The following is a 121,896-nucleotide window of genomic DNA, read 5'->3' as shown; positions in this document are numbered from 1 at the left end:
TAGGTCACTAAATTTTGTTATTTGTCACGAATTGGTCGCTCAATTTTGATTTGTCTCTTTTGAGTCACTCAACTTTGTTATTTGTCACAATCAAGTCCCTCTATACTTTTCCATCTAAAATTTTAACGGAATATTCCTATTCCGTCCAAAAAATTAACGGAATATACTAATTTCATCCAAAATATTAATGGAATGAGCATATTCCATCCAAAATACTAACGGAATTAGCATATTCCGTTAAAATTTTGGATGGAAAAATATAGAGGGACTTGATTGGGACAAATAACAAAGTTGAGTGACTCAAAATGGACAAATCAAACTTGAGTGACCAATTCGTGACAAATAACAAAGTCTAGTGACCTACAGCGAAATTTACCCTAAATTTATTTAGAAAAACAAAACAAACAAAACAAATTTATGTAAGAAATTATTCTATGATGGAAATAAATCTGCTGAGATCCATGCATAAAAAACTCCCTTTGTTGAAATTCGTGTATGAAAAAATCTGAACCGTTAAAATGAGAATAACCGGTTTCTGTTATTCCAAGAAATAACAACAGATTTATTTCCATGCTATAATGCATTTTAGTATTTTACAGTGCATTTTTTTAGTTTGTTCATTTTTTATATTCTATTTAGGCTGCACGTATGATGGTAAAATACCAAAACTCACAGGTGGGCTCTAATTCATGTCCTTTACACATCCATAAACTTATTCGTGTAAAATTAAAACTATATATAGAATTTTTTTTTTCTAAAAATTTCGCAACAATACATTTACAACACTATAAGTTTGTTTATATTTTTAATCAATTCAGGACACACATGCGATCGTAAAATCACCAAAAAATATCGGTAAACTCTAATGTGTGCTTTAGTTATCCATAAATTAGTTCTTAGTTCTTACAAAATCAAACATATACGTAGAATATAATGCACAGAATAAATTAAAATACAATTTCAGTACATTTGTGTGAGTCTGTTCATGTTTTAAATTAATTTAGACCACGTGTATGCAGAATCACCAAAATTTGTAGATAACCCTCAAGTTAAACTAGTCTATTGATTTACATATTTTAAATATTTTGATCATATTTTAGATTGTTATGAATATAATAGTGGATGGTCCATTCATTTTGTAACTCTCAATATTAATCTTCAATTTATTTTCCCACTACTATTGGAATTCATTTCTCCAATTATTTAGAAGGTTTTTCATTTACAATTTGTAGCCTATAAATAGAGACTTTGTAATATTATATTATACACACATGAGAAATATATGAATAAAGAAATTGCTATTTTTAATGTTCTCTCTACCTTGTTTATTCTTGTTTATGCTTATTTATTTTTATTTCATAGCATAGATCATAGAATAGGAATTCATGCAACCTGTAAGTCAAAAGTTTGAATGTAGATCCTGACCGTTTGATCCATTTTTGTCTGAATATTAAAAAAAATCGTGCATTTCACCTCGCACCAAACCAGATTGATCCAAATTCTAATCAAAACGATTCAGATTTAAACTCAAAATTTGAGTTACCTCATAGGTTTTAGGAGGAACCGAATCGTCTGCCCCCTTGGGGGCAGGAAATTCCTGCCCCCAGAGTCACTGCAGAGTGAGTTCCCATATAACCCTAAATCCAAAATCACTTTAACTCTAAATTCTTTAACAGTAACCGGGCCCACTCCGCAGTGACTCTGGAAGTAGAAATTTTCTGCACCCCAAGGAGCAGGAGATCTGGTTCCGTTTTAGGACGACCCCAGCAGACATTATTTTTATCTGTTTTGTGGGCAAATTTTTTTTTGTGCAAATGACCTGTAGCCCGTAGGCAAGCAGACATTATTCTGATTAACAATTTAAAAAGTGGCATAGAGAAAGTGGTATTCTGATCAACAATTTAAAAAGTGGCATAGAAAAAGTGGAATCTTTCGTCCTAGGGTTCTGCCATCAATGCGCTGACAGTGAAAACCTCCTTTTTTATTTTTTTATTTGGGACATGGCCACTTGGGAGCCCGCGGATCCATCCATCAGGCCCATCGAATCGCACGGTTTATAATCGAATGGAAATTTAACGGACCGCTCAGATCAAACCCAACCCTGCAAACGAATCCTGGCGTTCACGGGTTTAAGCCCCCGTATCCATTTGCTTTTGGTGATTTGCGAGTCTCATTCATTCCGTCTCTCTCCCCTTTGTATCGAGACATAATTCTGTCTCTCTCGCTCTCACTCATTGCCTACTGAGATGAAGAGCTTCGCTCTCTCTAATTCCTTGCCAACGAATCCAGCAGTACACCGCCACTTGAGAACTCACCCCAGGTTTGCACGGCTGTTACTTCCCTTACTCTTTTTTTTTTTTTTTTTTTTGCTTTTCAGGTGATATTGTACTTGAGATTTCCCTCGATTTCGAGTTTCGTTGCTGAGACCGTTGTTCTTCCCAAGGCGTTTGATTTGTGCTTTTTTTTTGTCGTATTGGCCCAAGAGTATAAAAAAAAAAAGAATTTTACGTGGATGCAAAATGGGCCTTTTCATCTGTTCGAGTATATTTATACTGTTTTTGTTCGAGTATATTTTTTTTATTAACACATTCTGATGTTTTGTGTAGACTAGCAAATTTGCAATGCTTGCAGAATGGAAGAGCTCATTGTTGGCCTTTAATTAACCATTTTAGGTACCTGATTTTTCTCTGAAAGCCATTATGAAACTGTGATGTATTACAATTTACAGTACAGCTCTTGTTTATTATGTACCTGTTGCTGACCTGGTCGATCCAAATTTGATCCTTTTTATTCTTTTGTATTTATTTTGTATCATATAACATTTTTATTTTTATTTTATTCATTATTGTTATTATTATTATGGACTAAAACTTAAGGGAAAGTATACAAGGATCCAAATGTGAATAAATACCAATTTTCTGCATGGATTTTGGATTGGACTATATGATCTTATTACCAAGTTATGAAAATTAATACCTGCATGCATAAGCAATACACCATTTTGGACCATAATCAATACATAAAACATCAATTTAATTAAATAAGTCATATGATTTTTATTTTTTCAAAACAAAATGATAAGCACATTTTTTGGTTCATTTTTGATGACCTATATGCGTATCCATTCCTTTGGATTTGGATGGGGTTAGCAGATTATGGATCTTCATTGACTATTCTGTTTCGATCACTAATAAACTATCAAGTTGAAGTCATTTTAATCGATTCTATATTTTTCTGATACCTACTGGTAGGTACACATCAGCTTGACCTTGGCATTTTGTTTTTTTAATTTACCTTTTTATGTTTGTCGTTGGTATTAATTCAGGACAAATGGTGTCCTAAAAGTTCAGACAAAAGGAGGTCTTGTCAAAACACTTGCTTCAGTTACAGGTATGGCACTGAAAATTTTACTGTACCTGTGGCCTTCTCAATTTTCCATAAAAATTTGATATCCCTGTTCTTATTATTGTTGCATTGTTTTTAATATATCACCAAACATTTATCCGTTTTTCTTTTCAATATCCAACATATATTGGGTTGTTGTTACATTGTTTTTAACATATCACCAAATATTTATCAGCTTTTCTTTTCAATATCCAACATATCTTGCATCGCTGCATATTTCACTAAGCAACTAAAACAAAAGTAGGGTTTAGCAAAAGATGACTGAATTATTTCTAACTTCTACATATTTTACTGAACCAAATATTGTAGGAGATCATACAAATTTGGAAGATGAATACCAACAAATTTCAGTTTAATTGGGAGTATATCAGTAGTATGAGATGCAAATTTATCTATAACAAAAATGTGTTATAAGCATCTTAAGAGCTAGCATGGTGGCTGCCAATAAGATATATGCTTCTTGTTATTTGCAATTACAATAAAAGCATTCAGTGTTATATGGAGAAGAAAAGAACAAAAGGAATAATTCTCTCTCTCCTTATTTACGACTATCTTATGTGATCTTTTTTGCAGATGTCTCACTGGAACAGGAAATGGCAAAACCGAACCTACCGAAAGGCGACATGTGGTCAGTGCACAAGTTTGGTGGGACTTGTATGGGTTCATCAGAACGGATCCAGAATGTTGCGAGCATTGTATTACATGATCCATCCGAGAGGAAGCTGATAATCGTCTCAGCCATGTCTAAGGTGACTGACATGTTGTACAATTTGGTGTGCAAGGCCAAGTCCAGGGATGATTTGTATACGAGTGCACTTGATGAGGTTTTTGACAAACACATGAGTGCAGCCAAGCAGCTTCTTGAAGGGGAGGATCTAGCACGGTTTTTAGCGCGGTTGCATGCAGATGTTAGCAACCTCAGAACTATGCTCTGTGCCATTTATATAGGTACATTTTCTTACCTATGCAGGGGCAAAAATAGAAAATGGAGAGTATCTTGTAATTTTATTTTATGAGTGGGGCTAACAGTATTATTTTTTGTAAAAATTAAAATTATTAAAGGGTTAAAATGAAAATTTCAATTTATAGGGGGTGCTTAGCACCCCTTTCTCCATGTCTCCTTCCGTCCCTGTACCTATGTCACACGGTTTATAATTTTGGCTGAATCTGCTACACTGGTACCCTCAAGCCTCTCTAATTTGTTATTATTTTTTTCTTTTCGTGAGGCTATCTCTTCATCTTTATGAGCAAAAACCCTTAAAGAAAAAAAGTAAAACTGTCCTGGTCCTTTTGGCCATCAGCAGCTTTGGTTCTGTATCAGTTAAGGAACCTCAGAACAAGAAAAGATACAAGTAAGGTAAGGATAACACTCAGTAAAATGGGATATATTCATTGGTGCATTTATCTAGTTAGATACAATATGTAGATTCTGCACTGGTCAGTTTCTGGAAACTGATAGAATTTTATATGGAACAAATGTTCGTTTGCATACAGAGTTAAGGGGAAAATAATTGTATGATATACCAGCTGGTCTGGTACAAGAGTACAACTGATATTACTGTGCTTGTTTGTTTTATTATCCACTGTCTGGTGTTGATTTGGTGCCATTATATCTGTAGCTGGTCACGCGACAGAATCTTTTTCAGACTTTGTTGTCGGCCATGGTGAGTTATGGTCTGCACAGATGCTGTCTTATGCAATTAATAAGGTAAAAGAACAATTTTAGTTTCAAGCTAACATGTGTTAAATGAAAAAGAAAAGGGAATTACCAACTGCAATTGAGCAATCAATCAACTGAACGGCTATGTATAAATCCATTCCTTGTGATTTCTCGATTGCAAAAAAAACATTGGTTTGCCCCATTCTAATCTGTTGTTTAATTAACTGAATGTAAAACACCCTCATCAATCCTCTATTTTTCTGGCTGTAAATGGAATCGGTTGGAAATGGTGCCGATATCTACATTCATTTGTTGCAATATTTTCCATTACTATTATACAGATGCCAACCAGACCGGTATTCCTGTTCTTAGCACTTTCAATTTGTTATGCAGTTGGGACAGCCATGCAGCTGGATGGACACCAGGGATGTACTAATAGTAAACCCGACAGGGTCAGACCAAGTTGATCCGGATTACCCTAAATCGGAAAAGAAGCTCAAAGAGTGGTTCTCTTCACACAACCCTGCGGGTACTATAATAGCTACTGGTTTCATAGCAAGCACGGTTGATGATGTACCAACCACCTTGAAAAGAGATGGGAGTGACTTCTCAGCTGCTATACTTGGTGCTCTGGTCCATGCTCGCCAGGTTACCATTTGGACTGATGTGGATGGTGTTTATAGTGCTGACCCTAGAAAAGGTCTCTCTCTCTCTCTTTCTCTCTGTGGTGTTATGCATATACTTTACATGGTGTGCTGGGGATGCCTACGCAGGGTCGAGGGGGAAAATGTTTTGATGGGGGGCAGTGATACAAATATGCAGATTGTATACTACAGTTCTGATTTATCTCTTATTTTCAGAATTATGGGGGGTCATAATGAGAAAATTTTATTTAAAGTTTGCGGTTCAAACTTAAATTTTTTATATTTAAAAAAAAATGAGAAGTACTACATAAATTAGTAAAAATTTAAAAAAAAAAAATGGGGGTCAATTGACCCTCATACCATTAGAGTTAATCTGCCCCCTGTGCCTACATACATGTTCAAAGATTACATGCTGGATAAGATGTTTTTAGATGCTAAATAGTTTCACAGATGCCCCTACAAGATATCAAATATCATGCATAAACCTGGATGGAACTTCTTTTTGTACCATTTAGCCCTCTGAAATACACATTCACCAGGGATATTATCTGCTCTATACTGGCTTTTAAGTCCAAAATTCCGCATATGCTATGGAAATCACTAAATGCTGTGTAGGTGCATCTTTATCAGATTATGTTTTCCATTGGCTTATACTTTTCTATTTATTTTCAGTTTGCGAAGCAGTGATTTTGCCAACATTATCATACCAGGAAGCCTGGGAAATGGTAATTTCACAACCTTTTATACTCGGCTGGTAAAAATAAAAGATCTTGCTGCTTGTATACTTGTACAGACTCAGTATAGACGAACAGGTACCACTTTAGTTTTGCAAACATGTCGAATTTTGAAAATATTCTCTCTTTCAGTCATACTTCGGGGCGAATGTTTTGCACCCAAGAACAATCATTCCAGTAATGAGGCTTAATATCCCGATCGTGATTCGGAACATATTCAATCTCTCAGCTCCTGGAACGGTGATTTGTGAACAGCCCATTGATGACACAACAGACTATGAGATGGCAGATAATATCATCAATAAGACGGTCAAAGCATTCGCAACTATTGATAACCTTGCACTTGTTAATGTTGAAGGGTAAGAATCAGGGTCGAATTTACGTTTGCTAAATGGGGATCAATTGACCCCCATAGATTATAATATTAATAGTAAAATTTTGTTAATCAACTATAATAATTTCGTTTGTTAATTTTATCTTTAACATTATAAATGTATAGTACAATTTTATCTAATAAACCCTTTAAACTTGTACTACAAATTATAATATTAAAGATAAATTTACTATATTTATGCTAAATTTGACCCCCATAGATTAAAATCCTTATATGCATATTGACCCCCATTAATTAAAATTGCCATATTTATATTTACTAGAAATCTTTATGTGCATATTAACCCCTATAAATTAAAATCCTGCCTCCGCCTCTGGTAAGAATGTAAAGTCAGTAGTTCTACAGATTGATTTTTCTTATTCAACATTTTTTTTTTTAAGTTATGAACTTACGATCAAATAATGGTGTTATATTTCTTGCAAGACTTGTAGCAAGCGAGGGTTTTTTGTACCGTGTTATCACCTCAAAACAACTGTTCTTCTTTTAATGTTTTTGTTTGAATTTTATTTTATTGGAACCTTTATTTAGTTCTGATTTTTATGTATCCTGTGTTTATTCTCTTTCTAAATTTTGCACTTGAAAATCTGTTAAACTACGATATTCATTTTTTAATTCTATGGTAAACTTTAATGGTTTTTTTTTTCTAAGTTTATTAATAATCAAATAATGTAGGACTGGTATGGCAGGAGTTCCTGGTACAGCAAGTGCCATTTTTAGTGCCGTGAAAGAAGTTGGTGCTAATGTCATCATGATCTCCCAGGTAACCAGACCTCAAGTGTGCCCCAATTTATTCATGTTCTTCATGAATATTTTAGGTCTGTAACCACAAGCCATATTATTCTCTTTTTAGACAGATCCGACTTGCACCAAGGAATTTAATTTTAGTTTGGTGGTTAGCAACAAAATTAAATAAACTCTGTTGATGTATAGAAGAGTTAGCCAACAACAACTAACACACCATAATTTATATACGATCTTGATTAGGCAAGTAGTGAGCACTCAGTATGCTTTGCTGTACCAGAGAAGGAGGTAGGGGCTGTCTCAACTATTCTGCAGTCTAGATTTCGCCAAGCCTTAGAGGCTGGGAGGCTTTCTCGGGTAAAATCTTACTTAGCTATCAAATATATTTGGTCCACCACCTGTACCAGATGATTATATTTTAATACATCCTTTTGTAGTTCTTTGTTGGTCAAGGGGTATAGTAAACAGTTCTCAGCCGCTTCAGTATTTATTGGTCAAGGGTTACCAGAGTCTTGCGACTTATTTAATATTGCTACATTTTGTAATTTGCTTTACTAACTCTGTATATGTGTGGTGTGTAGGTAGAGGTTATCAATAATTGTTGCATTTTAGCTGCAGTTGGTCAAAGGATGGCCAGTACTCCTGGAGTTAGTGCGACACTTTTTGATGCATTAGCTAAGGTTCAGTTCTTATTAAGACTATGATATGAATTCTTGCCTTACCACAAATTCCTAGACAAGTTCACACACCCTTGTGATCCATGACCATTCATTTTCAAATTTTTTGTACTTGTGCATGATTTTCTATATAGTTTAAGTAAAATGCTACGAGTCCTATAAAATTGACCCCCATATGCAGTAGGAAAATTTTATATGATTGACCACCATAGTTTGAAAGTCTTAACTCCGTCCCTGCTTATGATATTATAAATATATCAAGAGACGGGATCCAATTACACCCTTTTTTGGTGACACCGGATTACACCCTATGTTCACAAAGTCCAAACAGTTGATCCAAACCGTTCAACTTGATGGATATGTTAAAATGTGCTTGAAGATCAAATTTTACATTTTTCTGAATTTTTTTACTATCTATTAAGATGGGTACAAAAATTCAATAGCGATTTTGTTAAATACTTAATAAATAGTAAAAAAATTTCAAAAAATGTAAAATTTGATCTGCAAGCACATTTTAACTTATCCATTATGTTGCACAGTTTGGATCGACTGTTTGGAATTTGAAAACTTTGAAAATGGAGAGTGTAATTTGGTGTCACCAAAAAATGGTGTAATTGGATCCCTCCTCATATATCAAATGCCCCTCAAAAGTTTCTCATAACTTTTTGCCGGAGACGATCATTAGGGGGAAAAATAATTTGGACATCCCTTAAAGTGGAGAATAAAGCATACTACTTGCAGCTTATGAAATTATTGCAGAAGGGGCACTAGCTTTATAGTTTGTTCTATTGACAAGATTTGTCATTTTCACGGTATACATGATAGTTGACACTCTATGCTGCATGCATAAACTTTTGTTGTTTATTTCTGGTGTATTTATAGTTTATTGCACAAAATGTCAGGCAAACATAAATGTAAGAGCAATAGCTCAGGGGTGCAGTGAGTACAACATAACAGTGGTCTTGAAGCAAGAGGATTGCATAAGAGCTCTCAGAGCTGCTCATTCGCGGTTCTACCTCTCTAGAACCATGCTAGCAGTAGGTGTCATCGGCCCAGGTCTAATTGGTGCGACCCTTCTCGATCAGCTTCGAGATCAGGTTAAATAAATATCTGTTTTATATTGGTTATGGATTTGTATAGAATACAACATTTGAAAATTTGATTGCTTACAAAACACATGCCTAACATTTCTTGGGGTTTGGAAAGATGATACATTCTATGCAAAATGGTATTATTACATACAAGGACAGCAGTGTATAATAAATAAAAACAAAATTGTATAACATAGTGAAGTATATTATATCATGTACAATGTGGTAAGCGAAAAATTGGTAGGGTTGCCCTTTGGTTGAATTTCCCATGTACTCGTGAATGGAAATACCTCATGTATTCTTAAATAATGTAGGTGAAACCTAACTTATCTCCCTTAACATTTTAGTTCTTTTCTATATAAAAAGTTGATGGGGTACTGCTCGCCGGCAAAGAAAGCATACTATTTTATATGAAATTGTTACCTAACTTCCATTACTTACAAAAGCTGCATGTTATATTCTGTAAAAAACCAATAAAAGAAGTGGAAGATATGCATAAGGTACATCATATGCAAGCTGATATACATACGTGTAAGAATGTTTTAAGGCAAAACAGGTAATCAGATTATTGCTTTCTGCATGCAATACCCTTCCATGAAATTATTTTTTCTTGAAAAATCTATAGTAATGTGCATTACCTGTTTTGACTATTGCATTCAGACTTTTTAATAATGTCAATTCATGCCAGCTCAAATAGTTTCTTATGTATAGGCAGCGGTGCTCAAGGAAGAACTCAACATAGATTTGCGTGTGATGGGAGTTACTGGCTCAAGTAAAATGATTTTGAGTGAATCGTAAGGCTTTTGCATAAATTTTTTCTTTGAAAGAAAATCTTATTTGCACCCTACAAGACCCTATTAAAGATTTCCTAACTATTGTTCTTTTCACTTGAGGAGAGTAGCTCATGCATCTTTCCAAAACAAAAGATGTAAATAAAATTATGTATTTTAGTGTATAGTACAGAATTTATCATTTTATTTGTGGGTGGGTCATTTCCAACACCCCCCCCCCCCCCCCCCCCCCACCCCTCCCTCTCTTTGTTAATATACATAGATGCAGAAGAAGGTCAAAAAATACTATTCCAGTCAACTTTCAAGAAAATGATAGGAGAGTGATAAACAAAATGGTTTTTGTTCCTGTAGTTTCGTATTTTGTAGTGATCATCTTGTTTTTAAACTATTTATAGGAACATAATAATATCTTTTTTGAGTTCCCAGGTAATTGTGTAACAGTTTGAGGTTATAATTATTTCTGTTGTACTTTATAGGGGAATAGACCTGACAAAGTGGAGAGAGATGATTAAGGAAAACCCAGAAAAAGCCGACCTAGATCGATTTGCACAGCACTTGCAGGAAAATCACTTCTTCCCAAACAAGGTAGTGGTAGATTGCACTGCAGATACTGAAGTTGCAAACCGGTACTATGAGTGGCTAAGGCAGGGAATTCACGTCATCACTCCTAACAAGAAAGCCAACTCTGGGCCACTTGATCGGGTATGTAACTTTCTATATTACTTCTGTCATAGAAGCATGATTTTATACAAGTAATGCATTACAGAAACAACAGGAGATCCGATGCAGACCTAGGGGTGTTCATCGGGTCTGGTATAATTGGTTTTAAACCGAACTGAGAGAGTTCAGATTAAATGGTTCGGTCTCCGATTAATAAGTTTATGTCGGACTGACCTTGCTAGGATTTGGTAGAGAATAGGTCGGTTCAGTTGTATTTTTGAAAGCCGAATAAAATTTTGGTACCCCTAGATGCAGCACCATTGTGATTAAACCCTCTGACCATAAATTTGTCATGAAAATTACCATGAATTTTGGCACGTCACTTGTCACTTCAGTTGATGGTACGGTCATACGGTGGTGGTGAGAGTTTAATTTTGGCTGAGCCTTGAAAATGTCAGTTTCTGTTACTGCTCCTGTTCCATTTCTCCCGATTGGACAATAATTATTTTTTTATCTGAATTACAGTATCTGAAACTAAGGGCACTACAGAGGAGGTCATACACACACTATTTCTATGAAGCAACTGTTGGTGCAGGGCTCCCTATCATCAGCACATTGCGCGGTTTGTTAGAAACTGGAGACAAAATATTGCGCATTGAAGGCATCTTCAGGTCATTGTCTATACCGAGATACACAATATGTTTAGTCTAAATTTGAAACAGCTGAGTAAAACCAATGCATATATAAAACCCAATTAAACACAAACAATACCAAAGAGTACAAAAAAATAGTACATGGATAATTTGGATTGATACTGGGTTATCTGATTGGCTCTGCCCTTCGACCAAGCAGACTAATTTAGTAATTTGTAGTTAAATTCTATCCATTTCATATGGAATTTTTTTTTTTTTATCTCCAGCGGAACATTGAGTTACATATTCAACAATTTTGAGGGAACAAGAGCATTTAGTGAAGTCGTGGCTGAGGCAAAAGAAGCCGGTTATACAGAGCCTGACCCAAGGGATGATCTTTCTGGTACTGATGTTGCCAGAAAGGTGCTCCACTTCTCTCTCTCTATCTCTCTCTGCCCACTTCTGTGCATGATTTTGTATAATTGTTTAACCAGTTGGCAAGGTAAAGCTGGTAAATAATGGTGTCTATAGTCGCTAGCTGACCTTAAAAAAATGGTGTCTATACTCTATAAGGTGTGGAAGCTTGAACATAGGCTGCTTATGCCAATTACTTGAACCGGAAACTGAGTAAGAAATAAATGCAATTGTTGGTTTGTCCTTTTAACAAACTGAGAGTACTCGTTTATTATACAGGTCATTATTCTAGCGAGAGAATCTGGATTGAAGCTTGAGCTTTCTGATATTCCAGTCCAGAGCCTTGTGCCAGAGCCATTAAGTGTAAGGACTACCTTTATATATATAATCTTCTTCTTTTTTGTTCATTTGTGTTTGGCCTTTGTTATTTAATTGCATAATAACTCTTTAAACTTAAATTATCAAACTAGAGGTGTGCCTTACATTGCATCAGTAAAGCTAGATTATGTTGCAGATTTTTTTCCCTTATTCTATGAAGTTATAAAGTTAGAGATATTGAAAAGAAATTTTATGTGTAACATTGGCAAATGATCAAATATTGTTTTTTATTATAATTATCATGTAGTTTGACTTTTTAACTTTATAAAATTTTATTTCAAATATTTGAATAAGATTTTGTGGGTATTATTTTATTAGCATGTCTTGTCTTGTCTTGTTTACACTTCCAAATAACTGCAAAATGAATAAATCTATAAACTATATAAAAATGAAAAATCATGTTTTATCAAAAGAAATGAATATTTAAATGCACTTTTAGAAAGTATTATTTTTTGCAAATTCTTAAAAATATTGTTACAACAAAATTAAAAGCATGAAAGAAAATTACTGTCCTTGTAACAATATATTGTATTGGAAATTTTGTGGCAAAAAAGCTGAATTTTTCTTGTAAAACTCTTTTAAAGTGCATAGAGATTAGGAGGCCAAGATTAGTGGTTTGATACTTTAATAATCTAACAGTCAATTTAAAATTATAAACTATAATTTTGCAGTGAATGCTACAATGGAAGTACCCTTGAGCTTGAGGATTAATTAGCGATAGATTTGGCCCAAAAATGTCATAAACAGTGAAAAAGTATCAGTATTGTCTAAATTCTAGGATTCCACAAGAAACCTCAGAAGAAAATAAAATGCATCTTAAATAAAAGCTACTGATAGATGAAAATTGCGTGCACAATAGGAGTTGAAAACAGAAACCAGTATAATTTTACTGGTAGCATGCTTTGTACCTCTTGTTGTCATGAAAATATACCTAAGAATGTTTTGTAAAAAATTCAGGTATGTTCGACAGCTGATGAGTTCATGCAGAAGCTCCCATCTTTTGATGCTGAGCTAGCCCAGGAACGAAACAATGCCAGTGATTCTGGAGAGGTCTCTCTCTCTCTCTTCCATCCCCCTACATTTTTGAAATGCCCTCTCTTAAGCCAGTGCATATAAAATCCCCAAAGTAAACAGAAAAGGTTCAAATAGAAATGTTTATTAAAAAAAAATTGCCAGCAATACTATTTGGTATTCACAAAAGCAAAGGGATGTGCTGACGAATCAACTTTATTTGACAGCTGTGATAACCGTCTGTGAAATTTGCTGAAAGTCGAAAACTAAAATTATAAATGCATCCTTTCTCATTTAGTTGTACCATGTATCAATTTGAGAATCATTTGATCACTAATCAAATGCTGATGAAATTAAACTGTTAATCACTTATAGCTGACCAATCAGTTTTTTGGGTTGCACCAATTTGTTGATTTTGATGCGCTATTTCTTGGTTGTCATTTACGATCACTAGAAACTAAAAAGTTGTACAAGCTGGTAGTCCCCCCCCCCCCCCCCCCCCCCAACCCCCCCAACACACACACACAAATTCCTGTATGAGATTAGTGACTTTAACACATGAATTAACCTCCTTTTTCACTTTTTTCTTTTATTATTGTTGAAAGGTCTTGCGGTACGTTGGAGTGGTGGATGCAGTGAACCAAAAAGGGCTGGTTGAGCTGAAGCGCTACAAGCGTGACCACCCATTTGCTCAACTATCGGGATCCGATAACATAATTGCATTTACCACCTCCCGGTACAAGGACCAGCCGCTTATAGTGCGTGGACCTGGTGCAGGAGCAGAGGTAACTGCTGGTGGAGTGTTCAGCGACATATTGCGCCTTGCATCTATCTTGGTGCACCATCATAATAATTGTAATTTTGGACAAATGAACCATCATTAGAAGATGAGTTTCAATCCCTATTGCCTAATAAAAGTAATAATTATCTAGTTAGTTATTTGGTAGAATTATCATCTGGCCTAGTGGTTCATATTTTGTAGCGCATCTTGGAGGTTTTGTACTAACACTAGAATGTGTCAATTTCAGAGCTTGTGTTGTGTGGTGCTATTTTGTAACCCTTTTCTTTTTGCTTTTATGAGATCGTGATAGACTATCACGATGAGTTCATATCCTCTGAGGTAACATAATATGTTTGTTTAGATCAGGACCGTCTGATCAGAATCCGGACAATTCAGGGGTCCTTTAATATTCGTGTGGATTCTAATTGGATGGTCAAAATATAAACAGAAATATTATGTTACCTTAGGTGTTTTGAATATGTAGACGATCCCAGTCATTCGCGTTTACCAAATTGGCGCAAATTATCATTTTGCACGGTTGTGTTTGGCTGAGGTGATGATAAAATCATTGAAATTCAAATTGGCGTAAATTACCAAATTGGCGAATGCGAAGTAGTCATTTTTCCGATTTATCGCAAATGTGTTTTTGAGTGATTTAGCAGATTTTTGAGAAAGTTACGTATTTAGACAAAAAAAAAAAAAAAAACAAAAATGTCATATTTCGGCGATTATCAAATAGCCGCTAAAATGAGATGTCACATGGAGCATGCAACACTTCTCGCGAAGGACACAATATGCAAAATGACAAAATTACAAGAAAATCTACCAAGTTAGAAAGACCATGCGACCTCCTCCATGCTGTATGCGGCATAGTCTAGAGACTGCACAAGTTAGCAGGACAGGCCTTGCAAAAAATCCGCTTTTCTGATGGGCCACGTTATTCTTAGGAAGACTATAAATACCCCTTTTGTAAAGGATTTAGTGTGTGTGTTCAATTGTATAAGTCCAGAATTATAGCTAGTAATTCTCATTGTTAGGTTAGATTTAAGAGTTACTTAGAGAGAAAGATAGCCATTAGAAGTCAAGTAAGAAGAAGTCATCTAAGGAGGAAAAAGATTCTTTCATCTTTAATTGGGTTGTAATTTATGTTCTCTTTATTTATTTCTTTTATTGCCATGGCCATAAGAAACTAAACTTCTCATCTCTACGGTGGTGATTGTACTTTAATTCTTAATTATGTTTTGATATATGTTTGTAAATCGACACCCTCAATTATATTGTACAGTATGATCATGCGCTTGTGATCTGAATATAAGTTGAAATTAGAGTTTATAAATAGTTAAAAGTTTGTAGTTTATTTTAGAATCATCAATATGTTAAAATAATTAATAATTGACCAGTATGATTCATCTCGCCCGCAATAATTAAAACACACACATCATAGTCCATAAAAAAGAAGTGGCCGGGAAGAACCATTCGTCTGTGCTGGTTTTGGACAAATTTCCGCATCGATGCGATGCGTTTAAAATTCTTTTTGGATGCTATTACAACAAGAAATTCAAACATTTAACATTTTTCCCGTCTTCTCCTTCTATACATCACGTTTTTCTTTTCAAATTTGCGTCCAGTAACAATTTTTACACAGAATTACATTGCTATTTGGAATAATGATAGAATAACGGGTTGCCGCAACCTTGTAATTTTTTAACCGAAGACATTTGAGTGTATTTTGATATAAAAAAAGTGGGTAGCCAAGTAATAAATTATAGTATATAAAAAGTATTATTTGTATGTTGTAATGTTGTAACTAACGGTATGTATTTATCGGATGAACAGTCAAGTGATTAATTGGTATGTGGTTGATTAATCTAAATTTTGTATTTTTATTAAAGTTATGTGCATATATTCATAATTTATTAAGTATAATTAATTTAACTCATTAAAATTATCAAATAATTTTTTTTGTTAATTAATAAAGTTTTATAAAATTGTCATTTAAAATAACTCCAGATAAGAAAAAAATAAAACATTAACAGATTAATCGAACAAATCGGCCAAATTGACGGATTAAATGGCCCAATATATAATGGATCATTACTCAACAAATGACTGACTAAAAAGCCTACGGGTAGGGATGTAAACGGATCGGATGTTATTCGATTTCATCCGGATGCAAATCCAAACAATTACTTATATTATCCTATCCGTATCCGAAAAATTATAATATATGAGGATACGGTAAGATTTTTAACTATCCGTATCCGACCATTTACATCTCTAAACCACAACAAATGTACTATATGATCTTAAATTGATTTATTAAATTGCATATATACACACCAATGATTTATTAAACTGCATGTACATATATATTCTGATGAACAATATAACACAGTAACATGATTAGTGACTAATATTTGCCCACAAAACAAATAAAAATAATGTTTGCTGGGGTCGTCCTAAAACGGCACCAGATCTCCTACCCCTTTGGGTGCAGAAAATTTCTGCTTCCAGAATCACTGTGGAGTGAGCCCGGTTACTGTTAAAGGATTTAGGGTTAAAGTGATTTTGGATTTAGGGTTATATGGGGACCCACTCTGCAGTGACTCTGGGGGCAGAAATTTCCTGCCCCCAGGGGGCAGACGATTTGGTTCCTCCTAAAACCTATGAGGTAACTCAAATTTTGAGTTTAAATCTGAATCGTTTTGATTAGAATTTGGATCAATCTGGTTTGGTGCGAGGTGAAATGCACGAATTTTTTTAATATTCAGACAAAAATAGATCGAACGGTCAGGATCTACATTCAAACTTTTGACTTACAGGTTGTATGAATTCCTATTTTATGATCTATGTTATGAAATAAAAATAAATAAGCATAAACAAGACAGAGAACATAAAAATGACAATATTTTTATTTATATATTTCTCATGTGTGTATAATATTACAAAGTCTCTATTTATAGGTTACAAATTGTAAATGAAAAACCTTCTAAATAATTTGAGAAATGAATTTCAATAGTAGTGGCCATCAATTTCAATAGCAGTGCATGGAGTAGTGGAAAAATAAATTGAGAATTAATATTGAGAGTTACAAAATGAATGGACCATCCACTATTATATTCATAACAATCCAAAATATGATCAAAATAATTAAAATATGTAAATCAATAGACTAGTTTTAACTTGAGGGTTATCTGCAAATTTTGGTGATTTTGCATACACGTGGTCTAAATTAATTAAAAACATGAACAGACTCACACAAATGTACTGAAATTGTATTTTAATTTATTCCGTGCATTATATTCTACGTATATGTTTGATTTTTGTAAGAACTAAGAACTAATTTATTAACCTTCTAACTTTGTCTGCTTGACTTTAAACTAAATTAATTCGAATGTTTAAAATTTTCACATGTAGACGCATCACTCGTAAGGTATGCGGGTTTCAACAGTTCGGATTCGTCATTGAAAGTCGATTTGACAGGTTTTAGACTTGAGTTCACCAAGAGTCTTGGTGAACATAAGAACACCCTAGTTCTACTCTTCAAATATATGGTATATATTTGTTGTTTTTTTTTTTTTTTTTTTTGAGTAAGAATAGGAGTCGTGCTCCTATTTTATTAACCGCAATTGGTTACATTGTTTGTTGAGGGTTGTGAGAAATAACCCTCTGATGGATGTACATGTGATTGCAAAAAAAAAAAAAAAAAAAAAAAAAAAGAAAAAAAAAGAAAAAAGAAAAAGAAAAAGAAAGAAAACCTAGAACATAACAGAAACATAATGATCTTCTTAATCATCTCAATCTTCTTTGATTTGTATAATTCCACTGGGTTTTAACTTCTTCCGTCAATTCTTCAACCGACTTTGAACGCTCTCTGAACAATCTTGTACAGCGCTCCCTCCATAGTATAAACAAAGTGATGAGCACTAATTCTCTGAGTTCCTTCGGCTTACTTCCGTCAATCAGCAAAGTTGCATAATCCACGTCATGGAACAGTTGCGTACTGCAATGCAGCATGTCTGAATTGAGGACCCGATTGTATACCTGTCTTGCAATTATACAATCTCTAAACAGGTGTATTGTGGTCTCCTGTTCTGCTCGGCATAAGTAGCAAATACTGACAAAATTAAAACCTCTCCTGTTAAGATTTTCAGTGGTTAATACCCTGTTTAGTAGAAGTAGCCATCCGAAGATTTTGAAACGAGGTGGTGCTGTTAGCTTCCATAATCTATGCAAAGGACTTCTTACTCGATGTCCATCTTTTAGCAAAAAATACGCAGACCTAACCGAGAACATGCCAGTGGATTGTCCCTTCCATATTGCATCATCAAGTAAACCTTGAGATGCTGTCATTCTTGCTTGCACCACAATTTGGATCAGAATTTGCAATTCAGAGATTGCTTGATGTGTAGTTACTGGTCTGAACAAGCTACCAATATTTTGAGTACACACTACTTGCTTCACTGATATGTCTTTGCACCATGCAAAAGTGTATAAAGCCCTGAATCTTTCTTTTAAAATATGCTCTCCCCAATCTTCATCCCAGAAATTAATCGTGCTACCATCTCCTATTTTTCTGACCATAAAACAATGACAAAATTGCAATGTTCCTTTCAATTGGCTTTTAAAGAAGTGTGATTCATAAAGGGCATTGCTTTGCTGCATGTAGAGAGCTTTAATTATCGTTTTCCAAAGTTTTTCTTCTTGTTTGGACCATTGCCAAATCCACTTTGACAACAGTGCTTGATTAAGAGCATTCAAATCTAGCACTCCCATACCACCAAGCTTCTTCGGTGTACAAACAAGGCCCCAGTTTACCAGATGTATTTTTCTATCTCCCCCAGATGCACCATGCCACAAAAAACGTCTTCTAATCTTGTCAATTTCTGTTGTGACCCAGACCGGCAATTTGAAAACCGACATATAATAGATTGGAATAGAAGTTAGAACCGCATTTATCAAAACAACCCTGCCCGCCATGTTGAGAAGTTTTGCCGCCCATCCAGATAATCTTGCATTCACTCTTTGTATGAGTGATAAATAAGCCCTCCTTGGCAACCGACTCATGGATAATGGTAGACCAAGGTACGTAAAAGGAAACTGACCTCTACGGCATCCCATAACCGTCAAGAGCTGCGGGACAAGCTCTTCATCTCCTTGCACAAGCAATTCAGATTTTTCCAAACTCACATTTAGGCCCGACAAGGTTGCAAATGTCAAAAACACAATCTTTAAGATCTGAATTTGCTGAATTTCTGGCTTGATAAAAAATAGAGCATCATCTGCATACAGGAGACAGGGTTTCATTCCTTCTAATGGCATTTTTATCGCTCCTATTGAGACTAGTTTTGCTAACCATCGTGGCAAGAAGTCCATGGCTAGAATGAACAAAAAGGGAGATAAAGGATCACCCTGACGCACTCCTCGTCTCAATATGATTTTTTTTCCCAACAATCCGTTTACCATAATTTGTGAACTCCCTTGCAACACCAAATTCATGATCCAATTCTGCCATGTCACCGGAAAGCCCAAGCTTGCCATGACCTTTATTATAAAATTCCAGCCTAGTGTATCAAAAGCTTTATGAATATCCGCTTTGAATAATGCTAGCGGTATATTTTTGCTCTTCGAAAAATGCAAAATCTCTTGTGCATACACAAAACCTTCTGTAATTTGCCTCCCTTGAATGAAACCAGTTTGATTTGTGCATAGAAGATTTTCAATGTGCTGTTGTAGTCGGTTTGCAAGCACTTTAGACAGAATTTTTTGGATGCCATGTACAAGACTTATTGGGCGAAAGTCTTGTGGTTTGGATGAATTCTCTTTTTTTGGTATAAGTGTCACATAAGAGGTATTGAGAGGAGATAGACTGGAACTCATACGAGTCACCTCATTGAAAACTGCCATAATATCGGGTAGTAGGACTTGAGCAAAAGTCTTGTAAAATTCACCCGTTAACCCCTCTGGACCTGGGCTTTTATTTCTCGGCCATTGCATAATAACTTTAAGCACCTCTTCTGATTCAATTGGTCTTATCAATGTTGATAAATCATGTGTCTCCGTGTACAAATTTGACCATTCAAAATCGGTGCAGCTCTCTTGATCTTTGCCCATTAAGTTTGCATAATAATGAAAAAATGCCTTTGCTTTCATCTTTTGATTTGAGCACATGATGCCATTATACTCAATATGACCAATGAAGTTATTCCTTCGTGTTGTTGATGCATACGCATGAAAAAAATTTGAATTCTTATCTCCTTCTAATTCCCATCGGATTTTAGCTCGTTGTCTCCACATTCTCTCTTCCAAATCCGATAATTCAGTATATCTTCGTTTTAAAATTGCCCTTACCAATTTTTCCAGATCAGTTATAGCTCTTATTTCCTGGACTTCATCTATCCACCCAAAAAAATCTCTACACACTGTCAATTGTTTTTTAATGTTACCTATTCTCTGCCTTGTCCAAGATGTTATTTTCTTTTGAATAGAACCAATTTTTTCATGCAATTGAAGAGGGCTATGTGCTGTCGGCATCTCGGTCCATTCCATCTTTACAAACTCTCTGAATTGCTCCGATTGAAGCCAGAAATTTTCAATTCGAAACATACTGGTTTTTTTGAAACCGGTAGTTGCTTGATAGCTGATCGGACAGTGGTCTGAAGAAGAATTTGGAATTGTCTTTTGAGTAGAATCTGGAAATAGCAAGCTCCAATTTGTAGACAACAAAAAGCGATCTAATTTGGCCATCGATGGGTTTTCTCTCGCATTACTCCATGTAAACCTTCTCCCTTGCATGGGGAGCTCCATTAATTCAATTTCACTTATAAGACCCGAAAATTGCAAGGGTCCTCTCCAATCCGATGATATCCTGTTCCTTTCATGAGAGTGTAGTGTTATGTTAAAATCGCCACAAACCAGCCATGGGCAATCATCAGCTGGCCTTGCCTCTCTTAGATCATTGAAAAATTCTTGTCTCAAACTCGACCTGGACGGTCCATAGACACCAGTCAACATCAACTCAACACCCGTGAAAGTATCTTGCACTCTAACTGAAAGACAGTATACATGCTCAATGTGGTTGATATAACGATACCTTCTCTCCCTCCAAGCAATAATAATGCCCCCTCTAGTGTGTTGTGCTTTTAAAAACACTGACTCTCCTAATCTCCTACCACATATCTCCTTTTTCATGGTATCAGTAATTTCATCCAATTTAGTCTCTTGCAAACATATCATATCGGGTTTTTCAAAAAAGAATGTTTGCCTAACCGCTAATCTCTTTTCCTTTTCATTCAACCCTCTCACATTCCAACTTATGATTTTAATGTGTGTTTTGTATTCCATAGATAACTCTGTCATCAATCTCCAAAAGCATGTCATCTTTCCCTTGGGCTTTAGATGGCCAGAACACCCTTCACCTTCATTTCCAAATCTTTTTCCATCTCTACCCCGGCAGCAAGAATAACTACTTCAGCTTGACTGAATGATAGCGGGTCATGTGACTTCAGATATTCCATCTGTATCTCCTTTTCATTGCCCTTCCTCTTCTTACTTGCTCTCCTAATGCTCAATGTACCTGGTTTTTTTAGGAGTCTCGCCTTTTCCTCTGGACTTTGATAACTTCCATCTCCTTTGAGAGAGAGTCTGGGGCTCCTCCTCAGTGGCACGACTTGTTTTTTGTATTTTGGAGGTCCAGGAAATCCTGGCGGCCCAGTCAGAAAGCTTTCGATATTGTTTTCCTCTTCATTAACATTTGGCCTAGAATATTCTTTTTCCATGGTCCACATATCATCACTTTCTTCTAAAATAAATTTCTTTTCTTTTTGGGCTTTAATGTTGATATTAGCCCAAACGTCCTGATCTGGGAAGAATTCAATCTGCTTGTTATTAAATGCATCTTGCATTAACATAACAGCTGGAGACTTTTTAAATCCACCGCTCATGAAAAAGGTTCTAATAAATGTAGTGTTCTGATCGAGAATGAATTTTTGGGGACTCTCCACGATAATTCTTTGAATAGGCTGAAATATTTCGTTTGCCAGGTTTTCCTTTCCATACAGTAGCACATCTCCCAAGGGAATTATAACCTGAATAGAGCCGTTATCTTTGAATATCAAACTCTTGTTTCTCTTGTGTTTGACCTTGTCAGCATTGTTCTCTCCATTTTCCTTGAAAATGGACATCTCCTTTTGAACTTGCTTTGGCACCCCAACTTGGAGAGAAATGTCTCTGTTGAATCCTGCAGCCGGACCACCTTGCTGCTGCCACGGAACCAGGGGTTGCACTGGCAGTTGTTCATTCAGCATCCCTTCAATGGACTGCGCCTTTCCATGTCCCTTCGGAGGAGTATTTTCAATTATGTTTCTTCTCTCAATGTTGAGATCTTTATTGCAATGTGCCTCTCCATCTCCACTTGGCAGATTCATTTTACATTTTTTTGCAATGTGATCAGTTGCACGGCATTGAAAGCATCTCCTTAAAGCCTTGCATTGAGCGCGTTTATGGCCCCTATTGAGACACTTAAAGCACCTGCCTTGAGAGAACAGCTTTGCTTGTAGGAGATCAAATGATGCCTTTGCTTTGATATTTGGTTTTGACACAGTGTTCCTTCGTCTTCTGGTCACCACGGTCCATTCCCCCTCATCTTGAACGATGGTACGGTGCTTTTTTCTCACGACCTCCGTCCATCCTTCATTGTCCTTATCTCTTGAATCTTCGGGAACCTTCTCACTTTGTGTTGTCGTTTTGTTTCTTGTTTCATCTACCTTCTTGTTGTTTTCTTCCGGCTTTGTTGGATTCTCTTTGGTTGTTTCACTGAGCATATTATTTGTTTTGGAAAATGCTACCGTTATCGCCTCTGTAACTGCTTTGGAAGTCATCTCTATAATCACCTTCGTAAGCGTCACCGTAAGCACCTCTGTCATCTCTGTAATCGCTTTCATAACTGCCGTGGTAGTCACCTCTGTAATGGCCATTGAAATCGTCGCTGCCGTCTCTTCAGTTTTTTCCCCGAGTATGATAGGGATGGTGCCCACAAGAACTGAGAAGGGAGCATTGAGAGGAGGAGGGAGAGGAGTTGGGGGAGGAGGGAGAGAGGAAGCACGGTGGCTCACCATGGGGAGGAGGGAGAGAGGAGTTCGGGTGGAAAGCTTCTCCTTTTCACAAAATCGTGATGGGCCCTCCATCTATTGGTTGGTATTCTCTTTTCTTATTTGTTGTTTGAATACATATCGAAATTCATATCCACATAGATATTCAGATATCGGATATCCACATCTATTTTTTTTAATACAGATTGAATACAGATATTATCTATATTGTTTTCACCCCTACATGAGAGAGGTATACATAAATCGAAAAAAAAAATACTGAATTTCGAAATATTTGAAAGAGATACGTGAAATTCTCCAAAATAATTACTGAATTTCTAACCTATATTATTTTGTAAATACTAAAAAGAATTTTGAACAACCTGAAAAATTCTAATCGGTAGCAGTTACCGGAGTTTGATCCTCTCAAGTGGCAAGAACAAGTTGGAAAATTGCCCTTCTCATTTCAATCAAGCCGCAACTGGATTGTAGGGTCCTACAATTCAAAATCCAACCTTTTATTTTTTGAGTTGGACGAATCTCTATAGGCCTGTTCGGCAGGACAAGAAATAAGAGAAAAAAAAGAGGATTATGAAATAAAGAATTAATCACTCTTCTAGTCTATTCCAAATGCGTTCGACAATTTAACAATTGGAATAAAGAAAGTGAACAATTAGTAAAATACAAAAATAGTAGAAAATGACTCTTATGACCTTATAATATCATGGTGTATTTTGATTTGGAGTTTGCTGCAGCATAGTATTTTAATTAGGATTCTGATAACCAGTTTGTTGCAGCATAGTGTACTAGTACTTCAGAGCAGGCAGACAGATTCTATTGCTGAAAGGGCAGTAAATAAAACAAAAATAACGAGGCCTAAAACTCACAAAAAACACTCAAAGGGCACTAACAACATTAATCAAAATAAAGTAAAAACAAGTATAAAAAATTCTGAAATACTCATTCAAAAGAAAAGAAACAAAGATGAAGAACGAAGGGATTCATCATAATTTATCGTTGGATTGAACTAAGCTATCATGATCTCGTTTGAAAGAGAAAATTGAGAAGAGTACTCTTTTAACTTCTGATTCGGTGTTCTCTCGAAGAATCACCGGAGATCCGACTCACAATCGGCAGAGAAGAATCCTCCTCTCCTCTGGAACCGTGCAAAGAAGAAGAATATGAAACAATAAAGAAATGAGTAGAAATGCCACCTCAGCATAAAAGATATCATATAAGAGTAAAAAAGGTCTCAGTTAATTCTTTATTCAGACTCAAAACTTAATTTCAGCCCTCACCTGGAATTGAAAAGTTGAGAAAAAACCTATTCTCTATTCTTTAATCCGACTAATTCCTACTCTGTTCGTTGAGAATAAAAACTTAATTCCATCCAATTCCTTTATTTTCATCTTGCCGAACAGGCTCCACGGATGTTGTTTTTATGCACGAATCTCAAAACAAATGAAAGGTTGGATTTATCGTAGGACCCTACAATCCCTTTCAGGATCGTAGCAGATTTATTTCCGTCCAGTGAAATGCATCCAACCGTCCAATGAAATGCATCGCTGACGTGGCCAGAAAATAGTACCAAGGATCTATCCATTTTCTAACAAATGGAGATTACAGCTCTGCTAATCACGTTGGGGCTAGAATTGGATAAAAGTAAAGTTAAAACACCGCTAATGAACAATCATTATACTTTCCGTTACTAATTATTATTCTAGAATTCACAGCATTTATTTCCGCGTCCTCAGCTTCTGCAATAACACACCGTTTGATTTTATCATGTGACCGTTTGATTAGTATTTGGGGAAATCCGGCCCATGCCTGTAATGCCCGGGGTCCTTTAATATTTGTGCGGATTTAAATCGTACGGTCTGGATTTAAACCTAAAATTCAAGTTAACTTAGTGGATGAATTCCTTATTTCTGGGGGCATTTTCGTCATAATAAAAATACTTGGAAAGCAAGAACCAACTCTCCGCTTCGATCCAACGAATCCCTCGTCTTCAGACCTTGTCTCTATTTCTTTCCCCAATTTCTCTGTTTGTTCGTTTCTTGTTCTCCTCTCTAAGAGATTCCAATGAAGGAGAGATAGCACGATCGGGAATCTTGAATCCGTTTCTCTTTACACTAGATCGTGAAACCCTAGTTTGAGCTCGAGGTACTATGGCGACGAATCGGGAGGAAGATGAGGAGCTCCAGATGGCGCTGAGGATGAGTCTTCAGAGCTCTCCGCCTGAGGCAAAGCGTAGCAAACCTGGTGACTTCGCTGGCTCCGCCTCAGTCGACGATGAGTCAGCTGAAGCGAGGAATCGCAGGCTACAGCGCGAACTCATGGCGGCAGCGGCTGAGAAGCGGATGAGAGCAATGGGGAAAGCTAAAGTAGGCGAAGAGGTAGAAAGGAGTAGAAAGGGAGACGAGGCAACAAAAAAGGAAGGCGGAGGAGAGAGAAAGGCTCCTTTTGAATTAGGAGAAGAGCTGTCTCTTTCTGTGGTTGAAGAATTGTTTGGTATCATTTTTGGTGAAGAAGTAACTAAAGATGTGCTTGCTCAATGGTGCAATCAAGGCATAAGGTCAGATTTTCTCGTTCCTTTTTTTTATTAAATTGGGAAATGCTGACAATTAGATGGACCAAAATTGCCAAGTCTGACCTCATTACTTACTAGTTAAGGACTGATATGCTATGGTGTGTAGTGATTTAATCTATCTATTGAATAATATTAAACAAGAAAATTTGCATGAATTAACAATGTGATGGTTTATTTGAGGCACATAGTACTCATAGTACACGTCTGATTTCATTTCTCACTTGTTAAGAAAGGGCAGATACCCGTGTTGTGTAGTGAATTTAATCTCTTTATTAAATGATATTAAACAAGAAAATTTTCTAGAAATGACATGTTAAATGACACAATAAGGGCTGATGCACTCAATAGGTTGCTATAAATGACATGTCAAATACTGTGTAGCGGGTTACTGTATATTTAAATGACACGTTATATTAACCGAGTAACTATGTGATCAACAATAATAGGCAATCATTTCAAAGAGATATGGCTGCATGCATGATGAAATATCAAAACTGGTTACTTGCTGTTTTTGTTAAATTTCATTGTATCAGTGAAATTGCGATTCTTTGTTCTGACTTGCTCCTTCCCAATTAAATGTGCAATATAAATACATAGGTTTAGCTCTTACCCAGAAACAAGCATGGGCCTGGTACAGCATGAAGGAGGCCCTTGTGGTGTTTTGGCTACTCTACAGGTACAGTGTTCCCCAAATTCTACTGTAATGTGATTGCTAATTATTTATCTCGCATGAACATCTCCATTTATAGTTCTGTTCTAAATGCAGGCGTTTGTACTGAAGTACCTATTATTTTTTCATGATCATTTGGGTGACTCTGAAATTAAGGTCCCTCTATTTTCCCTTGGTATGAGTCAGCTTTCTAAGGGCTCTGATGATTTTGCCTCAATCTCTGATGAAAGTAAGGCAAGGTGATTTCTCTTCTCAATTCTGACTTCATTATAAGTCCATAACTATTTATTTTTTCTTTGGGGGAATTTCATGTATGCCCCTCAAAATCATCGGAATTTTGTATTCCCCCCCTCTAAAATTCATAATAACATATTTGCTCTAAATTTCAAAAATTTACAAATTTACCTAAACTTGTTGTCCTTTCTATTAGAACTCGTTTAATTTATAAAGTACCGATTCTACCCTTTATTAATGGCACCGTGTATGTGTCACGAGTAGATAAATGAACCATTTGCCTCTGGAAACCAAACAATTATAAGACTGAAGACTGAATATTTTCTTACATGGACTGCATATATTTATTTTAAATAAAGGGTAAAATGGAAACTTTATAAATTAACGAGTTTTTTATAGAGAAGGCAATAAATTGGATAAATTTGTGTGTTTTTGAAATTTAAAGGGGTAAATTTGTTATTATGAATTTTTTTTTTTTTGGGGGGGGGATGTAATTTTGAGGTTTTTGAGGGGTATACTTGAAATTCCCCTTTTTCTTTAATTGACCTGATAAAATCACAACAAAAGGGCATGTTCAGTATTTGCTGTTAAAATATTTGTCCTAAGTGGGCATATTAACTTCATTAGGGTATTATTAAAGATCATCACCATTTCTCTGGGGGAATAAGATTTTGGGAGTTTGGTTGTGAATACTGCTTGAAAGGTTTTTTGAACCACTTGCTAGCGTGTGGTTAATATTTTATAAATATTTATATTCTTTAGACAACTTTTTTAGGGCTCTGGTGCATGCTATGGTTGAGATTTTATTTCGTTGTGGGACTGAGAAGCAGGCTGTGGTCGTGTCTCTAGGTGGCTTTGCACAGGATTTAACAGAGGGGAGTGCAGCTGAGCAGAAAGAGGTACTGATGACATTGATCATTTCCTTTGCTTCTGTAAAATCCCATGGATTTTTCCATAACCCCCCCTCCCCAAAAATTAAAACTTCTGTTTTTAGATCTGAAGTTATTCATGTTATACAAATAAACGTGCTGATTCTCCTTCTATTTAATTATAACTAAACAGAAAATCAGCAAGGTTTTGGACGGCAATTTGATTATGTCGGCTTCAGATTTTCACAAGGTACTAAGGGTGAAGACATTTACGTCTAAAAGAGTTGCATTTCAGCACCTTACAGCCATTATCCCCTTATTTGAAAGCCGCCTCGGTGCATTGCTGTTCCTTGTGTCTGCTCTTCTTTCCCGAGGACTGGTACATCTCTCTCTCTCTCTCTTGAAAACTTGGTAGAGGTTACCAAAGTTGTATTAAAATAAAACATCCGCTTACAACACTGCACACTTACACAAGCACAACTCCAAATAAAAATATTAAAGAAACTACAACTATCTAGCCACTATGTCCCAAAGAAAGAAAAACTACAGTAATTAAATTGCGCAGCTTGCAGAACATCATTTTGTCTAGCAGTCTGTCTCCATAATTGTGCCTCTTGTATCACCCTGTACCAGTACCCCTGCTGGTACTGCTCCATCTCCAAACACCTTTGCATTGCGATTTTTCCACAGGTTCCAGCAAGTACAAATGAAGCAGCCATCTCTCTCTCTCTCAAAATCAAAATCAGTTTATGGAAACTTGAACTTACATATTCCTTTTTATTCTTCACTTCTCCTTTGACAACTAGAATATGAATGACAATTATGCTCCAACTTGGTTGTAGCTAACTCTGCGGAGCAAGTTAATATGTTTTTATATTGTGCTCTCTAATTTTTCATATAATGTGATTTGATTTATCTGTTAACATACATATAGGACTCGATACAAGCTGACAGAGACGATCCAAGCCAACCATTGGTCACTGCTCCATTTGGGCATGCCTCCCAGGTAACATCCCAAGACATTTTAAATTATTCCAGACAACATTAAATTAAAAATGCATGAAATATGGATAATTTTCTTCTCATGTCTGTAGGAAATTGTGAATTTACTATTATGTGGTGAAGCTGTGCCAAATGTATTTGATGGGAAAATGGATTTGGGTGGCGGTATGTCTCTGAAGGGCATCTCAACCAATGTTGAAGTAGGGTTCTTGAGTCTTCTAGAATCCCTCAACCTATGCAAGGTTGGCCAAAACCTAAAATGCCCCAAATGGCCAATTTGGGTTGTGGGTAGTGAGTCTCACTACACTGTTCTATTTGCATCTGACCCATCAGTGCAAGAAGAAAATGAACTTGAGCAGAGAGAGACCCAAATCCGAAGAGCATTTGAGGCTCAAGACCAGAGTGGTGGCGGTGGTTTTATAAGTGTAGAAGGGTTTCAACAAGTTTTGAGAGAAGCCAATATACGATTTTCAGATGAGCAAGTGGAGAACTTGAGTGGGACCGGCATTATTGTTTGGAGTGAGTTCTGGCAAGCCTTGCTTGAATTGGATAAAAATTTAGGTGGTATGAAGGACCCAACCGGTTTAATGGGAAAGAAACTGTTTGATATATACCATTTTAATGGTATTGCGAAATCTGTTGCGAATGGAAGCGAAGCTGTGGGTCCTCCTGTGCAAAGACCGAGGCTGTGTAAGTTGAGTGTGGTGGTCCCGCCTCGGTGGACCCCAGAAGACTACCTTGCAGAGACTGCCTCTTGTCGTAACAAAGATGATGTGGTTATTGCATTAAATAACCTCCCTCAGGCCAATCAACATGCCCCATTGGTTGATTGTATTAGGACCCGGTGGGCCCGTGCCGCATGCAATTGGGTTGGTGATGCACCCAGCATAGTCTGAAAAATGGGTCTAAATTTCGGTCGAGTCAATCTAGGTTACATGCTGATTAAATTGGGTCAGTAAGCTGGTGAGCATAGTTGGAAACTTGGCTCAGTTCCAGTGCATTTTTCGTGGTTTCTGATTGGTGTAGTGTTACTATAGGAATATAAGTTTTAAAAGTTAATTAAGAGTTGTTGATGTTGTAACTTTTTCCATCTTTAGCTGATGAATTTGACCGATGTTCCTCCATTGTGTGATTTTTAAAAGGCTCCGGATATTCATTTCTTCTTTATTGGTGCCTTCTATGGTAAATCCATATGGTTTAGAACTTTAGGTGGTATCTCAATATCTAGTTTGTGTAGACAATTGTTTTTATTGCTCTTGTAAGTTTTCAGTCTTTTGGTTTATTGTATATGTTCTCTAAACAAGACGCTCCATTCATGCGGTTTCTTGTATTGGTATAAAGCTGATTTGAACTGTACAAAGATGTACATCAAAGCTTGCAAAGCTGTCAATGATGTTAGTAAAATTTTTGCAGGAAGCTCGAGCATAAAACCATTTTGAGTGAGGTTACGGTACTATGCATAGCGCACACTGGTATGTACTATAGCTCAATATCTCCATTTTTAGAGTCCAAAAAGTGGATATGAACCATTCAACATGATACCTACATGAAAATATACTTGGAGACCAAGTTTTATAGTTTTAGAAAAAAAAAATTATCATTTTTTTAGATAGATAGAAAATCACCTGATCTAAAGATTCTGGACCATTTGGAATTTGTGATTTTTTACCTATCTAAAATGATTGTAAAAAATTCTAATAAATGTAAAAATTTAGTGATTTTTTATCTTGTACATTTTCACGAGAATGGTTCAGATCGACCGTTTGATCTTTGAAAAATTTGAGTGAGGTTACGGTACTATGCATAGCGCACACTGGTACGTACTATAGCTCAATATCTCCGTTTTCAAAGTCCAAAAAGTGGATACGAACCGTTCAACATGATATCTACATGAAAATGTACTTGGAAACCAAGTTTAATAGTTTTAGAATTTTTTTTTTACCATTTTTTTTAGATAGATAGAAAATCACCTGATTTGAAGATTCTGGACCATTGAAATTTGTGATTTTTTACCTATCTAAAAATATCGTAAAAAATTCTAATAAATGTAAAAATTTAGTGATTTTTTACCTTGTACATTTTCATATAAAAATCATGTTTGAGCGGTTTTGATCGACCGTTTGATCTTTGGAAAAGAAGATATGAAGTGATATGTGCTTCGCATAGTAGCATTGCCTCACGGTCACTCCACCATTTTTATTGCAAATAAGGGTATGAATGTATGATAAGAATAGTTTTTTAGGTTTATATCTCCAAACCGTTTGATTTGATTCAAAGTTAATAATTAAAGCAACTCAACCTATTTAACTCTTAATGTTCCATCAATTGTCTGATAAATTGAATATTCAACTTACACACAACATGAATATTTAATTTATCAGAAAATTGACGTTATATTAAGAAGTAAATATGTTGGATTTCTTTAATTATTAACTCTGCATCATACCAAACGGTTTGGAGAGAAAAACTATTTGGCGACTTTATCTCTCTATAGTTGTTGGATTAAGTTTAGAGTGATATATGTAGTTGAACCTAGTTGATCACATTTAAATGATAAATAAAATTTCATGTGGCTTCTGCAATACAAGTTTAGAGTGATATATGTAGTTGAACCGTTGAGCATTTTTTTTATAACATGTGCAATTCTAGCTAGGAGTCAACGATTTTTACCATTAGTCCTCGTGTTAGGTTATTTGGACCTTTTTGCATAATTGACCCTCGATTTTCCTAAGCACTGTTAATTAGTGCTATATGCTGGGTCTATAAAGAATAAATTTATGATTTGACCACGCTAGATATTACATTAAATCAGTTTGAACATTGCTTATTTTAATAATATCTTTGTTTAGTTTTTGGGCAATAAATTGGAAGAAAATCTGAAAGAAAAAGTAAAAAGTAGGTGCCTCCAGATCTGACTATGGTACCATACTACCATTATACTATATTATAATTGTCTTTCGAGTTTCGTTTCCAACAATAATAATATCTATTTCATAATAAATTCAAATTTTACAATGCAAATTTCTATAAAAGAAAATCTTCCAGTGAAGGCATTTTTAGACATACAATTATTAAATAAAATGAAAATTTCTATAAAAAAAAATTTTTGAATTTTTTTAAAAAGGTGTACAATAAAAGACAACATAATTAGCTGTACAAATACAAACGTATATTTTCTCCTGAGAATAAAAAATATCAATCCTTCTATTAAATAATAGAAAGAATAAAATCTGATGGACAATAGTATTGATAATATTTTGAAAACTTGATTCTCTTTTATGAAATATAAATTCTCCATAATCCTTGTCTGTCAGTGGATGAGGGACACATATTGCATATAATGCCCTGCATTTATGAAAGGAAAACGAAAGGAATCTAGTGGAGAAGAAAATTACAGGAATCTTGTTTTGATGCTTGACGTATAATAAATATGTCTTTTTTAAAATAGAAATGGAGATCTTTACTTCCGAATTCATTATTCATGTTATTACAACAAATTATTTTTTTCATTTGAATTTTGAATTCATAATTTTTTACATCAGAAAACATGTTTTTTTCCCACTATATCAAATGTTATTTTTTTTTTCCTCTTGTAACTAGAGATGCAGTTTGTTTCATGACAGTCTATGATCATTGGGACAAATTACAAAGACTAAGGCGATTCCATGAAATGTTTTTCTTTTTTTCTAAAAGAGGCATACAGTGCATGTCAGTTTCATTGGCATTGGTCAAAACTAGAGAATTATGATAGAAAATGTTGAATAATAAGTATTATGTAATTTTATTTATGAGCAAAGTTATTGATATATATATTTTTTAAAATTAAATTTTTTCAAGACAAAACTGTAAATTATAATTTATAAGAATTTTTTTTTTTTTTGAAAAAAAATAGGCAGAAGCCCTTCCATTGAGAATAAAATATAGAATACAAAAGTTCAAGTAAAAAGTAGACAGAAAATGAAGCTACCCAAGCAAAAACCAGTGCCATGAGAGGCCTCAGTATCAGTATCTGTCCTGCATATATCATCAACTAAAGACTGAACTCCAAAAGGAGCAGTATTAAGGTTTCAACCGTGTGTGATTTAGATCCATGACCATAAGCAAAGCACAAGTACATCCAACCTAAAACCCACATCCAACAACGAAAATCATGGCAAGCAAGCAGTTCAAGGCATGACAGTAAATGCTCCACTATATCAAGCTAAATACCATAAGGCATGCCAGCAAAATTTAGGAAAACAACCCTTTAGTAGATAAAAGCCAGCAGCATGTAAATGAGATGTATAACAAGGGGGCAGTTTTGTGAAGTGAAGCATCAGGCGGGTCTGTACTCTGTACCATAGTGACAAGATATCCGAATTATACTCGTTTAATTTTTTTTTGGGGTGATGCCGAACCGAACACCGAATTATTCGGTTGACCGAACTTTGACCGAATTAAACCTGAATAATTCCCGAATTTTACAAACTTTTCCTGAATTTTACAAATTATTCACGAATTTTTCCTTAATTTTTCCAAGAACAATTATTTTTTTGGTTTTTTATTTTTTTGCTCCCTTGCAAGACTGAGATTTCTGATCCAGATAATTCCGAATCATTCCCGAATTATACCCGAATCACGAATTTTTGATCTCGCCGAACCGAACCCGAATAATTCATTTGTCACTATGCTCTGTACCACTAGTATAATTTATAAGAATTACTTAACACTTCTTTCATTCTATCTAATTCTGCCCTGCATATTTACAAACGCACAGTAGATTTATAATTAAATATTTTTCTACCCTTATTTTATAAAAATTATGAGCAAATTTTGATCTCAGCATCCACACACCCGCTTCATTGAGAATTTGTATCGTGTGCATTAACTTGGATTTTGAGTTAATGTAGAATGAATCCGCACCATTTGATCTATGTTGACACGAATATTAAAGGGATTTTGTGTGTTTCATCTCAGTCTGAATTAGTCCGAATTCTGATTGGACGGTTAAGATGCTAAACTCAAAATTGAGTTAATTAAGAGGATACGGACTTTAATTCAACTAACTATTCATTACGGTCATATTTGGTTGTGGAGTAAAGTTAAACCGGATTAAATTTCTTACTCCAAGCTAAACCGGAGTAAGTTAATCATGTTTGGTGGAGTAAGCTAAATCACCTCTCTAGGTGTAAGTTACTCCGATTTAGCTCAAATCTTACTCCATCTTAAACCGCCTATGTTACTCCTTGTTTGACTCCTTAAACGTAGAGTAAGGGATTTACTCCACCTCTTACTCCATAACCAAACATGGCCAGCTTTACCAGCAAAACAGAGAATTTGCTTGGGACAGGAGTATATCATTACGTGGACCAATTTAAGTACATTCCATGACATGTTAACATTAAAATCCATCCAGAGGGAACTATAGTGCAGTTTGCATATTTAATCGTCTAAAATCTCTCTAGTGTTTTGAGATAAAGCATTGATTAAATTTTTAGTAATAAATAGAATGATAGCAAGAACTTTCAATTGCCATATTCATGGGTGGATCTACAATTTTTATCGTGGTAAGAAAATAGCGAATTGCAGCCGGTAGCTTTTACCATGCTTTTCAAAAAAAAAAAAATAGCAAATTGAGTTTAAATAGCTAATTGGATTCAAACTCATTAACTAATTAATTATGTACTACACAAAAATCAATACTTTAAGAGTGAGTCTATGGTACTATGCATATTACGCCGTGTTACGGCTCTATATTTGAGTTTTCAAATTCTAACGGCCGATCCGAACCGTTCATCTTGTTCTCCATATTAATATGTGTTTGGAGACCAAATTTTACATTTTTGAAAATTTTTTTTACTATTTTTTTAGATTTATTGAAAATAACTGTTTTTGGATGGTCCAGAATTTTCAGATCAAGTGATTTTCTAAATATCTAAAAAAAAAGTAAAAAAATTTCAAAGAATGTAAAATTTGGTCTCCAAACACATATTAATATGGAGAACAAGATGAACGGCTCGGATCGACCGTTAGGATTTGAAAACTCAAATATAGAGCCGTAGCACGCTAACAACCCGTGATATGCATAGTACCGTAGACTCACTCATACTTTAACTAATAATTTTCAATGCTCTTAGTTCTAATTTTCAATATTTAAACTTTTAATTCTGATTACCAATCATAATTCAATAAATTTATTCTAATTTTAACTCAACTTACAAATCAGATTTGTAAAAGGGGAGAAACAAAATTCAAAGAGAAGGGCCCGGGGGAGAGGGGGGACAAAATTAGTCCAAATCTATAGATCTATATAAAATTTTATAATTCAAAAGAAGTAGTTGCTCCCGATCCATACTGGATTCGCCCCTGACCATATTCATGTAATAATATTATATAAATCGAATAACTGGTAAGGAAACAATAGAATACTAAAATGCTAACATTACAATAGATCGCTAAAATGAACTAAGTGACATGATTGCATCATTGAATGCTTCCAATTATGCTAACATGTTTACATACTTGCTTTGAAGGTTTTAACGCTTTCAATATTATAAGTAATAATTTTAAAACCAACTATTAAATGCATTCAACGATGCCTACAGTTGTTAATAATAAAGAAAAAAAATGCATTCAACAAAGTATGAGGTAAACTAATTTCAGTTGTAGTTGGCAGCCGAATTTTTTTGTCTTAAGCACAACATATAGCATACATTAAGGGCGTGCTCCACAACAGAGAGTAAACCCCTCATTAAAGGAAAGGAAGGGGAGACGAAGGCAGACCGGAACTGCCCACCATAGTTACTCGCTCTAGAACGAAGAAATCGGAGAGGAGAGGAAGGAGAAACGATACTGTTGCAGGGTCAATTCTACGTTGAAAGCTTCCGAAATTCGTACCCCCCGATTCGGGGTGTAGACGGAGTAACACGAGCCGTGTTACCCTCCCTTCGTCTCCTGTCCCCTTCCTTTGCGCGACAGGTTCTGGAGCACACCCTAAAGTGGCGAATTTATTTTGCTTCTTGGGAAAAAGTAACGACTTATAAATAAATTAAGTATTAATAGAGCTAATTAATTCTCACGGATCTTTGTTCTAATTTCATTATTACAATCTATAAATGCGTACGGGAGATATTGAAATTGGTGTCTAATCCGATACACAAGTCATAACAGAGATATTTCCACAGGAGATCAAAATTGGTACTTTATAAATATTAAAGTCAGTTCTCTTATATACGTCTGTCTGGCAAGCAGCAATTAATAATAATGCGCCACGTAAGAGGTAATATAAAAACGTGCAAAATCAACGGTGAACAAAGTCCTTGTCATTTTGACAAAGGTTGCTCAGGACGCCTCGGGTTCACCGATCCTGTACGTTTTCAATGCACAAAAGCCATCGATCGCCTCTAGCCCATCCAATCAAGATCCAACGGCAGAGATCTATTCTACCAGGCAGGGCCCATGAAGAACTAACGGGTTAGCTATATCAGAACCGTCGAAAAGTCTTATCAGGGCTCTCCACTAATTCCCTCAATTGGAGAGGATACCATCTCCATTCGAAAACCCTCTCCTCCACCTCCTCTCCATTTCTCTTCTCCGGCGATTCTCTCCGGTCTTTAAGCGCACCGCCCGATCCAGTTTTGATTCGATGACGTCACCCGAGCGCGAGAGAGAGGATACACCTCCCGCCAATCCTGTAGTCGAACAAACAAATGACGGTGAAGCTTCTTGCCCTCAAACCCTAGTTTAAATTTTGCTTGATTTTATGCGGTGATATCTTGTCGATCAAAGACCGACTGGTGTTGTACACGAACTTGCTCTTAATTTGTTTGTTTGATTCGTTGATTAGAAAGCCCTAATCTGTGCAGTCAGGATGGCTTAATTTATTGATTTGTTGTTCCAATTTTGTTTTGATCCGCTTGTTTATGTAAGTCAATCATCTGGTTCAGTGAAATTTTGTTCGTGTTAAGCATCTGTTGTCAGGTACAAATTGGTTTTGGGTCAGTTGTTAGTTAATAGTTCATGAAAGAGTATTTTATGACCAACAGGAGGATGCTTCTGCTTGTATACTCTGAAATGTTCTTTTGATTGTATAAGATGCTTCACCCGAGTGCTGTTTAGTTTCTAAAATCAGCTCAGAGTAATCAATTTTGGGGTCATATTTTGGGCTGGTATCTGATGCAGGTTTTCAAGCAAAGAACTAACCTAATTGATGCAAATAAACAAACTAAATGGCGATTACTTAGCTTATATGTAATATGTAAGCAGTTAAGCACCCTGCAACCAAATGTCTTAAGTCTTTTATTCCTCCTTTTCTCTTTTAAATAGCCATGTTAATTTCCTTAATTAAAAATTAAATCTGGGAGGGGTACATTTGATGAAGTAAATGCATTCAAGTTTGAAGTTTTATGCAGTATGGCGAATTTTGTTCACGGTTTTTATTTTCTTAAAAATTGTTAGAGGATGGTAACAAAGAAGAAAACAACAACAATGCAATCATTTCCGCTCAAGGAGGTGAAGCTGATGGTGATGCTGCAGCTGAGCCGTCTAAACAAGTTATCGAGGTGCCTGAGGTGGGGCTCGAGTTCGACACCGAGCAAGAAGCCTACGATTTCTACAAATACTACGGCTGGAAGATGGGCTTTGGAGTGCGCCGTGAATACGGCAATAAGTGCAAGAAGACGGGTGAGATCACATCCCGCAAATTTACTTGCTCCCGTGAGGGGTTCAAGACCCTCGACAAACGGGTTAACCACACCAAGCCCACCCAACCTGATACCCGCACCGGCTGCAAGGCTTACATGATAATTAGGCGCAAGAAGACCAATAACAAGTTAGAGGTGATAGCATTCAACCAGGAGCACAACCACCCGCTTATCACATGTGCAAACCCGTTACAAAAGAAGGTAATTGATCCGGATGCAGCAGTCGATAACGGGTCTGCTAGCAAGAATGTCCATTCAATCGTGGTTGCCGAGCCTGAGCCTCCATGCGACATTGTTGAGTCGGTCTACCAACCGCACAAGAATCTTCTGAGCAGTATGCGGCCGCGGGCCCCCAAGTATGGTGAGATCAGCAGGATATCTCACTACTTCCAGACACGTTCGCTGGAGGACCCGTTGTTCTTCCATGCATTTCAATTTGATGTTGAAGAGCGGGTCACAAATGTCTTCTGGGCAGATGCAAAGATGATAATGGATTATGGGCATTTCGGTGATGTGGTGGCGTTCGACATAGCTTCTAGAAGCAATGCAGGTTGCCGCCCCTTTGTATCTTTCGTTGGATTTAACCACTATGCTGAGACAATATTGTTCGGGGCGGGCTATTTATATGATGAGTCGTTGGAGTCATTCAAGTGGCTCTTTGAGACCTTCCTCCAGGCTATGTCTGACAAGAGACCGAGAACTATCTTGACACACCAAGACCCGGTGATGGCAAGAGCAATTGCTGAGGTCATGCCACTGAATGACACATACCATGCACTCTGTGTGTGGCATATAAAGGAGACAGCCAAGAGGACCATGGCACACCTGTTTCGAGGTGGGTGTGACTTCAAAAAGGAGTTCAAGGCATGTATAAATGACTATGAAGAAGAGGTTGATTTCCTCTCAGGTTGGAATGCCATGATAGACAAGTACAGTTTGCATAGCCGAGACAATGATTGGTTGCAGAAGTTGTTTGAAGAGAAGGAAAAGTGGGCCCGCCCTTATGTGAAGTGGGTATTTCGAGGTGGCATGACTAGCACCCAATCGAACGATCAGTTCCACAACGAATTGAAGGAGTATTTGAAGAATGACGCTGACATAACATCCTTCTTTCGTCACTATGAAAGAGTGGTGAACAACCGCCGGTACAAGGAATTAGAGGGGGAGTTTAGTGCTCGGCTTAAGCTCCCCTATTTTAAAATCAAAGCCCCAATTTTGACCCAAGCAAGTGATGTTTACACGTACATAATATTCCAACTGTTCCAAGAGGAGTATGAGGAGTTCCAGTCATGCTACATTGTAAACCGTGACGAGAGTGCGCCGTTGCGGGAATACCTTGTAGGGGTTTTGGGTAAAAATGGCCAGTACAAGGTGTATGGAAACCCTAATGACCAGACCGTGTCGTGTTCATGCCATAAGTTCGAGACGCACGGTTTCCTATGCTGCCATGCATTGAAGATCCTAGATTCCATGGATGTGAAGCACATTCCAGCCCGTTACTTGCTCAAGAGGTGGAGCAAGCAAGCCCGGGACACATTACCGGGAGAGTTGGAACAGGATACCCGTGTCATCCAGACTGACACGACAATGGAGGTGTCCAGTCGGTATAAGCACCTCTGCCCCAAATTCATCAAGCTGGTCAATCGTGCATCTGAGTGTGAGGAATCCTTCAGGCTGCTAGACAGATACTTCAAGGAACTAAACTCACATGTGGAGACTATACTGAGCAAGCAGACGAGCATTGATGCAACCATGACAGAGTCCAATGTGAATATATCACTATCAGGTTTGGGTGATATGGAGAGAAGTTTGGATGGATCCGGTTCTAGGAAGAGGAAGAAGACACAGAAAGTGGTCAAGCCGCAGTACAGGAGTTGTATTGAGAAGGGGCTCCACAAGAGGCGAAAAATGCCACCCGAGCAGCCGCCTCCTACTACTTCGTATGCTGTGCTTGACCCTGCCACCCCCCCCGGAAATGTTCTCTTTCAGGTGATATGTATTTTCCTCTTCCTTTTTTTACCCTTTCTACCTTTCTTAACTTTTTACTAAAGTTGTGATCTAATTTTTTGAGAAAACTATAGGGAATGGAGGTGCCATCGACAGTGCAGCAAGTTGGAGCTCATGCTCAAGCGTACAAACAATACAAGGTTTGTTTCAAGACTTTAAGATAAATTATTCCTGATTGGTGATTAACATGGCATTTTTATAATACAATATGGTAATTCTAAATGTTGTATTTGGTAGGGTATTGACTTATCAAACCCCTTGGGGCCGATGCATTACGAAGGAATGCATTCCGGCTTAAATGCTAGCTTTGCTGCTCCTGTTTTAAGGGTACGTTCTTTTTTATTGGATTATTTCACTATTGCGTGTTTACTTGCATTCCATTTTCTAAAATTTTGTCATCTTCAATTGTGTAGGACAATATAACTTTTTCGGCTTATCATCACCCCCAGGGATCACATAATCAGGTATGCATTTAATTCTCCCTCGTACAAAATGTTACCAAAATTGTGTATTCATTATCTCTTATTATAATTTGTGTGTGAATATTAATAAGTTACAGGAATAAGCGCGACATGGTGCTTTCAGTGGTTGGAGCAACCAGGAACTTGTGTACTGTTTATTTCGCCGGTACTATTCAGATAGCCTTTAAGTGTGTGTTGTTAGATTTTTTTTTCCTTTTTAAATTAATTAGGAGTAGTGGTGGGTGGTGTAACCCTTTAAACAGCCGTAGCAACTTCTGTGATTATATCTCTCCTGGAAGAGTAACTTAATGTCTCTCTAATGCATGTGTTGAGAGTTGAGACTGTTGTTGTAACCAGCTTTAGGCTCTATTTATCTGCAATGTATGATGAGCTCGTGTAAATTCGGTGTATTTAGTTTTTACTCCTTGTTTGTGCTTTGGGATAGCTGTTGAAAAGCTGCAAGTCAGAGTGCAAGAGTTTGAAGTAACATTTTTGATGCGGTGTTGAAACCATTGTAATTTGTAGCTGCAGCTTTGGAGTTTGGTCTAACGAATATATACAAAATGCAAGAACTAGTCCCCGTATAAACTGTCGATCTACATTATTTGGAAGTCGAGGTGTTGGTTGTAGTATTTAAAATGATTCCGGTTAAGGAGTGTAGTTGAATTATGAATTCAGAGGTTCCTTTTCAACCTTGAATTTCTCCACCAGGTGTATAGACAGGCGGCGGTATTTTTTTTTTTTTTAGAAAAGCCCGTAGCCCGTAGACGGACGGAGGTATTATTTTAGTATTGATCGTTTTTATTTTTTTTGTATTTTTCAAAATTATTTATGCTAGTATGTTATAACATTTTGAAATCATACTAAAGTAATCAATTGCAAATTGAAAATAATCAATTTTATATTTTCCATGTTTTATTGAAAATTATAACTTGATATCAAACTATTGCTAAAATAATAATTAAGAATTAAGATAGATACTGAAACAATAACGTACTCCCAACTCACATTATCGTGAAGTAATTTCTTATTAAGAAAGTAAAAATAAGAGAGTACATTATTTTCGCATATTAGATTACTAATATTTAATTAATAAGTGAATTATTTCTTATTAAAAATAAGAGATAATACATAAAATGTTATCATGTTTCTATTTTATTTTTTGTGAATCAATAAGTTGACAAATCGACTCTAAAAATTATTCACCTCAATATAGATTTGTGAGTTATTGACGCCATTAAAAAAACATTAAAATGCTATTATATTTTACTTATACATTGTGAAAGTTAAATAGATCATATCATTGTACTTGTACGTAGAGAAAGTAATATATATTGTATCTAATATATTAAAAATTAAAAAATTGAGTTTTTAAATTTTAAGTTATTAAATTTTAAAAAAATGAAGAGATGTCCAAGGCACAAAAGTTGAGGCATTCCCCTCATGATAAAAAATTAAAAATAAAAAAGTGATTATTTACTCTCTATATTTAATTATTTATTAGTGATTTTTTTCATATCACACTTAATTACCGATATTTTTTTCATAAAATTATGACGGCGTATTGAAGCCATTGCTCTTAAATGTGATGTTGCGCGTGTAGGAATTGTTATTAACAAGAACAGACCAATTACACATATCAATTTCGTACAATATATAGAAGAGTGCACATAGCAATTATACTAGTACATCCACAACATTACAACTAAACTTTTTGTACAAAGTTAGATAAGAAAAAACAGCAAAAGAGCATAATTGTGCTATCAAATTAGTAGATAGTGAGTCGGTATAGTTTTTTGTTGCTAACATAAACAATGTTGTTGGAATCAAGATGAGCCAGAAATATCTAAGAAGCCTTTGTGCTCACATAAAGTTTGTGCCTGATTTATTACGATGAGAATACGGGAAATAAGACAGAGAAGGTCAAAGAAGAGGAAGAGGAGAAGGAAGGAGATAATATCACTGTTGGCAACATCGTTGTCATCAAACTGTAAACACGTACCTTATTTATAGATAAATATAGTAGAGTCTACATGAGAGGTGATGCAAATACACAACACCCCCATTTGAATCCGGAGAGACGAGACAAAGGATAGCGAGACAGAACGAAGAACGATGACCAAATCTATTAGATGAAAGCATTTGTTTGGATGAAGTAGTGAGATAGAGAGACGAACGGTGGTTAGATTCACTAGGCGAAAGCACTTACTCGGACTAAGTGAGACGGAGGAGCGGTGAGTCGGAGCGAAGAACAACAGTCAGATCCTCTAAATGAAAACACCACTCGAACAGGAGAAAAAACCGAAGTGGCAAAAAGAGAAGGGGTGAGAGAGAGGTAGAGATAGAGAAAGCGAAGCAATTAACTCTCAAAACCTCAAAATTGCCACAAATATCGCCAGGCAATATCTACTTTCAATGTAACTAATACATCCGTGTGTATTAGTTATCTCTCTTCTCTAAGGTCTTGTTCGGATTTTATTGTTCATGTGGAAAAAAAATTACTCAGACTGATTTTTTTTTCTCCACATGAATAGTAAAAATCAGTTTAAATTTTTTTCAATCCCATTCCTATACCCATTCTCAATACAGAGCTGAATAGAGCCTAATTGTGTGTGTTAGAAATAGAGGTGCAAATATATTAGATATTATCTGTTTGTATCCATATATGTATATGAAATTTAGAAATAGATATGTATGCCGTTCAGATATAGACATAGGTATAATATAAAATTTTAATTATCAGTATTAAAAAAGTAGAAATATACCATATAGTTTAATTATATTATGAAAAAGATTATGTATATATTTACACATATTCAATATGGAATAGAACTAGGGTGTTTTTAAGTTCACTAAGATCTTTGGTGAACTCAAGTCTAAAACCCGTCAAATCGGCTTTAAATGACGAATCCGAATTGTTGAAACCCGTCCACCTTATGAGCGATGGGTTTACATGTGAAAATTTTAAACATTCGAATTAATTTAGTATAAAGTCAATCGGTCAAAATTAGAAGGTCAATAAATTAATTTTAATGCGTTCATTTTTTGAATGTCTTTTGACCGCTTGACTTTATACTCTCCAATATGTATATGTGTTTATTTAATATTATATTATGAAAAAAATTATGTTTGTATTTACAGATATTCAATCTGTACATGTATTTATTTAATATTCAATTTTATCCGTATTTAAAAAATACAAATGGTTACGGATGTGGTTTTACCACTATTCGATCTGTTTACACCTCTGGTTAGAGCTCGCACTTCAAAAAAAATAAAAATAAAGACAAATGATGTATTTTTTACCTTTAATAAAATAATTTGAAATTTTCAATGAACCGAAATATTTGATGACCCTAAATGAACCAAATAAGACTCAAATTTTACGAGTTTATAATACGAAACGTACCAAAAATTTTGCACGAGTGATTCACAAATCGTGTTGGTCAGCGTACGATCTTCGAATGGTTGGATTACAATTACGGGTAGATTCATAAGAAACGGACAACTACATATTTTTATTCAAACGAGCAAGTGATACGTGCCTAAAACATGTTCGTCTGTCACATAATTATTACGTGGAATATAATTTAACGAGTTCGAAAATTTATTTTTTATTTACAAAAATAGAGTAGTTTCAGAAGATTTAAGACGTGAAATTTGGATTTGGATTTGGATTTAAGCCGTGAGATTAATTCTAAAATTTATTAAAATGATTTCAAACAATGAGGGCGTGTTCGGATTTTATTGTTCACGTGGGAAAAAAAAATTCACTCGGACTGAATTTTTTTTTCCCACATGAACAGTAAAATTTAGTTCAAAAATTTTGCAATCCCATTCTCATTCCTATTCCCATCCGTCTGCCGAACACGCCCTGAATGTAAATTGTTAAAACCAATATACTTGATGATCGATGTATTTACATGTCAAATTTATAAAATTTTGAGATGATCCAGTACAATATTAAGTGGTTAAAAAAGAAATTATAAGTTAATTTTAACGCGTTTTCTTTTTATTAATTTTTGACCATTTGATTTATAATAAATTAATTTAAAATTTATAAATTTAATATATAAATGCTATATTTCCAAAGTAAATCAATCTCAACAATTTAATTCATTTTCGAAAATCAATTCGATAGATTTTAAATTAATCTCACGGAAAATTTGATAAGCAACAGCACATTACGTTCTCCTCTAAACAATCAGTTTCAGCCTCTCAGGCTCCAACTCAGCAAATTACAGCAAATGAGCGGTCGGATTGCCAGATCCATCCAAGTCAATGCTCAATCCGAAGCGCACACAACAATAATATCTCGATACATTCGATACACTGTTCTCACGGATCGCGATCCGTGTGCTCTCCTACAAACTAATCTGCACCGTCCCTTGTACTTCCATCCAACGCTTCAAAATCTGTCCCAAATTTTCGATCCCGCTTCCTCATCCCGCCTTCTTCTCCAAAATCCCTTACAAATACCCAAACTTCCCCCCTTTCCCAATCCATCTCTCGTAAGTTATCACGAACTCACATTTTATCAAACCAAAACCAAAACCCTAAGTTCAATGGCTCGTACTAAGCAAACCGCTCGCAAGTCCACCGGTGGCAAGGCGCCCCGTAAGCAACTCGCCACAAAGGCCGCTCGTAAGTCCGCCCCGGCAACCGGCGGCGTGAAGAAGCCCCACCGTTTCAGGCCCGGTACAGTCGCGCTTCGTGAGATCAGGAAGTACCAGAAGAGCACTGAGCTTCTGATCAGGAAGCTTCCGTTCCAGAGGCTTGTCAGAGAGATTGCACAGGATTTCAAGACAGATCTGAGGTTCCAGAGCTCCGCCGTGGCGGCACTTCAAGAGGCAGCAGAGGCGTACCTTGTGGGACTCTTTGAGGATACGAATCTGTGCGCCATCCATGCCAAGAGGGTGACGATCATGCCAAAGGATATCCAGCTTGCTAGGAGGATTCGTGGTGAGAGGGCTTAGATAGGGCAATTTTAGCAAAATCTGTGTTTACTCAAGTTGTTTAGAGGATATTTTCTTTGTTTTTTTCTTTGTTTTCTTGGCATGGGTGAATTGTGTGATGTAGAAAGATGGATGTTTTAGAAGTAGCAAGGTTAGCGTGTTAGGAGTTTATGTTTGGAGATATTAATGGAATTAAGTACTTTAATCTCTAAATGCGTTCTTGTACATTCTTGTATTTTCTTTGGATTTTCAGATTTTTTAGAAGCAAATTTGCCATGCATCCTCGTACCAAATTTGATCTTAAAGATGAATTCCTTTTCTAGTAAAAGCTAAAGGACAAGTAACAAAGCTCTTAACTTCAATTTGATTGAGATTTTAGCAGATTGTCTAAAATCTTTGTTCAATTTTAATGCTGGAATATAAAATAGCATCATGATTCATCGAATTTGTATTAAAAGTCATTTGATGGATAGTTAATCGTTCAAATTATGTTAAATTCATGCATAATTAATTCCAATTTTAGAGATTGTATCTGAAATATTAATATTTAATTTCGGATAGCTATTGTATCAGCTGTTATGTTCGTCAAGATAGTTTGTAAAACATCTTTTAAAATTATGCGAGAGGTGGTTTTAAGAGATGCAATTGGAATCTTTTTCTTTTTTGAGTGAGTTTATGGTACTATTGCATATTACGATTTGTTACTGTGCTATGGCTCTATATTTGAGTTTTCAAATTCTAACGGTTGATCCGAATTGTTCATCTTGTTCTCTATATTAATATGTGTTTGGAGACCAAATTTTAAATTTTTTGGAATTTTTTTACTAACGTTTTAGATTATTGAAAATCACTATTTTTGGATGGTTCAGAATTTTTAGATCAAGTGATTTTCTAAATATCTAAAAAAATAGTAAAAAATGTAAAATTTGGTCTCCAAACACATATTAATATGGAGAACAAGATGAACGGTTCGGATCGATTGTTAGGATTTGAAAACTCGAATTAGAGCCGTAGCATGGTAACAACCCGTGATATGCATACTCACTCTTCTTTTTTTGTCGTAGTTCATAATCAAATATTAGTTTAGGCGTTCATATTCTCAATTTTTTGAACTAAAACTTCAAAACAGTTATGTTCAGTGGTCAAAAACAATCATTTTATATGTCCAAATAATATTATTCAGCCAGCACCATTCATATACGGAGTGATTGACTTGCGTAGATTCTTTTTTTTTTTTTCTGATATTTTTTTTCTGTAGTTTTCGTTTTGGTCGTTTAATTAATTAATACATGGTAAGTAATTATATATATCTCAATTATTTGGCATACCACTATTTTATTTTTTATTCGAAATAGTGTAGTTGTTTAAAAATAAGATATAGATATTAAAAAAAAAAATAGGATCAACTAAATTTTGAAAATAAAAATAAAGTCAATTGACTTCATTCTTATAATGATTGGATATTATTTGACATCCAGAGAAACTTGTTAGAAGTAAAAAAAATTATCCTAAAAGTCTCCATTTAAGGTATACATATTTTCACAATCAATATAATGTGCATTATTCGAAATATATGAGGGCTCAAATGCAAATACGATATTAATATTGATGAAAATTAGAGGGCTTTTCTGCAAACGTCTCATAATAAAATTCCAACCCTTACAAAAAGAAAATGACTAGCAGCTTCTAGGTTTTCTTCGTCTCCAATCTCCAATTCTTTCGCGAGTCTCGGTCCACCTCTAACAATCGCGCAAGGTTCCGTCTCTCTACCCTTCTCGCTCAATTACCAGATCTCGATTCAATAGGTTGTCGATTTGTCTCTCTCTTTGAAGTTTCTCCGATCTTGTGATCTGATTCTTTTTTGTTTCAATTTTTAGGAAGGAAGCATTAGCAGGTTTTCTCAGCTTATTCTCTATGTAAGTGTTCAACAAATATTTGATTATATCATTTATTTAATCCGGTCTAAGCATTTGTTATTTGTAGCTCGCTTTAGATCTCGAGCATCTTACTCTGTAGTTAACCACTAAATTTGATCTTTTCTATCCATTAGTTTACGTAATTCTTGAAATTCGATTCTTATTAAGGCTTATTTTAGGTAGAAAAGAAAACCATAGACAAATTACGCATAGTCATTAAGTGATGTTGTTAATCCTAAAGGTGTTTTTTTTTGTTTTTGTTCACATAGTGTACAAACTTGGTTCAGCTAATGCAAGTGGTATTAACTACCTTTTTAAAAAAAATAGAACTGTTAAGCTTTTGATTATTTGAAAACCTGACAGGGTAGAAACAACATCTTTAAATTGTCTTGTCATTTGTGGATAATTCTTATGTTGAATTCATAATGGAAAAATCAATGCAGTGGTCTAATTAGGTCTCTAAAGTAGTACTGCTGATTCTTTTTTTTCAAAATGAAGTAATCCATTTTTAGGTTCTTTTTAAGCACACAATTATTTCCTTAATAACCAAGAGGGTGTAAAGATGATGTTGATACTTGAACTGGTTGGTATAAATCAGATAGGGATCGTAGGCTCTTTGCTAGTTTAACATTTTGCATACGTAACTTCTAAATTTAGAATTACTACGTTAACTCAATCAGCTGGGGAAACACAATTATGTGTTGATATGGTTATTATTTGAGTATTATTGTAATTGTTTGGATTCTTTGGGAGCATTCTTCTGTACCCCTGCAAAACACCAAGCCACCAAGTAAATCACTGCACAGTAAAGAAATGTCACGGACACCCTTCCCTTTCTAGAATACCATATGTTTCCATATTTTACCGCCTTCTAGTTATCTCTATGCAAATTATTAAGAAAGAGGGATAGTTTGGTAGTTTCAATGAAATTGGTAAGGACGTGTATGAGTGATATTTTGTACGTTGAGGAGCATCTGAACATATGAAAAATTCAAGATTTGTACAGCTATGCTTAATGAATCGAGGAAACACTTTTTTTTGTAGTGAATACTGAAATTGTTCGAAATCCTTGAAACATCAATTAAATGAGTAGATTCAGTTTCAGGGGTCATCCCTGAGAAATTTTAACATATTTGGTCTTGTATAAATATCTCGAGGTGAGGTGTTATGCTTCTGTGGTAATTTTTAGATAAGAATTGAAGATTTGGTTACTTGATTTCTTCTTTGTATTATCCTTCAATTTAATAAAATGTAATTTGATGAACTAATTCAGGTCTGACGAGGAAGTAACTAACCAGAAGGAGTATTTCGAGGAACGATGCAAGCCCAAATGTGTTAAACCCCTTTATGCATATCGGGTACTTAACTAATTAATAAAATAGGTTTTACTTGAGCAAATTACACCCAAAATTTTTGCCATCTGCATGCAACTTGCAATATTTCTTCATCTCTTATCAGTTTGTTGATTCTTAAATTGTTTGAAATACTTGCAAGTGACACCCAACTTTTAAGGTATGTATTGTAGAAAGGTGAGAATTCTTGCAACTACACTTTTGCCCTAAATTCAAATTAATCTAAAATCAAACAAAAGGGATGATCGGCAATTCTTATGTTGTCCTTCCCCAAAATCCCTTTACAGATGTACAGTCAGTGATTCAATGCAGATTTGAGTCTACCTTCCAATCTCTCTGTCCACTGTATCATAAATTTAGGAACATTTATCTCATATACAAAAATTGGAATTTACATCTTAAGGTTTGTGTAAGCTGTTGCCTTACAAAAAGTCATCATGTAATCTGTGCGAGTTACTTTCTTTCGGATGATTCATGATCAGATCATCTGAAGTTCACTACCCATAGGCCATAGATGATGTATATGGTAGGTTCAAATATACATGGACTGCTTTTAAATGACTGGGTGAAATGAACTTGAAAAATTTGGGCTGATTTTCTCAATGTTTCGTTCACTGTTGTTCTAATTGTTGGGTGCTCTTTTGCAAATAACTGAAAATTTATGGGGATTTGGTTAATATATGATAAATGTTGGATGTAATTTGCATAATTTTTTTTGCTTAATTTTTTTAGTGCTTTAGATCTCGTTTAGTCAGTTGAAAATATACCTTGTTGTTTGGTTCAATTCGATGTAGGAATGCGTGAAGAGAATTGAAGATGATGACACTGGTCACAAGCACTGTACTGGTCAGTACTTCGATTACTGGAAATGCGTTGACAAATGCGTAAGTACTCTCTCTCTCTCTCTCTGTTTTGAAGTTAAAAGGTCTTATAGTTGTTTGACTGTTGTGTTTTCAGGTGGCAGAGAAACTGTTTACCACACTGAAGTAGCAGAAATGTGCTACTTTTGGGGAGGCATTATTTGAATATTTTTCTCATTGTTTCTAATAAATTTCCAAAGGATCATTTTTCTGATATGTGATTGTGAGAACTGAGAGCATCTTTTGTATGCAATTTTCATAAACTAGCGCCAGACGGCACCTGACTTATGTTTTGTTTTAGAACTGTTACTTTCTGCAAAAAGGGGGTAATTTTAAATTTTAATGGAATTCTTTGCATTTATTTAAAAGCATGGCCAATGAGCTCAGCCCAATCTTTGCAAGTAACCTCAAAATTAGTCCAAATCAAGTGTCGTTGTTGACATTGGATTTATACAAACACAGTCGTATTTTTTTTTTTTTTTAGTTTTGAAAGAAGTGGCAGAAGCCTGATTTTCATATAACAGAAAACCTTACAATATTCTACTAGTACTAACTGGCTGGTACCTGGTACGACAACATAAAAGCCACACATAAAAGTAAGTACATACGACATCATATATGAAGCTTAATACATCATAACAATAACAAAGACAAGTTCAACAACTAAAATATGCATAACAGTTCCTATCAAAAGTAATAATACCCTACATAGTACAATATGCAAAAAGGACCTTGGAAAACTAAGAATTGGCAGAAGATTAAGAGTGGTGGTGTCTGTGAAAACTATAGTGGAACTTATTAGGTCCTTCAAATAAAAAAGTAAGATGAGGTTAAGCTAAGAAATAAAATTACTTTTTTTATTCTTAGTCCAAAAATTAGTTACAACAATAATTTTGGCCCTTAAAACCTGTACATCCTAAATCTGCTCATCTTTAATATTTTATTTCTATCAAGCCATAAAATTTATAAAATAGCACCACGAATGATCTCCACTAAATTGACATCTTTTAGAAGGATGCAATAATTTAATTCCCAAAAGTCAACTACGGTATTGCACTCAAATACAGACCTATTATAATTAATTAGCAACACACATAGAGTCGTTTAAAGTGGGATTTTATGATAATAATGCAACATGTCTCATGTGCTTTTGTGTTTATCTTGGCCTTTTATATCAGTTAAAGTGAATTTAGTTGGATGGGTTATCCTCATGTGCAAAGCTGTGTTAGCTTTTTCACTTTTATCGCCGAATGATTCAACGTGGTTTATTTTAAATGCCAAGCATGAAATGGTACGGTAACAATTCAGAGGATAAAAGGGTGAGGGGAGGAATGATTGGGATACCATATTGATTTATGAAATCTAGTTGTGGCCAAGTTTAGCTTGACACAGTGCTTATTCTTAGTCATGCGCCATTTGGTCGACAGTTTATCATGTAGCAAGTGTAGTTTCCGTGTAGTGCTACTTTCCACTCGATGGTTAAGTTGCATTTGATTTTATCATTTGCTTTGTAGCTAATAATGCAATGGATAGCTCCTTCCCGTCCAAGGTATATTCTATCGCTGCATCACATTATGAGACAGAAAATAATCATATAAATGATATGATCTTGTTTATGTTTATTTAACCGTTCATCTCCGTCGCTCTTTTTGCAAAAGAACAGTATTGTAATACGCGGGACCCACTGGGGACAACAAGAAAAAATTGGCAATATGGATCTGGCATTTTCATACAAATTTTGTATGCTTTTTTTTTTTTTTTAGTAAAGATGAGATCTACGTTTTTTCAACTTAAATATTCACTAGGAACTGTCAAAGAATTTCAAATTTTGCGATCTTTTTTTCTCTCATTTGTCTTATAGTTAAATTTCACTTTTTGTAGAATAACTAGAATAATCAAATTCTAGTTTGTCTTATTAGAATTGTTAATTTTTATTTTTTTTAGAAATAGTTAATTTTAATAAGACAAAATATTTGAATTTTTTATTTTAGCTATTCAAACCCAACTAAATATAAAACAAGTTATTCCGAATAGCATATTTTCACTTCATCCAAACACATCCCATAATTTTCTTTAAACATGATAAAAGAGCCAAAGCCTCGAATCACTTCGGTGCAAACATTTGCGTTTTAAATTTACGACATTTCATATGAAAACCAGTCTTAACCAACTGCGTTACATGTGCAAATTTAGTATAGACAACTGGTGTTGACTCAAGAATGTTAATTTGGGTGGTTATTAGCTCGTGAATTTGAGTATATTTTCCGAGGTAAATTAATTTGGGTAAATTTTGATAAGATATACATACCTGTAATCAAGTTTTTGTTTATTTTATTATAATACTATCCTTTTTATGCCAAAAGAACTGACAACTGACTTGATATTTTTCCTCTAACCTTCCTTAATTAATCCCTCCTTTTCATTTATTATTCTCTCACATCTCTTCCACGTGGGGGGAGGGGGGGAGTTCGTATCCTCTGCATGAACTCAAAAGGGAATCTTTTGAGTTAATTAATGAATCTTGACCATCCGATATGTTTTAAGATTCGTGCAAACTAAATCCGCACTAATATTAAAGGGACCTCTATATCATAAGCAGAAGCCGGATTGGCTCTGTTTAAAATCAGACGTTGAGATTCATAAATTCAAAAGATTCATTTTTGAGTTAATGCAGAGGATACGATTTTTTTTTTTTTTTTTGGGGGGGGGGGGGGGGGGGGGGGGAGCATATTTAGCACTTCAGTTTAATAAATTGTTATGTAACAGGAGAGCCTAAAATAAAACTTACAATAAATGAAGAATATATATATTAAAATTGAAAAATTCTTCTGGGTGCTTCTTTCGTTTAATAATAGAAAACTCTCAAATCATAGTTTTTTCATTTTAATAACTCTAACATTTTAGATTTTAACAGTTGAAGAGAGGAGATGAGATTAAAGGTAATGGGGAGGTATAGTGCATGATATATATACTAGTATCATACTCGTGCGTTGCAACGAGGACATATTATAAGAAACAAATATATCAATGAAAATAATAATTATTTAAAAATTAAAATACATGTTAATAGAAAATTTATATGATTATGTATTTTTAGTTAACTTTAATCGTGATCTCTGATAACAATTTGATGATGTGATGATTTTTTATTTTTTAAGTACCAATGATATCAAATAATAGTTCGATTCGAATCTAATATCACATATCATACAACAATTCAATATCAACATATAATATGATATCAAAAAACATAAATAAAAAGTGTTATCGTGTGTATGTATAGGATATACACACACACATATATTATATGAAAAATATATATTCACACACATGTTCCAATTTATATTCTTCTTTGTTTCCAATTTAGAACACACACACACACACATTGATATATTATATATCAAAAATATATTCTAAATTGCCTACACCAATATGTATAGAAACAAAGAAAGAGAAATAAGGAAAAAAAAATGATTTCCATTGTGATCCGTATAGAAACGAAGAAGTAAGGAAACAATAAATAAGAAAATAGAAGGTGGAGTCTTCTCAATTGAAGAAGAGAAATATGGAAACAAAAAAAATGAAGGAAACAGATAAATATATATATCGCTAAATTTCAGAATTTATTCAATTTTAATTGTAACGTATCGTGTGGCAACATATGTAGTGAATATGTTTTTAACTAAATTTAGACTTCTATACATAAAACAGATGTATTTAATCAAAAGAAGACAAATTATGTAATTGGAGAGCTGAGATCAAATCCAAAGTTTCATCTCTCAATCGTAACCGTTGGCGGATCGGACACCCAACGTGCTTAATAATAGAATAGAGATACGTAGAAAGCGGTACAGAAACCAGACAATTTGATTCCATGCATGGCACACAGTAACTTATTGGTTAAAAATAAATAATGGTGCAGTGCCTTGAGACAAAGAAAAGTAAACAAAATCAAAGTTTAATGGTGCATGAATTTAGACGGAATTTAACCCTGATTATAGAATATAAAAATGTGACTTTATTGTAAGTATCATTATTTCCCTTTATGATATATATGTTTTGATTGGCATTTGGCAACAAGATAACAATGAAACTATAAGATTAATCATATCATAAAATTAATTATACCATGATACTATGTCTCTTAGTGGGTTCAGCTTTGGAATCCAATCCAAGGATTAATTCCACTATTATAGTGCTTATATGTTGTGGTCGAACAACTACAATTTTACAATTGATTTGACCTTGGGTCCCACAAAGAACTCTAGTAACTCTGGACTCCATAACTAATTGAAGAGGTCCCACAGCATATGAACTTTTTGTTTTCCTTATTTCTGGACAAATTCTGTGTACAAGTACAACTGAGGATTAATTAATAAATTATACAAAAAGAAACTCATTGAGCTATATTATATAATGAAAGCAGCTAACAGTCCTCTAACTCCAGTCCCCCAAAAATCTCCGGAGATTTTTAACTAATTCTGTAAACATCAATACTAAATCCTGTAAACTAATTCAACAAATCCTGTAAACATAAAAATGCGTGAAAGTTGTTGAAAACGCGTGACAGCTGTTGGGGACCACCTTATGTGAACATACACATAATATCCTGTAAACATACACATATTATCCTGTAAACATACACATGTTATCCTATAAACATACACATATAATTATGTAAACATTACCTTTTATTTCTGTGAACATACACATAATATCCTGTAAACATACACATATTATCCTATAAACATACACATATAATTCTGTAAACATACATAGTGTACTTGAAATTATAGCAGTTGAAATTATGGCAGTTATGACAGTTAAAACGCGTCAGAACTAAGCTAAAAAAGGAAGGCTTTTATACACGGAGATTTTTGGAGGACTGTAGCCCGGGGGACATTACCTTTTCTCTTATATAATTGTGGCAATAATGTTATTCTTATAATTACCACCCTTTTTGTTTGTCGGAATGAATTAACACATTACATTGTTTTCATTTTTATTTTTTTTGGCTACACGCATGTGCAAACTTATCAGAAAAATAAATCACAACATCCATTGATAAAAAGAATGTAAAAAAAAATGGGATTCCTCCAAATTGGTTCCAGTGTTTTTTTTTTTTTTTTTTTTTTTACCCTTTACATCTTAGTGCATTTTTAACAGATGAAAACCTAAAAGAACTAGAAAAAGATGAAGGAAAAAAAATTCTATACACACATACAAGCCCAGTAGGTATATATTTACATGCACATTTTATGATTGCAAACCAACGAAATAGTAGTACCTATTTCACATTTACCAAGCACTATGAATTGTATCGAGTTGTCACACCTTCCGGTTCGAGTGGTACTAAGATATGCCGATTCGAACCTTCAGTTTGATTTGTCTCACCGCATCCTGAACTCTTTTGCTGTGCACCAAACATGCACCTCCTACAAGTGGGGCACGACGATCGTGCAATAAGCCATCGGTCTATGCACCGCACATGAAAACCATGATTACACTTGGGCAAAACCCTAACCCGCTCACCCGGTTCAAAATCACACAGGCAGATTGCACAAATAGGGTTCGCGGCATTTAAAGCCAAGCTGGAAGAGTATATTAGGATCGGCATGGTTTGTAGAGCTTTTCTTCTTAATCCTGATTGGGTCAGCCGGGTTACTGGGTTTGGTTCAGGTTCTGAATCTGACATCCTGCTCGAGCAACGTAGAGCGCACCGAACTATCGAATTGAGCCCTACCGCGCAAATTAGAGCGCACAAAAGGACGGCTAGGATCATGACCACATTTGCATCAAAACTGCTGCTTGTTTGCGCACTTGAGTCGGGTGTAAGTCGGTTAGAGGATGCCTGTACTTGGTTTTGCTCAGTTGGTGGTCTAAAGCTATACATGGGGCTGTGGAGAAGAATTCTTCTTGAGTGGAGGTTTGTAGTGTAAGTTTTGGTGGTGGTGGTTTGAGAAGTGGAAGGAATAGAAGACATGGTTTCTACTTGGTATATAGCAAGGATTGTTATTTGAGTGTGTTGTGTAGAATTATAGCTGGTTAACATCTTGAGGTGTATATATATATACACACACACAGACACACAGAGGGAGACTATAAAAGGGTGATTTTGTTATACAAACCCATGTTACACCCCTTTCATTAAACAAGCAAGTAGTGGATTTAAAATTGACTGCTTTGTCAGTTGTCACAAATATTCTAGTCATGAAATTCATTGACATATATTCTTCACTAAAGTAGAAGATGCGAGACATACTATCACTTGAAAACTTTTGGCTCTGTAACCATTATTTTAAGAAGTTGGAGATTAGGTTATCAAACTGTTTAATATTTATAATAATTTATTTATTTGGATTACGAATTTGTGATCTCTCAATCTCAAATAGAGAATTTGAAATTTGTCTTTTTCCATTATATCAAATTCTTTATTGTTGCACTTGTTATGCATACATATATACATATACATATATATATATATATATAGAGGAGGGTTCAAATGCCTCCATTTTTTAAAACTTTAATAATTCAAAATTTAAAACTTAAAAATCAAAATAAAACCGTTGGATATGATCTACATCATTTTATCTATGCACATGTAAAAAAATATGACATTTCAATTTTATTTTGATTGTCATCAAGAGCTTGTAAAAAATGCACTAATTTGGATGATTTCTAGACGTTGATTTTTGAACTTATTGATTCACATAAAAACAAAATTGAAATGTGATAATTTTTTATGAGCGCATAGAGAAAATAACATAGATCACATCTAATGGTTTTATTTTGACTTTTAAGTTTTAAATCTTGAGTTATTAAAGTTTTTAAAAATAGAGGCATGATGGAGGCACAAAAAATGGAGGCATTTGAACCCTCCTCATATATATATATATAGAGAGAGAGAGAGAGAGATGGGCTATGGTGCATTGCAATGCATAGGCCATGGTGTGCATTGGACCATAAATCACCGATTCAAAGTCCAAATGACCGATCCAAACCGTTCATCTTGTTCTCCATATTAATATGTGCTTGGAGACCAAATTTTACATTTTTTGAAATTTTTTTACTATTTATTAAGCCACTTTGAAAATCGCTGATCCAACGGTGGCTTCTGATTTTACTGTTCCAAACAGTCACCGTTGGATCAGCGATTTTCAAAGTGGCTTAATAAATAGTAAAAAAATTCTAAAAAATATAAAATTTGGTCTCCAAGCACATATTAATATGGAGAACAAGATGAACGGTTTGGATCGGTCATTTGGACTTTGAATCGGTGATTTATGGTCCAATGCACACCATGGCCTATGCATTGCAATGCACCATAGCCCATCTCTATTTATATATATATATATATATATATATATATATATATATATATATATATATATATATAGAGAGAGAGAGAGAGAGAGAGAGAGAGATGGGTGATTTTTTTTTTAAATAGAATTGCATTGAAATAATTTAATAGAACAAGCCCAGACTGTTGGAATTTTCGAAAACTAGCCTCCACCGATCCCTAGGATCGGTGGAGCAAAAAAAACACATCCTACACCGATCCCTAGGATCAGTGCAGCCCATTTATCACTCCACCATTCCCTTGCCGCAGAATGTCACAGAATGTCACAGAAAATCAGAAAATCAAAACAAAATAGCCCTCCACCGATCCTGTGGATCGGTGTAGGTTTTTTTTTTTTTTTTTTTTTAAACAGAAATTTCTAATTTTTTTATTAAAATATTAGAAATGTTGAATATATTTCTTTGAAAATAGATGAAATACAATATAATTTGATTTATTAGAAAGACTGCAACAAATAACCCGGATCAATATTTTTCAGGGCGGATTTTTCGCGGCTGTAAGAAAAATTAATATATTTCTTTATGTGTTATTGGAAAAAAAATAAAAATGCTTAGATTCTGAGTTATTGATCCCGGTTCAAAAGTCACTTCTATGTAATCCAGAAAATATTGTGATCTTTCTAGGACATTTAATTTATAAAAAGTTGTATCTATTTTTGAAGAAAAACAAAAACTTTAATTTATTTAATGATTATTTTTCAAAAAGAATTCTCAAAATAGAAACAATTTTTTATTAATTAAATGTACTAGATGGATCACAATATTTTCTAGATTACCTAGAAGTGACTTTTGAACCGGGATCAATAACTCAGAATCTAAGCATTTTTATTTTTTTCCAATAACACATAAAGAAATATATTAATTTTTCTTACATCCGCGAAAAATCCGGCCTGAAAAATATTGATCCAGGTTATTTGTTGCAGTCTTTCTAATAAATCAAATTATATTGTATTTCATCTATTTTCAAAGAAATATATTCAACATTTCTAATATTTTAATAATAAAAAAAAATTAGAAATTTCTGTTTAAAAAAAAAAAAAAAAAAAAACCTACACCGATCCATAGGATCGGTGGAGGGCTATTTTGTTTTGATTTTCTGATTTTCTGTGACATTCTGCGGCAAGGGAATGGTGGAGTGATAAATGGGCTGCACTGATCCTAGGGATCGGTGTAGGATGTGTTTTTTTTGCTCCACCGATCCTAGGGATCGGTGGAGGCTAGTTTTCGAAAATTCCAACAGACTGGGCTTGTTCTATTAAATTATTTCAATGCAATTCTATTTTAAAAAAAAAATCGAGATGGGCTATGGTGCATTGCAATGCATGGAGGGGTTTGTGCATTGGACCATAAATCTAAAATTCAAAATCCAAATTGCCGATCCAAACCGTTCATCTTGTTCTCCATATTAATATGTGCTTGGAGACCAAATTTTACATTTTTCTGAATTTTTTTTACTATTTATTAAGTATTTTACAAAATTGTTGATCCAATGGTGGCTTAACAAAACAGTAAAATCAGCAGCCACCGTTGGATCAACAATTTTGTAAAATACTTAATAAATAGTAAAAAAATTCAGAAAAATGTAAAATTTGGTCTCCAAGCACATATTAATATGGAGAACAAGATGAACGGTTTGGATCGGAAATTTGGATTTTGAATTTTAGATTTATGGTCCAATGCACAAACCCCTCCATGAGAGAGAGAGAGAGAGAGACTACCATACTTTGCAAATTGAAGTGGACGTTTCAATTTGCGTTCATATCTCTAGTTTCAAAGTTCAAATAGTCAATCTGAACTTCTCAACATGTTCTTCATATTGAAATGTACTTGAAGACCAAATTTTATATTTTTTGAAATTTTTTACTATTTTTTTAGAATTTTTCAAAATTAGTGTTTTTATGATTTTTTTATTTAATGAAATACATTGATTTTGAAAAATTCTAAGAAAATAATAAAAAAATTTCAAAAAATGTAAAATTTGGTCTCCAAGCACATTTCAATATTATGAAGAAAATATTGAGAAGTTTGAATTGACTATTTGAACTTTGAAACTAGAGATATGAGCGCAAATTAAAACGCCAACTTTAATTTGCAAAGTTATCACAACCATTTTCTACATTTTCAAAGTCCAAATCGTCGATCCAAACTATTCAACATGATCTCCACAATAAAATGTGATTGCAGATCAAATTTTATATATTTTTGAATTTTTTTACTATTTATTAAGTATTTTACCAAAACTAGTCAAATTCAGACCATTGAATTTTGCACCCATCTTAATATATAGTAAAAAAATTCCAAAAAATGTAAAATTTGGTCTCCAAGCACATTTTAATATATATTAAACATCTAATGGTTTGGATCAGCTATTTGAATTTCGAAACTAGAGATATGAGCGCGAATTAAAACAACCCATTTAATTCGCGAAGTAGCGTAGCCTTACTCTACATATATATATAGAAATCCCATAGATATTTCGGGCTTCCAAAAAAACCTATTTGGTACACGATTTTTATATAAAATTATCAAATTCATGTACAATGTGCAGTGTACAATGACCCTTTCTGTACTAGTGGTATATTCCGCCGTAGACGTTTGTATATTTTAACTTATGATATTATTGACATTGATGCTAGTATCTATTTAATCAATATGTGGTGATGTGGATAAATACGTATTAGATATCCACATCATGTACGTACATTACATGTATGATTGCATTTATGTTATTTGCAATTAATGCTAATAGAGCAGCTGGATGGATCGATGAACATTTATTTGATGAATTATGAACTTAGGACTGATTTGGTATATATTAAAATTTTCAAGGAGCAAAATAAAAATAGTGATACTGTAAGGACCATTTATGTAATTTCCTGTCGCATTATTAACAAGTAATTAATTTTACATTGGCATGTATATATGTGAAAACTATAATTCTGTCGAAGTTGATAGATAAATTAATAGTTTTAGGTTGGCATATGTTAAGTAATTTTTAAAGTTGATACATAAGTACTTATACATTAATTAACACAAGAATTTTTTTTAATATTATACACAAGCCACACACAAAAAATAACATTAATTATTGTCATAAAAACCTCAATTATTTTTCCTTGCTTTACGTCAAGTGTATTTCACTTTCTTAACAAACATGTGTAACTTGGTATATCCACATAGGCGAAATATTTAAATCAGTTGAGTACGTAATTTTTGTAATTTCTTTCTGGATTGAAAAAACTGATAATTCTGACCGTTTTTGTTTTTTTGAATTTTTTATTTAACTAAGGTGTGTGTTAGCCGAAATTTTTAAATATACCATACTTTCAAAAAAAATAAACCAAACAACCACAAATTCTGAAAATTTCGATTTTTGACATGGCCGCATCCCCTAGGTGCGGCCACCTCTTTTCGGGCCGCATCTAGGGGATGCGGCCACCCCTTTTTTTTCCATTTAAATTGAACTGCACGAAGAAGAGAAAAAAGCAAAAAAAAAAAAAAAAAGGTGGCCGCATTTTGGGAATGCGGCCATGTCAAAATTCAAAATTTTGAGAGAAAGTGGTAGTTTGGTTTATTTTTTTTTGTATAATGGTATATTTAAAAATTTCGGGTGTGTTAGTTGAGCTTAGGCATTGAAAGTGCAAGTTGGAGCTACGAAAGATTTTGTGAAAAGATAGCTAGAGAGAGACAACCAGTAGGAGCCCATTGCAGAGATAACAAAAAGGGGGCATCACTTATTGTTGTATGTTAGTTGCAAATGCAAATAAATCATCTTTATGCAAATTGGCCCAATTGGGTCAGAGGGATTGCAACATTGAATTTCCTTTCTTGACTGATTGAAAAATATAAATTATGCATGTGCATCTCTCTCCATTGTTAAAAGGTCAAAGGCATCATATTCAGCTCAACCACATATAATATTTTTCTTCTATTTTTTGTTAAAATGACAAGGTAATTAAATCAAGTCCTACCATTGTCACTTAGAGAAAATTTCATCACTAACAAAGGAAAAAAATTGCAATTTCAGAATGCTCAACCTCAGAAATCCGTCTCCTATTCTCTGCTGTATTAGGCGGAGTACAATGAGCTTGGAGATTCGTGCTATGGTATAATGACCGGTTCCGATCTAACTTGGCGATGTCAGGTAGCCAAGGGGTCAACTGGGTATGAATTCCATCCTCAGCATGGCTTCCCTGTTATTTATATGTCAATTGGTTCTTAAAAGAAAACAAGAAACAGAGATTTGGTAATTTCAGTACTGTTGGTGAAAACAAAATTCTTTCTAAATTTCTCCAAACTTGTGCACCTCTTGGCTCCAATTGTCAAGCAATAGTTTTTTATCATTCTATAAAATTTTGCCAATTAGAACATTATTGTTCGAATCACTCCTAAAATACAAAGTTGAATAATATAGAATGCACATAATTAGAAGGTAGTTAGGAGATGAGAGTTTGGAAGTATAATATTCTATTAAAAAAAGTTTGATGAAATAAATTAAACTAATCACTCAATCAGATAGACAAATCTTTTGTAGGTTCAAATGACACGAGTCTGAATTTGTTCCAAGTGCTCAAATCAGTAAGCCACTTGGAGGGGACCATGCTATCATTTGATTAATAAGGAAGGTACAATAAGAAATATTAAAAGCACTAATTTGAGGTCGTAAATTCGAATTTGAAATGCGAATCCGTTGGCAATTTATTAATTAGAATATACATGAGGTGTGCTTTTAATTGCACTATAATACATAAAAACTATTAGTTCATATTGGTAATTGGTTGAATTACATATGAATTCCAATTAAGAATTTTAATTAGCAGAAGTAACTTTCGAATTTCAAATAGTTCGATGGAATTGCTTAATTAAAAATAAATAAATAAATCATGAAATCATTGTAATCCGTAATTAAAAATAAGTAAGCCTGTACACTCTGTACTATCAGATTTCCTTCCAATAGTAATTAAATATACCTAAAAAACTTGCATAAACATATAATCTAAAATCATGTCTTATAAATATACTTAAGAAAATGATGCCAGATCTCATATTAAAATTCCTTTTCATATCTTATGCAGTCTTCTATGTTATTTCTTAGTTTCAACTAATGGATGAACACTCATCTAATTAAAATGCAATCTTTTAACATTATTTCTTCCTGACAGTTGCCATGCAGATTTATTTTTTGAGAAAAAAAATAAGAGTGAAGTCACCAACTATCTAATATTCATAATAAATGCCTCACGTTTTAAATTTTGAACCTGTGATCTCCTATAAAAAGAATATTATATGTTGGCACTAAATCAAATACTAGTTATCAGATAATTATAATTATTAATCATTAGTCATGTTCTGCAATTTTTTGAGGACTGATGATAACTATTCTATACTACCAAATTCTTTTACCACACACATGGTTAATTAAATACAATAATACACTTTAATATAGGATAAATAATTTTTCGGATAGAAGGTACACCTACATGTGCATATATAAACCCAAAATTTTTATTTTTAGCATTAAAAAAAACAAATCACTCTGATTTTGAGGTAATTCGAAAAATACTCGGGTCACATAGGTGTTTTGCGACCCCAGTCTAGAGGTCCGCAAAATAGTTCCGCGACCCCAATTTTTTTTACAAAGCATTTATTAACTAAAAAACAAAAAAAACTTTGATTTATGTGCCAGCAAGGTTTTAGAATTTGACGTTTGGCGGCCAAACAGTTTAGAATTTGGTTTATAATTTTTCTGTAAAAAAAAAAAAGTTCGGGCCACAGAACTATTTTGCGGATTTCACGCTGGGACCGCCGGGGCATTTGGCAGATCCTAGTTTTTGAGACCGCTAAGTGCCCCTGCGATCTGAATATTTGTCGAATTATGATCAAACGGGAATGTTTTGTCGAATTATTTTTTCTGACATGTTTAGCAGTTGTTTCAAAGTTCCAACTTTTGTTGACAACATACACTTTTAAGGTAAGAATACACATTATTTTCAACTAATTAAATTGCACACCCAATAGTTTTGGAAGAACTAACATGGTTTTATATTTTTGAAAAGATAGTGGAACATGTTTTGACAAGACACATGGACTAATTTTGAGATTGGGCTAAAGTGGAGAATCGGAGATTGGTGGAGAGATAAGAAATAATTATTATCATCATTTTTATTAATCATTAGTCATGTTTGATAATAGAATAAGAAATAAAATAATGAGATAATTTTTTTTTGTGCCAGTGGTGATAAGAATTATCTTATATTAAAAAAAATTCCAAAAAAGAACACTAAATTGACCCCCAAACTTTGATTTGTACTAAATTGGTTGTTGAACTTCTGTTAATTAGTCCTACTATTATTTTTTTTAAGGACTAATCTTGTTACTTTGAGAGAAGTTCAACAATAAATTTGGTTCAAAAGTTGAGTGTTGATTTAGTATAAATAAAAGTTATATCAACTACTTAGTGTTATTTTGAAGTTTTGAGGACCCGCTAGTGTTTTTTTCAAGAACCTGTTAGTTTTTTTAAAGAAAAAAATTCATGGACCAAAATATTTATTTATTTTATTTTATTTATATAGTGTATTTACAAAAACATAGTAACTGGAATACTTATCTCTGGTATTTTAATTTTATTTCACTTACAGATACATCTCCAGAGAGTAAACTAGAAGTAAAAGATTGTGGATTAAATATGATAATCCAAAGAATAAATATTCTAAGCGCACTGAGTTTGATATCCATTATTAGTATATATCATCCCAAGCCGCCAACTCAGAGTCTCTTTCACTTGTGGCCCCCAGCCACTTTCAACGCAGCAAACCGTGCCACGTGGCAGTCCTATAGAAAAATAACATCTGTCTATGTGTCATCCTATAATTGGTTAACTAAACCAACAACCAGTAATGTGGACTAAATTTTTTTCTCAATGAAAACAATTTTGGAGATTTTTCTATTTTTTTTTTTACCTTGTTTGTGGTAAATTGTTTGCACTAAAATTAGATCAAAATCTTGAATTGTTTAGATGGCTTACAATTAGATCAAGATGCTTACAGGAGCGAAGGGTATTTAATTAGCATAAGTCTAAATTCAGCATGATGTTCAGTCGGAGTTGTTTAATTTGCGTAGGGATTTAGCGGTTTATAATTTTAATTGCGCACAAATTGTAACGCAAATTGAACGGTTTAAACAGGGCATTATACCAAATTTGAAATAATACCCATAAAAAACACCTATTCTCAACACCTACGTCATCCAGAAGTATCGATCCCCTCCGTTTCAAATTTCGCGCTCATAGACATAACAATGAAGGTTTTGTCTCATGTAATATAAGATTTCATGTCTATAACCTAAACCCCATACAAAATGATCCAAGTTTTATATCCCTTGGCAAAAACATTATTTATCCTGTTGAGAACCATGAACTTGATGCTGTGGCACAAGTTATCTTTTCTTTTCGGAGAAACACATGTTTAATTTTCAAGAGACACATGTCCATTTAATGAAAAAAAGGAGGTCCGTATAATTCCACCGCTCTCCACTGCTTATCTTCGTTGGTCTACCATGTCATTTTGGCTTCTATTAAGGTGCAGGTATCAGAATTCATTTTGGAGACATTAAATCGACGCACTAAAAATTTAAATAATAAGGACATCGAAACACTAAAAATTGAGACATCAGAAGATTAAATATAAGGACATCAAAATATTAATAATTAAGAATTTTTGTTTAATTATTTACAAGATTTTGATTTCAGATTTTAGATTTCAAACCTGTCACTTTTACACGAATAACATTATCTTTGCTACTAAATCAAAAGAAGTCTGTGTCTCCTCAAATACATGAGATGCAATTTTTTTAAAAAAAAAACACATACGGTACATATAATTTAAGCTAGGACAATCATGTCACATTTTACATGAATAACATCATCTTTGCCACTAGATAAAAGAAAGAATGTGTCCCTCAGATTATCTGAGGTGCAATTTAAAAAAACGGAGGACATATTAATTTGAGCTAGGTCAAACTCAATCTAGTATCTATTGAAACTGTAAGGAGTCTGTTTTGAAATTCGTGTCAAGTTAAAAAAACGATCCCAATTTATTACTTGACGAATTCGATCAAAAGCCGGTCAACTGAGGCATTGAATCTTGGCTATAATTTCCTTGGGTAGAATGTGTAATTTCACCTAATTAACAGCACCATGCAGCTCTGGCTCGTTTTTATTCGAAAACACAAAGCAATAGCACTAATGTATCATGGAATTTAAGTTTTTTAAGATTCATGAACCTCCTTTATTTTTGAAGAAAGGGTACATATATAGAAATAGACTACACCTTTGAATAAAGTACATGGTGCTGCTAATCATCGTCTCTAAATTTGTCCTTTCTAGTTCGGAATATATATATACTTGTTCGGAAGAGGGCTGTCGACGAACGAGCTGAGTTAAATTGTAGCCGAATCAATTAGGAACCGAGCTAAGATAGTTCGTTAATAGTTTGTTTGTACTGTGAGTCAGATATAAATTAAAGATTTTTGTTAATTTGATGATGTGAGTTGCTTATAGATCACAAGCCGAAAAAACATTATCTTCTTATAATAATTTTATCCCCCTTATGATTTTGTGTATATAATTTAATTTGAGAAAATTCATTAACTAAATAATTAAAATGATATTATTTATAGAGAAAAGGTAACGTCCCCGGGCTACAGTCCCCCAAAAATTTCCGTGTATAAAAGTTTTTTCCTTTTTAGCTTAGTTCTGACGCGCTTTCAACTGCCACAACTGTCATAATTTCAACTGCCATAATTTCAAATACAATATGTATGTTTACATGATAATATATGTATGTTTATAGGATAATATGTGTATGTTTACATAATAATATGTGTATGTTCACAGAATACTATGTGTATATTCACAGAAGGTGGTCCCCAACAGCTGTCATGTATTTTCAACAGCTGTCACGCGTTTTTATGTTGACAGGATTTGTTGAATTAGTTTAGAGGATTTAGTATTGATGTTTACAGAATTAGTTGAAAATATCCGGAGATTTTTGGAAGACTGAAGTTGGAGGACTGTTAGCTGCTTTCTTATTTATATATTTTCTAATTGGTGTACAACAGCCTTTTACAATTTATTACATAAATCATCAAAGTGACAATTTTCTTAATTGTTTTCAAATGTTAGTGGCATACCAAGTCCTGTCAGCATAATATCTAAAAATGATACTATATTTATGTTGATGCAAAAATTTTGAGCCAATTAAATATAACCCACTTTTATAACACAAGCATGTAAAAAAAAAAAAAAGTATAAACTATTTTTACATACAAATAAAAACTTTGATAGAGTTGAATTGTAAATTCCATTTTTAGACAAGGAAATAATGTTACATACATACATGATAAAAATAACAGCTTTCGAGAATATATGTAGCATATTTTTTTCTTGCAATAAAAATAAGAATTAATATTTTTTTTGTAATATACAAAAGTTAATCACTTGCTCATAATTTTTTTTTTTTACAAAAGCATTCAGCAATCTTTTGTTACAGTGTATTTGGTCTTGAGTTATTTCGGAGTCCAATTAAAAAAGAGGAGGGATCGGATGACACTTTTTTTTTATGACATCGGATAACACCGTGTATTTTCAAAGTCCAAACGGTCGATCCAAACCGTTCAACTTGATAGATATGTTAAAATGTGCTTGTAGATCAAATTTTATATTTTTCTGAATTTTTTTACTATTTATTAAGATGGGTACAAAAATTCAACGGTCTGAATATAGCGATTTTGTTAAATACTTAATAAATAGTAAAAAAATTCCAAAAAAATATAAAATTTGATCTGCAAGCACATTTTAACATATACATCAAGTTGAACGGTTTGGATCGACCGTTTGGACTTTAAAAACTTTGAAAATGCACGATGTTATTCGATGTCACCAAAAAAGAGTGTCATCCGATCCCTCCTCATTAAAAAAATATTAAATAAAAGACTATTGGGTTAATTTGACAAAAGTAATGGGTCCCACTCTTATAAGCTTCTTCCTCTCTTCGTCCTTTTTCTTTCACTGATTCAATCTATTTTCTCAAGCCGATTTCACTACAAATTTGAAATCTGTTTTGAAGCGGATTTTTTCTCAAATAGTTCAGCAATTTTTTGCATATAACCGGCCAGTTAAACCGATTTTTACGCATAAACTATTCTTTAAACAAACCAAATTGAACATGTTTTCGGTTCTTATTTTTTTCCTGTCCGTCCGGACAATTCGGTCCGGTTCTAATAAAACTAAGTGAGTTGATTACGAGATTTCTCCGAACTAATCTTGCACGCATCACGAACTACGAATTTTCTTGCCGGTTCTAGTTCGGAATATTTTCGTCTCATTACCGTCCACCAATCAGAATATATCATTATTTAACTTTTCGTTTTAAATATTAAGTTTGTGCATATTTAAATTTGCACATAGCTTATATTTATTATATTTACTAGAATAAAATGGACACGTGATACATTTGAACTGATGATTGATGAATGACCGGAAATAGGGCTGCTAATGAGTCGAGCCGGCTCGTGAATCCATGAGTTGAGCGACTTAATATTTCATAACGAATCGGATTCGAAATTGAAAAAAACCTAAACTCAGCTCGGCTCAATTTTAAAAGAAAAAAATCGACTGGACTCGGCTCATATAAATACTTGGCTCAGCTCGCGAATTCGCAAGCCGGCTCATATTTTTATTTATTTTCCTATATGAATTAATGCAATTCGTCCAACAATATTTATAAGATCCCCGATATTTGCTCGCGAGCCGGCTCGTATTCATGAGAACCCTTCTTTATGAACCCGGCTCACCACTTCAAAACACCGTACCGCCTCCATATAGATCAGATCCCCGACATTTGCCTAGTGGCACCTCAAACACGTGGTGAACCATATAGAGTGTAAACATGTATTTTATTGAGACAGTCAATTTTTATTTATTATAGTCGGATTATAGCATTTTTAACTGTAACTAAAAGAGTTGAAGATAAAAATCACTGAATACGGAATTTTTTTGGCCGATTTAAGTAGAACTATTGTAGAAGTATAAATAGATCGGATCGATCGGGTTGCATTTTAAGTCATTAATTTTGAGTTATTATAATCGAATTATGGTACTTTTAGTTTGTGGCTGGTCAAGTAAGATAAAAAATCTAAAATCTAAATCTAATCTTACCACTTAAATTCTCATTCCATAAATTTTCAGATCAGGTCGGTTGGATTGGTCGAATTAATCAGATTAGACCTATACCCCTATATCAAGATAAACTTGGACCATTCAGTTTAGATCGGACGGTCAAGTCAATCTTAATAGTATAATTGTTCCTGGTCGTGACATCTCTCAATCAGATATAAATAGTTCAACTCAGGGATGTTACTAATTTGCTAATGACCAGATAGATATGCTGATAATGAATTGTATTAGTTCATATTGGAAAATAAGTAAAAATATGAGCCGGAAGTAAAACGAGTGTCTCACGTCTATATCTTTAATTTCAAAGTTCAAAACGTCGATCCGAACCGTTCAAGTTAATCTCCATATTAAATTGTACTTGGAAACCAAATTTTACAGTTTTTAGAAATTTTTTACTATATTTTTAGAATTTTTTGAAAATCATTGTTTTTTAGAAAATTCTGGACCTTCAAAAACAGCGATTTTCAAGAATTCTAAAAAAAATAGTAAAAAATTTCCAAAAAATGTAAAATTTGGTCTCTAAGCACAATTTAATATGGATATCAACTTGAACGATTTGGATCGAGGTTTTGAACTTTAAAATCGCAAAATATGAGTGTGAAGTAAAATACTCATTTTATTTCGCGAAGCACCGTAGCCCAACTCGTTACATTATTATAATTATCATAAACATAAAAGATATAATCTCAATTTCATCTTTCATCTTGGAAGGAAGTCTCTTTTGACAGCAGGGGACGGATCTAAAAGTTAATTATGTGTGACTAATTAAGTCATTCCAAAGAATTAAAAATTAAAGCTTTATTTTTTTGCTCTCGACTTTCTGCTGCTCCTGATAATCATGTGCTCCAGACAGTAGTAATGGGAGGACCCGGAGGGGAAAGTAAGGTAAAAAAGTGAAAGTTATGTAGAATAAGTTAGGAAGGAACAGGAGAGAGTGATTTCTTCACTCTAACCAGTAAAAAGTTGTCACCTCAAAATCAGAATGTAGCCGATAATAAAAAAAGTTCACCAACAAATATATCAAAGTTACCCTTTTCGCGCCTTTTGCTCTTTTGATTATTCTACGCAAAGAACTGATGATAATTGACTTATTGTCGTTGTCGTATGCTACATTGAATTACACCTTGTTGGGATTTAATTAAGCTTTCTAAATTCCACTTGCATAGTATAAGAGTACAGATCCAGAACCAATTCGTATCAGCCATGCTGGTACTTATTATGTACTCCAATCCACGTGGCATCTATCCTTTAGAAATTGGAGACAGGTAAATGGTATGATTAAAATTTTAAAATGTTTATCACCTGAATGTTTTACCTTTATTAAATTGACGGATGGGTTGATCTCAATAAAACCCTGAAGAGACGGAAAAAAAAAACTTCGACTTTTTTTTTCTCGTAATTTGCATTCATATAAATGGAGGGGTGAATGGCATTTAATTCTGATTTCAGTGACATGAATTGTTTCAGAAATTCTCTTTGATTCAAAACCCGTAGGCATATCTGCTGAGTATATACAGTGTGCCAGTTTCCATAGATTCCTAGTGTACCTTAGTGTATATTAATTGAAAACAAGACACTGCACAAACTACATAAAACAGAGCACTCGCAGGCTACCACACCATGTTACTGGTTGAACAGTTAGAAGCCAACATGCGATAAGTCTTGTTGGCATCCTTGTAGCAAGAAGATAGGCCTCAGTGTTATCCTTCTAGCATAATGCTAGGAAGGAAGGACCAGTACCAGTGTTGTAGCACGAGTAGATGATACCAATCGCATACCAGTATTCGTAGTTTCTAAGGCAGCCGAAAAGGAAGAGCCAATACCATATTCAAGAGCAACCAAAAGAGATCGATACCAGTCACATACCATTATTTCATAACCAAATCCAGAGTAAAGAGTCGACCAAACATTACAAAGAGAAGGAGAACATGGAGGAGATCAAGGCAGAGAGAAGAAAGAAATCACCAACAATATCACTCAAAACACTAATATTATCACCCAAAACAAAACTAAAAAAACATAATAACCTAATTTACAAAAATTAACAAGAAAGAGGAGTTTCACCCGAGCGCCATCGCGATGGGAGGAAGAGCGACAAACGACAGAGTGACAGAGCAGCGCCAACTATGAGATTGGCAGATGGAAGGTTTACTTTCTACGTGAGAGGTTCCATAATTTAAAATTTAAATAAAAATATTCTGTGAATATGTAAAGATGGAAGGTTTACTTTCCATCTTTATTTTAAAATTTAGTTGGATATGCATGAATCTCTTTCTTAGAGTTAAAGACTCGACTTCTTTAACTTTTTTAAAAGAAAACATACAATTACACACAATTGTAAGGAGCTCGCAATCACAAATCAAGACAAAAGGCTAAAACCTGCTTTGAAAAATATTAAGTAATTAGAGGAAATTAAGTCCAACTATTAACTACGTGTGAAGCATAGACATCAAATATTAAGGATATATGATATATCTCACTTTAATGACAACTATGCATACTCTTATCTCATTGTACCGAAATGGAGGTCAACATCGAATAAAATCAACCTCAAATAGATGGACGGTTATATATTTTTTTTTCTTCTTCTTTCTTTCTTTGGTGGAAAGTTCTAGAAAACTATTGTTAAAGGGACAAGAGTAATGAGGCAAGGCCCATGCCATACAAAATGTTGGACTTGGAATGTACATAGGAGGATAACCATGAATCATATTTATTTTATCCTATTTGACCTCTTGTTTTAATTCAATACTATATATATTCAGTCCACACATATTAAGATGTCTGAGTGCTATTTATCCAGGCAATTGGTAAGAGCACAAACTACTTCTAGGCTCCACAATGTAAGCATATACTTGTGCACTTAAAAGTTGTTGAAATGTAATGTGCATGTTAAAAAGTAAACCGACATTTTACGAAAAAAAAAAAAAAAAAGTTAGAGAAGAGGTACCTCAATAAACAACCAAACATTTAATATATCAAATCTTTATCCTCTTCCATTCGGGGAAAATCCTCGAGACATGCATGGAATCTAAGAGTATCCTAAGGTACTTGATCTTGTAGAATATTCAGAGTCATATTAAAATTAATCCAGCATCTATTTAAAATATAGAGGTTTGTTTGAAATTCGTGTCAATTTAAAACGGACTTCTCAGATCTCATTGAGAGAGTTCGATAAAAGTGTAGCTGCACCAAGGAAAACTCAATGATAAAATTGAAAAATAATATCTTTAAAAAAGCTTTAAGTTTGACAAAATACTTAAACTATGTGAAACCATGACTTAAAAACTTGAACAAGTTTAAAAAAAGTTGGTAAAAAAAAGACTAAAAAAGTGACAAAACTTGATAAAGGAGTACTTATTCAGTAAGCTTAAGATTCCTTAGTAGTGTTTGACATACCTCTTTAGAGCTCCTTTTCACTTTATTAAATTTCTCTTGTCAAACACCTTTTTTTTAGCGAATCTTAAAATTAAGTCTACCCCAACTTGTCGAACATCCTTCTTAGTATACTAAAGAGCTCTAAGGAAGCTCAATTCAAAGTTGATGAACACCCACATTATACTTGGTATTGCACTGGATCTGAATTCCATAACCTAGAGCGACTAGATGGATCATAATCTTACAATTTCCGTGCACGAGAAAGGAAATATTTGATGGATACGGACATAGATGGATCATAATCTTACAATTTCCGTGCACGAGAAAGGAAATATTTGATGGATACGGACATAGATTTGAATATTTTCTTTTAGCGGATACATACAGAAAACAAATTTTAGTATAAAACCAGGTATTGATATTTATCCGGATTGATATGTAAAATTCGAAAATTCATTTTAGATCTATATAAGATTTATATTTTTAGTATAATTTGACTAATAATATGATACTAATTAATAATTTATTTTTATTAGTTAGTATGTATTTTTTTTAACTAACTATTTTGTTATAGAAATATTATATTTTTAATTTTTACGAACGAACATATATTAATGTGTATTTTTTTAAAATACAATGGTTTTGTTGGGGGGGGGGGGGGGGGGGGGGGGGCATTTAATGTATGCTCCTTAATTTCCTCGTGTTAATAAGTTCATAATATCATATATATACCCTTCAAAATTTCACAACAATTCACAAATTTACCCATTTTATTGTCTCTTTCTATCAAAACCCGTTTTAAATTTATAAAGTATTCATCTTACCCTTTATTAAAAATTAAACAATATTTAGTCTATTTAAGAAAATATGTCTAAATGCTAGTGTGTACTTTTAAAATTAGACAAATTATCCATTTGTCCAAAAAAAAAAACCAATTCGAAGACATACATATTTCTTAAATAATTTACATATTTTTTTATTTTCTTAATAAAGGGACAATGATTATTCATTTAAAACGAGTTTTAATATAAAGACAATAAAATTGATAAATTTGTGAGTTTTTAAATTTAGAAGTGTAAATATGATATTATGAACTTTTAGAAGGGAGAATGGGTAATTTTGAAGTTTTTTAGGAGTATACATGAAATTCACCCTTATTTTAATATCTAGATGAAATTTATATGTAGCTTCAAATTCCTCACGTCCTAAATAATATCCAACTATTTTTTTTGTTAATTTTTAGACAATATTGAATAAGTAGTTGTGCATTAAAGTAATAGTCGAGTATGTATCCGCTATTAATATGCGTTCTAACTTGATCAAAGTTCCATGAAAGTTGTCAACAGTAACATTTTAACTGAAATATGAATCCATAAGATTGTTATCTGACATGTATCTGAATTATATTTATACATGTTTAATATCCAATTCGTCTCATACTCAAAACTATATATCTCATACTATTATTTGTGGTTATCCGATCCTTTTACATCCCTAATAAGGCAGGGTCAATTCCCCGGTCTTACGTTTTATGATAAACGAAAAATTTACACTCGGAAAAATAGTTGATGAAAGAGTTTTGCACTGAAAAAGAGCCGATTTTTTTAAAAATACCCAAAAAAATAATTATTTTATTAAAAATAATCAAGTTTTGGATGGAATTTTAAAAATACCCAGGCCGCAGAAAAAATTTGCGCCCCGAAATTTTTTTTTTTTTTTTTTTTTTGAATTTTTTATTCCGAGCGCAGATTTTTTCTGCGCTCCGGATTTTTTTTTTTTTTTTTTTTTTTTTTTTTTTTTTTTAGAGTTTGGAGAAAAAAAAAAATCCATTATGTATATGTATGTATATGTATGTATATGTCTATGTATGTGTATGTGTATGTGTATGTATGTATATGTATGTGTATGTATATGTATATGTATATGTATATGTATATGTATATATATGTATATGTATATATATATGTATATGTATATATATATATGTATATGTATATATGTGTATATAATATATGTATAACTCATTTTTTTTATAATATATGTATAATATATGTATATGTATATAATATTTATGTTTATGTATATGTATACACATATATACACATATATACATATACATATATTATATACACATATATACATATACATATATTATACACATATTATATTATGTATACATAAACATATATTATTAAAAAAAATCAGACCATGGATATTTTCTTTCTCCAAACTCTAAAAAAAAAATTAAAAAAAATATACATCTACATATACATATACATATACATAAACATAAATATTATATACATATACATATATTATACATATATTATAAAAAAAAAGGAGTTATACATATATTATATACACATATATACATATACATATATATACATATACATATACATATAGATACATATACATATACATATACATATACATACATAATGGATTTTTTTTTTCTCCAAACTCTTAAAAAAAAAAAAAAAAAAAAAAAAAAAAAAAATCCGGAGCGCAGAACAAATCTGCGCTCGGAATAAAAAATTCAAAAAAAAAAAAAAAAAAAAAATTTTCGGGGCTCAAATTTTTTCTGCGGCCTGGGTATTTTTAAAATTTCATCCAAAACTTGGTTATTTTTAATAAAATAATTATTTTTTTGGGTATTTTTAAAAAAATCGGGAAAAAGAGAGAGAGAGAGAGAGACTACAGAGTGAAGAAAGAATAAAGGACAAAAGAGTGCCCCTTCAGCTAACCAGTATTATTTAAGAACAAAAACAAATAATCGATAGGGATGACCAGCACTCAGCGGCGGAGGTAAGAAGGATGAATGGGGTCAATTGATCTCTATTTAAAAAATATATATATATTATTTATATATAATTTTATATGTAATTTAGATTAAAATATCATGTTATAATAAAATTGGTCCTCATTCTCTACACAAATTTTTTTTATATGATTGACCTCTATAGTTTGAAAGTCTGACTCTGCCTCTGCCTGATGGTTTAATTAACTCATGGATATGATAAAATATATTGGCGTGAGATACTGAGATATTTATGAATCTGGAAAATTCTCAATCCACCTTATTGTGCCTCCTCGTTTGTGCATTTGTACAATGATTGGTACTTGAGATGTCGAAACGACGCTCAAACCAGTTAGGCATAAAGGGAAAGGGATTTCTTTCTCTTTTTTATTGTCTAAGCTGGAGGTGAACTTAGATATTTGTTTTTATTTGCTGTAAATATAGATAACATTAACTAGGTTGTGGACAAGTCGAGCCGAGCTAGTTTGTTAATAGCTCTTTCATGCTGTTAGCCGTGTGCAGAGTAAAATTTGTTGTCGATTTAGTGTTGTGGGCCGCACATAAAGCACAAAGTCGGCAAAACAAATTGTTTTTTTTTCCCTTACAATGAGCTTCATCATCTTATAAAGTTATTATAACATAAATAGAGAGAGTAAAGAAGTGTAAATAGTTTTATATAATTCTTGCAACGGCATGAGAATAGAGCCAAGCTAACACAAACTAAGTTGGGTCAAGTTCGAACTCGTTAATAACAAGTCGAGCAGAAATCGAACAAGTTAATTACCAACTTTTTTCAAACAATTTCGGTGTATATTAGATTGGAAGAAGCTGAAATCATCCTTTTTTCAAACAATTTCGGTGCAGTGCTAATATGCATCGAATGGTCAACACAGTGTACTAAGCATTTTCACAATATATGCTGTTCTCTTATCTTTCATGTTGTATTGTGAAACTAAATGCTAAAAGGTATATTTAGTAGATCACCGACATCTAACTAAATTCCTGTGCATGAAGAAAGTGCGCGTGCGTGCATTTTGTGTTAATAGAGAGGAGGATCAATTTAACGATTAAATTAAAAATAATTCTAGAATAAACGAACAAATAAACTCTGAAACAACCAACCGGTACCACATAACAGAGAACCTAGGACCTCAAACAATAACCAGAGAAATAAAACAATCTACTCTCAAAGACATGATCCCCTCATTTGTCATGGGCCCCGCAGAGGCAATTCTCGGTACCAACATGATTTGCAATGCAAGGTGGTCTCCCCTTCCCCTCCCCGTACCAACCCAATCTCTTCTGAACTAACTCGCTCAAGAAGTCATCAAGCTTCTCAATAGTCACACTAGGCATCACCACCACATGCGCAATGTTCCCTTCACATGCGAGTTGCCACATCCTCACAAACTCTTCATCCTTCGGCCTCTCAAAAACAACTGTGCTACTCAACTCATTCAACATAGCCCCAATGCCGGCCTCTTTGAGTCGGTCTTTTAAATAGTGTGCATTTCTGAGGCACTTCTGTACCTCCTTTTGGAACCCACTGTACCCCTTCCGGTTGAGAGTGTACCAGAGGAAGATTGGTGCATGCCCATTTCGGCTGCCCATTATGGTTGCATCTCTCGAGGCGAGGTACTCGACGTTGTTTGAGAGAGCATTGATGTGTTCTAGGCGAGTGATTTGGACCCCACATGGCATTGGGCAGCCGACGAACTTGTGGCCCGATACGCTCACGCTTCCAATTGGTTTCTTAAATGACACTTTCGGTGCCTGTTTGATGAATACATATTGAATTCAGGAGAAATTCAATTTGTGCACAAGTTACAAATTTACAAAACTAGATCTCTTTCACTGCTTAGTAGTGCAAAATGGTACCGGTACAGATTTGAGTTCTTACCCGACCAAAATTGAGTGACCTTGATATTGGGTTGGATCACACCCTAAGCCAACCAATCCAGAGTATTAATTTATTGAATGACTGGTACTGGCACATGCTAATGGTAAACTATAGGCAAGAATGTACTCGCATTAATAAACTTTACCGAGATTGTTGTTCTTAAACTACAGTGAAGTTAAAAGTAATGATAATCAAAACCCCTTTTTACCATTAGGAAGAACTTGTTTCAATTGCATATCATAAGGATTTTAAACAATACCGACTTTGACTAATTAAAAACCAATTTTGGATGAACTGATCAAGTGAAACTAAAGGAATACAAGTGCAAGTACAAAAAAGTGGAATAAACTTACGCGCTTGACAAAAGGCATCATGAGACCAAAGAGGGCACCATCACAGTGGATATAGAAGCGATCTTTAAAACCGCAATCCTCAAGAGTCTTAATAACCAGATCTAGGTCATCCACTGCTCCCTTCACAGTTGTTCCTGCATGTACAATTCTCATCTAGCTTATAAAACATACAAGAGACGAGAAAACAAGTTTTTTAAAGTTTATCCCTCTTAAAATTTCAAGTTGATCTCAAAAACCTTATTAAATATTCCAGTCCAGAAATGTTTAACCTAGACGAGTAAAATAAAATATGAAGGAATAATGGCCAAAGCACCCTTCACTCTAGTCATATTAAACCAATAAATATATATTTTTAATGGCACAACCTCTTTAAATCTTCCATAGTTCTTCGCTTCAATATTAGAGCCTAAATTCAAGTAATAAAAATTTAAAATCACACAAATAGTGCAATGAAAAGGAGTACACACCGATATTGACATTGATGATAGCGGGTTTGTCTTTGTTCTGAAGAAGTTTCTTCTCAAAGTCGGTACAGTCGATCTCTCCAGAGATGAGCGTCTCAACCTTCTCACACTCCATCCTGTACATTCTTGCGGCCTTGAAAACTGAATAGTGTGACTCCTTTGAGGCATACAGTACCCCATCAGGAAAAACTTCTCTCCTGAAATAAAAAAAAAAATGTGATCAGTTATTGCAATGAAAGACATCTTAAAATTGGGACTCATAAAATTTTAAAAATTTAATTGTTTCCCAGCACTCAAGCATGACGTGTTTCCTTCAACAGAAAATGGCCATGCATAACTGATAACTACAGCAAACATACAAAAACTCCTGTCCAAAATATAACTTTCTACAACCCTCCACTTTCAATCCGTTCAAACTTATGTGCTTATATCAACTCCATGCTCTTCAACAATTTCATCTGTATCCTCTCTTTCCCATTTGGTTTAAAATATGCTCTTCAACAATTTCATCTGCCCCCCCGGATTTCGAGTTTAGTGGTGATCTATCGATACCGATCGACTTTGCCCCTCCCTGAAATTTTTTTTGCCCTCCTCTGGATGTTTAATTTGTAATTCGGGTTAAATTTAGTGTTAAAATCAAAATAAATTTCTTGAATTATGATTGGTAATTAAAATTATAAGTTAAAGCATCAAAAATTATAAGTCAGAGCATTGAACTTTTATCGAGTACCTAATTAGTTAATGGATTTAAATCCGATAAGATATTTAAACCCGATTCTATAATTTTTTGCCACTCCTGCGAAAATCCTGAGTCCGCCCCTTTCAGTAATACCCTTATATCTCTCATTTGGAGGTTATATTTACTAATTGGGGTCTTATAGGGGCACACATAAAAGTTGTCAGAATGGAAGGAAAACAAAATCATGCAAAAACTATTACTCACCCAACAAGAATACCATGCAAATTTCCCTCGGTGCCGCAATTGGTAATATAACCCCAATATTCATGCTTTTCCAGCTCCCAGAGACGAGCGAACCAATCCAATACCCCAACTTCAAACTGTCTCGAATGAACCCCATAGTTACTTTCAATGAATGGGTCACCAAGGTTATTTATGGAAAAGTGTTGTAGCTGCGCCAAAGCACCATAATCAAAGTCGAGGTTGTATGGGTACCCTGAAATTCAATATAGAATAGAACATAGAATTATTACTACTTAAGTTATTATCAAATTGCTAGATCATGGCTCACATACATGTGACGAAAACATTAAATGCAAAATACTCTTTATTTAATCTATGAAATAATATAGCTGTGTTTTGTGTGTTTTAAAGAAGAGTGAATAAATTTATTAATATCCTTGCAAAGTATGTTCAATGACTTCTTATGACTTCCAAAACAATATTTACCAATTGCAAGATGCTCTTTCTCAAACAAAAATACTCCCTCGTTGAAATTTTATACAACAAATTGGGCCAAATGCATGACCCAAACAGATAGCATGGTACAACCTCTCCCATGTTTTCTTTCACCAGAGAAAGTAGAAAATTGAATAATATATGTTAATAGAAAGAACACTTAAGATAATAAATCATATCAAAGTATTCTAATGTGAAAGTTCAGAGAAGAAATTTAACCTGTAAAATTGTACCAAAACTATGAGCTTGCTGTAAAAGGAAAATAATTAAAAAAAAATCAAATTAAATGACAAGAAAAGGGAAAAGAAGCATATACCTAAATGGTGCTTAGTACGCTCGACAAGGGATCGTCGGTATCTGGCCAGAACACTCGCCATGATAGCCTCTCTATCTCCAGTTTGCTCATCATCTGCCTCTGGTTCTACAACTGAGAAGCACGTGGTGTGTACATTTCTTCCCAGAACAATCTCTCTCTTTTTCTTCTCAATTCCAGTGTTTACTCTCTCTTTTTCCCCAAATCCATTCAATTCATTTGCTAATGGCAATGGATCTCCGATTTTCTCTGGACCAAACTCTTCTGGAAGCGGTTCGGGTTTGTCTGCAAGATTTACGAGCCCAGTTCCCACCATGATTATTGTTAATTATCCGATCTTACCTGAGACGAAGAAAATTTGAGGAAAATTAATTGAGATTTTAAGAATGTGTGCTGTACGAAGAGAATTATTGATGTTATCTGTAAAAGAGGGGAAAAATTGGATCTCGCAAGTTTACCCCAAAGAAATTAAGATTCTATTTGTTATAACAGCAGCGATATCTAACTAATTCACAAATGCACAAATTTGAAAAGTAACTGTTCAGATTGTTTTGCTAAATGGTGTTTACTAATGGAGGAAAAAGGGGGCTTCCTCGCTAAATGCAAACGCAAATTAAGGAGGTACTAATAAATCAATTGAGAAAATACGCAGACATGTACCAGATCAACAAAAAACAGAGCGCCTTTACTTAGACAGAGATGAGGCGGCGCGATGCTGAACTGAGGCGAGCGAGAAAGGTGGCCGTAAACGGTATTTAAAGGAGGGAGAAAACGAGAAAGCGCGAGTGAGTTATTGTTGAATGTTGACTTATCGTTTAATTAATCGCAATTATATCGGCGGAGAAGTTGGGATTGAAAATCTACTGGGAATCTGCTGTCGACCAGAACTAGCCTACGGTTGTAATTGCGCGGGTAAAAATAAAAGAAATTTATGGCGAGGTTTAAAACTGGTTCACGCAATGTATCCGACCGCGACAAATTTTCGTGAAATTAACAATTCGAATGAGTATTTTTATATTCATATCGGTTTAACATTTATTATAATCGAAATATAATATTATCCCAGTAAATTCCAGTAAGAGAGAATGCAGTCATCTATTTTGAATTTATTTTATACGTAATTTTTTATATAGTTTATAATAAAATATTATAATTATTATTTATATTCGTGTAAATTTGATATCTATATTCGTGAAAATTTTATATAATAAATTTTAAATGTGTATTTGATTTTCATAATATTAAAGTCTTGATGTGTTTCTGATTTGTTAGATATCGGTCTTGTTTTTGTTTATTAAAACTAATAAGAAATAAATATATAAATTACCTGTTACTTTAAAGAAGTAAATAAATGTTTGTATCATTAAATTGTATTCATGTATGCTCTTAATTCTTAAAGAATAATTAAACTGAAGAGTTATGCTTTGATTGAGTCAAAAATAATGAGTCATGCATTTGACTAGGTCAAAGAAATGAGTTATGTATTTTTAAGTCAAAAGAAAAATTGGACATTTAAAATAATATATTATGAAATGATAAATTATTATGGTAATTACTTAAAAGTACTTACATAATATTTATTATTATTTCTTTACTCTGGTTCCAACATTTATAATATTGTATGAAAGTTACAACAAAGCGCGTAAAGAAAATCGAAATGCTTTCCAGTAAATAAAACAAGTAAACAAATTACTTTTGTTCCAACATTGACAATATTGTATGAAAGTTTTAACAAAACCCGTAAATAAAATTAAAATGCTTTCCAATAAATCGAACAAGTAAACAAATTATTTTTGTTCCAACATTGACAATATTATATGAAAGTTTCAACAAAGTGTGTAAAGAGAATCAAAATGTTTTCCAGTAAATCGAACAAGTAACAATGTTTATATGAAATGGATATAAGAAGATCAATGGATTCTCTTACATAATTAATTTATTTAACTCCTTGTTTTTTTTTATAGAAAGTGATTTGTCTATGTGATCAGAGGCGGATTCGAATTTTTGCCAAAAGAGATAAGAAAATAGTGAATTGAATTTAAATAGCTAATTGAGTTCAAATCCATTATCTAAATAAAGACATAGCTAATTTGAAAATATTCAAGTAAATTAGAGTTCCAACCTTAATTACTAGATTTACTTAATTTGTATAAATTTTAAGAAATTTGAAAAAAAAATGTATTAACTTTATTTTTTTAACAATGTCCTCTGAATCAGTGCCTGACTGACTTCCCAAAGAATGACAAATAAAGTTTAAGGGGAGGAGGAGGAGGGGGGAGTTGATCCGAACCTGTAATTTTTATAAATTTTCAAAATTCAGGAGAGAGGCCAGTCGCCTCTCTCCTGATTCTTACTGGATTCATCTCTCCGCCTGTCGTTGTCCAAATAAAAAAAAATGCATCTATATTTTAATCTTTTGTTTAATATTTTTTCTTAAATTTGACCCAAAAAAAGGCAACACGGAGGAATTTTTAGTTACAATAGTTTTATTTAGATAAAGATGAAGTTAACTTTTTAATATTAAATATTCATGGAAAAAATCAGTCTAATTTTAAATATTTAAAAAACAGTAATATCACACTTGTGTTTTATTTCTTCTTCGTGTCACATACACATTGGATAGGAAAGGATTGATAAAATAAATAACTGATAAATGACATGTCAGCATGCGTTGTATACACTATGCAAATTGATAACGAAAACTATTGGATAGTGTGTAGGTCTTGTCGCCATCAAGAACATCTTCTTTTGTATTTTTCTTTATCGTATAATATATTTTGTCTTCGTCATTTTAATTGGAACTTTTTGGGAAATTTGCCTTAATTTAATTGTGTATGATTATATTTTTCAAAGCCAGGCTGGAACCTTATTGTCCTTGTCTTTCAAAGGAATCCATGCTGATATTTTTGTGATATTTTTTACTCACATGGTATTAAAAAGAAAATGTGTGGATATATTTGAATATAAATGTGTTATATCAAATATGAGCAGAGGATGTAAGACACAGGCAGGTAATTGCTATGGTTTTTCAAGAGAAATTAATTACTACTCAAAATAATAATATGAATAATTGCATATAATTAGTGACGAAGTGACGTTAAATGAATAGGATCAATTAATATCTACTTATTTTTCAAAAATTATGAACTTGTACTGTTGTATTTTATTTTCTATAAAGTTAGAATAAAATATTATAAGTAGTGTAAAACTAATTCCATTTGCATCATAAAAAATTTATATGATTAATTTTTATCTATATTTGATTTGATTTAACACCACTATGCTCGGCTATAGGACAAAAAATCACCTTTGAACGATAGCAACAAAAAATTACCAAATATAATAATAATCCTATGCAACTTGGAGATTAGTTGATTGAAATAAACAATAAACGAAATGGTGATTACAATTTGATTGTTTGTATATAATTTCAGAAATTTTAAATAACATAACCCGATTTAGGGGCCGTGTAAGGCGGTAATATCACCTCCCATACGGCCATACCTGATTGGCCACACGAACGTCATCCAAATAAACGGCTCTGGTAAGGAAACGCACATTTTATCGCGATACGATATGACCACCCAGTTTTTCCGTCTCTTTCCGGTGGACCCTATCGGCTGAAAAATCTAGATTCCGTATCTCCGGCCTCGCTCGTTTCTTTTGGATATGTATTGCGATGCAAATATATTATATATGTCTCGTGTTGAGATTCGCTGCACGTTGTCTCCACACCATTTGAATACCACCATTGGATATTATTGTCGCGGGGCCAGCTGTCAGACCTTGTGGTCTATTTCACACATCAAGGTGCGTTTGGGGAAATCATTTCAACACACATCCTGGGTTGCGTGATTTGCGTCACGAGGTATGATTACAGCCACGTCAACAGCTCGGGGGATGCAATGAGTTCGGATCCTCTGCGTTACCTTACTGTTTGAGATTAAATCAGGATCATCCAATCAGAATTTGTATGAATTCGGTATTTCGGTCCAAACTTTAATATATAACAAAGTAACAAACGGACCTGATCAAATTCGCAGGACGAGGTAACGGGATACGAATTGGAGTTGCAATGAGCTACTGCATACTTTTCAAACTTTCCGTCATTGCTCCGTTGTTAAGTTGTAAAAAAAAGATAGATACGTGACTAGTGGTTTGCTAAACCCGTTAGGGGTTGAACCCGTTTTGCCCGGCCCGTATCCGTTGCCCGGGTACAAACGGGTAGACGGGTAATAAACGGACCGGACAACATAATTTTGAAAAAAACCCGTTGTACCCGTACCTGTCTACCCGCCAACCCGTACCCGCCTACCCGTACCCGCCTACCCGTACCCGTCTACCCGTACCTGACCCGTTACAAAATTTGAATTTCAAAATTTTTTTGGCGGCACCCTATAGAATTCAGATCCAGTGCAATACATGACTTTGTAGAATGAGATCTGAGTCATCAATTTTAATTTGGCATGAATCTCAAAACGGACCCCTATATCTAAACTCCATCCGGGATGTCCTTTAACTTGGCACGAATCTCAAAGCATAAAAATTCAGAAAAAAACAAAAAAGAAAAAAAAAAAAAAAAAAAACCCCGCCCGTACCCGTCAACCCGCAACGGGTACGGGTAATAAACGGGTAGGGTAGTGGTTTTGGGAAAACTACCCGTCTACCCGTTGCGGGTTGTACCCGTTCTACCCGCCCTACCCGTTACCCCTAACGGGTTACCCGGAACGGGTCACGGATAACCCGTTAGCAAACCACTATACGTGACTGTGTCTGTGAGCAAGGGTGTCAATGACCGTTTTTTGTTTTGTACCACTCTAAAAAATCGAAATAAATTAAACACCATCCGAAAAATCGGATTTGAGATTCCACCACGTTCGCGTAGTGGATTTGTGAACGGATCGCCAACCCGTTCGCGTAACGGATCCTCGGACTGACCCGCTAGCGCCATGACCCGCCAGAGTGACCCGTCCGCATGATGGATCCGCGCACCGACCCGTTCGTACGGTGGATATGCGAACGTGGTAGAAATGCATAAAAACAGCTCCGCAGGCCATTTTTTCTGTCCGTCCCTGTCCCTGTCTACCTCCGCAAATTTCAGGTTTGTTATTTAATTTTTTATTTAGTAGTAGTATTGTAAATTATATACAAATATTTGTGTAGTTTTAGTTTTAGTTTAGAATACCAAATATTTGTGTAGTTTTTAGTTGGTATATTTTTGTGTAATATTTGTATAGTTGTTTTATTTAAGTAGTATATTTTTTAGTAGACAAAAATAGTAGATTGGTTTAGTTGGTACATTTTTTATTTAGTTTAATTTAGTTGTGTACCAATTTAGAAATGGACCAATTTAGGAATGTCCAAAAATTGTAATATATTATTATTATTATTACATTGTTATATTTAGACCAAATTGAGTAGAAATGCATCAAATCATAAATTTATCGTTATGCACTATTGTATGATTTTACCGATTCATCCAAGAATAGCGATATATTATTGGATTACCATAAATATTTGTATTATTATTAGATTTGTATTGTTCCTGAAATTATTGATAGAGGCCAAAACTGACAAAATTGATAAATTTAATGTTAGTATGGCGTCAACCAGCGGTAGTAATGAAAACCGTACGCAAGATGATTTACAGCTGGATTTATCACTGGCCCGTACCATATTTCCAAATATGACGAAAGAAAGTATCAGCCCTTTTTGCTGGTATAAATTCGAGGAGCACAAGATGAGGAACGTATATGTAAGTTTACGTTTTGAGAAATGCAAATAATTTTAATTTTCATTTAGATAAAAATATGTAAGTTATATATTTGTTTGTTTTGAAATTAAATGCAGACTCATACCTTGACGGGGACGTGGAACAATCAGATGAGTATCCTCTATGACGAGCGATATGCTCCCGCGTTGAAGAGTTTGGGTCTGTGGCATGTTTCACAGCTGACCCCCATTGTTGCAGATGCCGCTCTTCTATCTGCGTTAGTCGAGAGGTGGCGACCGGAGACACACACATTCCACCTGCCCGTTGGAGAGATTACGGTGTCTCTTCAGGATGTCAGTTGTCTCTGGGGACTGCCTATTAGTGGACAGGCTGTGACGGGTGTGGAGTATGGGGACTTCACAAAGGACGTTGAAGAACTGTTGGGACCTAACCTGATGAAGGAAAGACCCCTCAAGAGGTCGAAGGTTGCATCAAAAAACGACATCAGTATCCCGCGTTTGCGGGCGGCATTCAAGTAAGTTGCATTTTTTTAATAGTAAGTATTTGATTGTGATGCTTCAAACTCTGTACTAAATTAGTTCGTATTTGTAGTGGAAAATTGGAAGAAGAGGCGTCTGAGGAGATGGTAGATCGGTGGACACGGGCTTACATAATGGAGCTGTTCTCTTGCTGGTTGTTCCCAGATTCCTCTGGGAGCACCGTCCCTGCTTGTATGCTGCAGTGACTGAGGGACTTGGTTGAGCGATTCAGAACCATTGCTAGTCATTATTTCCCAACGAGATCCATCATCCATAGCTTGATACACCTTCCATGGCTTAGGCGGTTCTTCCTCGTCATTTTCATTATATTTGCCACATGTATCAAAATAAGCCAACCAAGCAGGATTTTGCCTTCCGATTGAATCAAGTCCTTCTTGCAATCTTCTTTTTTTTTTCTTTTTAACCATGACCTTGAAAAAAGTAGAAGCTACCTTATCCTTAGTGTGCTTCCCAAAATTCTCAAACACATGTTGAGAGCAGTAGCGATAAGCACACTCCCCTTTCTCCTCACACTAACCCAAATCACCTTGAATAAACACCTTTTTAATGCCCTTGTGTCAGTTAAATACCACACACATGTATCTGTTTCGCCCAATTACAAACTCCCGCACCCACTTCATGAACCATTCCCAATTCTCAAAATCCTCATTCTCTACCAGTCCAAATGCTAACGGGATTAACTGGTTCTCTGCATCATATACGGTTACAATTAACAGCTTACCCCTGTATCTGCCAGACAAGAAACAAGCATCGATACTGATGACGGGTCTGAGGTGACCGACTGCGGCAATACATGGTCCCCATGTCCATGCTGCTCTCATGAAAAATACGGTAGGTTAAGTTGAACAGGTTTGGATTATCAACAGCCAATGGTCGATGACCGTTGCAATGGTTAAGCCAACGGTAATCCTCTGGATTGGTTGTCGTCAGATGACACCAAACAATGATTTTATGCGTCAGAGACTTCCTGAGGATTTATTTATTCTATTGAAACGGTCACTGAACCGTTGCAATGGTAGGTCTCACTTAGGTCCGTCTCAAGCTTATTTTACCAATTTTACAGATTAATTATCCTTAATCTTGAGTTAATACTTTTGCTATCCAATGTCTTGTGCTTCATGACTACATCTTCGATATTATATTACAGTTCATTAAATCATCATTGATATGTAGTTATTGACTCTTCAATTGTTATGGACATGCACAGATACTCAAGAAGAAAAACTATAAAATGTAATTATGTATGTTTTGCAAATTTAGTCAAACGGATAAGTCGAGAGCTCCAAAAGCCAACATTACCTTGATTTTATATTCTTCTATTAATAAAGTGGCCACAAATTATTAGGTGATAATAAAGTTTACACCATCCATAATCAAATACAGAGTTTATATCACTCAAAATTATATTACAATAGTCTTTTATAAAATTTAAATGTAATTAACAAGCAAGGCCTTTTTTGATTACATTATATCCGTGGATTTAATAAACTATCTAATTATAAGCCTATAGGCGTTTATTGTAAAAAAAAAAACACACTATCCACTAATACTTGTATACAGATTTAATCATGCTTATTCCAGATTAAATAATCGAATTTTATATATGCATTAACACTTAACAGCATTTTATCAGACAACCTCACTCTTCTCGAATTTTTTTTATAAACCATAAATAATTAAATCAAATTTACGATACCAATATGATTGCTTTTTTTTTTTTAAAAAAAAAAAACCATAAGGACCGAACGGCCCATTCGGTCTTCAAAATTGACTTTTTTCCAGACCGAATGGGCCATTCGATCTCACCTTTTTTTTTTTTTTCAGTTTTTTTCACTTTCTCGTGTGGCCGATGGTGTAACGAAATTTTAATTGGATGTGTATTTTTTGTTTGTTTGAACTATGGAAGGGAATTTTAATTGGAGACCGACTACATCATTTAGTCTGAGTAAAAAATTTACATATTCGTAAAATAAAGATTAATCTTTATGAGAACGGTATTAATTGGCTTTTATAAAAAATGCACATTTTTGTTTAAGATTTTATTACGGGATGAATAAATTTGATGTTATTTTTTATTATTAAAAGTTCTACATTTGCCAAATAATTTCTCAAGCATTTTTAACCATTTAATGATTATTAAGTTAAGTAAGAATAATCTTCATGAAGTTCTCTTTCTTTAAATCTCAAATTTGTGATAACACGGGAACAGTCGTTATTAGGCGATTATCTCCGAGAGTTCAGTGTGGTGGACCAGGTTCAGGGGAAGTGGTCAGTTTCATGGAGTCTGACGTGACCCAGTTGAACTTTGACGTGGCCCAGTTGAATTTTGGAGAATGGGTAAAAAATTATGAAGACCGGATGTACCGTTTTAAAATAAAAATAGATCTTCTGTGGCTGCAGTTGTAAAGAAGTGAAAAAAATGAAAAAAAAAGGTGAGACCGAATGACTCATTTGGTTTGAAAAAAAAAAGACAATTTTGAAAACTGAATGAGACATTTGATCCTTATAGTTTAAAAAAAAAAATTATATTGGCATCATAAATTTAATTTAATTATTTATAATTTATAAAACAAATTCACTCTTCTCAGTTCTCACCACTTACCAGTTTCTTAGGTCTGCGCCAAAAAACATGACTTACCTACTGCGGTCTTCGATTTAGAAAGAATCTTTGTTTGCTCTATTTCTACGGTATTATACTTTATTATCAACGTGGCAGCAATCTTTTCATGGATAGATTTCCAGAGCATATTACACAGTTCGTCATTATCCAAGTAATAAGTCGTATACATAAGTTTGTCTGTTTAAGACAAGTCAGAAGTTACAGTGATTAAACCGTTGCAAGTGCCAAGTAGTAACCATTTGACACTAAAGTCTATCTCTCCATCTCCACCTTCTTCCGAGTGTCTCTCTCTTTTCTCATCTTCTCTACTTCGGAAAACCTAATTGTAGTTCAAACTGCCATGGCGGAAGAAGAATCGACCAACCTGACACAATCAGCTCGACCCGTTCTACTCACTTACAAAAAGAAGAATCCTCTTCCGCTCTCCCCTTCTCCTACCTCGCAACAGCTCTCCAAAAGGATCCGAGACGTACCCGATCTCTCTCTCTGCAACTGTTGTGGTCTCAATAACCAAAACCCAAACCCGAATCGCCCATCAAACCCTATTCACATACTTAAGTCTGCTTGGCGGATCCTGTTACTTTGTGAGACTTGTCTTTCCCAGACTAAATCGGGCGAAATCTGTTCGTATTGCCTCCAAATCAAGCCAGATGACGTAGCGATCGATGACATGTCGAAATTGGAGTCCCTCAACTGCTTGAAGTGCTCACGCCGTGTCCACTTCTGTTGTATTCCTCGAGAACACTGCTACGATTTTGCCACGTGGCAAAAGTTGGGGAAAGCTGGTAATGATCGTTCCTTTACTTGTATTGACTGTTCGCCAGTGCCAAAATTGCTGGTTAGAAACAAAAATTTGTCTGCTTTGAGGCTAATTGGTGAAGAGAAGGTTGCTGACGTGGCTACTAGTGATTTGCTGACTAAGAGGGTTGATGATAAAGATTTAGCTATTCAATTGCATTTACAGATGAACGGGTCTCGAAGGGTCACAAGGAAGAAGGTGAATTCAGGTCTGTTCTCTAGACCTAGTATAGCCAAAAGGGGTAAAATTGAATTATATAGGCAAAGGTTGTCTCTTGGTTCAATTGGGGTTAAGAATAGAAGGATGATCAATGCAAGATTTAGTGGCATTAGTTTTGGTCATAATAGTGTTGTTCTTGCATTGGCGAGTTCAAAATGTTCATTTGAACCATTATCTGAGTTAAGAGAGAGATGTAGGTTCTCAAAGAAGTACAGTAAGAGGAAAGATTTGCAGAATGGTAATGATGATTCCAAACTGGATAGGCAAAACGGTAGAGACCGGTATGAAAAAAAGTATGTTAAGAAAAAGGAGGCCTTGTCAACAACATCTGGTACTTGCTCTGAAAGCCATAGTGTGACTGATCGGTACCAAAAGAAACATGCCAAGGGGAATATTTTGGTTGCTACCAACTCCGGGGGCCAAAATAGGGGTAATCGGTATGGGTACAAGTATTATAAGAGAAGATCATGTCTGGAAAAGTTGGTGGATTCAAATGTAACAGATAACGGGTTTGACGACGATGCGGGTTTGAAACAAAACATTACTGATCAGTGTTTTAACAAATATTTTAAGAGAAAGCTAAGGGTGAAGAGAGAAGATGGTACCTGTATTGGTACTTGCGCAGTTTATGACCAGAATGTTAGTGATCGGTATTTCAAGAAATACACTAAGACCAGAAAGAGAGAGGCTGGTATGGGGGGAGAGCAGTGTAACATTGACCGCTACATGAAGAAATATAGTAAGAGGCGTTTGAATATAGAAGCGATGGCAGTTACAGAGGAAAGCCAATATAATGGAGGGATATAGTAGTATAAAGGTATGCTTGTTTCTCCCTTTTTTGTATGTTTTTTGATTGCTGTACTGGTGCAGCATCGATATGTACCAGACATGTAGCAATTTATTGGGTCTTAGCTGGTTACATCTCTACTATGGCTGAAAAGATTTTCCTATATTGTCAAATAAGAATGATTTCAACAAACTCTGCACAAGATTGGTCTTAGTGGTACAACTATGTCTGAAAAAGGTTTAATGGAACGATCCGATGAAAGGGCAAAAAGAAAAGAAAAAGCAAATGCCAACAGATTCAACATCGAAAAACTTGGTACCTGTCAGTAATAACTAATAAAATTGTGTAACAAATATTCATGTGTCTGTTGTTCAGTGTAACTTATCATTCCTTTTTGTTTGTTTGTACTTTTGTTGTACCCTAAAATGTTGCTAAAATAAAGTAGCAATATTTTAACACTTGGAAAATACCAAGGACATGTGAAAGCTCTTTAAAATTGATCAAGAGCAATGCATTGAGGTTCATATTATGATTTCTCATGAGAAACCATGAATTTTGATATATCATATGATTCCTAACTCAAAATGATTGAAGAGTTATTGAATTTTGAAAATCAAATAAAATGGAAATGGAGGTGTCCATTCTAGTTTGAAATGGAGAATTGGACACATCTATTTGATCATAAAAATGTGCTCACGGCTTTGATTAAAGTGAGAAAAGAAGTCCAAATTGAAATGGGCTTTGTTAATACGCCGAATTAATCGGCTTAATGCATGGCATGGGGATTAGTTAAATAAGCATAGGCCGAATTAAAATAAGTGATACATAGGCCGAACTATTCCATTTGTTATATGGGCCAAATCCATTATGGGCCGAGATGAAATATGATTAATCAAAGTTTCGACGGCATTGAAATTGGAAGCAGCGCAGTTGGTGTCTCAATTAAACTGACGCATGGGACCTGCTTGCTATCATCCAATCGGCAGCATGAAGAAACAGCGCCTAGCGCGTGGAAATGAATTTAACTTCATGCACCCATACGAAGACCTGGTCTATCAAACACCATGCTAAAGCTCCCTTCATGGTTCATAGAACCGAGCCTATGCAACTTAAAGGCATCTTCATCTCCAAGCCTCCAACGATACAGTGAAGAAAACAGACAAAATGAAAGGACAGTAGCTGGCCTGGCCTCTGCGCCTCCCCAATGCCTTCAAATGCAACCGTTGGATGCCCTCAAGGATGGAGATCATGCCAACACATTGAGTCATGCCAAAGACGCGGCCAGTGAAAGTTTTGATGCTTAGATAACAAGGAATAAAACAAAAAATTTATTCGACTCAAAACAAACGATCTAGTTATTGTAAGTGCAAAAAACAATCTTAATTAGCCTAATCAAGAATGGAATAACATAATACCTTGGATTTGATCTTCAAATCAAATCAAGAAGAGTTGTCTTGCTTAGCAACTTCTTATTCCCTTCCTCCTTCAATGGTGGTTGTGCTTTAGCCCCTCAAATGACGAGCCTCCTTAGGTATTCACCGAGAGATTAAAGAAATACTTGTATCTCTAAGGTTAGTAAGAGATTAACAAGTAGAACCTTAATCCTAGTTTAACCCTCTTCTTAATTTCTGAAAACTTATTAGAGGATTTCTAGATCTCAACACATGAGAAAAATTGGAAGAGAGGAGAAAAAAGCAAATTTCGGCTAAGATATCTTTCACAGAATTTCTGACCTTTCGGTACTAAAATTCTGACCTTTAGGTAACTCCAAACGACTTGAAATCTTTACCATTGGATTCTAGACTCCAAGGGCTACAGATTACATAGGTCATGCGTCCAGAATAATTAGTATTTGCCCTTTCAAATTCCAGTTTAAAGTTACTTAAAAAATCTGTCTAGAAATTTCTTTGCTCTTTAATGAGATTGATTAGATTTAATGACATATTTAAATATTCCTTAAATCATGCCATTACTAATCAATTCTCCCCAGCATATATTTGGGCTTAAACATATTAATCATATTAATATTTAATTAAGTCCACAATCCCATACATTAAAAGAGGCCAACATATAAATTAATATTCCATGTTAATTTATATGCATCTCTCATGTGTCAAAAGCTATTTAAAATATGTCACACATACTTTAAATATTACTAGGATTATTTTATAACATCTCCATGTCATAAAATTGTTCATATATTAATAACATATAATTTGTACAAATTAATTATAACTTCTTATAATTAACATAGCACATATTATATACATATCACATATGCTTTATTAATATATTTTCTTTTAATCTTTCATATGGTGTGACCCTATGGGATCCCATCATTATGGCAATAGAATTAAACATTTTAATTCCATAAATCAATGATACAACTAGCCATGGTATATTGATTACCCAAATGACGTGGATGAAAAAAACACAATGCAAAATCACGATCCCTGTAACATTAAAAATGTTGTTGTGTCAATTCCTTGCCACATGATATCCAAATAATCGTAAGGTAGGAATGTGTCATCCTTACCAATTATTCTTTCTTGATTTCCTGAAGTTTAATTATGATATGATTATCATATAATCATATTGCATGCACATAATATAAACTTTATCAAGGGGCCCAGAGATATCATCACTTATATTAACATATAAGGAACAATGGTTTCTTGGTACGTATCGTTCTTCCACATAAGCTATATGCATTGCAGTAACTGCCTTTATAACTCCTGGTTAAAGAGAGCGTTGGACAGTACCAATAATACACATCCCTTATGTAAGAAAAATAAATATCTCAACCGAAGAATTCTTTCTAGACACAATGAAATATCAATGACACAGAACACAATCCATATGATATTTCATTCTTGTGTCTGTCCAGTGCCATACATCTCCATGTATGCACATGTGTGATTAGATCGATAACTCCTTATCGTATAACCTATAGAACATGGCCATCATCTAATCACCACACTTATCTTATATGGTTAACCAGTGTACCTTTGCTGATTACCAAGATAAGGAACATTTAAGAGTAAACAAATTTATTCATTGTGAAGTTCTACAATTTAAGTCATCAACTCAAATGATCCACTAATATGAATACTCAAGGTACAAAATGATAAAATCATTCACTAATAAACTAAACATATCATAGATATGATCTGGGTCTAGGACACCAACACTAACAGCCAGCTCATCAATCCAACCCATTTTTCTCTTGCACGCCAACCGTTCGATGAAATGCACGGCCAAGATGAAGCTGCGAGATAGAAACCCTAGTGTTGTCCTAGCCTTGAGGCTATATAAGGAGCACCCTAGAGGAGAAATACATAGACAATTCGGGTCAGAAATCAAGCACCATGGCAAAGCCGTGCTAGACCCATATATCCCCATACAGCCATATATAGCTAGAAACTCTCAAATCTCATTGTAATTGGCTCACCTGAGCTCTTCTTTCCCCTTTGATTACTATAGCAAGCCATAGAATAGGTGATTTGAGGTTTAAAGAGATGTAGGCCTTCAATGGCCATGCCTTTGTACATATATTTTATGAATAAAGCTTCCATTGATGCATTTGCTTTCTTTGCTCTACTATTATGCCTTTTCCTTTGCTTCTTTGATGCATTTTTCCTTTGTTCAGTTGTGATAGCTTCTAGATGTCAAAAGGTGAAGATCCATGCTTTACTTAAGTTCTTTCATGAATAACTAAGAGTATATGGATCTAATGATCATAAAAATTGCCTCTTCCTTTGCATTTTCTGTTTTAAGTAGTAATAAAACTACATAAAAATGTTATTCTAGTCCATCTTAGATCCCTTTCTGTTTTTAACACCATAAAAGATAATGTAAACGCATAAAAATGTATCAAGATGCTCTTCTTTCCCTTTTTATTTTTTTATTTTATTGATTTTTTGATTTTTCTCCCTTTTGATCTTCTTTCTTTTAAATCAAGTTCTCTAATCTTTAATTAAGTAATGGAGATCATGATAATGTGAAGGTTGAGTCAGCTGATTTCCCTTCACCTTTGATTGATCAAAGTCATTTAACCACAAGATTAGAGAATAAAATAAAAAAATGGAAAATAATACAATAGAAATAGTAAAGTTGAGCCAGCTGGTTTCCCTTACTATTTTCTTTAATCAAATGGACCTATAATGTGTATTAGTGAGCTTGAACTCTGATGCAAGGCTAAGGACAAGCCATATGCACCATGTTGCATGAAGCAAAAGAGTAGAAAGTAAATTAATACACATATAGTGAAGGATGGAGTTCAAAGATATGAGTAGGCATCAATGCATGCTGAACCAAGTCACTCATATTCTTAACACTATGATATCCTAATGATAATGTCCAAATCTTGGTGAAAAGAACATTTAAATGTGATTTTCTAACAGATAGGGACCTATCTGCAAAATTATAGGCTCTGACAACCTATGTTCATGTTAAAATAATGTTTCCTGTAACTTGGAGCTTTAATTTTGATCTTTTCCTTTGATACAGTGGCATTGAACCCTTGAAATCTGTAATAAACCTAAAACCAGAATCTGTGTTATGACCAAAGCACCTTGTACCAGTTCCTGGTATCATACCAAACTTGAACTCAGCAGCCACTAGTGGTACATGCACCACTGGTACAAGCAAAGCCTTCAAAAAGGGCTGATTTGACCCCTGCTGACAAAACAGTAAATCTGGACCAAAATAGGGACTCAAATGCAAATCTAAAATTGCAGTCAAATAGAGGACTAAAAAATACACAAGTTCAAGACAAGTTTTACATTTTTATGATTTTATTTCGATTTTGAATGAATTTTCAAAGTTGGACATTTGAATCTGAAAAATGCTGAAAAACAGCATATATAACCTGTGTTGTCCGCACTGCCTTTTGATGATATTACAGGCACCCAAGTGCAAAATAAAAATTATAGATAGATAGATTATTCCAAGCTGATCAAAATAAACATCTCATTTGCATCATTTGGGTTTATATTCAGCTCTAAATAAAATGTTTAAGTTAATCCAAACTAAACATAAAATTTCTGCAACTCATGAACTATAATGCCCTCCCTGTTTGAACCAAATATTTTAAAAATATAAATAAAATTCTAAAAATTGTAAAGTCAGTCATAGATGTCCTTGACACCTTATATGGAACACCCATAACTAAAATTGATATGATGTCTCATGAAATTCTGAATTTAAAACATATATTTCAGCAAAATTCCAAATTATGCTTTATTAGTGATCATGTATAATCGACCTTTCAAGGATTAATTAAATGTTCCTAAGTCTCCAATATGTCTCCAGAGGGTAATGCAATTCCCTTGAAGCACATAATTACAAATCAAGCTCACTGTACCATATGTTGGTACCAACTCAGTATTGAACCGAGGTTATGAAATTCGAATTATGCTTAGAGTTTGATCAAATCTTAAAACTATGCTCCTCTGAGCTTTTATGCTCCCAGATAATGACAAATGATGATACAATTGAAGAAAATTGCGAAGGTGTCGAAGGAAGTCGGATTAAACCCCATCGGTACCGATGATGTCAAGTTCAACCAAGAGTCATCTTCTCTGGTGACTAACCTCCACCGACAAGTGACCCAACGTGTTCCTGAGTCCAAGGTAGTGTTTGGTAAACGGGCCGGACCGGGCGGTCCGGGCAAAACCCGGGCACGGGCACGGGCGTCACGGGCACACAGGTACAATGGGCCGGGCATCACGGTTTTTTTTTTTTTCAAAAATCCTGCCCTGCCCGTTTAATACCCGTGCCCGTCACGGGTTCGGGGGCAGGACGGTCCGGGTAGGAGGGCCAGGCGGTCCAGTCCGTTTTTTTTTTCCTATTTTTTTTCTGTTTTCTTTCCTGTGTTTTTTTTTTGTTTTTGTTTTTTTTTCTTTGAAAACCAATAAATTGTAAATTCAAATTTATACAAATTAAAATTCATTTGACATGGTTGTATGTTTGAACTCAATAATTTTTGTTATAATCAAATATAAATAAAAAATTTCTTTTTTTTATTGAAATATAAATAAATTATAAATCCAATTTCATTGAAACATATGTAAATTATAAATAAATAAAAAACAAAGTAATGTACTCATGCAATTAAGTTTTTTTATTGCTTTTAGTGTTTAAAAATAAAAAAAAATATATATCAAATTAATTTATGACATGGATCAAATAAAAATTAATATTCTTGTCAATATGACGTTTTGAAAGTAATTTCATTAAAATATATGAAATTATCATATATCTATTAAATTGCAAATGAAATTGTCATTTAAATTATATATTTTAGTCACTTTATATAAAATAAATTTATGCATGTCTAATATAATTAGTTTAAAATATTATTTTTTATGTGAAAATGAATTGGTTTGGAGGGAATTTTCAAAAAAATTGAAATTTGAAAAAAATGGGTATGGGTACACGATCACGGGCACGGGCGTCACGGGTACGGGTTAACGGGTACGGGGGTCCGGGTATGCACGGGTTTTTTTTTTAAAAATCGAGTCCGGCCCGTTTAATACCCGTGTCCGTGTACCTGTGTACCCGTGCATACTCGTGGCACGGACACGGTCCGGTCCAGGCACGGGCATGGGCGGACCGGTCCGGGTTGTGCCCCCGGGGGCATTTACCAAACACTAGTCCAAGGCGATGAGAACTGCAGCGGCCCAAGGTCTGTCATTACCGGAGAACCACCGGACAGATGAACCCTAGTCGGGATTGGACGTGTCCCGTGCGAATTAAGTTCATCAGAACCCGCACGAATATTGACGCAATGAAATATGCTTAACGAAGACGTTAAATGAAACTTAAATTAAAAACACGGATCTTGACGTATATATTTCATCCGAAGGTCAAAGTTTAAACATATAACCCACGGCTCCTGATCATCGGGCCCTACATGTCATAAAGCTATCCGGGCCGCTCTGCGCGGATCTTAATGCAAGCCCAAACCTTATATGTCAATAAAGGCGCGCCAGTTCCACTTTGTAATCCTTTCTCATTCGGTAAAGAAAGGCGCGCCATCTCAAAGGTCGCGGGCCCTGGAGACGTAGGTGTTAGTGCCTAATTTCGTAAACAACTCTCGCGTCAAGTGTTTCTAAACTCTACTATTTATTTTACATTTTAGTTTAGGACAAAGTTATTCTAAGTTATTCTAATTTTACGACACACTCGAACTTTATAACTTAGATTAAAAAAATTTAAAAATGCCTTATTCACCCCCTCTAAGTTCGATCCGAGTTGTTCACATGTTAGTATATAAACTAATTTTTTTAGATAAAAATTAAAATTATGCTTTTAAATTTTAATTATATATAAGATTTTTTTCATAGATCCAAATCTGTGTCTTGACTCTTGAGAGCGAAGCGTTGCCTTTAGCCACGAATACACAAAAATCTTTTATTTTTTCATACCAGTTTAGGCTTAAATCTCATTGATTAGCTTGGTTTTCCTTTCAAATATAGAAGAAACATCTTTATATTTTTTTTGAGGAAAAAATGTGAGTCGAGCCCACATTTGATTTCATTGATAATGACTTTGCTACAAGAGTTTTTCAAGCATGTAAAAACACAAGAAAGCGCTAAAACAGCTGAGCATAGGAAAATTAACAAAGGAAAACTAGAAGAAACATCTTTATAAAACACAGAGATGTGATTGAATAAGTTAATTTTGACATCCAAAGCACATCAAGCGCATACAGCCGGCCGTTATCAACTGTAATTTATCTTTTATTATTTACATGGAAATGGAAATCAAATCACACTCGTTCATGTTATTCTAAATAATTGACAAATTTTTCATGCCATTTGAGGACTACGCAATTCTTGTTGTATGCTTTTGGTAAAATTTTGTCTAGTCTGAAATTAAGTTTTTTTTTTTTTTCAAGAAATAAATAACAATTTAGTTCCTTTTTATTTTAAATAAGAGAATAGGTTTCTGTTCACAGCCTTTTGTCCACCATCTGTCCACTGCACTATCCATTCCCGGTTTAACTGTCTCCGCGCTATCCACTTCTAACGGCCTATTTAAACACCGACGGATGGAACCTTACGCTACATAAATTTCTTCTCTCTTTCTTTTCTCCATTTTGAAATTGAGACCAGATCCAGATAGCAGAGGAGATCCAGGCGACCAGATCATAGCCGCCTCCATCTCCATCACGCTCTGACCGCCGTACACACGAGCTATGCTATTTCTCTCTCCGCACCTTGCTCCGTCATTTCTCTCTCTGCCATGGCGGAGCCATCGGCCCTCCGCCGTGTCCTGCTCTATACGATTAGTAGCCAACTCGGTAGCCAACTCTATTCGCTCCTAGTTTAATATGTTACATAGACTTCTGATTTTATGAGATATTACGTAGATCAAGAAGAATTCGATTAGAGCATTGTTTCAACCATGCTTGCCAGGGGTTCGACAAAATTCTTCTTATAGAAATGGATTTTCTCACATGCCTGATTTTATTGTTATGTAACTCCAAAATTTTAGAAGACGTCACTTGAGTTTCAAATCTAGTAAGTTATTTCTGTTGAATTTATTGTTTTCGTTGTATGCAATAACAGATCTAGCATTTCAAATGAAATCTGGAGAAAAGAGATGATAGAGAGGCGATATGGAGTATTGATATGTTAATTTTACTGTATTGCCCCGTTAATTTTACAGTATTCATCTTGTCATTTTACAATATTCATCTTGTGAAAATCTGGAGGAAATAGATGATAGAGAGGTGATATGGAATCTGTTAATTTTACAGTATTGCCTTGTTAATTTTACAGTATTCATCTTGTCATTTTACAGTATTCATCTTGTGGAAATCTTGAAGAAAGAGATGATTTGTTAATTTTACAGTATTTATCTTGTAATTTTACAGTATTCATTTTGTAATTTTACAGTATTCATCTTGTGAAAATTTGGAGAAAAAAGATGATAGAGAGGCTTCTTACTCATCTGAACAATGAACACAGATGTTGTTTGTGGTGAACAGATGTTACTTTGTGGTGAATAGATTTTGTGTGTGATGATGGATGTATGTATAGATTTAGCAATTTTATAGTATACATGGTATTATTTTATGGTTTATATTTTGCAATTTTACAGTATACATGATTGTTTGCATATTGTAGTTTAAACTGAAATGTAGCATTTTTTACATTTTATCTTACAGTATAGATGGTAATATTTTATGGTTTAGTTTTAGAAATTTTACAATATACAAGATTCAATTGAAAATTTACAGTATTATGTGAAAATTTTACAGTATAGACGATTCAATTGTACATTTACAATATACAAGATTCAATTGTAAATTTTACTATGTAGAAGATTCAATTTTACAGTATACAAGATTCAATTTTACAGTATACAAGATTCAACTCAGTGCCAATAACCGCTAATAACTAATTCTAACTGCCAATAACTTCCTATAACTGCAATTTCCGAAAGTACAGTTTGAAAGTACAATTATTTTGTCATGTTGTGCAAGTTGCAATCTTTTTCTAACTATTATGTGACCACTTCAAATAGTTGCTGGATGTTTTGTAGTTAACTGATATATTTTATGTGATATATTGTATAATTATACAGCATGTAGAAGTAATTTTACAGTATTCGCGCAAGTCAAAGCTGTGGACAAATGGTGGACAAAAGGCTGTGGACAATTAGACGCTTCCTTTTTTTTCGTTTTTATTTTTTAATTTGTTAGACTACTGGCCAGCACCCCAGCACAAAAAAAAAAAAGTGTTTCCATTTTTGTTATTTTACTTTTTCTCCAGCATCCTTTTGTCAAATACTCGAAATATTTATTTAGTAGTTGATCACAGGCTGGCCATTAATTTAGTAGTTGATCACAGGCCGGCATTAACTCTGGTTGATTTCATTACCTTAAAGTAATAAATATTTAATGCAAAAGATGTGATGTAAATATCACGATCATGAAATCCTTAAAAAAAAAATATCCTTGTAGTCGCCATGCTTGTTTGTGTGTAGTTAAAGAAAAAAAAATACATGGATTGAAGATGACACTGATATAAATTATATAATGAGAAAAGGTAACGTTCTTCGGGCTACAGTCCTCCAAAAATCTCTGTGTATAAAAGTCTTTTATTTTTAGCTTAGTTCTGACGCGCTTTCAATTACCACAACTGCCATAATTTCAAGTACAATATGTATGTTTACAGGATAATATGTGTATGTTTACAGGATAATATGTGTATGTTTACATGATAATATGTGTATGTTCACAGGATACTATGTGTATGTTCACAAAAGATGGTCCCCAACAGCTGTCACGCGTTTTCAACAGCTGTCACGCATTTTTAACAGCTTTCACACGTTTTTATGTTGACAGGATTTGTTGAATTACTTTACAGGATTTAGTATTGATGTTTACAGAATTAGTTGAAAATATCCGGGAATTTTTAGGGGACTGAAGTTGGAGGACTGTTGATAAGCATAAATTATATACACATTTGATCTAGATTTTATCATAAAATGACCTCAAATATCTTGTATTTTTAATATAAAGTGATTTAAATACACCTAGAATCAAGCTACTGCGGTTGTTTGGCTTTTCATTGCAGGAAATGATGAAAAATGGCAAAAATACCCTCCAGTGCGGATCAAATCACCCGCAGTGCGGATCAGAGCAGCCGCACTGAGTACTTAGCCGCATTTCCAACATTCAAGCGCTGCGCAGGAAAAAGTCCGAGCCTAGTGCGGATGAACTTCCATCCGCAGTGCGGATGAGCCCAGCCGCACTCAATACTTAGCCGATTTCAGGACCTTCAGGAAAGCAGAAACCACCCGCAGTGCGGATGATCCATCCGCACTGCCATCCGCATTCAACTAATCCGCAGGAATTAAATAAGGAAACTTAGAGTCAATGCGGATGAGACCACCCGCAGTGCGGATCATCCATCCGCACTGGAGCCGCAGAAAAGCCAAATTTACATAATTTCAACACGGTTTCTATTTTTGGCACTTCATGGACGCGTTTTACAGCCAAATGTGGACAAGACATCCTGGGAAACAATTCAGATATAGCACCCACTAACTCCACTTTCTAGGCTCTTAATTGGGCATGGTCTTTAGCTATAAAAGAGGGTGTTCATTCTCCATTCAGGGACATCTCTCTTCCCATCTCACACATCATCTATTTCCTCTTTCATTCTCTCTCTATACACAATACTTAGCGATAAATTCTGGAGAAAAGGAAAGCTTTCAAGCAAGGAGAAGAAGGGTTTCCTGAGCAAGAAGTCGGCAAGATAGAGGTTTTTGATTTGTCAAAGGGTGTAATTACTTCCTTTATTTCATTTCTTCTTACTTTGCCAATTTTTGTAATGGATCTCTCCATGAGGGAGTAGTTCTCTTTCTAGGGGTTTAGGTCAATGCATGAACTTGTTTAATTGTATCTTATTCGGTTATTTGTCTTTGTTATGATTGTTTTATTGGGATTTGATGTTAATTTCTGTGATTTATCATTTGTGTTAATTACATAATTAGTACTTGAAATCGCAGTAGTCCCGCTTTGGTATCTCTTTGTCAAAGGATCCAAAGAAGTTAGGACGAGAGGAGAGTACCATTTATGAATGCAAATACCCTAGGTTTAGATTAGGATTGTAACCAATTTGTAATCTAAACCGGAACTATAGAAATTAAGGTTAGGAATTTGGTGAAGAACCTAACCGTGAAGGCAAACCCTAATTAGGACATCTCAAATCGAATCGGGTATTGGTATGAAGGACTTAATCGTGAAGTATCAATATTTGAGGAGAGGAGAGACTAACAAGAGCTTATGGTCTAAGTAGCTAGGGTGAAGGACCTAACCGTGAAGTCCGAATTACTTAGACACGTTATTAATTCACGAAAGTGACCCTTAATGACATATTAGGTTAGAAACCTCATCAAATCATACATGAACTTAAACAAATACCGAATAGATATAGTTAGCAAGGGAATGTAGACCAAAGACCCCTAGATCTTCTCATCTAGAAAGCAATCCAATCTTTCTTTCATTCATTTACTCTTATTGTTTTAAAAACTCTCTATTCGGGTATTGAACCCAAATTTAGGAATTGTTAGAACAAACCCCCCCAATTTACTTTTATTGCACTTTACTTTTCTTTTATTTTCTGAAATTTATTACTAAAGTTTAAACTAAGTTTTTATCGTACTCCCTGTGGTTCGATACCTCAAATACTACTTTGATAGAATTGTGCACTTGCAATTTAACTCAAACGTGTGTTGAAGGTTTAAAAGGTACATCTTATTGTACTGAAACTTTTTACCATACCCTTTGAACGCATCAACTGTTAGCTGCTTCCTTATATAATAGCCGGTAAACATAGTATATATCCTTTCAGGAACCTGAGGTACAATAATTAAATCTAGATTGTTATTTAACTGTGGCACGAATCTCGAAACGAATCTCCTATATATATCAACAATTGACCCGGCTGAAACTAAATTCAGACCGTTCTTTTCGTGCAATTGACTCAGGTACCTGAAGGGATACAGACTCTGATAAACGGTGATGCAATCAAATCGGATATTATCCATTAATTATATCCAGATCTGTTTCCATGTATAAGCTCCTATGGATAATCATATATTAGTGAATGGTGATATAATTATTAATTTCAAAGTAATTAAATACATATTCGGATATAAATAACTATTCACAATCGGATTTTTTTTGTATTCGAATATTCATTCCAGAGGCTCATATATAATATATTATCTCAAATTTGAGATTTGAAAGCTAATATAAATATCATTACCAATGCAAGTGATAATCTTTAGTTCAAGCTGATCAATTATTTTGTAGTTGCAATTGTATTCCCTGTTTGCTATAGTCCGTATCCACCCAGGTACCTGGGGTGCAATTTAAAAGAACGAACGGTCTAGATTAATTACATTCAGATCAAAGTCAATTCGGTAGCTGTTGTGACTGTAGGGGGCTGCTTTAAGATTTGTTCCAAGCTAAAAGAACGGCTCTGATTTTCAGCTTGGGGTGATGCGGATTCCGTTTGCTATGCTTCGTTTAATTAACGGCCATTTTTATTAATATCCCTGAAAAAAAAGAAAATTTTAAAAATAACCCTGTTCCTCATTTTTTTTTAAATATGCCCTGACCGCCTGGACCAGGGGCGGCCCAAAACACCAAGTGAGGCGCCCCAGGGCCCGGCGGCCCATACCCCAAGTGAGGCGCCACCCCCTGGGGCGCCCCATTAGTAATTTGGTTTTTTTTTTTTTTTTTTTGAGAAATCTTAGTATTTTGATTTGAATAATTTTGTTGAAAAAAGTGTTGGGTTTATGTATATGTGTATGTCAAAAAATAAAATATTATGTATATGTGTATGTGTATGCCAAAAAATATAATATTTGATATATTTACGAAGTGATGTCGTAAATTTTTATAACTTTAATTTTTATTTTTATTTCTTTGGTGAACTATATGTATAATATACACACATACACATACACACATGCACATACACATACACATACACATATACACATACATATATACACATACACATACAAAAAAACTCACACATACACATACACATACACATACACATACACATACACATACACATACACATACATATACATATACATACACACATACACATACACATACACATACACATACACATACACATACACATACACATACACATACACATACACATATACCAAATAAATCAATTCGCATAAGCAAAATAGCAAGTTTATCTGCCACCACGTCTGAATAAACCTAACAAACGACTAGTTCTTCTGGTACCAGTGGCAGGTGCGGCATTACTTGTAGAGGCTTGGCTACTAGATGATTGGCTTACAGGAGGAGGGGGTTGTGTTCTACCGGTTGCTTCAGCGACAACTCTGACATTTTCTCTTTCGTTGTGTTCGTTTATTGCATCTAAATGTAACAATGCAATTCAGTTAGTAATATAATTAAAGCATAAATAAATTTTGTACAATTCTACGTACCTGCCCTGCACCTGTCGGAAACAGAACGGCGAGCCCGATTTCCCGACGGTCGCCTACCACCCATCTCGTCCATGGTCATTACAATACGCTTGTGTCTCCTCCTTCCCTTTCTTATCCATCCTTCTGAAGGTAATATTCTATCTCCGACATATGTAGGCCACTCATGCTGATCAGGATAAGAATGGAAAGATCCACCCCAAGTGGAAGCAAGGTAATCGGTACGGTACATGTCAGCAACATAGTGATCCTCACAGTAGTTCCTCACTCGGCATACCGCCATCACGTGACTGCAGGGTATGTGACTTAGCTGGGGTCCTTGGCATGTACAGGTTACCGCCCTGGCATCTCCGAATTTAACCACGTACTTGCAAGCCCTCTTGACAAACGCCATAGTGCCGTCTGGTTTACGGGTGGTAGGAACGTACTCATTTGGATTTTGCACTTCGAATTCTGTTCCATCGTTACCCATCGGGATCACGGTCATGGTTGCACCTTTGTCTCTGTGTCGTCTTAGTTTCTCCTCCACCCTTGTTGAAAATGACTGGTTCATCCTTATTAATTCTGCGGCCTTAGCACGCCGTTCCTGAAACCAGGCATTTAACTTGTAGAATGTGTCCTCTACAACTGCAGCCACAGGCAACATCCGGCTCTGCTTGAATACTGCATTCAGCGACTCGGATCCGTTGGTGGTCATAATTCCCCAACGCCAACCTCCATCCCGGGATTGATATATTTTCTCGTATGCTGGATCTTCGTTGACATCTCGGGGATTATTTTTCCCCACCTTCATTAAGTAGAGATTTGCCTTTGGCATGTACTACATAGAAAATAAGGAAATAGAATAATGTAAGTAAACAATTGTAGTAAAAAAAAATTGTTTTCTTAAAGTACAATAATATATGTAAACAATTGAAATGCATGTACCCTTGCAAAACTGCTAGTCATCTCTACCACCCTTCTCGGCTTTTTCTTTCTGCAATTCCATCTAAATGTATCAGTAACCCACGTGTCGCCTCCGGTTGCCTTGGAAAGGTTCTCCGCAACGTGTTGCATACACAACCTGTGCACACACTGGCCAGTACGTGTTGACCAACCGTAATCTTCACGATCAAAAACATATTTTATTCCTTTGTGCTGGTCTGATATCACACAGAAAAACTTCCCTTCCCCAATTACCCGTCTTCTTAAAAACTGCATAAAGAATCCCCAGTTCTCGCCGTCCTCTTTACGAACAATTGCAAACGCCAAAGGCAACAGCTGGTTCTCAGCATCATATGCGCATGCTATGAGTAGTCTCCCCTCGTAACGGCCAGACATGAAGCATGCATCAATGCTGATAACAGGTCTGATGTATGGCACAGCCTGGATACAAGGACCAAAAGCCCATGCTATGCCCTTGAATTGTTTAGCTCCCTCTATTAGTACACCGTCTTTATCAAAAAAAGGGCCATGCCATCGCTCATATACGGTGCCGACATTTGTACTTGCCATGGCCTGGAGCAATGGTGCCAGATAGCCATATGAGTCCTTCCAACTACCAAATATCCTGCAAATCGCAAGTTCACGACCTCTCCACAGCCTGTTGTATTTTGGGATTACATATTTGTATTTGTGTCTGACGGTCATAGCCACCGCCTTGATGCTCATCGATGGATCCAACTTAATGTCCTCCTCAATTGCATCGACAATTAGTGATGCTGTCAGATTTGAATGGTCTGTCCTTGTGGACGCAGACTTGCATGTATGAGGTGGTTCGCACTTCTTAATCATCCATGCTTCCCCTGAACCCGCAGGGGTTGCAAAAAGGCGGAACTCGCAGTGCGGGTGAGTTGAACAAAGCACAACTAACCTTGTTCGGTCCCTTTTGTGTATTATACATTCCCAGTTGCCGTGAACACGAGTCTCATATATTTTCTTTACAAGCTCGTCTACGCTGGTATAAACTTGCCCTGCGGCAAGTTCTTTGTTGTATACAACACGAGGACCAAAGAAACTAATGTCTGCCTCTTCGAAAGCTGTGGTGTCGTTGAATGTGGCAACCGGATGCTTATTCCCCCAACCTCTAATCGGGAATTTTTCTGCCCTGGACAACCCTGCTACATTTGCATCACCATCTGATAAGTCATCATCTTCCCAAACCCCTTGGTATTCATCCCCCGTTTCCATTTCTCTTTCTGGTACGGCATCAATAGCATCAACATCAACATCAACATCATTTCGATTAACGGGTACCGGTCCTGACTCTGGCATAGTTGGAAATCTAGGGATTATGGGTGTCTGTCTGGGTGGTAGTGGTAACTCTTCAGTATTTTCTGGGGAGTTGTGGTACCCCTGGTTGTCATTACCGGGGCTGTGATACTCCTGGTGGTACCCCTGGTTGTCATAAGGGGATTGCTGGTGGTACTCCTGGTGGTCATAAGGGGAGTGCTGATGGTACCCCTGGTTGTCATAACCTGAAGGTCCAGCCCCAGCCGAACTTGAAGGTCCAGCCCTCGTGCGGGGAACCCTCTTCGAATATATGTCCATTACCGGGACCCCACAAGCTACAAATTGAGTATACACAACTCTCCACAAATTGGCATCTGTTATTGGAAACTTAACAAAGTAAGGTCTACCCCCCCCCACGTGAGTTGTCAATCCGTGTAGCCAACTCTATTTCATACCTGTTGGGGTTTACAGATGTCTTTTCGTATATTAGCTGCTTCAGTTCCTCAAATGTGGTATTTTCATTAATCTCGAAGCCAAATGCGACTTCTTTCGTGTAATGCACGCCATCTTCATCCCTTTCTAGCTTGCCGCCGACATACAGTGCAACTAACATCTCTTCTTTAACAAACTACATTTTAAAAAAAAAATTTACAAGTATTACATGACATAATAATGGGTACATTAATAAATGACTAATTGAAAAATAAATAAACAAAATTAAAAAAATTTACAATTTTTCTACAGTAGGTGTACAGCAATTGCTACAGTAATTGTACAGTACGCTGCAGTAAATACCAACAATAATGTACAGTACGATACAGTACAGGTCAACAGTAAATGTACAGTACGCTACAGTAAATGTCAACAGTAATGTACAGTACGCTACAGTAAGTGCAACAGTAAATTTGGAACAGTAATTACTAATTATTATAATTATAATTACTAATTATTATAATTAAAAAAACATACCTATTTTCCCCAGTTATCGCCTCCAGAGAAGGTCTGAGATCGGGAAGTGACAGAGGCAGAAAATGCGTTTAAATCACAGGACTAGTGGGGCGCCCCAGGGGGTGGCGCCTCACTTAAGGTATGGGCCGCCGGGCCCTGGGGCGCCTCACTAGCTGTTTTGGGCCGCCCCAGGCCCAGGCGGTCAGGGCATGTATGAAAAAAAATTAGAGAGAGGGGCATTTTTAAAATTTTCTATTTTTTTAAGAATATTAATAAAAATGGCCGTTTAATTAAACATGTTTGAAGGTATCTTCTGGAAAAGTTACATAACCACGGTGGGTTCCCCGGAATGATACATTTTTAACCAATTATACACATAAATGAAAACAATTTAAAATATGAGAAATTCACTGTTAAAGAAAGTAAATAAATTCTTCAATATTTTTTCTCTATAAGAGAATTTCATATTTTTCATACTTCTTTAATTTTTTTTGGGCCATCAAATGTGTTATGGTTTCACTTTATACAATGGAAATTCCGATGCTTTCATTTGTAGCAAGTCTATATTTGATCTCAACTGATCTGTTCTAGAGAAGATCATCGACAAAAATCCTTGCACTACTTGGAACAAGTCAGTTGAACCTATTACAGAAAAATATTGATGCCACGTCAGCGCTGTATGTTATGTCCATATGCATTGAATTTTAAGAGATCGGTGTCGGTACAAAACTTTTCTTTTATTATTTAATAAACTTGTGATTATGATATGTCCATATACATTGAATTTTGTTACTAACGAATTAAATATTGATTCTGGCTTAATTAGAAATTATTCTACAGTGTCGTCTTCTCTTGAAAACTAATAATTTTGAAGCTCCCGATTCGCCTTATCTGGATGTTTTAGTTCCCCTCACGTTGAGGTAGTTACAACTGCTAGCACTACCACTAATTAGAACATGTCTATATCAAATGTCAAAGAAATATTTCAATATGAAACAAAATAATGAGAGGATATCTCCCTAGAATATTCTCCTCCAGCCAGAGGCGGAGACAGTAAGGGCTAATGGGGGTCAATTGACCCCATTAGTTTTCAAAAAATTTGTATTTATACACAGTTTTCTATATAATCTAGAGTAAAATGCTACGGATACCGTAAATTGACTCCCATTCGCAGCATAAAAATTTTATATGATTGATCCCCATTCACGATTGACCCCCATAATCGAAAAGTCTGGCTCCGCCCCTGCCTCCAGCTTCCCGGGATTCCAAATAAAAAGTTATTTGTTTCAATTGTTATATAGTAATTTATGTTGTATTTCATTTTTTGTTCTAAATAATAAAGAATTAAATCTGAAGACAGGGATTTTAGATGTTGATGTGTAATTATTGTTAGGTTGAAATTAAAAAAATAATCATATAGATTACTATATATATGTCAATAAGTTGATAAAATAGAGTAATAATTGAATTCACAAATAATTTCCTTAAGTTGAAAATAATATGGTATGACATATATCATATATGTGGTTTGGTTTGAGTTGGAAAAAAAAAGTATTTGGATGAGAAATCAAGAATCATGAAAAATCACATGGTTTATGTAAGAAGGGATCATAAGCCTTTCCCATGGATGAGGGGAATGTAATCATTATTAGAGATATGAGATTTTTTGCTACAGTATACTTTAATAATAGAGAGAGTTTAATATATATATTTTAATCACAAAAATAATGGATGAGCTGTAACGAGTTTATCTTTTTTGTTGAAAACTCGTAGGTAATTACATTGATAGAAAGCCATAATGATAGTTTATATGAAAATCATAGTAGTTGGCACACTTTTCACAATTGTTTTTATTACATAATTAAAGCGGGGATAAACCATTGGCACAATTAGTAGTTGGCACACTTTTCACCATTGGCATAATTAAAGCAGGGATGAACAATTCAAATGATATTCAACAATATGCCTTCGTTTTTGGCACACTTTTCACAATTGTTTTTATTACATAATTAAAGCGGGGATAAACCATTGGCACTTATGTTCAAAGAAAGAGATCTCTTATTTGATATATATGCAAAAATTAACCTTTTTTTTATCTTCTCCGTAGCATTAACTTGATAAGCTTAGGATATGCTTCAAAGCGAATAATTGGACAATTAGACTGTGCTCCAATTGAAGGGAGCGGAGGGGATGGGAGGGGAAGGGAGGAACAAATTGAAATTCACTCGCTCCAGAAAATGAAATCGGAAGAGAGGGAACGAGACAGAGAGTTGACGCCTCACCCCATAGCAACGGAATCTTTCACCCCCGATTCGGGGTGTAGCCAAAGGAAAAAGGGGCCCACCATAAACAATTACGGAATCCAGTGTTTTAAAATGCGGCCGCATGGGCCGCATATGCGTATGTGGTTGGCAGCCGCGCTTAGAACAACCATGCAGTTATCTCATGCGGTTTTGAGCATGCGGCCGCATATGCGGTCTGAATATGCGGCCATGCGGAAAAAAAATGCATATGCGGATTAAAAATGCGGTCATGCGGTCCGAATATGCGGCCATGCAGTCCTCCCATGCGGATCAGCAGCCACCGTTGGATCAACAATTTTCAAAGTGGCTTAATAAATAGTAAAAAAAATCAAAAAAATGTAAAATTTGGTCTCCAAGCACATATTAATATGGAGAACAAGATGAACAGTTCGGATTGACGTTTTGAATTTTTAAATTTTAAATTTGGACCGTATGCATACGAATGCACATTAGTCACACACACACTCTCTCTCTCTCTCTATATATACGTGAATTTTTATTTTAAAATCCGCATATGCGTCCGCATACCGCATATGCGGTATGCAGTGGCCTTCTGCATGCATGAACAAAACCGCATTTTAAAACACTGACGGAATCTACCCTTCTCCTTTTCGATTTCCTCCTAGCAGAAATACGCAAGTTCTCAACACTGTCTCTCTCGGCGGCATTGCCTTCCTCTTGGTTTCTTCATCTGGGTTACGCTCTTTCTTGGCCGTGTAAGTTCTCTATAAGTATCCTTTTTACCCTTTTGCTATTTCTGCTCAATTCGCTGCCACAGCCTCTTGCTTGTACAACTTCTACTCCATTTATGGTTCTATTTGTTTACAACTACTATGATTTGTACGATTGATTGTGCAATTTGATAATTTTTAGCCGATTCTTATGCAAATTTGTAAGATAAATTCGGAAATTCAAATAAAATCTGGGCTAAAATTGAAGAAGTGCGTTTTGAGTTGGACTTGCTTTTTTTTTTATTGTCAGATTCTTTTCTGAACTATTTGTTTACTAGAGGAAGAAAATGACTTTGTAATTCATTCTTGATAAAAAAAATAAATCAGTACTGCTGAGTGCATAGGAATAAAAGACCGAGTATAGCAAGGTGAGAATCCATGTGAGAATACCCAATGTAATCATTCTTGATAAATATTAGGGGTCTACTTGCATTTTTTTCATTTTCTTGTCAGATTCACTTTACACCAACAACTCAAGGAGAGAACAATGATACATGACTCCAATACAGCTTCACATCACAATCAATGTGTTTCACAGAGAAGCAATATTGCATCTGCACTTTAAGTTAGAAGCAAGTGTTTGTCTTTTAAATCTCTTTAACTTGCATCTGCACTTTAAGTTAGAAGTACTTTTAATGTAATATTAATCTAGATTCATGTTTTCTTTTGAATGTAGTTAAATAGGCTGATTTCTTTCTTGTCATAAGTAATAGGCTAGGGGCTAGGATCCACATACTGGTATTGATGTATTATTTTATATAATACTCTATCTTTTGTTTATTGAGCAATGTCTTATTTTCTCTAAATTTCATTGCCATTTCTATTTCTGGTCTGTACCGGTTGTACTGGACTACTGGTACATAATGTTTGAGCATATATTTTGAATGCTGAAATAACAAAAATGTCTGGGACTGACATGTAACTTTTGTATACATATCTTGTCAGTGGGTGTAGTGGTACCCATTTATAACTTTTGTGTGTTATCAAATACTAAAAATAAATATGAATGCCTAGTATTTCTTTTGAAGAATCCATTTAGAAACTCTAAATGAGGGTACCAGTGGTTGTAGTGGTACTGGTACCACTGGTACTAGTGGGACTATGGACATGTTTCTATCCTTTTTTGTGAATTGCATAGTTGTAATAAATAATAATGCATGCTGTGAGTTGTGAGTTTAATCCTTGCAATAATATACTTGGTTGTGATTTTTTTTTTTTTAGGATTTTGTGTTTCGTATGAGGTGTTGTCAATGATAGACAAATAGGATAAGTAGCTAGTATATGATTTATAAAAGGAGGCAAATTTATATATGTTTCAGGCAAGTATGCAAATACAAGCATCCCACTTTTGTTTTATAGATTGGTACAGTTAGGTACATCGGATTGTACCAGTTAAAAGTAATTTTTGTCTGTAATAATTCTTACATTTAGTTCAATACAAAATATGAGCTATTAGTCAGCCTTTCTCTTTTCTTTCCTTTTTTTTTTAAATGAGACGCATAGAGTGAATTTGACTTTTTTTTTTTTACTCAAAAAAATATACTGCAAACTAGTCAAGATGCATACGGTACATCAATGAACCTTTTTTTTATAAAAATGATGCATACAGTACACAATGAACTTGGTATGTATAATTAGTGCTTGGGGCCAGATCATAATAGAGACACAAACTTTTCTATATAAGGGTAAACTAGTCATTTTAGATAGTATTCAAGTAAAATTAAAATATTGTACTTGAACTCTCTACAATTTAATGATACAAACATTTATTTACTTCTTTAAAGTAACAGGTAATTTATATTTTCATTGCTTATTAGTTTTAATAAACAAAAACAAGACCGATATCTAACAAATCAGAAACACATCAAGACTTTTATATTATGAAAATCAAATACACATTTAAAATTTATTATATAAAATTTTCACGAATATAGATATCAAATTTACACGAATATAAATAATAATTATAATATTTTATTATAAACTATATAAAAAATTACGTATAAAATAAATTCAAAATAGATGACTGCATTCTCTCTTACTGGAATTTACTGGGATAATATTATATTTCGATTATAATTAATGTTAAACCGATATGAATATAAAAATACTCTCATTCGAATTGATAATTTCACGAAAATTTGTCGCGGTCGGATACATTGCGTGAACCAGTTTTAAACCTCGCCATAAATTTTCTTTTAATTTTACCCGCGCAATTACAACCGTAGGCTAGTTCTGGTCGACAGCAGATTCCCAGTAGATTTTCAATCCCAACTTCTCCGCCGATATAATTGCGATTAATTAAACGATAAGTCAACATTCAACAATAACTCACTCGCGCTTTCTCGTTTTCTCCCTCCTTTAAATACCGTTTACGGCCACCTTTCTTGCTCGCCTCAGTTCAGCATCGCGCCGCCTCATCTCTGTCTAAGTAAAGGCGCTCTGTTTTTTGTTGATCTGGTACATGTCTGCGTATTTTCTCAATTGATTTATTAGTACCTCCTTAATTTGCGTTTGCATTTAGCGAGGATGTTGAAATATTAAACTTAATTATGTAATAAAGTAAAGTTAATAGAATAAGTAGTGGAACTCCTTTGTTTCAGCAGTTGCAGAATTATTGGGCTGATTGATGAGGGGATATGAAAGATCAAACGACGTTCGTTTTGGCTGTATGACCTATGGATGGAAAGATCTGGAAGTCTAGTTTCTGATGGTTCAAATTTCAAAACGTTTGGAGTTCCCTACAGAGAGTTATGGCTGTTTTAGTGGACAGGGGTCAGCTGAAACAGCTGCTGTTTAGTATTCTATTTTTAATACGAATTTTCTAGATACTTCTGTTGTCTTAGCCTATAAATAGAGTTGTAATCTGTTGTTTGATATGTAAGAAAAATACAAGAGTTTCCAAAAGAAAGATAGCTTGTTTTATCTATCTCTTTCCTTATCTCAAAGTGTGATATCCACCATCCTCTTTTATCAAAGTGGTATCAGAGCCAACAGGTCCCAGGTTCAAATGGCCACAAAAAATTCTAATATTTCCTTCCAATATCCAGTTCTAACCAAAACCAATTTTGATAAATGGTCGCTGTGAATGAAGGCTATCATTGGTGCTTGTGGCTTTTGGGACATTGTCGAGAATGGCTATGAAGATCCCAAAGATGAGACAGAGCTTACGGTAGCTCAGTTAGCTGCCTTGCAAAAGAAGAGAAAAGAAGATCAAGTCACTCTAAGTATCATCCATCAAGGACTGGATGATGACATGCTCGAGAAGGTTGCCAATGAGACGCGAGCAAAGGATGCATGGGAGATCCTTCGCAACTCGGTGGTTGGAGCTGAAAAAGTGAAGAAGGTGCGGCTACAAACTCTAAGGGCTGAGTTTGAGTCGATTGTGATGAAGGAGAATGAGTCCATAGGTGACTACTTCACTCGAATATTGGCAGTGGTCAATCAAATGAAGAGGCTTGGTGAAAAGATAGAAGATGTGAGAGTAGTAGAGAAAATTTTGCGATCTCTCAATGCAAAATTCAATCATGTGGTGGTGGCAATTGAAGAGTCCAAGGACATCGACTCCATGACAGTTGATGAGTTGAATGGGTCTTTAGTGGCAAAAGGCTACAAGAATGGTGGCAAAAGGCTACAAGAATGGTGGCAATTGTGAAACATAAAGCGAGATTGGTGGCAAAAGGCTACAAGCAACAAGCCGGTATCGATTATGAGGAGGTATTTGCACCGGTGGCAAGAATGGAGACTATTCGACTTCTGATTTCTCTTGCGGCTCAATCAAAGTGGCGTATCCATCAAATGGATGTCAAGTCGGCCTTTTTGAATGGTGTTTTGGAGGAAGAAGTATACATTGAGCAACCCCCCGGATATTTGAAAGAAGGCTGTGACGGTAAAGTTTTAAAATTAAAGAAGGCCTTGTATGGCTTGAAGCAAGCTCCTAGAGCTTGGAACACACGGATTGACCAATACTTTAGATCGCACGGTTTCGTGCAATGCCCCTATGAACATGCGTTGTATGTGAAGATTAAAAATGGTGATAAGTTGATGGTGTCTTTATATGTTGATGACTTAATTTTTATGGATAGTAGTGGTGAAATGATTGAGGAGTTCAAAATGGCCATGAAGAGTGAGTTTGAAATGACCGATTTAGGACTTATGTCCTATTTTCTTGGTCTTGAAATAAAGCAAGGAGAAGAAGGCATTTTTGTAACACAAGAGGCCTATGCCAAGGAGATTTTGAAAAGGTTCAAGATGGAGGATTGCAAGCCGGTTAGTACTCCGGTTGATTGTGGCGTGAAGTTATCTCGACATGACAAAGGAAATGTAGTCGATGTGAAATTATACAAGAGTCTAGTTGGAAGCTTGAGGTATTTGACATGCACTAGACCGGATATTTTATATGCGGTCGGCTTAGTTAGCCGGTACATGGAGGAGCCGAGCTCAACACATTGGAAGACTATCAAGCGGATTCTTCGTTACATCCGAGGTACTCTAACTCTTGGTTTGTTTTATAGCTCATCCACTAACAACTGTGCAATTTTTGGCTATTCGGATAGCGATTGGGGCGGAAACACGGATGATAGAAAGAGCACCTCGGGATTTGCATTTTACATGGGAGATACAACATTCACGTGGCTTTCAAAGAAGCAACCGATCGTCACCCTTTCGACATGTGAAGCGGAATATGTCGCGGCAGCAGCGTGTGTGTGTCATGCAATTTGGTTGAGAAGGCTACTCAAGGAGATAAACTTTGCTCAAGAAGAGGCTACGCAAATTTATTTGGATAACAAGTCGGCAATCGAGTTGGCTAAGAATCTGGTCCATCATGAAAGAAGCAAGCATATTGATGTGAAGTATCATTTTATTTGAGAGCAAGTGAAGGAGAAGAAAGTTGAGTTGATACATGTGGGTAGTGAAGATCAAGTTGCGGATATTTTTACGAAGCCATTACCAACCATGAAGTTTGAGAAGTTTAAAAATCTTCTGGGCATGAAGGATGTAAAGGGAATCAAGTTTAAGGGGGTGTGTTGAAATATTAAACTTAATTATGTAATAAAGTAAAGTTAATAGAATAAGTAGTGGAACTCTTTTGTTTCAGCAGTTGCAGAATTATTGGGCTGATTGATGAGGGGATATGAAAGATCAAACGACGTTCGTTTTGGCTGTATGACCTATGGATGGAAAGCTCTGGAAATCTAGTTTCTGATGGTTCAAATTTCAAAACGTTTGGAGTTCCCTACAGAGAGTTATGGCTATTTTAGTAGACAGGGGTCAGCTGAAACAGCTGCTGTTTAGTATTCTATTTTTAATACGAATTTTCTAGATACTTCTGTGGTCTTAGCCTATAAATAGAGTTGTAATCTGTTGTTTGATATGTAAGAAAAATACAAGAGTTTCCAAAAGAAAGATAGCTTGTTTTATCTATCTCTTTTCTTATCTCAAAGTGTGATATCCACCATCCTCTTTTATCAGAGGAAGCCCCCTTTTTCCTCCATTAGTAAACACCATTTAGCAAAACAATCTGAACAGTTACTTTTCAAATTTGTGCATTTGTGAATTAGTTAGATATCGCTGCTGTTATAACAGATAGAATCTTAATTTCTTTGGGGTAAACTTGCGAGATCCAATTTTTCCCCTCTTTTACAGATAACATCAATAATTCTCTTCGTACAGCACACATTCTTAAAATCTCAATTAATTTTCCTCAAATTTTCTTCGTCTCAGGTAAGATCGGATAATTAACAATAATCATGGTGGGAACTGCGCTCGTAAATCTTGCAGACAAATCCGAACCGCTTCCAGAAGAGTTTGGTCCAGAGAAAATCGGAGGTCCATTGCCATTAGCAAATGAATTGAATGGATTTGGGGAAAAAGAGAGAGAAAACACTGGAATTGAGAAGAAAAAGAGAGAGATTGTTCTGGGAAGAAATGTACACACCATGTGCTTCTCAGTTGTAGAACCAGAGGCAGATGATGAGCAAACTGGAGATAGAGAGGCTATCATGGCGAGTCTTCTGGCCAGATACCGACGATCCCTTGTCGAGCGTACTAAACACCATTTAGGTATATGCTTCTTTTCCCTTCTCTTGTCATTTAATTTGATTTTTTTTTAATTATTTTCCTTTTACAGCAAGCTCGTAGTTTTGGTACAATTTTACAGGTTAAATTTCTTCTCTGAACTTTCACATTAGAATACTTTGATATGATTTATTATCTTAAGTGTTCTTTCTATTAACATAAATTATTCAATTTTCTACTTTCTCTGGTGAAAGAAAACATGGGAGAGGTTGTACCATGCTATCTGTTTGGGTCATGCATTTGGCCCAATTTGTTGTATAAAATTTCAACGAGGGAGTATTTTTGTTTGAGAAAGAGCATCTCGCACAATTGGTAAATATTGTTTTGGAAGTCATAAGAAGTCATTGAACATACATTGCAAGGATATTAATAAATTTATTCACTCTTCTTTAAAACACACAAATCACAGCTATATTATTTCATAGATTAAATAAAGAGTATTTTGCATTTAATGTTTTCGTGACATGTATGTGAGCCATGATCTAGCAATTTGATAATAACTTAATAGTAATAATTCTATGTTCTATTCTATATTGAATTTCAGGGTACCCATTCAACCTTGACTTTGATTATGGTGCTTTGGCGCAGCTACAACACTTTTCCATAAATAACCTTGGTGACCCATTCATTGAAAGTAACTATGGGGTTCATTCGAGACAGTTTGAAGTTGGGGTATTGGATTGGTTCGCTCGTCTCTGGGAGCTGGAAAAGCATGAATATTGGGGTTATATTACCAATTGCGGCACCGAGGGAAATTTGCATGGTATTCTTGTTGGGTGAGTAATACTTTTTGCATGATTTCGTTTTCCTTCCATTCTGACAACTTTTATGTGTGCCCCTATAAGACCCCAATTAGTAAATATAACACCTCCAAATGAGAGATATAAGGGTATTACTGCGAGGGGCGGACCTAGGATTTTCGCAGGGGTGGCAAAAAATTATAGAATCGGGTTTAAATATCTTATCGGATTTAAATCCATTAACTAATTAGGTACTCGATAAAAGTTCAATGCTCTGACTTATAATTTTTGATGCTTTAACTTATAATTTTAATTACCAATCATAATTCAAGAAATTTATTTTGATTTTAACACTAAATTTAACCCGAATTACAAATTAAACATCCAGAGGGGGGCAAAAAAAATTTCAGGGAGGGGCAAAGTCGATCGGTATCGATAGATCACCACTAAGCTCGAAATCCGGGGGGGGCAGCCCCCCCTCCCCCGGTCTACTCTGGTCCGCCCCTGATTACTGCCTTCTCCTTGTAAAATAAGGAATGCTCAAGCTACCCCTTGTTCTTTGCTGGTTCAATTGGAGAGAATTACCAAGTATAGATGGTTCATTTGGGCATATTTTAAACCAAATGGGAAAGAGAGGATACAGATGAAATTGTTGAAGAGCATGGAGTTGATATAAGCACATAAGTTTGAATGGATTGAAAGTGGAGGGTTGTAGAAAGTTATATTTTGGACAGGGGTTTTCGTATGTTTGCTGTAGTTATCAGTTATGCATGGCCATTTTCTGTTGAAGGAAACACGTCATGCTTGAGTGCTGGGAAACAATTAAATTTTTCAAATTTTATGAGTCCCAATTTTAAAATGTCTTTCATTGCAATAACTGATCAGATTTTTTTTTATTTCAGGAGAGAAGTTTTTCCTGATGGGGTACTGTATGCCTCAAAGGAGACACACTATTCAGTTTTCAAGGCCGCAAGAATGTACAGGATGGAGTGTGAGAAGGTTGAGACGCTCATCTCTGGAGAGATCGACTGTACCGACTTTGAGAAGAAACTTCTTCAGAACAAAGACAAACCCGCTATCATCAATGTCAATATTGGTGTGTACTCCTCTTCATTGCACTATTTGTGTGATTTTAAATTTTTATTACTTGAATTTAGGCTCTAATATTGAAGCGAAGAACTTATGGAAGATTTAAAGAGGTTGTGCCATTAAAAATATATATTTATTGGTTTAATCTGACTAGAGTGAAGGGCGCTTTGGCCATTATTCCTTCATATTTTATTTTACTTGTCTAGGTTAAACATTTCTGGACTGGAATATTTAATAAGGTTTTTGAGATCAACTTGAAATTTTAAGAGGGATAAACTTTAAAAAACTTGTTTTCTCGTCTCTTATATGTTTTATAAGCTAGATGAGAATTGTACATGCAGGAACAACTGTGAAGGGAGCAGTGGATGACCTAGATCTGGTTATTAAGACTCTTGAGGATTGCGGTTTTAAAGATCGCTTCTATATCCACTGTGATGGTGCCCTCTTTGGTCTCATGATGCCTTTTGTCAAGCGCGTAAGTTTATTCCACTTTTTTGTACTTGCACTTGTATTCCTTTAGTTTCACTTGATCAGTTCATCCAAAATTGGTTTTTAATTAGTCAAAGTCGGTATTGTTTCAAATCCATATGATATGCAATTGAAACAAGTTCTTCCTAATGGTAAAAAGGGGTTTTGATTATCATTACTTTTAACTTCACTGTAGTTTAAGAACAACAATCTCGGTAAAGTTTATTAATGCGAGTACATTCTTGCCTATAGTTTACCATTAGCATGTGCCAGTACCAGTCATTCAATAAATTAATACTCTGGATTGGTTGGCTTAGGGTGTGATCCAACCCAATATCAAGGTCACTCAATTTTGGTCGGGTAAGAACTCAAATCTGTACCGGTACCATTTTGCACTACTAAGCAGTGAAAGAGGTCTACTTTTGTAAATTTGTAACTTGTGCACAGATTGAATTTCTCCTGAATTCAATATTTATTCATCAAACAGGCACCAAAAGTGTCATTTAAGAAACCAATTGGAAGCGTGAGCGTATCGGGCCACAAGTTCGTCGGCTGCCCATTGCCATGTGGGGTCCAAATCACTCGCCTAGAACACATCAATGCTCTCTCAAACAACGTCGAGTACCTCGCCTCGAGAGATGCAACCATAATGGGCAGCCGAAATGGGCATGCACCAATCTTCCTCTGGTACACTCTCAACCGGAAGGGGTACAGTGGGTTCCAAAAGGAGGTACAGAAGTGCCTCAGAAATGCACACTATTTAAAAGACCGACTCAAAGAGGCCGGCATTGGGGCTATGTTGAATGAGTTGAGTAGCACAGTTGTTTTTGAGAGGCCGGAGGATGAAGAGTTTGTGAGGATGTGGCAACTCGCATGTGAAGGGAACATTGCGCATGTGGTGGTGATGCCTAGTGTGACTATTGAGAAGCTCGATGACTTCTTGAGCGAGTTAGTTCAGAAGAGATTGGGTTGGTACGGGGAGGGGAAGGGGAAACCACCTTGCATTGCAAATCATGTTGGTACCAAGAATTGCCTCTGCGGGGCCCATGACAAATGAGGGGATCATGTCTTTGAGAGTAGATTGTTTTATTTCTCTGGTTATTGTTTGAGGTCCTAGGTTCTCTGTTATGTGGTACCGGTTGGTTGTTTCAGAGTTTATTTGTTCGTTTATTCTAGAATTATTTTTAATTTAATCGTTAAATTGATCCTCCTCTCTATTAACATAAAATGCACGCACGCGCACTTTCTTCATGCACAGGAATTTAGTTAGATGTCGGTGATCTACTAATATACCTTTTAGCATTTAGTTTCACAATATAACATGAAAGATAAGAGAAAGTGATGTGTGGTGAAGTATATCATAAAAGAGAACAGCATATATTGTGAAAATGCTTAGTACACTGTATTGACCATTCGATGCATATTAGCACTGCACCGAAATTGTTTGAATAAAGGGCTTAAATGAGTTCTAGTCGGGCCTGTTCCTTATTGTTGAATCCCAGGCGATTGTTATTTTATAGAACTGGTAAAAGAACTTGTGGCTTGATTGAGCTCAGCTCAGAAAAAAGTTGGTAATTAACTTGTTCGATTTCTGCTCGACTTGTTATTAACGAGTTCGAACTTGACCCAGCTTAGTTTGTGTTAGTTTGGCTCGATTCTCATGCCGTTGCAAGAATTATATAAAACTATTTACACTTCTTTACTCTCTCTATTTATGTTATAATAACTTTATAAGATGATGAAGCTCATTGCAAGGGAAAAAAAAACAATTTGTTTTGCCGACTTTGTGCTTTATGTGCGGCCCACAACACTAAATCGACAACAAATTTTACTCTGCACATGGCTAACAGCATGAAAGAGCTATTAACAAACTAGCTCGGCTCGACTTGTCCACAACCTAGTTAATGTTATCTATATTTACAGCAAATAAAAACAAATATCTAAGTTCACCTCCAGCTTAGACAATAAAAAAGGGAAACCCTTTATGCCTAACTGGTTTGAGCGTCGTTTCGACATCTCAAGTACCAATCATTGTACAAATGCACAAACGAGGAGGCACAATAAGGTGGATTGAGAATTTTCCAGATTCATAAATATCTCAGTATCTCACGCCAATATATTTTATCATATCCATGAGTTAATTAAACCATCAGTACTGGCAGAGGCGGAGTCAGACTTTCAAACTATGGAGGTCAATCATATAAAATTTTTTCGTGTAGAGAATGAGAATCAATTTTATCATAACATGACATTTTAATCTAAATTACATACAAAATTATGTATAAATAATAATATTTGTTTTTTAAAATAGAGATCAATTGACCCCATTCATCCTTCTTACCTCTGCCCCTGAGTGCTGGTCTTCCCTATCGATTATTTGTTTTTGTTCTTAAATAATACTGGTTAGCTGAAGGGGCAGGCACTCTTTTGTCCTTTATTCTTTCTTCACTTTGTAGTCTCTCTCTCTCTTTTTCAGTGCAAAACTCTTTCATCAACTATTTTTCCGAGTGTAAAATTTTCGTTTATCATAAAACGTAAGACCGGGGAATTGACCCTGCCTTATTAGGGATGTAAAAGGATCGGATAACCACAAATAATAGTATGAGATATATAGTTTTGAGTATGAGACGAATTGGATATTAAACATGTATAAATATAATTCAGATACATGTCAGATAACAATCTTATGGATTCATATTTCAGTTAAAATGTTACTGTTGACAACTTTCATGCAACTTTGATCAAGTTAGAACGCATATTAATAGCGGACAACTATTAACTTTAAAGCCCCTTTAAAATACACACTTGAGTATTACACGGATACATACTCGACTATTACTTTAATGCACAACTACTTATTCAATATTGTCTAAAAATTAACAAAAAAAATAGTTGGATATTATTTAGGACGTGAGGAATTTGAAGCTACATATAAATTTCATCTAGATATTAAAATAAGGGTGAATTTCATGTATACTCCTAAAAAACTTCAAAATTACCCATTCTCCCTTCTAAAAGTTCATAATATCATATTTACACTTCTAAATTTAAAAACTCACAAATTTATCAATTTTATTGTCTTTATATTAAAACTCGTTTTAAATGAATAATCATTGTCCCTTTATTAAGAAAATAAAAAATATGTAAATTATTTAAGAAATATGTATGTCTTCGAATTTTTTTTGGACAAATGGATAATTTGTCTACTTTTAAAAGTACACACTAGCATTTAGACATATTTTCTTAAATAGACTAAATATTGTTTAATTTTTAATAAAGGGTAAGATGAATACTTTATAAATTTAAAACGGGTTTTGATAGAAAGAGACAATAAATGGGTAAATTTGTGAATTGTTGTGAAATTTTGAAGGGTATATATATGATATTATGAACTTATTAACACGAGGAAATTAAGGAGCATACATTAAATGCCCCCCCCCCCCCCCCACCCCCCCCCCCACCAACAAAACCATTGTATTTTAAAAAAAATACACATTAATATATGTTCGTTCGTAAAAATTAAAAATATAATATTTCTATAACAAAATAGTTAGTTAAAAAAATACATACTAACTAATAAAAATTAATTATTAATTTTTTTTTGAAGACGAAAGATGAGAGTCATGCTCTCATGTTCCATTAAACAGACACAAGTAGTGTCAGCTTACAAGGTAAAAGTAATTTTAAGTTAAGAAAAGAAAAAATAAAAAAATAAAAAAAGAAGGAAAAAAGAAAAAAGAACTAAATATAAAGTACTAAAATAATTTATTTTATCCACCTAATTTCCAAACCAGCTACGTAGCTCTTGACAGACTTCTTGTACCAGTTGGCTTTCTTCTTGTTGTTTCTCAGCAAAAATTCTTCTGCATCTTTCGCTCCATACAACAAAAACCAGAACCATTTGGATCCTTCTTGTTTCCTTGTTTGATTTTAGCAATGCTTCAGAATATCTACCTTGTTGGAATGCAGTTGACTGATTTAGTACTGGCATTCTCCTTTGCAATTCCCTCCTTACTCCCTTTATGAATTTGCAATGCTGCATCATATGCCTAACTGATTCCGCTTGTTCTTTACACATGACGCATCTGTTGACCATGTGCCACCCCCTTCTTGTCAGATTGTCCAGCGTAAGGATTTTGTTTTTTAGCATTAGCCAACCAAAGATCACTACTCTCGTTGGTGCTCCTATTTTCCATATTTGACTGATGTCAGTAGCGATGTATGGCCCCTGCTCATATGCTCTGTAGCAGCTCTTTACTGTGAACTGTTTGCTCTTTTCCCATTTCCAGCATGGTTCATCTACCAATTGTGCCCCTTGTTCTGCTTGCCCTTGCAGTTCTTCCATAAGCTTCTGATGTTCTTCCAGTGCTGCTTGCGTTATTTGGTCTGATAATGGTATTACCCATTGCCCTTGCGTCCATGCTTGCTTTACTGACATTTCCTTTGTACTGGCATATGTGTAAAGCACCTGGTATCTATACATGATAGACCCGTGCAACCATGAATCCTTCCAAAATTTTATGTGTGTACCCTGTCCTCTCTCAAAAGATACTAACACATCCATAAAATTTGCCATCGGTCTTAATTGTAGCCATATTCCAGTTGCTCTAGGTAGCTCCCAGGGTCTAGTTACTGGTTGATTCAGGGTAACCAGCCTCATCCATGCTGGTCTTTGCACATGCATCCAGTGCCACATTATCTTTGCTAGCA

The 121,896-nt window shown here is 34.8% G+C and overlaps 10 protein-coding genes and 1 pseudogene across 16 annotated transcripts; 8 read left to right on the top strand and 3 right to left on the bottom strand.

The window, feature by feature from the left end:
• The first annotated feature begins 1,884 nt into the window (after window positions 1-1,884).
• LOC144566289 (bifunctional aspartokinase/homoserine dehydrogenase 1, chloroplastic-like) lies at window positions 1,885-14,285 on the top strand. The gene is made up of 19 exons (XM_078316283.1): window positions 1,885-2,320; window positions 2,607-2,672; window positions 3,326-3,390; window positions 3,979-4,353; window positions 5,025-5,113; window positions 5,459-5,765; window positions 6,382-6,434; window positions 6,576-6,802; window positions 7,510-7,597; window positions 7,822-7,935; window positions 8,160-8,258; window positions 9,158-9,352; window positions 10,058-10,140; window positions 10,614-10,839; window positions 11,323-11,468; window positions 11,717-11,852; window positions 12,123-12,206; window positions 13,179-13,271; window positions 13,838-14,285. Exons 1-19 carry the CDS (start codon window positions 2,247-2,249, stop codon window positions 14,114-14,116), a joined length of 2,799 nt encoding a protein of 932 aa, XP_078172409.1. The 5' UTR covers window positions 1,885-2,246; the 3' UTR covers window positions 14,117-14,285.
• A 10,787-nt stretch (window positions 14,286-25,072) lies between these two features.
• LOC144566034 (ubiquitin interaction motif-containing protein) lies at window positions 25,073-29,749 on the top strand. The gene is made up of 7 exons (XM_078315889.1): window positions 25,073-25,677; window positions 26,290-26,368; window positions 26,459-26,601; window positions 27,372-27,495; window positions 27,659-27,844; window positions 28,400-28,471; window positions 28,560-29,749. The coding sequence occupies exons 1-7, from the start codon at window positions 25,271-25,273 to the stop codon at window positions 29,361-29,363; spliced, it is 1,815 nt and encodes a 604-aa protein (XP_078172015.1). The 5' UTR covers window positions 25,073-25,270; the 3' UTR covers window positions 29,364-29,749.
• Window positions 29,750-35,957: 6,208 nt separating this feature from the next.
• On the top strand, window positions 35,958-40,037 carry LOC144566287 (protein FAR1-RELATED SEQUENCE 7-like). Of its 2 annotated transcripts, none has more exons than XM_078316281.1 (6): window positions 35,958-36,161; window positions 36,904-39,137; window positions 39,230-39,295; window positions 39,393-39,482; window positions 39,569-39,619; window positions 39,715-40,037. In XM_078316281.1, the coding sequence occupies exons 1-6, from the start codon at window positions 36,092-36,094 to the stop codon at window positions 39,718-39,720; spliced, it is 2,517 nt and encodes an 838-aa protein (XP_078172407.1). In that variant the 5' UTR covers window positions 35,958-36,091; the 3' UTR covers window positions 39,721-40,037. The 2 variants fall into 2 exon arrangements, with proteins under 2 accessions (XP_078172407.1, XP_078172406.1); XM_078316280.1 differs by having other exon boundaries at window positions 39,709-40,037.
• A 3,953-nt stretch (window positions 40,038-43,990) lies between these two features.
• On the top strand, window positions 43,991-44,784 carry LOC144566288 (histone H3.2). The gene has a single exon (XM_078316282.1). It carries the CDS (start codon window positions 44,182-44,184, stop codon window positions 44,590-44,592), a length of 411 nt encoding a protein of 136 aa, XP_078172408.1. The 5' UTR covers window positions 43,991-44,181; the 3' UTR covers window positions 44,593-44,784.
• Window positions 44,785-46,212: 1,428 nt separating this feature from the next.
• On the top strand, window positions 46,213-49,047 carry LOC144566286 (cytochrome b-c1 complex subunit 6-2, mitochondrial-like). 2 transcript variants are annotated; one of them, XM_078316278.1, is made up of 5 exons: window positions 46,213-46,326; window positions 46,449-46,487; window positions 47,761-47,845; window positions 48,634-48,723; window positions 48,797-49,047. In XM_078316278.1, coding segments are annotated over exons 2-5 (210 nt in total). In that variant the 5' UTR covers window positions 46,213-46,326; window positions 46,449-46,485; the 3' UTR covers window positions 48,830-49,047. The 2 variants fall into 2 exon arrangements, with proteins under 2 accessions (XP_078172404.1, XP_078172405.1); XM_078316279.1 differs by having other exon boundaries at window positions 46,258-46,376.
• A 4,729-nt stretch (window positions 49,048-53,776) lies between these two features.
• Window positions 53,777-54,740, bottom strand: LOC144566396 (RING-H2 finger protein ATL74 pseudogene; annotated as a pseudogene). Its single transcript, XR_013515182.1, has one exon. The product of XR_013515182.1 is annotated as an RING-H2 finger protein ATL74 pseudogene (transcript).
• Window positions 54,741-74,519: 19,779 nt separating this feature from the next.
• On the bottom strand, window positions 74,520-78,718 carry LOC144566134 (serine decarboxylase 1-like). 4 transcript variants are annotated; one of them, XM_078316035.1, is made up of 6 exons: window positions 78,606-78,718; window positions 77,920-78,258; window positions 77,130-77,361; window positions 76,190-76,383; window positions 75,723-75,856; window positions 74,520-75,242 (listed from the first exon to the last, which is right to left on the bottom strand). In XM_078316035.1, exons 2-6 carry the CDS (start codon window positions 78,230-78,232, stop codon window positions 74,673-74,675), a joined length of 1,443 nt encoding a protein of 480 aa, XP_078172161.1. In that variant the 5' UTR covers window positions 78,233-78,258; window positions 78,606-78,718; the 3' UTR covers window positions 74,520-74,672. The 4 variants fall into 4 exon arrangements, with proteins under 4 accessions (XP_078172161.1, XP_078172160.1, XP_078172162.1 ...); XM_078316034.1 differs by having other exon boundaries at window positions 78,577-78,712; XM_078316036.1 differs by having other exon boundaries at window positions 78,542-78,639.
• Window positions 78,719-87,055: 8,337 nt separating this feature from the next.
• On the top strand, window positions 87,056-89,175 carry LOC144566728 (uncharacterized). Its single transcript, XM_078316748.1, has one exon. The coding sequence runs from the start codon at window positions 87,150-87,152 to the stop codon at window positions 88,632-88,634; it is 1,485 nt and encodes a 494-aa protein (XP_078172874.1). The 5' UTR covers window positions 87,056-87,149; the 3' UTR covers window positions 88,635-89,175.
• A 3,885-nt stretch (window positions 89,176-93,060) lies between these two features.
• On the bottom strand, window positions 93,061-103,690 carry LOC144566610 (uncharacterized). Its single transcript, XM_078316658.1, has 3 exons — window positions 103,546-103,690; window positions 102,622-103,438; window positions 93,061-93,341 (listed from the first exon to the last, which is right to left on the bottom strand). Exons 1-3 carry the CDS (start codon window positions 103,672-103,674, stop codon window positions 93,061-93,063), a joined length of 1,227 nt encoding a protein of 408 aa, XP_078172784.1. The 5' UTR covers window positions 103,675-103,690.
• An 8,209-nt stretch (window positions 103,691-111,899) lies between these two features.
• Window positions 111,900-112,466, top strand: LOC144566607 (uncharacterized). Its single transcript, XM_078316654.1, has one exon. It carries the CDS (start codon window positions 111,900-111,902, stop codon window positions 112,464-112,466), a length of 567 nt encoding a protein of 188 aa, XP_078172780.1.
• Window positions 112,467-114,546: 2,080 nt separating this feature from the next.
• LOC144566284 (serine decarboxylase 1-like) lies at window positions 114,547-118,476 on the top strand. Its single transcript, XM_078316276.1, has 5 exons — window positions 114,547-114,874; window positions 115,434-115,665; window positions 116,532-116,725; window positions 117,060-117,193; window positions 117,674-118,476. Exons 1-5 carry the CDS (start codon window positions 114,562-114,564, stop codon window positions 118,241-118,243), a joined length of 1,443 nt encoding a protein of 480 aa, XP_078172402.1. The 5' UTR covers window positions 114,547-114,561; the 3' UTR covers window positions 118,244-118,476.
• The last annotated feature ends 3,420 nt before the right edge of the window (window positions 118,477-121,896 follow it).

The sequence above is a fragment of the Carex rostrata genome, chromosome 15, assembly GCF_964058835.1.
Source record: "Carex rostrata chromosome 15, lpCarRost1.2, whole genome shotgun sequence".
In the NCBI taxonomy this organism is placed as follows: domain Eukaryota; kingdom Viridiplantae; phylum Streptophyta; class Magnoliopsida; order Poales; family Cyperaceae; genus Carex; species Carex rostrata.
This window is presented reverse-complemented; position numbering and strand designations above follow the sequence as displayed.

Bases quoted from the DNA above. Each gene is read 5' to 3' on its own strand.
- LOC144566289 (XM_078316283.1), top strand. From the start codon at position 2,247: ATGAAGAGCTTCGCTCTCTCTAATTCCTTGCCAACGAATCCAGCAGTA. The intron at 2,673-3,325 runs GTACCTGATTTT...GTATTAATTCAG, and splicing joins CCTTTAATTAACCATTTTAG to GACAAATGGTGTCCTAAAAG. The intron at 6,803-7,509 runs GTAAGAATCAGG...CAAATAATGTAG, and splicing joins GCACTTGTTAATGTTGAAGG to GACTGGTATGGCAGGAGTTC.
- LOC144566034 (XM_078315889.1), top strand. From the start codon at position 25,271: ATGGCGACGAATCGGGAGGAAGATGAGGAGCTCCAGATGGCGCTGAGG. The intron at 27,845-28,399 runs GTACATCTCTCT...ACATACATATAG, and splicing joins CTCTTCTTTCCCGAGGACTG to GACTCGATACAAGCTGACAG. The intron at 28,472-28,559 runs GTAACATCCCAA...TCATGTCTGTAG, and splicing joins CATTTGGGCATGCCTCCCAG to GAAATTGTGAATTTACTATT.
- LOC144566287 (XM_078316280.1), top strand. From the start codon at position 36,092: ATGACGTCACCCGAGCGCGAGAGAGAGGATACACCTCCCGCCAATCCT. The intron at 36,162-36,903 runs GTGAAGCTTCTT...AAAAATTGTTAG, and splicing joins AGTCGAACAAACAAATGACG to AGGATGGTAACAAAGAAGAA. The intron at 39,483-39,568 runs GTACGTTCTTTT...TCAATTGTGTAG, and splicing joins TTGCTGCTCCTGTTTTAAGG to GACAATATAACTTTTTCGGC.
- LOC144566288 (XM_078316282.1), top strand. From the start codon at position 44,182: ATGGCTCGTACTAAGCAAACCGCTCGCAAGTCCACCGGTGGCAAGGCG.
- LOC144566286 (XM_078316278.1), top strand. The intron at 47,846-48,633 runs GTACTTAACTAA...AATTCGATGTAG, and splicing joins AACCCCTTTATGCATATCGG to GAATGCGTGAAGAGAATTGA. The intron at 48,724-48,796 runs GTAAGTACTCTC...TTGTGTTTTCAG, and splicing joins GGAAATGCGTTGACAAATGC to GTGGCAGAGAAACTGTTTAC.
- LOC144566134 (XM_078316035.1), bottom strand. From the start codon at position 78,232: ATGGTGGGAACTGGGCTCGTAAATCTTGCAGACAAACCCGAACCGCTT. The intron at 75,857-76,189 runs GTGTGTACTCCT...TTGTACATGCAG, and splicing joins TATCATCAATGTCAATATCG to GAACAACTGTGAAGGGAGCA. The intron at 75,243-75,722 runs GTAAGTTTATTC...TTCATCAAACAG, and splicing joins TGATGCCTTTTGTCAAGCGC to GCACCGAAAGTGTCATTTAA.
- LOC144566728 (XM_078316748.1), top strand. From the start codon at position 87,150: ATGGCGGAAGAAGAATCGACCAACCTGACACAATCAGCTCGACCCGTT.
- LOC144566610 (XM_078316658.1), bottom strand. From the start codon at position 103,674: ATGCAACACGTTGCGGAGAACCTTTCCAAGGCAACCGGAGGCGACACG. The intron at 103,439-103,545 runs GTACATGCATTT...TTTTCTATGTAG, and splicing joins TGACTAGCAGTTTTGCAAGG to TACATGCCAAAGGCAAATCT. The intron at 93,342-102,621 runs GTACGTAGAATT...CTGCAATTTTAG, and splicing joins TTCCGACAGGTGCAGGGCAG to ATTTGCATTTGAGTCCCTAT.
- LOC144566607 (XM_078316654.1), top strand. From the start codon at position 111,900: ATGAAGGCTATCATTGGTGCTTGTGGCTTTTGGGACATTGTCGAGAAT.
- LOC144566284 (XM_078316276.1), top strand. From the start codon at position 114,562: ATGGTGGGAACTGCGCTCGTAAATCTTGCAGACAAATCCGAACCGCTT. The intron at 114,875-115,433 runs GTATATGCTTCT...ATTGAATTTCAG, and splicing joins GCGTACTAAACACCATTTAG to GGTACCCATTCAACCTTGAC. The intron at 117,194-117,673 runs GTAAGTTTATTC...TTCATCAAACAG, and splicing joins TGATGCCTTTTGTCAAGCGC to GCACCAAAAGTGTCATTTAA.